We start from the raw sequence: 144179 nt of genomic DNA, 5'->3' as shown, positions 1-144179 counted from the left end.
AAAATAAAGCATAAGCATCATTAAGCAGCAGTTTTTTAGCTGACAGAAAGGACAGGAATGTTTATATAACATATTATATACTTTAATATTATATTATATAAGATTATGTAATATAATGCTAACTAAAAAAAAAAAAACACTTTTTCCAACCAAAGTGAACAGAAAAGTATCTCAGGTCATCTTCCGACATCCAAAAATAAGAACCTGAGGCTACAGTTGGCACAAAGCCACTTAAACTGGACAGATAAAAATTCTGCAAAAAAAAATGCAAACAAGATAAAACACACACATTAAAAGCTAATCTTGTTTACACATACTGTGAAGCCCATGCTGAGTTATAATACTTCATCAACATTATCCTGAGAAAGTACTGCGTAAACAAATAGGAAAAAAATATATATATATAGGCGAACAAAAAAGTTCACTTACTGTACCAACCAGCAGGTAATGTAAAAAAGAAGCAATAGCATGAGTGGTAGAGAAAAGATGTGGTGGAGCAGACATGACATTCCTAAAATGCTGAAACTGAAATGGATTAGAACGAGATCTGGGGAAACCTGCTAACAGCCTGGGGATTTCATGAAGGAAAGGCGTGAAAAGGACATGTTTCCGCTCCCACGTTCTGTCTCATTCAATCTCCTTCTCCCTTTTACTCTAGCCAGTGTAGTGTGGTTTGGATATTGCTATTGCTGGATATTATGGTACAAGTTTTTTCCCCATTATTTAATCCTTCTTACAAATTTTATCTTTAAATGTAAGTGTTGGGTCCCAATTTTGCCAATCGAACAGCCCTGACCCATTGAGGCATGGACTTCACTAGACATCTGAAGGGGTGCTGTTCCTTTCCCTTCAGCCCTTGGCTTTCCAGCACAATCCACAGATGATCGACTGGAATGAGATCTGAAAAATTTGGTGGCCAATTGACCGCTAAACCATTTTTTCAGTGTGGCAGGCTGCAATATTCTGCCGACAGAGGCCACCTTTGGAAGGTGGTACATGTCAAAGTAAGATCTACATGGACCAAAGACTCCGTCAGCTTGCCTTCTTCCCAGAGTGCATCCTGATGCCATCTGCGCTACCCCATACGCAACAAACTGCGATGCACTGTGTGCTCTGACACCTTTCTATTGGGACCAGCTTTAACTTTTTCAGCAATTTAAGCTACAGTAGCTCTTCTATTGGATCGGACTAAACGGGCCAGCCTTCACTCCCTACGTGCATCAATGAGTCTTGACCGCTCATGGCTCTGGTTCGCCAGTTTTTCTTACTTGGATCACTTTGTGTAGGTCCAAACCAGCGCACTGGGAACATCCCACAATAGCTGCAATCTTGGAGTTGCTCTGACCCAGTCGTTAAGCCATCATAATTTGGCCCTTGTTGAAGTCGCTCCAACACATCCCAGTTCCTGGTACCATTGTAATGAGATAATAAATGTTATTCACTTCACCTGTCATAATGTTACAATGTTATGGCTGATTGGTGTATAAAGTGCATCTCAAAAAAAATTATATCATTGAAAATAATTGTAAATTAATTACATGTAAATTAAATTCCGTTTCATTGATACAGCTTCATGCTAACAACAACAAAAAAAAATTGGTCTCTTAAAATTGTTTTTTCTTTTCGAGGATTAATCAAAGCAGCATTTACAATACAGAAATTCTAAAAACTTAATTGTTTATTTTATGCACTTAATACTTGGTCAGGGCTCCTTATCACAAATTACTGCATCAATGCAGCATGGCATAGAGGTGATCAGCCTGTGGCACTGCTGAGGCGTTATTGAAAACCTGGTTGTTGTGATAGCAGGCTTAAAACTTTTTACTTTACTTTATGTAATAAATCTAGAACACATGAGTCCTACATACATATATACATGCCTCTGAACATTTATAACCAAATAAGATCAAACAAAATAAAACTTTTTATTAAAATAGATAAATAGATATTTATATGTACACAGTAACAATACAGTTTATGACCAATATATGGATTAATATTCAAATGGATTGAAATTTTTCAGCTCAACTATCTAATGCTATTGATGCTGAATAAGTTCATGTGCACAAAGTGTGTTAAATGGTGGTAAGATGCGTTTAAGGTTACACACTGATTAGAGACCAGGCTACTTCCAGTGTGCTGTTTAACTGTGATAATCCACACGGCGCCTTCGTTATCCCACAAACCACAACAATCAGAAATAATGAGCATACACAAACTGAGGATCATCTTATATCTCTATAATGACGGCAAACAGGCAATTTCTACGCCTTCACTGTTTTTAATAAGGGCGGTGGACCGTGATTAAATGTCTCAAAATAAAAGCGTACTGGTAGCATATTCCAACTTCTACTAGATTTACTGTCAACGTGTGTTACAAAAACTCACTCACTCACTCCCTCCCTTCCTTTGGCTGGCATATGAACAACTGACCTCGTCATTCAGTACATTTAGGCCATCAGTTATATTCACTTTATTGCCACACTACTTTGTCGAGTCTAGACCTGACCAAGTGAAGCAACCCCAGATCATAACACTGCCCCAGAGGCTTGTACAGTGACCACTATGCATGATGGGTGCATCACCATGTGCTTCCCTACTTATCTTGACATGGCCAACATTATGGAACAGGGTGAATCCGAACTCATCAGACCACATGATCTTTTTCCACTGTTACAAAGTCTAACTTTTTGCTCCCTAGCAAACTGAAGCCTTTTTTTCTGATTAGTCTTCCTAACAAGTGGTTTTCTGATGGCCACACAAGTCCCAATCCTGTGAGTTCTCATTGCATTGTGTGTGCACATGGAAATGCTCTTACTTTTACTATTAAACACAGCTCTGATTTCTACTAAGAATTTTTTATGACTCAGCTTCTCCAAAGGTTTAAGTGATCTCCAATCAGTCATTCGTGATATTTTCCAACCACATTTCTTCTGCCAAGTTGATGGTTCAGCACTATCCTTTCAGGTGTTCAGAATGTTTTAGACAGTTCTTAACCCAATTCCAGTCATTTCACCAATCTCCTCAGGAAGTGAGAAGCTACTCACCTGCTTAGATTTTAAAGATTTGTCGCCAGCTTAAACATATTAATTACAAGAGATGATAAAAAAATTTATTCAGTAATGTTTCGTGATTCTTTCGTGAGGCAATTTATGCATTGGCATGCTTTAAACTGTTCACACAGCAAAATATTTGCTAAGTTTCTTTATAATTGTAACAAAATCTAAAAAAAGTTATAGAGATATAAAATTGTGACACAAAATCGCAATACGCTTATGCTTATCGGCACATTACCATAATTATCATTTCATACATGTTTATGGTGGTCCCTGGTGATTCCCATCCCTAATCATTAATGCATTAATTATCAAATCAAAGATGCTTAATGGGTTTTTTTCTCATTTAAAACCAAAGCCAAGTTTTTGTATATATACTGTGCATATACATGCATGTGTACACACACTATAGATCAAAAGTTTGTCCACTTGGACATCTGGAGAAATTCCAACATAACTTGCAAATCCCCATCATTCCATAACTACAGTGAAGAGTTGTAGTGCTTGTGGAGTTTAAACTGTTAAACTGTTGTGCATGGATCTGTTCCGTGCACAAACCAGGTGCCAGAAGAGTGGTAGTTGTCAAAAAGGCAAAAAGACAGACTGGAACAGTTTTTGCAATGACGTATATCAGATTTTTCCACAATAGTTACAAGAAATAGTGCTAGGTTTATAAATCACAGTGCATTTGTGATAACAAAATGAGTAATGGTCCAAAACTGGTTAACACTTGCCATTTCATGACACCATGGAAAGATAACTCCCCTCAATCTGGCTGCCAAACTAAATCTACAAGTCAACTTTGATGAGAACATGTCTAAGGCATGATCTGAAGCAGAATTAACAGCAAGACCACCGTTGACCTACACCACATAACCATCAGGGCAATTTTGTCAGAGATGCCAAACACTGCAAATAATTACTAAATGCCTGCTCTATATAAGCTGCACAAAATACCTTTGGCAGTGCAATAACTGAAATACACACTTTAATGTGTGGAAATTTACCTGCAAATTAAAAAATGAATATATTTTATTTAATTAGCAAATGCTTACTAGCCCGGGTAGCCACGCTTATCTTATCAACTAACCTTTACCTGAGAATGCCACAAGGGTTGAGACAGGAGTATGTAAATTTGTTCAAGTGGACACCTAACCATTGCACTCACACGTGTTTGTTAAACTTCCAACTTCAGACTTATTTATAATAAACTTCACTCTTCTGGAAAGGATTTTTGGTAGATTTTGGAATTCCTATTATTCTTGTATCTAATGGATTTTTATTGCTGTGGGATTTGTGTTCATTCAGCCAATAGAGCATTAGTAAGATCATGTACACTACTTATGTCAGGTGAGGAGGTCTGGGGCGCCATCAGTGTTCTACTATAGTTCATCACACAGGTGTTTAGTGGAGTTTAGTCAGAACTTAGACAAGTTCTTTTAATCCTACTTTAAAACAATGTGTGCACTTGAGATTGCTTTGTGCACATGGTGTGAGCCTCTTAGTTCTAGTGAAGAGAAAGTATAATGCTAAAGCACACCATGACAGTCTACATGGATATAACTGAATGCTTTTGATTGTGTGCCAAGAGTTTTGGAGAAGAACTGCGTATAAATCTAATGTTTAGGTGTTCACACACACACAAACTGTTGACATAAGAGTGACTTACAGTATAAATAAACTAAAAATGAGTCACTTACAGCAACAGCAATTATTGAGAAACATTTCAATAAATGAGAGTTTGAGATTAAATGAAGAACTCCCTTTAAGTATGTTTTTTCTTTCCAGAATAAAATATCTAATGGTTAGGTAGAGTTGACATATGAATGTTTTTCCTTACTCCTTGGCATTTTTACAAAGCTTTACCAAAATGATCAATTTTGGTAAAGGGGGGGGGGGGGGGGTTGTTGGATGTAGAACCTATCCTAGGAGACTAAAGGCTTAGGGCTTAACCTGCATGTCTTTGGACTGGGAGAGGAAACCCATTAACCACAAGGAGAACATGAAAACTCCATGGAATCGTACCCGGATCCTGGATGTGCAAGGTGACCATGCTAACCATTAAGCCATGGTGCCACCTGCACATAAACAGAACGACAAAAAAACTAAGCACAAATAAATAAATAAATAAATAAATAATAATCTCATATTGCTCCTTGCACACCTCACTTACTCATTATCTTTACTGCATTATCCTGTATACAGGGTCACGGGTGGGCCTGGAGCCTATTCCAGGAGACAAGGGAACCCTCTGGATGGGGTATCAATCCATTGTTAGCCATTGTCTTTGGACATGCAGATTAGTAATTCAGTATTCAGAATACATTTTTTTTCTCCCTGGAGGAAACCGGAGCACCCGGAGGAAACCAACCAAGCGCGGAGAGAACCGTGTCCAGGCGATAATGCTAACCACTAAGACACAATGCTGCCTGCATGAATACAGATTTACCAAATAAACAAACAAAAAATAAATAAATCGCCCATTGCACCTTTAGAACATGAACACCTGTCAGTTATTATTGACTGTGTTATAATCAGTGGCAATGATCTAACGCCTTCTTTATTCATATTCACACACTCAAAACTAATATTTATGAAAGAAAAACTTGTGCATGGACATGCATGCATGGTCAACACTTCCCAATCCTCCAGAAAGAGAAACGAAATCCTACCTTGTTAGAATACGGAGGCCTTGCAAGATTAATCCCGTCCCTAACGAGTTTATCCCTGATCATGATCTTCAGCTTGAGTTTCGGGTAGATCACACGCTCCCGGTCGCGCAGGGTCAGACTCCGGTGTGACCCCGTGCACGTCATCCCGATTTGGTCCGTCCACGACCTGGATGTCCTGAGGCTGGGGATCAGCGGCTCCAAGGTGAAATAAAGCCCCGAGGCCGCCTGCTTGTCCTCGTCTCTGAGTCTCGTCACGGCGTCGTGGAGCCGCTGTCGGTGGTGAGGCATGAACACGCCGATGGCGTCCAGGTCGGGGTCGCCGATCTGTTTGCAAACTTCCAGGTCGTCGTAGCCGTTATCCACGAACGCCTCGACGTACTGGCAGAGCTGGAGCGTCCGGAGCCACTCGTACACGATGCTGGGGCCGGTGCTCGTCATCTTGTGAACGGAGAGTGTAAACGCGCGCGTTGGTCGAGTCCGGGGGATCAGGAGGATGATACCTCAAGGGGTGTTACACGTGCGCGTGCGGGTGCGGGTGCGTGGAGGGTCGGGCTCACATTGTGCACTTTCTCTAACATTTCAGCTGTCAGCTGGGTTAGCTTGCAGGAGTGAACTCAAAACACACACCAGTCCAAAATAAACAAGATATCCATGAGCGAGAGAAAGTGTCAACCCAAACCCGCGACATCCAAGCGCGCGCGTTGTACTCGCCTAAAAACCTTCACGATGCATCCTCCGGAGCACCTGGGAACGCCTCCTTTCTCCAAACGCGCATTCCCCGTTAATCTGCTTCACGGTTGTTGTCGTTGCACGGACACAAACAGTCCAAATAGACAAAAATTTGGAGTCCCTTTTCCTTTACAGCTCCCTCTTGTCCTCCTGCTGCGCTTCCTAGGAGTTTTTTTTTTTTTTTTAGTTTGGTTTGTGAGCATGAGCGTGTGCGCGCGCGTGTTTTAAGCTTGTAATCAGCTTGCTTTCCTAAAAGAAGGAGCGCGTGCGGACTCGCCGCGGCTGATCGATGAGCAGCGCGAGCGCCGGCGTGTTTCAGTGACAGCTGCGCAGTCACACACACAGCGTCGCAGGCGCGCAGCTAATCTCGGTGTGTGTGTGTGACGTTTTGTGCCGTCAGATAAAAAAAAAAAAAAAGAACTTTGCCTTCTCAACCTCACGGTTTCTCACGGCGTTATTTCCTATTCGGGTCTGTCTGCTTGTTCCTGAGTGCATTCCTGGAGCGCACGTTGACTGTACAGTATGTCGGGTCCTGTCGCGGGTTTCGTGCGCCCCCTGTCGGTGTTGATACCAGTGACTCGCTCATGACAGGGTACGGAGCTGGCACTGCACTGCCAGTGGTACCGAGAGGGCATGCTGTCTTGATTGCAGTTAAAAAGTCAGGGGGTCTCAAACATGTTATATATCCCTTACTGTACTTTTCTGTGTATGTTAACTCTCTACACTTTTTGTACATTCATGAAGCCACCATGGTCTGTCGCCTTGCACCTCCAGGTTCTGGGATAGATTTCCACCTCGGATCTGTGTGCATGTTCTCCCCGTGCATGGTGGGTTTCCTCAGGTCTCCTCCTACAGTCCAAACACATGCACATTAGGCGAATTGCCGTTTCTGAAATGAATTCAAATTATAGTGTGTGAATGAGTGTGCGCGTGTCTTGTGATGGATTGGCACTAAGTCTTGGATAGGCTCCAGGCCCCCGCGACACTGTGTACAAAATAAAGCAGTGTAGATGATTAGTGAGTGATGGAGTATTTGTGTATCCATCCATTCATCTAGGAACCACTGCAGTCCGTGGAGGCCAGTGGTGACCATTGTAATCATTCCCCTTTTTATGACCGTGTTAGGTCTTACTTCACACAAATATTCACAGGCAATGGGAAATTTGGGAACGGCAGTTAGTTTAATCTGAATGTCTTTGGACTGTGGGAGGAAACCAGAGTACCAGAAGAAATCCCATGCACACAGACCCCAAGGCGGAGATCAAACCTGGACCATGGAGGTGCACGGCGCAGGGGTAACCGCTAAGCTATTGTGCCAACCATGTTTGTGTATATACTGTTGAAACCAGAAGTTTACAAACATCTTAGCCACAAACATTTAAACTCAGTATAATATCAAGTAAGCATTCCTTGTCTTAATGTAGCAATCCTAACTTTAAAAAATGTAAAATGTAAGAATAATATAATAATAATTTTCTATGTCCTGTACAGGATATAGCAGGAGTCCTGGAGCCTAGCCCAAGAGACTCTGTTCTAAAGAACGACATGTGAGACTCGAGAAAGAGAAATATTTATTTTAGCTTTCTTTTAATGTTCTTCATCGCCTTCCCAGTTATTCAAAAGTTTACATACACTTAGTTAGTATTTGGTAATATTGCCTTTAAATTGTTTAACTGAGGTCAAATGCTACTTACAACATAGTGGAGGAATTTTAGTCCATTCCTCCTGACACAGCTGGTTTAACTAAGTATGGCCTATGAGAGTCCTTGCTTGTAAGCTCTTTTTCAGTTCTGCCCACAAATTCTATATTGGTTTGAGGCCAGGGCCACTCCAAAACCTTGACTTTATTATCTTAAGCCTTTGGGAGTATGCTTGGGGTCGTTGTCCAGTTGAAAGATCCATTTGCGATCAGACTTCCTTGGCTGGTATCTTGATAAGTGGCTTCAATTTATCCACATATTTTCCGTCCACATGATGACATCTATTTTGTGAAGCTCATCTCCAAAGTATGATGCTGTCAACCCCGTGGTTCACGATTGAGATTGTGTTCTTCAGCTTACAAGCCCCCTGTTTTTATTTTCAGACACAAAATTGGGCATTATGGCCAAACAGTTAAACTTTTGTTTTATTAGACCACAAGAGATTTCTCCAAGAAGTTAGATCTTTGTCCCCACAAACTGTAGTCCTCTTTTTTTGTGATTTTGGAGCAGTGATTTCTTCTTTGCTGAGCAGTTTTTCTGTAGATATAGATATGTTTGTAAGTGTTTCCTCCAGTGTCCTTTACAAGGGGCTTTGCTGTTGTTCTAAGATTGATTTAGTATATTTTATGACAAAGTACATGTCTCCTGAATGATATAATGGCTACATAATCCGAAAGTGTTTGCGAAGTACATAAATAAACAAATGATTTTTTTTTTTCATTTATATTATCATCTTCTTTTTTTTATCTTTTTAAAACTATTGTGGCGTGGGCGGGGCGGCGGCTGACGACCAGCATGCCTTGCGGGGATGTCGGTGTGTTCACCATGTTGGGGAAAGGTGTTTGGGTTAGTGGCTTCGGCCCTGTTTGTGTGTGTGGGGTGTGTGACGTGTGAAATGTGCTCTGGTTCAGGCTGAAGCTGAATTGGATGTAGGTTCCTGAGTGAAGGTGCTGCTCATGCCATACCTGCTGTGTGCCTAATAAAGTACTCCCAGCCATTGCATTGGGCAGCAAATAAGCTCACTCGTCTCTCCAGCATTCTTTCCGGCGTAAAAACGCTACACTATTAAGAATCTACAGTAAAACATTATTTGGAACTATTTCGGCAAAAAGAGAGGATAACAGTATGAATGAAAAAAAATCTTATCATTTGTTTATTTATTTACTTACCTACTTATTTTATTTATTATATACTCTCACAATTTATCCTCTATGATGTAAACTGAATCCAGCGTACAGAGGTAATGTGCTTTGGATTCTGCAAAGGAGCTTCATCCTGTCAGAGAAGCTATGGAAGAACAGAGTTCCTGCACTGTGGGCCACATACTCTCCAATTAATAGTCTCAATTTTGTTATGATCAAGAAAAAAACTAGGAGAAGAAGAACACTGCAGACTCCAGGACTGCTTGTTGTGTCCAAACTCACATGCATGACCCCATCCTGATATCTTTACAGTGGCAGTTTTACAGTTTTCTACATTAATTTGTCATAAAATGTGATCTGATTTTCATCTAAAATCGTATATATATTAAATTTTTTTAATTTCATCATGAAAAAAACGTACTGTATAGTGCTAGTGGGAAAAGTATGTGAATCCTAGAGTTAACGTCAAAAAAAGCTAACTGGAGTCAGGTGTTAGCATACCTGCAGCGTTGTTAGGAAATTGAGTTTGGAGGCGTGAATTAGAGCTACAGCGCTTGGATTAAAAAAAAAAAAGTTAATTTTTTTTACAGTATGTTGATGTGAGCCATGCCTTGCCAGAAAGAGCTTGTAGAGGATCATAAAGCTGGAAGGGGTTACAAAGTGATTTCGAAGACTTTCCATATAACCATTTAGGCTAACATCTGTGTTTATGATTCTTTAATGTGTAAAACATTGAACAAGGAGGGTGTCCATGGCAGGACACCACAAAAAAGCCACTGCTGGGTCAACCAATTATTAATTCCAGGGAGTCATTTACTTTTTCCATTATTATTTTGAATGATGAATAAGTGTGTTAAATAAAAAAACATGAAAGATCAGAATTTTTGTTTTATTATTTTAGGCACATTATATTTGTCAGTACTCTTGACTTAACATTTTATGACAAATGAATGCAGAAAATCATGAAATTCTAAAAGGTTCACATACCGTACTTTTTCTTGCCATTGTATATGAGACTGATATGTCCAACCATTCCACACTGTTCCACTCTAACTCCCAATAACAACATCCAGACAGACTCTCCTTTTACAACACCTGATTATAGAACTCAAACCTCCCTACAACACCTGATTATAGAACTCAAACCTCCCTTAAGTCTTCAGTCTGGCTGGTTTCTTTCACTGTCCATCACCATATGATTCTCTCAAACAGAATGATTTTTATGTTTTATTGTGTTGGGATCCATTGAGTCAGATTACAGAAATCTAAAAACATGAAAAATGTTAGATATTAATGACAGAAAACATTTATGTGAAGAGTGGGACACTGTGTGTGTGTGTGTGTGTGTGTGTGTGTGTGTGTGTGTGTGTGTGTGTGTAGAAAATCTTCCCTGTAAAGCTGTGGAGACACATACAGTACAATGCACATGGAAAAATCAGATGCAGTTTAAAGTCATGTGATTTGTGTCTGATTTTTAATCAGTGTTTGATAAAAAAAAATACATTCTCAAGATGTGGAACTTAAATGCATTTCCCCGTTTGAATGATGGAATAATAAACTTTATAAATAAAATGAGTATGAGTAGAGAGCTGCTTTAGATTATAACTGAAAAGTGTTTACTTAATTTAGTGTATTATTTGGATACTTGGTGTCAGAACTAGTGTCACATGATCATGTGTTATACATGACTGATGACATCTCGACTTCAAACATCTCATTTGGAATACATTTAATTGGAAAAATGGATTTAAAAGTTTTGTCACTAACATAAGATCCAAAACTATGATCCTTCACTAATACAAGGAAATACTGGGAAAACGATGATTTTCACCCTGATACCACCAAATAAGGTGGATATCGGTGCACCCAATTATTATACAAGCATTCACCCATCACAACCTACTTATGCTAATAATATAATCTTGTCACATGCATAAAGAAATAAAAATACATGAGCTTATAGAGGACACTGAGCCTATAAGCTTTTTGATGAGGTAATATATTTAAAAAGATTTTGAAGGCCACATTTATAATATATTTTAATCATTAATGTAAGCATGTAAAAATAACAAATATTTTCTAAGTGATGTACAGTAAACTGTTTAGGAAGGCATGGCTGCTTCAGTGAAGGGCTGCTTGAATCAGTGCTTACCAGCAGATGTCGCTGTGCCTCCTATTAAAGGAAATCCCAATGCTTTTTAAGGCTTCACTCACCCATCACTAGTGTTAGTTACCTGAAGGAAATGGAGGTGATCGTGTGTGTGATTGTGTGATTGTGTGTGTGTGTGTGTGTGTGTGTGTGTGTGTGTGTGTGTGTGTGTGTGTGTAAAAGCTGCTCCAGCTCAGTGAGTCTCCTAAGAAGATAAGCAGTTTGCTGCACCAGTTGCTTCAGGAGTCGCTTAGCTTGACTCAGCTCAGGCTTCTGATGCTTTCCGTCACCTCTGAGTGCTTTTCCTGGATGGAGTTGATCAGTTTAGTAGAAATCCTGAGGACGACCACACACACATAGGATTTAAAGCTTATCTGTTATTCCCTCTCTTACTGCGACTCTAAATGTCCCCACGTCCCCATATTTCTAGGAGCAGCTCTGTCTCCAATCACTGCTCACCTTTATAGCAGTTTGATCATCAATCTGGGAGCGTTTTTTTTAATACAACCATAAAAAAAAAGAGTACACACCACAGAAAAAACATACTAAGTAATTAAGAGCAATCGCTGCACAAAGACACAAGGCGGATCAAACCCAGACCTTGGAAATGCCAGATAACAGTTCTTAACCACAATGCCACCATGCTGCCCCATTTAATAAAAACAATCTCTGAATAAAAATCAAATATTAGTCATATATTTATTTAACAATATGAAGCTATTTTAGGTGGTAGATGATCCTAAAGCAAAGATGCACATTTGGACAAGCTGTTTGAGGTGTGAATCCAGGGTATGTGTCTGATCCCTAAAGGGCTGGTTTGCATCTGTACATTTTCAATTTGGCTCCTTGTCCTGAAAACCTTCTGCCATTACAAACATAAATTGCATGCAATTAAACTTCTCACCTGTTTTTCACTTCTTTTACGCTTTAACTGAGACAGTGTCCTGGCTTTTGTGTTCATCCATCATACACAGGTAGCAGACGAGGCGTTTTTCAGTGCGACAGTAGATCTCCAGCACTTTATCATGCTCAGAGCAGATCTTCTCTTCAAGATTCGCAGAAGCTTCAATTAACGTGTGCTTTTTCAATCCACGGACTTTAAAGTGAGGTCTCAGGTGAGTTTCACAAAAGGAGGCCAGACACATCAGACAGGACTTGATGGCTTTGAGTTTTCTCCCGGTGCAGAAATCACACTCCACATCTCCAGGTCCAGCGTAACAGGGATCAGCAGAATCATCTTCGGTCTCCTTCAGTTTCTTCACCACTTCTGCCAGCATGTTGTTTCTGTGTAGAACAGGCCTCGGATGGAAAGTGTTTCTGCACTGTGGACAGCGGTACACTCCGTTAGAATGATCCAGATCCCAGCATTGGTTAATACAAACCATACAGTAGCTGTGACCACAGGGGATAGTCACTGGATCTTTTAGGAGATCCAGACAAACAGAACACATGAACAGGTCATGATTTACTGAGATACTGGCCTCGGTCATTTTCCTGCTTGAGATGCTGCGCTCTCACTGCCCTGTTACTGTATGTATGACCCCGTAAAACGACGTGTCTCGCTTCGAGGACTGTGTCGTTTCCCTGAGTGAGACATAACCAATGATATCACAAATGCCAGGTTTCCCAATTAGCGTGTCCAGGCTTCTCCTGTCGCGCGCAGTGTGTGCGCGCGCGCGCGCTCGCGCCGATTCAAATCGTGACGTCACTCACTAACTAACGACGATTTTAACGGGTTCTCTCTCGTTTTAAAGTGTTTGTACGAACTTTTTAAATGAAACAAATAACCTGTGCGAATTTATCGAGTGTCTTTTCGCTTTTTCCTGTGTTTTTTTAGGCTGGTTTGCTGGACAAGTACTGAATGGCGGATAATTTTAATTCACGTACATTATGCGTGACGATAGATGTGATACTGATTTATTCTAAATATATTTAAGATGATACTTTGTATTTGATTACAGCATGTACCTCAAGTGTAGACTGCCTACACGTGGTAGTAACTGCTAACCACAATACTCTTTTATACCCACTCAAACATCCAGTTCTGTTAAAGTATCTGGTGCACATATCAAACACACAGGTGCAGCCATTATGGGATACAGTTATTCATGTGTTCATAATTATGAATTATACATGTGTAATACGAATCTGAATTATTTTTAGCCATCTCATGTGCATCTTAGCAGCCACATATGATTTGAAAAGACAAATTCATAATATACTGGTATATGGTTACCTTTGATAAAACATACATACATAATTGGCATAGGTCAAAGGCACATTTACACACATTTGAGCATTAGGCAGACGCTTTCATCCAGAGTGACTTAGAAAAAGTGCTTTGAAGTTTCTGTCATCGGATAGATACTTATACTGGGTAGATCACTAGGTCATTTATTTTTTTGACCTAGAGGATTTTGGAGATTATATCAATGGAATGAAAATCTGCTGAAGCAAACCAGCCCTTTAAGGATCAGATTAGACCCACACCTTGGATTCCTACCAGTCAGTTTGTCCAGATGTGCGTCGCTTTAGGATCTACTAGCTAAAATTGCCTCATATTTTATTTTTATTACAATTTTTCAAATATAAATAATTTCATCTGTTTATTTATAGTGTGCACTCTTTTTTTATGATAGTGTTAAAAAATACTCTCTAACTGGTGATCAACCTGCTTTCTGAAGCTACTGTATGTCACTTTGGTAAAAACAGACTATGCATGCAGAAGGAGGTGCAGAAGTGGAAACAGGCTGTGAACACTATAAAGGTGAGCAGTAAACAAAGAGCTGCTCCTAGAAACGCACATACCATGGACAACAAGGTGTCATCAGTAAGAGTGGCAATGATGGATGAGCTTTAAATCCTGTGTTTGTGTGTGTGAGTGTGTGTGTGTGTGTGTGCGTGTGTGTTTGTGTGTGTGCTCAGTGTACAGACAGCAGTGAAGGACAGTGAGATGATATTCAACTCCAACCAGGAAAATTACTGAGGGGTGACAGAGCTGATCAGAGCTTAGGAGAAGCCCGAACTGAGTGAAGCTGAACGACTCATGGAGCAACTGGAGCATGAGATTGCTGATGGAGCAAAATCACCTTCATTTTTCTCCAGGTACCTAACACTAATGATGGGTGAGTGAAGCTTTATAAAGCATTGGGCCTTAAAAAAAAAAAGTGGGAGCCACGTCAAACAGCCGCTTGGAGCATGATAGGTCCATGACAGGACCGTGACAGGACCATGATCGATCCGTGCACGGAATGTGATCCCCCGCGATGACGTAGTTAACGATGCCCCACCCCATAAACGCCCCCATGCGCTTTCTAAAAAGATGGTTGCAATGCTGTATAATTCCGCCAGATGGAGCATTGACTGCTTCAGTTAACAGCAGTGTCCAAGCAGCCGGTTACTATATTTAATATATAACATAACTAACGTCAACATAGTTTCATAAATAGATGATGTGGTAAAAAAGAGGGATAAAAAACGATTCATAAAACAGATTTAAATCACTCAATACACAATCCATGATGCTTATGCTATTTTAATTAATGAGTAAATCAATTAATAAAACTACTTATTGCAATATTTTTCACGGCATCCTTAATAATACTTAAAGACGGTAAAATCTGTAATTTATCTATACCAGTCGTTATAGGTACGAAATACAAATGCGGGCTATGTACAGTATTTTACATTACGGTGTTTTTATCTATTTCCGTTTAATAGACTGGTAGATCATATTTTACTGCAAAGTAAAGCTTGAAATTTAACTTCTGCTTGAGTTTGTTTTCGTTATATTTTTGATGTTTTCGCTGATGTTTTTTTCGCTGATAGTCAAAAATTGGCATAACAAATCGATTAATGGCGCATAATATCTGGAACAAATATCTGTTCATACGGATCAGTATGTCTTTAACCAGCATAACGTCCCCCATCAAAGATCTGATGGGACATTAATCACTTATCACTACGGTGAATAGATGCGGCAGCAGTGACAGACTAAATCCCCATAAACATTCACACTTGAACACAATACTAACAGAACTAAACAGGTCCAGAGGGTCAGCGCCTGTTATCAGGACAGGGATCACCTACAGGATACTACTGTAATTTTTACTGCTTATATATTTTTGCCATAGTTTCATTTGGTTTTACGCGATTTCATGTTTTACTTGTTCGTGTGTGTACGTGTGTGTGTGTGTGAGAGAGAAAGAGAGAGCGTGCGTGAGAGAGGGCTTATATTGTGATTTATCCAGGGTTACTAAAGCCTGGCTTACTACTACTAATAAAAAATATTTCAATGTAACCCATGGGTCTCAATCACAAAATCAGCCAACGCTGTAAACAGATGACCAAGACAAATTATATAGGCTACCCTGAAACGTTAATTCGAACATTTAAAAAAAAATATATATATATATATATATATATATATATATATATATATATATATATATATATATATATATATATATATATATATATATAAGATCGACTATTATTGTCAGGGTCAAGTTTACGGGGCTTCTCAGTCTTTCGTTAATTTTACTACTGACTCGAAACCAATGTGGCTTATTAAAGATGCACTGTTTTATTGGACATGGCTGTTTTGTAATGTTCTGCAGAATAAACACTGTCTACGGTTCACATATACTGTGAACGTCTCAAAGTCACGTCTCTAGATCCTTCTGCAGTAATGTTATCGTGGTGTAAATTATTAACGTATCGATGTATTTCACTTGCAGACAAAATAGTCTAGTAACGAAAGTAACGAATTCGTCACTACTCTTCTCTTACGCAGCACGGCTAAAAAGATAATAAAAATGACACCAATCCTGCCATGATGCTACCCTGTCCATACACAACACTGGCTGGGGAGATGAACTCAGACTTTACAAAACTTACTATTATTTCATGAGATGAAATTAAGCTAGGATGAAGAAAACAAAAATTAACTCCCCTCTGTGTAATATCTAAGTAGAGTGTAACTGGAGCAGCCACAAAATGCCCCCCGTCCATAACTCTGATTAGGAAAAGCTCACAGACACCAAACCTGCAGCACTTTGGTGTAATTTTTATTATCTTTTTAGCCGTGCTGCATAAGAGAAGAGTAGTGACAAATTCGTTAATTTTAATAACGTGATGTTTGATTGGATGTTATATCATTTCCAAGTTTGATAGTGTCGATTTTGGAGTGCATTATACGTGCGATGCGAGAAGGAAATAAATAAACACGTAGCAATGCAAAGAGGACAGAGCTGCGAAATATTTAAGCAATATAAATATAAATTCAACAAAGTGTGATCATAATGGTTGTTGTTGCTGCTGTTTAGGTAATTGGTTCCATCGTGTTACTGAACGCAACTGTGTTCACAAAACCGAGCGGAGGGAAAGAAAAAACACTCGCTAACGCGTTTGAATGAAAAGGGGCGGCGGCTTTTCTTTGAAGGTAGCGATTGCGTAATGGGGGGCAATCCGTGCCGGGGGGTTGGGGTTTAGGGCATAACACACCTCTGAACGTCTTTTGTCTTGTAAATGATTATCTTCGTTCACCTTCCAATCCCCCACAGCGCACACACTCTCCACACTGTTGCTATGTCTGTTGGGGCACTTGGTTATACACAGCACCTTAATGTATGAAACACTTACTTCCTGGTTTGTTTTATTTTAAATATTGCTTATTACCTTTTCCCGCAAAATAAACATTAAACATAAACAACATGTTATCATTGTGTAAATTATTAACATAATGGTGTCTTTTAATTAAGGACAAAAACAGACCCTGCGCTTGTGTTTAGGACTGATGCTGAACAGCTGTGTTCATAGGTTTAATCAACGATTTACAAGACAACAGTTAAAGCGTTTGTGGATGAGAGGTGTGTGTGTGTGCGCGCGCTCCGGCATTTCTCCGTTGCTTTAACACAAACATTTGGGCAGAGACAAGTAAGTCTGAAGTACCCCTCCCCCCGCCAAACACACACACACACACACACACACACACAGAGAGCAATTAGCACCATGTCACAGTCAGTATTCTCCACTGAGGTTTCTTACCTTCCACTCCTTCTAAGTTTGTCTTTGCTCTTTTAATGGAGTTCTTAAAAAAACCCAAAACTTTTATACTGAGAAAAAATTATTATGGGTCACATAGTCACAAACTAGCACAGATACATATGATCAAGTGTTTAACTGTTGTTTTAATTTGTTTCTATAACCAGTAATAATATTATTATTATTAGCCTAACTCTTTGACTATTTAAAACAACGTCGGGTCCCATTTTTGCACATTGAAGTTGTTGGTTTTAATAAATGCATTTTTAAATACACAAACAATCCCCCAACAATTAAAACACGCACACATGACTTTAAAAATAAAATTTATTCTTCCAAAACTAGTCAAAGGTAAAACAATAATTTGTATAAAACAGGTAAAAACATGTTAAATTTTTGCTTAAAGGTCATTAAAATACCCGGATAACACCAGCTGCTTATCAGTCTCTATCTGGTTCTTTTATATTAAAATATCATTAAAAAAAAAAAAATATATATATATATATATATTAAAGATGGAACTGTTTAATTCTTTGTTTTTCCCCTAAAGTATCAGACGTTTTGCAATTCTATGTTCAGAACATACAGTAGACCTGACCAAACATCATTCTAAAGCTGTTGCACTGTGACGTCATCCCTCCTACAGCTCCCTCAACAGCTTGTTCAGGCTCGTCCAGTAGCTCCAAAAGGCCAACTGTCATCCGTCTGACCCCCCAGTCCTCCACGGCGGAGCTCTGCTTAAAGACAACAGGAGAATTTAGTAAAGACAAAGATAAATAAACGTTACAGAATATCTAGTTGTAATAAATATAAAAGATATTAGTAAACCTACACCACAGAGTGGGTGAAATACTGTTTTGGGGAATTCTGGAATGTAAATAAACTGGGATAACTTTAACCATTGAACTTTGTTAGTGTTAACCCCGGTCTGTCTGTATTATCGTCTGCATTAAATTAAAATGCGCTTTTCATACAAATAAGTTAGGCGATATAACACTCGTATATATTAGTTCATCTCTGAAGCCAAACTATAACTTACCCAGTACTGGAGCCCCCCACACCTCCTCACACACCTCCCCACACACACACCTCCCCCTCCTCACACTCCTTAACTGATAAACACTTCAGAGTTTTTATCCATCTCGGTAACTAAGCGCTCGCGCTACCGCGCAAAGTCACGGCCAAACTGAGAAAAATATAAACCGGGTTATGAGCGTTTAGCTCACGAGCTCCTGTACATCTATCCTCAGCTTGTGTCCTTCATGAACTGCATCACATTATATTCACAGATATAACCTGCAGATTAACTCTTACCCAAAGAATAAATAAATGCTGAATTTATCCAGACAACACGCGGTCAGATTCTAAAGGCATTTTTATAGAGCACAAACACTCTTCATCCGGTAGTGCAGCTTTTGTAATAGGGACATTAAGAGTATTTTCGAAGCTTTAGTGTCTTTTTAGTTGAAGAGGAGTGACATTGTGAGTTTGTGACACTGACAGTAAGCTGTAATGTTAACTCCAGACCTGGTAAACAGATCATTAAGTTATCTAAAGTTACATCTGACCGCTGCTGGTGCTGCCAGTGATTTTCAAAATGGCCGATAAAAAAACTAAACTGGGAAATAAACTTTAAACTAATCCCAAACAAATTTTATAAATTAAAACACCACTTACCGCGAATAGTCCATTAAGCCGCCATCTTCATCTCTAGTGCAGTTTGGCAGCGTCAGTTCGGCGGGGGTGGGAGCGGGTTGTTAAAATCACGTGATTGCAACTCAGCGCAGCTAAATTGCTGGCTTGTGTTAACGTGTCCTTGAGAACGAAGCGCCATCTAGTGGTGGAACCAGGTAAATGCATAAATAGGGCTTGAATGGGCGTGTTTACTGTGAAATCTTGACACGCCTTTCTCGAAGAAAAAGGAGGGGGGATTACGGCGTGCATAGGGCAGCCGTACGCCATTCGTACGCAATTCACACGGCCGCGGCTATTTGGCGTGGCTCCATCTGTAAAATAACGTTTTTGTTTTTAAAAAGATAACAGAAGGTTTATCTGGACATTTTGCGTCTCCCAGATAAACCCCCTATTTGTTTTAAATAATAACACAGATAATATTAAGCTATCACTAAAGATAATACTTTTATAGATATTACAGGACATTTTGTCTTGGAAATATTAACTTAAAGACTTTTAAATGTTATTATTAAATGTCTTTGCCTCCTAGTTCATGCTTTTAAATGAAATTATCATTAATGATTAGGTGGAATTTTTTATATTTTTTGTGTGTTTACCCCATCAACTTATATAAACAATTGCACCAAATATCTATTTTGTGTATCATATGTAATTTCAGTAGTCAAAACATGTCTGACCTTATGTTCTGGTCAACTCTGTTACCTCTGGTAAAAAAAAGGGCATGAAAATCTTTAAAGCATTTATAGAAAAAGCATTTGACTTTCACCAAGTTAGTTCACTTCTTCTGGTGGGAAACTCTGGAAGTCATTGAGATATGTCATTGTTTTTCTCTCACTAATTTGTACAAAATGTTTAGCATGCACCAATAGTATATTAATTATCTGTCAAATTGGTTATTGTGATATTGCAGGGAATCTCTCATTCACTTAAAAAAACAATAATATCATAAAAATCCATAAAATTCTGTTTTTTATCATGCCATGTGGTATCTGGTTAGAGGTAAGCATCTTGAACTTAAGCACAAATTTGTGGGAAATGTCAACTTTGTTACTGTCAACACTGTTAGTGGTTTAAAATGTCTAATAACAGAGTTGACAATGTGTAACAGAGTCAAATATTCCCAAATCACATTTAAACATTTGCATCACTTTATCTTGTTTATTGATTCTGGGTAATTTTGATGTAAATTAAAAAATTTTTTGTGTATTATTAGGAAGAAAAAAAATTGAATGATAGGTAAATGAAGCTGTCAGCAGCAGAAAGGCAAAGGCAATACAGGGCATGGTGAGATGCCGACCCTGTAAGGAAGGCAGAAAAATTGAAAAAAAAGAAAAAAAGCAGGGAATTTTGTCCTTGGACAGTGGTGTATTATTAAATACAATTTGGTCTTTTAACTATGGGTGGTCAACTCTGTTATTGATATCAACTCTGTTACTCTCAGTGTCAACTCTGTTTGTTTAAGGTTTTTCTTTTAAGAATTATTATATGTATTTTATTGTTAGTGAATTGATCAGAAGCTGATAAGCCTAACTAGAACTCTTACTACGTGAAACACTACAGAATTTCATAATTGTTTAAAGCTATGCGTCGAGAAAATGCGCACCAGCATGGCAGCTTTTCAGTTAAATGTGTTGGCATTTTTACTCCAAAACAAAAAATGTATATCTTATTGAAGTTACCTTATTAAAGTCTTAAAGGTAATTTAATGAATAAAAAGACAAATTATCTCTTGGGGGAAAACGGGTTTTTAATCGTATCACATTTGTTAACTGTTTATATTTGATTAATTTTTGGCTACAACAGAGTTGACAGATTTTTCTGTTGGTACCTTGATTTTTAGAATAAATATTTTAAATCAAGTTTAGGAAATATAGAAAATGGTCAATTTAAAGTGTGTTCTATGAAAATAAAGTAGTTTACCCCGAAAAATAAATCCAATTTTTTTTCTCTAGTTTGAGAGAAAAAAATGTACCCGCAATTCTGGAATTAGTTAAAGATTTGAAGCCGTTATCTTACACACATACACACACACACACACACACACAGACATGCAAACAAAATCCAAAACTACATAGCCCTGTGTGAAAAAGTGTTTGCCCCCTAAACATAATAACTGGTTGGGCCACCCATAACAGCAACAACTAGAATTAAACGTTTTTCGATAACTTGCAGTGGTTTTGCAGTGAGTCTATTACAGCGTTGTGAAGAAATTTTGGCCCACTCATCTTTGATGTTAACCTATTAATCAGCTTATGAACTTAGCTGCAACAATATCCACCTTATTTGGTGGTATCATGGTAAAATTCTTCCAGACTTTCGATCAATGTTTTCCCAACATTGTCCTGTATTAAGGAAGGATTAAAGAAGGATTGGTCCTATACATTTAAACCTAGCAATCTAGAGAAATCAGGTTCACCATCAGGTATCAAAAAAATATGTTACAAGAGTGAATACACACACACACACACACACACACACACACACACACACACACACACACACACACACACACACACACACACATGTACACGGAAATTATTATATGATAATGGAAAAGTTATGTAAAAGCTTCTGTTTATTTGTTTGCTTATTATATTCCAGAGCAGCTCTCTGCTCGTACTCATTTTATTTATGAAGTTTATTAATTCAATTCAATTCAATATTAATGTATTTAATTTCAGCACCTTGAGAATGTCTTTTCTAAAAACAAACATCAGACATAAAATAATAATAATAATAATAATAATAATAATAATAATTTAAATCAGACACAAATTGTTTGACTTTAAACTGCACCTGTCGTTTATAGCATCTGACTTCATCTTTTCTATTTAATTTCTTTGTATGCACAGCAGCAGGAGTTCAGATGATGTCCTCATCTAGACTAAAGAGCAGAGAAGATTTTCTGCCCTGTACATATACAGTAAAACACACACACATGCACACACAGGCTTATTCTCACTCTACGCCTAAATGTATTCAGTGACTACATTTTTTATAATTTTTTAATGTGTTTAGATTTCTGTAATCTGACTGTAAATTCCAACATTAATTAATTATAAAAATCATTCTGATTGAGAAGAACAAAATGGCAATGGACAATGAAAGAAAGCAGCCATACTCTGATCATCCAAAGAGGTGTGTGTGGACCCTGTTACTGGGAGGTGGAGTGGAACAGTGTGGGATGGGTGACCATAACAATCTCATATACAAACAGCAGAAGGTAAGGATGTGGTCATGCAAGTGAGTTTGGATATCAACAACAAACAGTCCTGGAGTCTGAAATGTTCTTCTCACTTAAGACTAATCTCAGAGATCTATCATTATTTAGAATTGGAGTGTAAATCTGTGTGTATGACAGTGCAGGAACTCCGTTCTTATATAGCGTTTCGGACACGATGAAGCTCCTCTACAAAATTCAAACCACATTTATTCAGCCTCTGTATATTGGATTTAGTTTACATCATATAGGATCAGTTGTGAGATTATGTGATAAATTAATACCTTACGTCCTTAAATTTGACCTTTTAATTGAAATTAACCTTAGATCAAAAAATTGTCCAAGTGAATAAATATTACAAAGTGTATAAATATGATTTTCTTACTGTCCATTGCACTGCATTGTGTGTGAAACAGTAATTTAAAAGTGCTGAGACCCCCCCCAAGTGTGTATCCCATATTTATTAACAAATGAATGAGTGCAGGGCAGGTTCAAAATCAGTGCATAAATGTTACCTGATCAGTAGAGGGCAGTATAGACACATAAGTGTTCTCTATCAAATAATGTCAAGAATCGTCTAAGATACAGGTGGGATGTACACTAAAGATAAGAAAGACCTGGACAGATCCAAACTGGTTCTAAAAAACAAGTACATGTTTGACGTAGTAGTGGAAACGAGAGCCCAGCCTAAGCACTGAAGATATCACAGTCATAATAATATTGCAGCACAACAGCACTTCCTGGAGTATGCTATTGCTTTTATACAACTGTTCCACAAACAACATTTATTATCAACAGGTTATGATTTATTTGTTTATTTAACTGGTAATTTTGCTCCTCCAACACATATCCTTCCATTTTTGAGAAAACGCTTCCACGACTGGTGAAACTAAGTCTAACTAACTAACCATGACTGGTGGAGCTGGTGACTGCAATTTACATAGGTTAAGTAGTTTTAGTAAAGGTCATTTTTAAAGGCATTATGTAGTCAAGAGGTGAGGAGAATAAAACATGAATGTGGTGGACATAAATAAATTTTATGTAAATTTAATAAATTCCTCTTTATTTTTCTACTTATTCTGGTACGGACTATATCTGTTCAAATCCTCTTTCTTTCTGTGAAAACTGTTGCTGGGTAGACAGAATTCCTGTGTGTACCTGCAAAGCAAAATGGTCAGTTTGTAAGTACCACCAGTTGTATTTCGTTTTTCAAAGCCAAGAGTGATGCCTGGCCACTCCTTTCCTCACCCTCACATATAGCTTTTTTACCTCCACAATTACAACACACAAGGACAATAACTATACAGTACAGCACCAAAACACACTTAACATGAAGTATATAATGGCAATAAAAGCTGAATTTCTTTGCTTTAACAGGAATATTAGAAAACATGATGTCCTTATGTGTCACATTTCTCATGGTAATGAACGAACATTATGTTTACCTTGCTTTTTATTGTCTACTACTCTCGGACTAACCCCACATACATGTTTGCTGTCTTTCTTTACTGCTGAACTCTCTGCCTAACTTATTAATATAAAGAAATAAAATTTTGTAAGGTTGAATATCTTACGCCTTGCTTATGCCAAGTTGTGTTTTTTTCATTGTCTGCCAAATACTCTCCCTGTTTGGTATTTAGAGTGAATCACAAATAAGAAATAAAAAGAGTAGACTTGATAAAAATTAAGTATTGTCTGAAAACGATTCCAGCGCATTAAAATTCTCTTATACAGTACCACTTTAGTAAAAATATTCAGTTTAGCTTTTCTAATTAATCTATTGGTGCAGATGTTTGTTTACATAGAGCAATTACCCTATTAATTCCTTACTTTAAAGGAGATTATTAAATCCAGGACATAACTTTTCATAACATGGCTTTTATTTAACATTTTGATTTTACTTATTGTGCAGGTTAAACTTCAAGCAGATATGTGAGTATTGCAAACATTTTATTAAATTCTGTCCAGACAGATTTTGAGATGGTGTGACAAAATCTGTCTGGACAAACATACAGACATTATCAAATGTATCAAAATTTTTATTGTGTGAAAATGTGTGTGCCAAGGATGCTTTCTAAAGTTCATGCTTCATAGAAATTACCAGTCTTGTTTCTCTAAAAATTTCAAGTTGCTAACTTTGGCTGTTTTGGAGAAATAGTTGTTTTTTTTGTGCCCCAAAAATGGCAAAAAAAATTCAGTATACTCTGACTTCAAACAATCATAATTTAAAATGCAAATTATTCACATTTCTTTATGGTTATTAATATTAAAATCAATGTAAGCTTCTATGAGCGGTAAAAATGTTGCTTAAATAGTTTTTTTTTTTGGTAAAAGCTTAAAAAACAAAAAATATGTAGTGTCCGTAACCATGTCAAATTTATGTTGCAATAACGTAACCATTTTGGATTTTAGAATAATACACTTTTTCAGGTTTATGTCTTTTCATGTGAAATCAAAATTGGCCAATTCTCATCTGCATTACAATTAAGATCAGTGAAAGATCTGAATTCTAAAAAAAGTATGGGACATCACATAAAAGGGCATGAAATTGTATTTAGCAAATGTGTTTCTTTTTGTCTGATAAAAATATACATGTATACATATTTACAAAAAAAAAACCCAATAATACAAGAATATAAGCAGCTAAGAAGCATATTAGATTATGCATTAAGGATTATGAAATATGGTTTTATATGATACTATCTGAAACTTCTGTTTTTCACCTAGGTGAGATACTTATTTATCATCAATACCATGTTTTGGCCGTGTACTGTATATTAAACAGGGAACATTGTTTCAAAACCGGGTAGAATCCACCAGTAGACGGCAAGAGCACGTGAAACCAAACCAAAGCCGCACTTTTTAACGGTCATAACGCAGAGCGCGCGCGATCGGTCAGTTTACAGGTGCAGGCGATTCACGATCACGCGAGGCGCAACCTTAATTAAAGCAACAACAACAACAACAACAACATAACCGTATGAGTATAGAAAGGAAGCATTTTAAACAAAATACCAAAATAATATTAACACAGAGAAAATAAAAAACCTAAAAATTAGAGGTATAAGCTCCGCCCCTTCCCTAACTGACATGGATAAAATCTCTGTGACGCAATGGCTGACTTATTGTAATTGTAATAAACACTCAGATTTACACAAGGTACGATTACGGTTAAGATTTCCAACCGAGAGGCTGTTTAACAGAGTCCCGAAGTTTAGACTCAGTTCAGCGCTATAATGTATATTTTAATAATGTGTTTATTTAGTTTTCTAGTGGGGGATTTTCCGCTGGGTCTCCCGCTGCTTGCGGTTTTAACTGCATCAGGCGTGGCGGGAATTTCTTTCATTTATTTTAGCAAGAAGAGAGGAGCAGATCGGGCACACACAGCTCTCACCGACGGTACACACACACTCTCTCTCTCTCTGTTTCTCTTAGTCTGATTAGGAGACTGTGCTGACTGCAGGCTGATGTGATGTTCTTCTTGTTTGTATTTAGACCCAGGTTCTGTAGATGATTCACTGCTTGATCCAGATTTGATGTCTGATGAGGATGGAGGCAGTGTCACACAAAATCATAGCACTGATGTTGTTCCTGAGGTACTCACCTAACCAAGATCTTTCTACCTCTCCCTTTCTCTCTCCATTTCTCTCTCTCTTATACTGGATTAAGGTTTTGGTGAAAAATGTATTGAGATAAGATAATATAAAATTCTTGTGGCAGAGGCTGCTCCAAGAGCAAAAGGAGAGAGAGATATATAGAGAGAAATGCACACAATAAAGTACTGAATACATTTTAAAATTATTTAAAATCCATAAACTATACACAAGTTAGACAAAAGTAAAATGCAGCAATCGTAGCATTAAAAGTAGGAGATAACAGATTGTGATGTAGAATTTACATAGCAACAATGACCAGTAATATTGCACATGATATTGCTTAATGATACTGCACATGATATTGGTAATTAATACTGAACATGATATTGCTAAATTATTTTTCACGGTATTGCTTATTGATATTTTGTTATTGCTTAATGATATTGCACGTGCTATTCCTAAATTATATTACATATGAAATTGTTAATTTATATTTCTAAATAATACTGCACATGATATTGCTTAATGATATTTCAAATGGTATTGTTAAAGGATAATGCACATGCTTGCTAGTTGATATTGCTATTTAATATTGCACATAATATTATGACTAGGAGCATTCTTTTTTTTTTAAATGTTGGGTTAAAATGTGTTATTAAGTAGTTGTTGTTTGGTGTAAAACCCCATGACTGAAGAAAAAAAAAAACAGGTTTCAGCTTTACAAAGGTAAAAAAAATGACCAAAATAATAACAACAATAATATTATGCTCATTTTGACAGTTCTACATTTTTGTGACGTCATTCCCATATTTTGGTAGTGGTAAAATTTATCCTTTGTGGAAGTAATGATAACTTTCGTTCTACATGACATATCCGAAATCCCGAACGCATAGTTTGATATTTGAAGCATGTTTATTAACACACCCTGGCAGGGCTGCCATATAAGCACATGGATATATATTTAATCGATATTGATCTATGCTGTGTTGCTTGGGTTTTAAGGGTTTTGCCCATGTATACTGGTTCACTGAGCTAGCTAGCTAGATAGATAGATAGATAGATAGATAACCAAAGCTCTGTCGGTATTTCAGTATCAGCGATTCTGCACATTGTCACAGATTTAATAAGTTTAATATGCTAGGTTATATTCAGTAACCGTTAGCAATGAAACATATATAAGCAATTATTTATAACAATAACTTACAGTCTGCCTAAAATGCACCCCCCGACACAAGACTTTTATCCTGTTTATTAAATAAAACTGAATAATTCAGCTAATAATATTAAATAGGAAAACATTATATATTCTGTGTTTAGAGAAGATTTAGAAATGTTCCTACAATGCTTCAAAAACAAATATTTCCTTAAGTTTGTCCTCACACCTTTTTCAGAGCATATGCAGATTATCAGATACTTTTTGCAACATTAAAAACTAACATGTTAAATATCAGATTGATTTGATGTTTGGTTGTGGGTTCTAGTCTTCCATGATATGAGCGTTTTAATATTTGGAATTGTAGAGATTCCTACCTCAGGTCTGTGTGCATGGAGTTTTCATGTTCTCCTCACGCTTGGTGGGTTTCCTCCGGCTGCTCAATTTTTCTCCCATCGTCCAAAGACATGCAGATTACGTTCATTGCGGTTTCGCAAATTGCCTGTAATATTGCCTGCCTTGTGCCTGTGGTACCCTGGAATCCTGTACAGGATAGGCAGTTTAGAAGTAGAAGAATTAGAGGGTTTGGCTCTTTTGTAGAAGGAAATGAAGTTTATCTTTTCCAGCACAAGGCTAGACTAACCCCTATCCTAAAAAGTCAGGACATTAAGAGACCGTGTAGTTAATTATTTGTTTAATGTATTTATTTTATAATAAACCCCAAGACATTTTTTATGGTTCACTTTCAGAATACTCTGAGCGAGACTGAGAAGAAGAATCAGATGATGCAGGTGACCACTGCCCCAGTGACCAGCGAGCGATCTGAAATGGAGGACAAACTGAGAGAGCTGGAGGACAGAGTTAAGGAGTTGGAAGAATGGTGTTATGCAGCGCAAATCGAGGTGAGATGCCAAACTTTTTTTTTGCAAATTAATCACAGAAATCACACAACATTACATGAGGATAACTCCAGTAAATACAGTTTGCATTTTTTAGCATTTCAATGATGATTTCATTTATTAAGGGGAAAAAGCTATCCCAAACAACCTGACCATGTGTAAATAAGTAATTGCCTATAGACCTAATACCACCCTTGTCGGCTCCATCTGCAATCAAGTTTTTATGATAACTAGCAATGAGTCTTTCACATTTCTATGGAGGAATTTTGGCTCCCTTTTTTGCTGAATTGTTTAAATTCAGCTACATTAGAGAGTTTTAAAGCATGAACGGTCTGTTTAAGGTCATGTCACAGCATTTCAGTCAGATTTACGTCAGGACTTTGACTAGGCCACTCCAAAACCTTACTTATTTAGCAATTCAAAGGTGGACTTTTTGGTGTTTTCCGGTCCTTGTCCTGCTGTATAACTCATTTGCGCCTGAAGTCATGAACTGATGGTTGGACATTCTTTTTCAGGATTTTCTGGTAGAGTGCAAAATTCATGATTCAATTCATTATGGCAAGTTGTCCAGGTCCTAAAGGTGCAAAGCAGCTCCAGACCCTTACACTAGCACCACCATGTTTGACTGTTGGTATAATATTGTTTTTATGTTTTAATTTTAACGCAAGATGTAACAGACACACTTCCAAAAAGTTTAACATTTGTCTCTTAACTGAGGTCTTAAGCCTTGCAGTTCTTTAGCTGATGTTCTGGGATTCTGTTACGAGCTCTTGATGAGTTATTGTTGGGCTCTTGAAGTAATTTCGGTGGGCCGGCCATTCCTGGGAAGATTCACCACTGTTCCAAGTTTTTTCCATTTGTCAAATACACCGTGTTGGGCTGGATTCCAAAGCCATTGAGATGGTTATGAAACACTTTCCAGACTGATTCATGTAAATTATTTTGCTTCGCTGTCGCATAAAGCCAGGTAGGGTTGGACAGCTTTTTTTCCCTTAATAAATGAAATCATCATTTAAAAACTGTATTTTGTATTTACTAAGTTTTTATCGTGGAATATAACTGATAATAATTATTGTTTGATGATCTCAATCATTTAAGTGTGACAAATATGCCCAAAAAAATGCTTATTTTGTTTTTTCACGTATATTTGATTGTTGAAGTAATAACAAAAATGCATTCTTCGCCATCAGTAAAAAAAGGCAATAAGCTATGATTATTTGAACTTCCAGGGGTCTGCGGTTGAAGCTGAGAGACAATACTACCAGGCGATAGAGTCCAAAGCTCAGCTGGAGAATGAAATCTCCGACCTGGTATCTCATATGAGCACATTACAAGGCTCAGTGCAGCAGCTGCAGGAAGAACTCTTTGAGACACGGATAAAGTGTAACGAAATATCAAGAGTAAGTAAAAATATATAAATAAAAACTAATTTATGATTTAAGTAGCTATAAAGTGGTATACTGCAGATGTGAACATTTACAGTAGCACTCAAAGTACATCTTTTTTTGGTACTATGACCGTGTTTAGGAGTCTGAGAGAGAAAAATGTGAGTTGATCATGCTTCAGTCCGAGTACAATGAGATAAAGAAAACTTTACTAAAGGTAACATTTGCTTGTTATAAATTCAATAGGGCATAATACAGCCTGTGCAGGGTTTTTTTCTTTCTTTCTTTCTTTCTTTTTTTCTTTCTTTTTTTTTTTTTTTTTAAAGATTGCGGCTTATTAATTTAAGTGAGCATTAACCTTTAAAGGAAGTTGTAGGCAGAAAAACATATTTTAATGTTATTTACCATTTATACTTTTCAGTGAAAAAACTAAACAAAAGAAAAAACAGCTGTCATCAACTGCTTGGCCAGTGTTACGTTGACCAGATTGGGTTAATTTTTGGGTTAAAGTTTTTGAGCATTCATTTATAACACTCAAAACATTTGAATTTCTTTTGGTACTAGAGCTTATTTAAATACTTATTTAAAACTTTTATTTGCAAAGCAAAAAGTAATTAAAGTCCCTGTGGTCCCCAGATTCGACTTGCTCAATTTTAATTTTATTTATTTTTTTTTACATTTTTTAAAATAATTGATAAAATTGATAAAAATATAATAATAATAATAATAATAATAATTTGAAACTTAAGGAATGAAACCCCTATCCCTAATAACCCTGTGTTGTTGTAGGTTTGCCAAAGCTTGACTCTGATAAATAGACACAGCAATGAGAGTATGAGACCTCTTCCTGAAGATAGAGGTGACTACCAGCCGCACAGGACAGGTACAACACCCTGAACCTCCTGAGCTCCACACCTCACTATCATTTTAGTTACTTACAGCCATGTTAAACAATGTTCCTCTGTTCTACTTCCCTTTGATTTCAGGGGAGTCTGATGTTCCGCAGTGTGATGAACAGTCCATCTCTGATAAAAAGATACCATTTCCTGGTCCTCTGATGAGGTGAGATGCTCTTTCTTCACTCACACCTTCAATATTTTAACTGTGGTGTCCTGTGGCATTTTATCAGGTGGTTAATGTGTTTATGTAAGTGTGAGCTGTTCCAACTTCTGTTACAGGGATATGACAAAGATCGAGGAGGTGTTAAAGTTTATCCAGGTCACATATAAAGAGTGTTCACGCTCCCTGTGTAATGCTGAGGAACAGTATTCATATTTCTTCTGGTTGATTATGGAGTGCTTCTGTGAACGAAATAGAGTAAGTGCTATCTGTTTACTAATAACCTTTTCCTGTTAGCTAAACTGACATGCTAGTTAACTAGGTACGCCAGCTTGCTAATAGCTGGCTTTGAGAAGACAAGGTTGGTTAAGGGCCTAAATGCATAAATGTTTGTACAGTGAAACAGGCAGGTGAAGATCTTTTTCTTTTACAGCAAGTAAACATGGCTGACATCTCTGATCTGCTCCACAATGGTTTCAGCCTTGTGAGTAAAAAGGTGAGTGTTTCAGCATGACGTTCTATCTGTACTGTGTATTGTGTAGGTCAGATTCACATGCACTAACGTGAAACTTTTCCGCTATAGCATGAAAATGTCGAAAACCTGCAGGATTGGTGTATTCCTCTGGTAAAGCTTTTAGGCTCCAGTGCTCCAGAAGACGAGAAGAAACATGATGCAATTCGAATGGGAGATGATTTCGGTATGGATACGCTCCACAGTAACAACAGTTTTCTGGACTGAATATGCTGTAACTCTTTATTCATGAGAGCTCTTGATCAGTCGGTCAAGGCAACATAGAAACTAATGTAGATACAGAGCTACGCTAGTTTAGTCAGATTTTTGTTAGTTCATGTCAATAACCATACTGTATTCATACTGTTTTTGTTTTTTGTTTAAATATGATTGGCTGCATAATTGCATGAATGTGCAGGTATTGCCAAAAAAGTGGATGCTGATTCTCACATGCACATTTGATTGTTGTTATTTTCAGCCTCCAGAGGATGGACGTATGCAGCACATATCTGCTACGTTGTGGCACAAATGGAGCTGGGATCACGGTCACACTTTGAATTTATTGGATATAACAGGTATTGTGGGTGTGTGTGTGTCTTTTTGTGTGTGCACATGTGCGCTTTCCTCATTTTTTATGTTTTCCTCTGCACCAGTGAGACAGAACAGAGTCCAGTTAAGAAGGAGGCATTTGAGAGAACTGAAGTCTATGAATATGTTCTCTCTCTGACCTCGGACAGCGGAAAGTTGGGACAGCAACACTTCCAGGTTGGAATGAATTTTCTTCTCTTTTTTATGTCAAATTAAAATTTAAAAGGCACTTTTATGTTGATAATGACTGACTGTCCCTATCTGTCGTAGAAGTTCAAGTTCTCCCAAGCCAGCAAGCTAGCCAAGGATGGACATGATGATCAGGCGCTTGATTACTGTGAGAGCATTGCTATAACACTCTGCAGATTCCCTTACTGCGTGGAATACAGTATGATAGAGAAACTTACAAAGGTAAAAAGATCCCCTGTGTTGTGAAATGTTTCCTTGGTTTGAAATGTAAAGTCTTCATAGGTGGATTGCTTTCTCTTTGTGTCATGTAGCTCTCTGAAGATCTGGTTGAAAGGATGAAGAAAACACAACCCAAGTGGCTGAAAACACTTCAGCAGGGGCAGGAAGGCAGACATGCTTTTATCAGCAATGTGTTTAAGGATGATTCAGAACACTGTATGTTACCATCACAACAACTGTATTAAACATTTCTAAATCATAAAGCAGTGAATATAGTTCTCATGCAGACAACTGGGTTATACCACATAACTGAAAATAGACTTAACTTAGTCTGTCTGTTTGTGTGTGTGTGTTTAAAACAGGTAAATTTCATTCTCGCTACTTCGTCTGGGGGCTCCTGGGGAAAGGAAACTGTGGCACTGTCTACGCCGGATTCCGTAAGGCAGATAAGAAAACGGTAATGAATCTCATTTATATAATAACTTGTTTCAACCTAGGAGTTAAAATCAATCCGTACACATATGTAAATATGGCAAGATAAAGTAAATAATTAATTTATAATTCACCAGCTGTAATTAATGTATGATTATATGAATTATGAACATCATTAATGCTGCTTTGCTGGGCCCTAAAATGTAGTGTCTGTGTAAATGTAGTAATTATTCTAATTAGTAATAATGACTTGTTGAACTGACTCATTTTGTTGTGTCTATGTGAACAGGTCGCCTTTAAAAAAGTACACAAAGATTTTAGCCCAGAAAATATCACCATTGTAAGTAAACGATTCCTTTTAGTTCTGAGATTCTGCATAAAAGCAATTAAGTATGAATTACAGTACGATTACATTATAGAGCAAACCCCACCAAACTGATGTGTTTATTTACTCATTCCTACTAATATGATCACAAACAACTGAGATTCGCATTTCATTACTTTTCAATCGTAATAAATATCAGAGACTCAGTGATAATCCAAATCTTCTCAATTAGACCACAGTTCAAATGTATTCCCTCCATGCAAACTCATGCCAATCGTGTGTGTGTGTTTTTAGCCTGGAGAGAATCGCATTCTGCCTCTAGAGGTGGCGTTATTGGAGATGGTGTCTAAGCCTCCTCACTGTGAGAATTTTGTTGAGCTCCTGGAATGGTTCGAGTCACCTGATTTCCTCATCTTGGTGCTGGAGCGACCCGACAACTGCATGGACCTTAAGCAATACCTTATGTGTAAAGGAGCAGGATTGGAGGAAGCGGATGCTTGCACCATAATGCAGCAGGTAGTTCAAGCTGCTAAGCATTGCTGTGATTCTGGTGTTTTTCACGGTGACATTAAGCCTCCCAACATTTTGATCAATCCCGACACGATGGAGGTGAAGTTGATCGACTTTGACTGTGGTGACTTGCTGACAGACGAGGCGTACAAGCATTATAAAGGTCAGTTCAGAGTAAAATAAAGCATATGCAGTAAAGAATTTTTTGTGACAGTTTTTACCCTGTCTCTCTTTTCTCACTTAGGCAGTAAAAATTACGCTCCTTTTGAGGTGATTTCCAGCAAAGAGTATTTTGGTGTTCCTGCTACAGTCTGGAGTCTGGGTGCTCTCCTATATGTGATGGTTTGTGCAGAGCCGCCTCCTACCAGAGGTAATGAGTTCATTGTTCGGCATCTGCGGCGATTTAAACATCTGTCTCATGGTGAGAAAAGCAAATAAATCACTGTTTAATTCATGGTAATTTTTTGTGAACTGCCTAAATTGCCTAAATTTCTCCTCCCTATGCACACAGAATGTTGTGACCTGATAAAACGGTGCCTGGAGGAAGACTATGAACATCGGGCAACTTTTAGTGAAATCTCGAACCACAAGTGGTTTACAGGAGGATGCCAGGACACGGTCCAGGTAAAACAGAATACAGTAAAACAGATCTAATATTACTGAGCTAAAACACTGAGTAGTGGTCTGTAAATGGTTTAAAATATGAATTAGTATTCACTGGATTGAGTACTTGATTAGTATTGACTTCTGAAGCAGAACTTGCTCTGAAAAATAAAAAATGCATATTTAATTAATAAATTGAAAGGAATAAACCCCAATACCCTGTTAACCTTATAAAGTTGTTTTAGGTTTGCCAAAGCTTGGTGATGGAAATGGATAGACATAGCAGTGAAAGTATGAGACCTTTTCTCGAAGACAGAGCTGACGATCATCCACACAAAACAGGTACAACAGACTAAACCTCCTGAGCTCCACATGTCAGGTGGCAGAGCTTGGCGCAAGGAGTCCAGCTACAGGTGACTGACAGATGAGGTGCGAGTGTTAGCCTCTTTTTGTGGAGATCACATTGCTGGGAAAGTGAGAACATGAAATCAAAGTAGTTTTCCCTGTAAGCAAAGCCGACTTGTGACCCAGAGCCGTGGCCGAGAAAATGGAAGAGTATGATCAGTGTTGTGAATCCAGTCAATCTAGTAACAAGCCTATTTCGAGATAGTGCTACTATACACTATTATCGAGATAGTGCTGTGATCGAGAAACTGGAAGCTTGATCATTGTTGTGAATCCAGTCAGCGTACTATAGTAACATTTGTGGGACAGAACCGTGGTTGAGAAAGCAGAAGCATTTGATCAGCTCTGTTGTGAACTAACCTGAGGTGACCAGAAGACGTAGCTTTAGCGGTTAGCCCTTTTTAGCATGAATGGTAAACCAAAACGCGGAGTGACACGAATAGGCAGGATAATCATGCGATTAAGTCTAAGAACTCTTACAAATGGGGAGCAAGGGAAAGACACAACCTAACCCGTGTCCTATAAACACAGGCTCAATCTGAAAGCAAACCCAAGAAAGTGAGTACTCACGAATCGGCGAACGAATCCGAAGCGGCATGGGCGAACTCAATGACTGAGCGATGTGCTGCGCCATCTTGTCTCCTTTTATGGTTCTTGGTTCACGACCGCATTACTTCCGGGTCCTAGTGCCGGTCGCGGACCGAGTGTGCATGACAAATGCCATGAATAAAGCGCTAGTCAGTGAATTAACAAGGCTAAATTGTAAAGTAGAGATATAGTCGAGGAGGCATAAGTGTGAAGTTGAGTCCGTGAAATCCATTAAAAGCGAACTTGATAACATGGAAAACAATCTGTGATAAACGCAAAAAAATTATGAGACGAGCATGCAATAATCTCTCAGCGAGATGCATACTGAGCTTTCTTAAACACCTAAAAAAATCAGCAGTGAATAAATCTCAGGTTGTTGGAGCGAGGCGTTTGAAGGGCATGGAAAAAAAAGGAAAAAAAAGGAAAGAATTAATAGACAGGAGGCAATTTGACATAGGAGGGAGATGTGAACGTTGAGGCTCATCCGCCACACGGTGGAAGGTGGAAAGTGGGGTGCTGGGGAAACAGAACCACGTGTTTGGCCTTGAACTGTTTGGCCCTTCAACTGTGGTCATGATGCCGTTGTACCAGCTGATGTATGTAAACCTGTTACAAAGTGCAACCAAGGACGATAAGGAACAGGCAAGGGTCTGAGGAGAACGGCAAGGTTTCTGAGGTTGCGCCTTGCGCAGACATCGCATTCTGCCATGAAACTTGAAATGTCCTCTTTTAGCGTCGGCCACCAGAAGCGCACTGTTGAATGATAAATAGAATTCATAAGGTCTCGATGTGACATGAGCGTCTGGAGCCATGGCCCCATTCCAGGGCTAGAGGAACTAAGAGGTGGTTTGGGGAAGCATTACTAGATCCAGGTTCATTGATTGTTATTTGACCAGGTTCTTTGACCCTGGTTGGTAGACCCTAAATCTGGAGGAAAAGAGCAACCACCAGGCCTGTGGTCTGTTCCAACCAGGAATGGGACCGTAGACCCCTCCAGCCACTGCTGTTATTCCTTCACAGCCAGTTTGATGGCTACGAGCTCTCGATTGCCGATGTCATAGTTCTTCTCTGCAGGGGTTAGATAGTGAAAAAAGAAGGTGCAGGGGTGCAGCTTGTTGTCAAGCAGCAATATCTGGGAGATAACCCCTCCCACTCCAGTGTTAAAGGCACTGACCTCCACGACAAATTGACAGGATGGATCCGGGATGGTGAGGATTGGGGCTGATGTGAATCTTGTCTTGAGGTCAGATTTTTTTAATTAATAAAAAATAATCCAGCCCCCGCAGGGAATTAAAAGGGACGAATGATACTTGCTGCAAGGAACTCTGTTTGTGGTCTCCTGTTCTTTAGGCGTGAATGAATAAATGCACTCTTGGGAGGGTTGGTCCCAGGGAGCAGGTTCATGGCACAGTCATATGGTCAATGAGGGGGAAGAGAAACAGCGCAAGATTAGCTAAAAACATGTTTGAGAGAGATCAGGAGGTTTACTTAACAACTGGGTTGAGACATGGTGTGACAGCAGTGTGCAGGCATGAAGTTAAGCATGAGGAGCTTCCTCTTGTGATAATGTTCCTAGCCTAGTTGATTTGTGGGTTGTGCAGGGTTAGCCAGGAAAGACCAAGGACACTGATTGCATGGAACCTTTCCATGATTAAGAGAAAGGTCCTTGGAGTGACTGACTCTTAGCCTAAATAAATGGGTCTGATGAATGATTCAAGGGAGGGAGCTCCCGTTGTGAGAAAATAAGCAAAGTCACAGCAGCATTGGTCCTGAGCCTCCCAGAGCTTAGTGCTCCACTCCCAAGCCCTCCTCATAATGAGCGTTATGGCATACGCCACTTTGGACCTTCTAAGGAGAAGGAGCTTGCGCAGGAAGAAAGGGAATTTCATTGACTGTGGAGGCATTGATCTGGATCCTTTCATAGCCTGAGTCGATTAGCGCCTGGACTAGGTAAGCCTGTCGTTTATGGATAAGATATACAGGAAGTCGGTGGTGTTGGTCTGGGAGCCTTTCTGGAGTCTTGCCCTCTAGTGCTCCCAGCCATACTAGAGGGTTCCACCTTTTACTGGGCAGTCCATGAGCAAATGACCTGCCTGTCTGCATTAGAAACAGGCTCCTTCCACCCAACAGTGGCTCCACTCCTTCAATGAGTTCTGTAGTTCCAAAATCATGGAGCATTGGGAAAGAAAGCAGCAGCATGTGCCTGGATCCCCCCATAACTAGGTCAGCAGAGTAACAGAGGCGATAAGGGAGACCGAAAGCAGAAGCGTTTGATCAGCAGCGTGAATCTAGTCAGCGAAGTAAAAAAGACAATACTGTACATTAGATAGATCCATAGTTTATGCAGTTTATGACCTTTGTGCACTTTATGTTGTCTTTGTTAGAAGAAAGCAAAGTAGAGAAAGTAGTCAAAAGGCAGAAGCGCGAGGTTGAGTCTGTGAAATCTGTAATCGTAGCGACAAATTCATACTGTAAAACAAATGGGGAAAACGTGAAAGAAAAGCTTCCTTGAATGCTGAAAGAAATCAGCCGTAAATAAGTCTCAGGTGCATAGAGGGCGGTTTTGAGGGCGTGGGATGTCAGCGAGCAGTAGTTGTGACACCTCATTATCCTTTTAGTTACTTACAGCCACATTTAACTTTCCATCCTCTGTTCTACTTCCCTTTATTTCAGGGAAGTTTGATGTCCCGCAGTGTGATGTGCAGTCTGTCCCTAATGAAATACCATTTCCTGGTCCTTTGATAAGGTGAGATGGTCATTCTTCACTTATACTACAAAAATTTCAGTTGTAGTGTTTTGTAGCATTTTTTCTAAGCTGGTTGGAGTGTTTATGTAAGTGTGTGTGCAGTAATTCATGTAACCTTGCTGTTTCAACATCTGTTACAGGGATATAACACAGATTGAGGAGGTGTTGAGGTTTATCCAGGTGACATATAAAGAGTGTTCATACTCCTTGAGTAATGCTGAGGAGCAGTATTCGTATTTCTTCTGGTTGATTATGGAGTGCTTCTGTGTGCAAAATAGAGTAAGTGCTGGAGTTCATTATGCTGTAACAAACAAAGTGTTATCTGTTTACTAATAACCTTTTGCTGTTAGCTTAATTGACATGCTAGTTAACTAGGTACGCCAGCTTGCTAGCAGGTGTCTTTGAGTAGACAAGGTTAGTTAAGGGCGTGAAAGCATAAATGTTTGTACGGTGAGACAGATGGTTAAAGATCTTTTTCTTTTATAGCAAGTAATCATGGCTGACATTTCTGATCTGCTCCACAATGGTTTCAGCCTTGTGAGTGAAAAGGTGAGTGTTTCAGCATGATCTTCTATCTGTACTGTGTAATGTGTAGGTCAGATTCACATGCACTAACGACACTTTCTGCTCTAGCATGGACATGTCGAGAACCTGCAGGACTGGTGTATTCCTCTGGAGAAACTTTTAGGCTGCAGTGCTCCAGAAGATGAAAAGAAACATAATGCTATTCAAATGGGAGATGATTATGGTACGGATATGCTACACAGTAACAGCAGTTTTCCGGAATGAAACATTCAATTAATTATGAACAACTGCTCATTCATGAGATTACTTTATCAGGTGGTCACTTATCAGCAGCAGTGCAACATATAAACAAATGTAGATGCAGATCAAGAGCCTTAGTTAATGCTCAAGTCAAGCATTAGATTGGAGAAAAATCCCACTGATGTCAGTGACCATAACCATGGGAATGTACATTTTTCAGAAAAATGACGGGGTAATTGCAATATTCCATGAATGTGCAGGTATTTCTAAAAAGCGGATGGTAATTCTGACATGCATGTTTGGTTGTTATTTTTTAGCCTGCAGAGGATGGACGTATGCAGCACATATCTGCTATGTTGTGGCACAAATGGAGCTGGGATCACGGTCACACTTTGAATTTGTTGGATATAACAGGTATTGTGGGCATGTGTGAGCATTTGTGTGTGTGTTTTCCTTATTTGACATGTTTTCTTGTATTAGTGAGACAGAACAGAGTCCAGCTAAGAAGCAGGCGTTTGAGAGAACTGAAGTCTATGAATATGTTCTCTTCCTGACTTCGGACAGTGGGAAGTTCGGACAGCAACACTTTCAGGTTGGACTTTTTTTTTCTGCTCTTTTTCCATTTCAAATTTAATTTCATGAGCAACCGTTATAATGAAAATGCATGGCTGTTCCTATCTTTCATAGAAGTTCAAGTTCTCCCATGCCATCAAGCTAGCCAATGATGCACTTGATGATCAGGCACTCGATTACTGTGAGAGCATTGCTATTACACTCTGCAGATTTCCTTACTGTATGGAATACAGTATGATAGAGGAGCTTACAAAGGTAAAGAAAATCCTCCGCTAGGGTTGCCAACTCCCAGAAACAGAAATAAGGAATGCTTGGTGGGGTGAGGTTGTTCTACAATTGGTTTTACGCCCTAATTCATGAGAAATTCACTGCAAGTCTGGTATGATTTAACGCCCCCATTTTGAATTATCTCATAAATCACTTGATATGAAGGTTAACAGACACACAGACACGAGGCGAGTGCTTATAAATAACCCCAAACGTGAGTCCTTGTTACGTCCAAAGTCTGTTTTTTTTTTTTCTCAGCTGGGAACGGGGCCTTTGCGGCAAATGTGCTAGCCTTTTCCTTCTTGGCAGCTGGATCGCATAAGCTGGTGGTCGGCAGAAATGAAAGTGCTCCGGCTGCTATTTACGGCTTTCTCCTATGTGGCGATCAAACTGCAGCATTCAGTTTATTAGCCTTTGAAGTCTTCAAGGAGCGTGACATCACCCTTCTTGCATTCCGCTTTCGTGCTCAGGCTGGTGAAATGGTGGTACTCAATCTGCCTGCCTTTGTAAAGCATGCTCGGGCTGGTGAAACGCTGATATTTAGTTTGCCTGCCTTTCAGGAGCGTGCTCAGGCTGATAAAATGGCATATTCAGTCCACCTTGCCTTTAAAGCTTGCTTAGGCTGGAGAAACTGTGGTATTCAGTTCACACTAACTTTAAAGTCAGGCTGGACTCAGTCCACTCTTTGTTAAGCGTGATCAGGCTGGAAAAACAGCAGTACTTAGTCCACTCTTTGTTAAGCGTGATCAGGCTGGTGAAACGACAGGGGCCTTAGCAGCAAATGCGCCAGCCTTTTCCTTCTCGCTGGCTGGATCATGCAGACTGACACTCAGTGGAAGGGAAAGTGCCACGGCGGCTTATGCATGCCTGTTTACTGATTTCTTCTATGTGGCATTCAATGCATTTACCTTTCAACGCAGTACATCTAAGTGAGAAACCTTCCCAGTTCTCTGGCTTGTTCACATGCTAGAATCAGCCCATTAACAAGGTTGATTATCCTACATGAGAGCTGAAAAGTAATAAAAAACTGATCGTGCTAATGTTGTCATTCTGAACTTTGCCTTTATTTTCCCTGCACCCTTAGTGCCACCTTGCTAAGAGGCCACCCTGGGTAGCAAGTACTGCCCAATGAGAAACACCTTTTCTGTTCTCTGTTTTGCTAGAGACCATGGCAGACAGGTTGAGGGAGAGCAGGGTTTTTTTTCTGTCCACTGATGCGTCTGATAGAAATCACCCTGTCTTATTAGTCTAACATGTAATGTTTATCTCCCATAGATTTCAATTTAATTCTTAAAAATACGAAACAAACTGCTGTATCTGTTCAAATCGGGACAGGTCTTTTAGTTTCAAAATATGAGTAAATTCTGTATTATATGGGACGGTTGGCAACCCTACCCTCTGTATTGTGAAATGTCTCATGGATTTTGAATGTAAAGTCATCAGTTCATCAGTGGATTGCTTTCTCTTTGTTTTATGTAGCTCTCTGAAGATCTGGTTGAAAGGACGAGGAAAACACAACCCAAGTGGCTAAAAACACTTCAGCAGGGGCAGGAAGGCAGACATGCTTTTATATGCAATGTGTTCAAGGATGATTCAGAACACTGTATGTTATCATTATAACAATTATATTACACATTAAACATTCGAACATCACTTAGCAAGGGGTGTAGAATGCTGGATCAGGAGCAATCTCACAACCTTGTAAAAATCAGTTAGAAGATAAGAAGGCACTCTGAGCATAAAATACACTGTTATCTAGCGTCAAGATCCATACAGAAGGATGGTTCAGCACACAGCAGTTGGCTCTTTATCAATATTGAATGGAAAAAATTTAACAGAATATGTAATTATTAACAAATTCTCATACAAAGACAAGTGGGTTATACCATATGGCTAAAGATAGACTTAACTAAATGTGTGTGTGTGTGTGTGTGTGTGTCGTGTGTGTGTGTGAAACAGGTGAATTTCACTTACGCTATTTCGTCTGGCGGTTCCTGGGAAAAGGAAATTGCAGCATTGTCTACGCTGGATTTCGTAAGGCAGACAAAAAAGCGGTAATGAATCTGATTTAAATAATAATTTGTTTTCCCACTACTATCTAAGCGTTTAAGCTTTGGATCATTTTAGTCTTTTAGAAATGAGGAAATGCTGCAGCGCCTTATAGCAATATACTGTACAAACTGTGTTCAGCTGCACGTAGGAGTTCAATACACAGTTGCGAATTTGGCACGATTAAGTAAATAAATGATTTTAAATATTTCACACCACTTAAAGTTACCTGCTGTAATAAATGTCTGATTATGTAATTAATAAACATCATTAATGCTCATTTACTGGGCCCTTAAATGTAGCGTCTATCTAAATGTACTTATTACAAATTAGTAAAATAGCCACTTGTTGAATGACTCATTTTGTTGTGTCTATGTGAACAGGTTGCCTTTAAAAAAGTACACAAAGATTTAAGTCCCAAAAACATCACCATTGTAAGTAAACTTACTTAAGTTCTTTTGTGAGTTTATGCATGGAAGCAGTTAGGTAAAAATTACAATTTATACAAACCTTCTCCACTATACCACAGTTCAGATGTATTTCCTCTATGCAAACACATGCTAACCGTGTGTGTGTATGTGTTTTTAGCCTGAAGAGAACCGCATTTTGCCTCTGGAGGTGGCGTTATTGGAGATGGTGTCTAAGCCTCCTCACTGTGAGAATGTTGTGGAGCTCCTGGAATGGTTCGAGTCACCTGATTTCCTCATCTTAGTGCTGGAGCGACCCGACAACTGCATGGACCTTAAGCAATACCTTATCTGTAAAGAAGGAGGATTGGAGGAAGCAGACGCTTGCACTATAATGCGGCAGGTAGTTCAAGCTGCTAAGCATTGCTGTGATTCTGGTGTTCTTCACGGTGACATTAAGCCTGCCAACATTCTGATCAATCCCGACACGATGGAGGTGAAGTTGATCGACTTTGACTGTGGTGACTTGCTGACAGATGGGGCGTACAAGCATTATAAAGGCCAGTTCAGAAGAAATCCTGAATAAAAGTAAAGGCTGGACATTGAAGAACTTTTTTTTTGTGACATTTTTTGCTATTTATTTCTTTTCTAACTCAGGCAGTAAGAATTACGCTCCTTTTGAGGTGAATTCCCACAGAGAGTATTTTGGCGTTCCTGCTACAGTCTGGAGTCTGGGTGTTCTCCTCTATGTGATGGTTTGTGCAGATATGCCTCCTACTGGAGGTAATGAGTTCATTGTTTGGCATCTGCGGCGATTTAAACATCTGTCTCATGGTGAGAAAAACAAGAAAAAGCATTTTAATTCATGATAAATTTTTGTTTGTGAACTTCCTAAACTGTCTTCTTGCTACAGAGTGCTTTGATCTAATAAAATGGTGCCTGGAGGAAGACCTTGAACATCGGGCAACTTTTAGTGAAATCCTGATCCATGAGTGGTTTACAGGGGGATGTCAGGACACGGTCCAGGTGAGACACATAGAATAAAACATGGAGCTAAGACACTAAGGAGTAAGTCTGTAAATAGTCTTGAGTACATGAAGTGTACAATATTACATAAAACAGTAACAATGAGAAAATACTTACTTTACAATGTTCCCTTAAGTGTTTTTCTAAAGTTTTCACCTTTTATATATTATATATATATGTACCCTGCCTCTGCCTCCCTAAGACACCGGCGAAAGAAAGAGAGAAAGAGAGAGAGCGGCGCTTAAGTATAAAGTGTATACAAACAACACACAAACTCCCGCTTGTTTTAGCTTCCCTTAATTAATAATATCGATCTCCAAACAGAAAGTGCGTGTCTTTACGTGCGTGTCATAAGCACTCTCACAAGCTCTTATTTCATTCACCCTCCCTCAGAAGCCCTGCGTTAGGGCACTAAGACATTAAAACGTCTCGGGTTACTTTGCTGTAACCCTGTTCCCTGAAAAGGTGGGAACGAGATGCTGCGTGAAAATGCTATGGGAACATCTTTTTGTGTTGCCGGTTGTGAAGTATGTGTGTGTCAAACACGCCAAATTTTGTCATATATAACCTTGGTCAAGTGACGTCATCTGATGAAGCGCACCTGCAGGTTATAAATAGGAGTGAGCCGGCAACATTACTCAGATCAATTTTGTCTAAAAAGGACATCCAGCCACGCAGGCAGTGCGGCATTGGAGTGCAGCATTGAGTGTAGCCTTTGAAAGGGAACGTCTCTGGTTACTTTGCTGTAACCCTGTTTCCTGAAAAGGCGGGAACGAGATGTTGCGCTCCAATGCCGCACTGCCTGCGTGACTGGACGTCCTTTTTAGACAAAATTGAAGTGAAAACTCTATGGGAACGAGAATACCAACGCCGCCGCACGAGGACCTGTGAGCCCGGAGTAGCATGAACATCCAGACTATAGAATCTCACAAATGTGTGCGGAAAAGACCAACCTGCCGCATGACACACTTGCTGCAGGGGAAACCCTCTTGCCAGCGTAATAGATGAGGCAATCTCCCTGGTTGGATGAGCCTTGATTCTTTAAGGCGAAGTGAGACCACGCGCCTCGTAGGCTAGGGCAATAGCATCTTTCCCTGATGTGATGAAAAAGGCTGCTCTGACTTACGCCACTAGCTAGTGCGGTGGACGGGAATCTGAAGAGTGCGTACTGAAGATAGTAGGTGAAACCAATCCTGCTCCGGAGCTGTAAAAGGCGGAGGACAGAAGGCTTCGAGGAAACTGGGTGCATGGTCAAGAATGAAAATATTTCGGGTGAGGATGCTGAATAGCTTTGACTAGCCCAGGGGCAAAGTCTAGGCAGGAAGGGAAGCCTGCAAATCTCCAAAAGTGATTATAAGAAAAACCATCTTGAGGGTCAGAAGCCAGACAGATGCTGACTCTAGCGGTTTGGAAGGGGTGTCAGCCAGTCCCCATCCGTCAGAACATGACAAGCCAAAATAGTGGCTCCGTACATTCCGAGGGTACTAGGGCATAAGCCCGAGTAACTTCTTACAGAACTCCAGCACTGAAACAATTCGGCAGTGGACTGGGTCTACATGTTCCGCTATGCACCACTTTTAAATACCCTTTCCTTAAGGGCATACGTTCTTTTAGTGCGTTGAAGGTACCAGGGCTCCCAACTCCATATGCCCTGAAGTGTAAATCACCTTAAGGGACAGAAACTCGCCCTGTGCCCAAAGCAGAACTGGTGCGCTAGCTCATTCAAGCGGCGCGAGCACAGTTTGCCCCAGCGATTATGTACGAGACTACCCTAGTGTCGTCTACTCGCACTAGGGCATGGTAGCCTCTCAACTGCTGGAGGAGGTGTTTCAGGGCCAAAATAAAGCCATCAGTTTGGGGCAATGGATGTGCTACGCGAGAAGATGGGCTCTCCAGCTCCCTTGGGCTGTACGGCCATCTAAGACCGCACCCCAGCCCGTGAGGGAAGCGTCTGTCGTTAGCATCTGTGACGACAAAAGGACGCACGTAGAGTGGGACCCAAAGTCAGAAATCGGGGTCTGAACCACATAGAAAGGGTATGAAGCCACCTGGCACTTAACCCATATTTGCCTCCGGGGATTGGCCCTTGAGTAATCCCCTGGCTTTTAGCTATAATGTACATCGCCCTGCGGGACAGGAACTTGTCCTGTGCCCCCAAGGGGAACCTGGTGCGCTAGCTATTCAAGCGGCGCGAGCACAGTCCTCCCTGGCGATTATGTACGAGACTACCGTAGTGTTGTCCACCCGCACTAGGACATGGTAGCCTCAACTTCTGGAGGAGGTGTTTTAGGGCAAAATAAAGCCATCATTCGGGGCAATTGATGTGCCACGCGAAAAGATGGCCTCTCCAGCTCCCTTCGGGCTGGACGGTCATTTAAGACTGCAACCCAGCCCGTATGAGAAAACGTCTGTCGTTAGCATCTGCGACGACAAAAAGACTCACGTAGAGTGGGACCCAAAGTCAAAAACCGAGTTCTGAACCACATAGAAAGGGTACGAAGCACCTTGGCGCGTAACCCTTATTTGCCTCTGGGGATTGGCCCTGAGTATAATCCCCTTGCTTTTAGCCACAACTGAAACAATCTCATGTGCAGAGGCCCAAAGGTTTTACCATAGACACAGCTTCCATGAGACCTAAAAATATCTGGAGGTGATGAACAGTCACTTTCTGGCCTAGCTTGGTTTCCTTCAGGGTGTTGGAATGGATTTAACACGCACAGGAGACCCCTGTGCCCGCATTGCGATCGCATCCTAGGTGACACCCAAAATGTTGTGTTCTGAGCAGGAAAGAGAACCCTTTTATGGCGTTGAGTATCAATCCAGGAACAGAGATGAGCTAGGAAGACATCCCGATGTTGAAGCGCTAGCTCCTGAGACTGAGCCAGCATAGCTAGTCATCTAATGTGCGGGTTAGCGTGACCAAATGGAAGGACCCGATACTGGTAAGCTTTGCCCCCGAAAGCGAACCTAAGAACCTTCCTGTGTTGTGGCAATATTTCCATGTGAAATATATGCGTCCTTCAGATCGATTGTCACAACCAAACCCTTGGTTGAATTAAGAGCAATCACTTTGACAGTCAACATTTTGAACCTGTCTTATTTTGGATAGCGGTTCAGCCCGCGAAGATCCAAAATCGGACACAGCCCCCCTGTTCCTTTTGGAAACCCAGAAAAAAACGACTGTAGTAGCCTAACTCTCTGCCTGGTAGGAGAGCATGTTCTATGGCCCCTATTCCCAGGAACGTCTTGTAACTCCAGAGTCAGCAGATGCGCCCTTTCCAGGTTTGACGGAAGTGGAGACCACGCCGTTGAAACGCGAAAGGTGATGTGAGAACTGGATCCTGTAGCTCTCACTACAGTGCACAGTACCCAAGGAGATATACTTGGCAGTAGCTTTCACGCTGCCAGTTTCTCTGAAAGGGGCAGAGTCTTTGGGGTTAGACATGGTTGATGGAGGTATTGACTGTTCGGCATCTTTGGCCTGGAAGTGGCGCGCGCCTCGAGCAGGAACAGCGACCTCCTGGAGGTGCCAGGGAGAACACTTCATCCCTGGGAGGAATTCTACGTGCCCCTCCCATGGTCCTAGACGACCTCTAGGTGGACTTCTTCTTTGTGAAGGAGACAGTACGTAGGCCCGACTTTTTAGAGGCTGATTGCAAAGCGTGGCACGCCGGTTCACTCATATTTATAACCTGGGGTTACCAAAACTGAGATTCACGTCCTGGGGCCATCCTCTGTGTCATGCACCCCGACCTAATTGGCTGGCCGGCCAGAAGTTAGGCTAACTGGAATGCCCAGTGCTGCAGCTAAAATTTCCCATGGCCCCCGAATCAATTTGCGCTCTGTTCGGGCTCTCCAATGCCCGTGCCTGAAAGTGTAGCTGGTGGAAGAGCCCTGCATGACGGGGTCTTGACTTTTCAGTCGAACCTGACCCCCCCTCTCCTGCGGTGACCCCGTCTGTAGCGTACTGTGCCACAGGCATTGCTTACCCTCTGGGAGCCCTATGGGCTGCTATGCTGAGGGAAAAGCCTGGCAACGCCTATTTGCATTGGCTCTCCCATGTCTTCCAGCTCAAAATGTTTTTCAGGCTCTATATCAGGGATCGGATATGAAGCCTCAGACTCTGTTTCCATGGGCAGAGCTGAGACTTTGCGCCTATAGCTGGCACACTGACTGGCCAGGCAGATGGAGCGGCCTTTGTGGGGTGGAGGAGATGTTCCCTGTCTGAAGCTGCCGGAACATCCAGCCTGATGCTCACAAAGGCAGTTATTCACCCAAATGGCTAGCCTATGAAACCAGATCCTCTAGAGGATCACGTATGGCTAGCTCATCCTTCAGCCGCTTGAAGAGTTATGTGGGCAGCATCATTCCACCCCGAGCTAGCGGCCTGGGTACAAAACTCGACTGTGTAGTCTCCTACCGCTTGCCCCTCTTGTATGCGGATGATGGAAAGTGGCCCTAAGTTCCTAAAAGAAGGTACTTAGGGAGGCATGCTCAGAGAGCAACACTGCAGAAGCCCACTCTAGTGCTCTGTCTGTGAGCAGAGAAACTATAAATGCAACCTTTGCTTGTTCTGATGGAAATTGGAAAGGTTGCAGCTTGAAAATTAGTGAGCACTGCAGGATGAATGCATCGCAGACAGATGGAAACCTGGAAGTGGCACGCGCCTCGAGCTGCCCAAAACTTTGCTTATTAATCCCACGCATCTCTGAAATTAAAGTGGTTAGGGTTTCCTCATGCTTATCAAGCACTTTCGCTTGACCCTCTTCTGGTGGTGCAATCATTCTGTTGCATGTCACTCCCATACTGCACCACGAGATGTAATTATGGTTAAAAGAGCCCTGACGCAGGGGGTCAATGAAATAGGAGTTGGTGAGAGTGCTCATGACAGGCACGGGAAAACCTTTCCATTTGGAGATGGTGGGGAATTATTAATTAAGGGACTTAAAAGCAAACTAAAGAAAACTGAAATTACAAAATAAACAGAGCTTTGTCGTCTACACGAGAATAGACAGGGCTCTGAAAATTAAAACCAAAACGTATATCCATGTTTTTTGTGAACACTTTATACTTAACCTGAGAGCGTGCATTTAAAAGACCGCTCACTCTCTTTTTCTTTTTTTCTTTCGCCCCCGTCTTAGGGAGGCAAAGGCTGGATCTTTGCCTCTGTCTCTTGACTTTCTGCGTGCTTGCCTTTTCTTTCTTTGTCTTTGTCTTGCTTTGTCTTTGACCTTGAAACCTTACTGGTGCCACCTAGTGCCAAGGTAGCAGGACCCCTAAATAGACACGCCGCCAGGTGCGGACTGTCCAGGCTGATTGCCCTGCGGTGGCGTTGCCTGGCAACCGTGTGTAGAAATGCACGTGCCTCTGCCTGTTCAGAACTCCCCAAGGCAGCCTGCGGATTTGCCCGTTCTGAACAGTGCAAAGCATTTTCGTGCAGTTCTGCCTCTTGTGAGACCCGCGTCATTACATTATGGAGACAGGAAAGATTGGATAATGATGAGACATTCTCAAAGTTCTGTAAATTTAAAATAAAAATGCATTTTTAATCAATAAATCAAAAATAACTTAAGGAGTAAAAACTCCATACCCTGTTGCCCCTTAAAATGTTGTTATAGGTTTGTCAAAACTTGGTGACTCTGATGGATAAACATAGTGATGAGAGTTTGAAATCTCTTCCTGAAGACAGAGCTGATCCACACATGACAGGTACGAGACACAAAACCTCCTGATCTTAACCCCTTACTATAGTTTTAGTTACTTACAGCCATTTTAAACAGTCTCATCCTCTGTTCTACTTCCCTTTAATTTCAGGGGAGTCTGATGTTCCACAGTGTGATGAACAGTCTGTCTCTCATGAAAAGATACCATTTCCTGGTCCTCTGATGAGGTGAGATGCTCTTTCTCCACACACACACTCATTTTTTTTAACTGTGGTGTCCTGTGGCATTTAATCAGGTGGTTAAAGTGCCTATGTAAGTGTGCGCGCAGTAATAAATGTAAACTAGCTGCTCCAACATTTGTTACAGGGATATGACAGAGATCAAGGAGGTGTTAAGGTTTATCCAGGTCACATATGCAGAGTGTTTACACTCCTTAGGTAATGCTGAGGAGCAGTATTCATATTTCTTCTGGTTGATTATGGAGTGCTTCTGTGAACAAAATAGAGTAAGTGCTGGAGTTCATCACTCTGTAACAAACAAAGCGTTATCTGTTTACTAATGACTTTTTTCTGTTAGCTAAACTAATATGCTAATTTACTAAGTAATCCAGCTTGCTTGTACACAGTAAAATTCCCAGTGTTGAATTAACACCCAGAGTGTTAAAATAGCACCACACAGTGTATATATTGGTCCAGTTGGACTCATATGAGCTCTTGTTCTATAAAGAGTAGCTAGCTTTGAGTAGACAAGGAAGTAATTTTTCTTTTACAGCAAGTAAACATGGCTGACATCTCTGATCTGCTCCACAATGGTTTCTGCCTGGTAAATGAAAAGGTAAGTGTTTTAGCGTGACTTTCTGTCTGTACTGTGTGTTGTTTAAGTCAGATTCACATACACTAATGTGACACTTTCTGCTATAGCACGGACATGTCGAGAACCTTACGGACTGGTGTATTCCTCTGATAAAGCTTTTAGGCTGCAGTGCTCCAGAAAACGAGAAGAAACATAATGCTATTCAAATGGGAGATGATTTTGGTACGAATATGCTCCACAGTAACAGCAGGTTTCTGGACTGAACATGCTGTAACTACATTCACTTAATTAGGAACAACTGCTCATTCCTAAGATTACTTAATCAGCTTGTCACTTATCAGCAGCAGTGCAACATATAGTAGAAACGAATGTAAATATAGATCAAAAGCTTCTGTTAGTGTTCACATCAAGTGTGAGAATAGAGAATCTAAATCTCATTAATCATAGATTTGTTTTCGCACCGCAGTTACAGTATATGATTGGCTGATTGTATAATTGCATGAATGTGCAGGTATTTCCTTAAAAAATAAATGCTGATTCTGACATACATGTTTGGTTGTTTTTTTTCCAGCCTCTATTGGATGGACATATGCAGCACATATCTGCTATGTTGCGGCACAAATGGAGCTGGGATCACGGTCACACTTTGACTTTGTTGGATATAACAGGTATTGTGGGTATGCGTGAGCATTTGTGTGTGTGTGTGTGTGTGTGTGTGCTTTCCTCATTTGACATGTTTTCCTTTGAACCAGTGAGACAGAACAGATACCAGTTAAAAAAGAGGCGTTCAAGAGAACTGAAGTCTACGAATATGTTCTCTCTCTGACCTCGGACAATGGGAAGTTCGGACAGAAATGCTTCCAGGTTGAAATTAGTTTTCTTCTTTTTTTCATATCAAATTGAATTCCATGACAAACCATTACTGTATATTCAAAACAAGTGTTTGTCCCTATTTTTCTTAGAAATTCAAGTTTTCCTATGCCGGCAAGCTAGCCAAGGATGGACATGATGATCAGGCGCTTGATTACTGTGAGAGCATTGCTATAACACTCTGCAGATTCCCTTACTGCATGGAATACAGTATGATAGAGGAACTTACAAAGGTAAAAAAGATCCCCTGTGTTGTGAAATGTTTCCTTGGTTTGAAATGTAAAGTCTTTATAGGTGGATTGCTTTCTCTTTGTGTCATGTAGCTCTCTGAAGATCTGGTTAAAAGGATGAAGAAAACACAACCCAAGTGGCTGAAAACACTTCAGCAGGGGCAGGAAGGCAGACATGCTTTTATAAGCAATGTGTTTAAGGATGATTCAGAACACTGTATGTTACCATCACAACAATTATATTAAACATTTCTAAATCATAAAGCAAGATCTGTAGTTGGCTTTACAGGTGGCACAACCTTTTAATTTTTTTTAATTATTTTAAGATCTAAGAGTATGTAATCATTAAATATAGTTTTTAGAGAGTGACAACTGGCTGAAAATAGACTTAACTTATTGTGTGTGCGTTTGTGTGTATAAAATAGGCGAGTTTCATTCACGCTATTTTGTCTTTGGGTGCCTTGCGAAAGAAAACTACTACACTTTCTACGCCGGATTCCGTAAGGCAGATAACAAAGCGGTAACGAATCTCATTTGAATAATATCTGGTTTTTACAAAGATCTTGGCATTTAACACACCTGATGATTGAACCACTTCTATCTGAAAATTTAAGGTGTGGAATTTAGTCTTTTAGAAATAAGGAAATGCTGCAGCACCTTATACTGTAGCTTTATACAGACTGTGTCCACATTCACCTAGAACTTAAAATCATTACACAGGTGTAAATTTACACAGTACCTGAAGGGTGGCATGGCGGTGTTGTAGTAAGCACTGTCACATTGCACCTCCAGGGCCGGGGTTGATTCCCGGCCAGGCTCAATTTTGCTCTGTGTCATGAAGTTTGCATGTTCTCCCTGTGCTTTGTGGGTTCCCTCCAGGTACTTAGTTTTAGTGAGTGAGTACCTGAAGTCACCTGCTGTGATGTTTATGCAATTAATGAACATCATTAATGCTCATTTACTGGGCCCTAAAATGTAGCATCTGTGTAAATGTAGTAATTAATACTATTAAGTATAATGATCACTTGTTGTTCTGTCTCATGTTGTTGTGTCTATATGAACAGGTCATCTTTAAAAAAGTACACAAAGATTTCAGCCCCAAAAACATCACCATTGTAAGTAAATTAACTTTAGTTTTGAGATTATGTACAGAAGCAATTAGGCATAAATTACAATCACATTATGGAACAAACTCCCACCAAAACTGATGTTTATTTACTCTTTCCTGCTAACATAATCAGCTCTTTACCCCAACTCAGAGTCACATTTCATTACCTTTTATTTATAATTAATGTTAGTGACTCTGTGGCAATTTATACCCCTCTTCACTATACCAGAGTTCAGATGTATTCCCTACAGCCTAACCTATGCTAATCATGCATGTGTGTTTTTAGCCCGGAGAACACCGCATTCTGCCTCTGGAGGTGGCGTTATTGAAGTTGGTGTCCATGCCTCCTCGTTGTGAGAATGTTGTGGAGCTCCTGGAATGGTTTGAGTCACCTGATTTTCTCATCTTGGTGCTGGAGCGACCCGACAACTTTATGGACCTTAAGCAATTCCTCATGTGTAAAGGAGGAAGATTGGAGGAAGCGGACGCTTGCACCATAATGCAGCAGGTGGTTCGGGCTGCACAGCATTGCTGTGATTCTGGTGTTTTTCATGGTGACATCAAGCCTGCCAACATTCTGATCGATCCTGACACGATGGAGGTGAAGTTGATCAACTTTGACTGTGGCGACTTGCTGACAGACAAGCATTATAAAGGTCAGTTCGGAATAAATTCTGAATAAAATTAAAGGATACGCAGAGAAAAATCCTTTTTTTTGTGACAGTTTTTGCTCTATAATTTTTTTTTCTCACTCAGGCAGTAAGAATCATGCTTCTACTGAAGTAAATTCCCACAGAGAGTATTTTGCCATCCCTCGTTTAGTCTGGAGTCTGGGTGTTCTCCTCTATGTGATGGTTTGTGTAGAGCCACCTCCTACCGGTGGTAATGAGTTTATTGCTTGGCATCTGCGGCGATTTAAACATCTGTCTCATGGTGAGAAAAAGCAAATAAAAAAAAGCATCACTTTTTAATTCATGATAAGGTTTTTTGTGAACTTTCTAAATTTCTATTTAAAAATGTCTCCTCACTACACAAACAGAGTGCTGTGACCTGATAAAACGGTGTCTGGAAGAAGACCATAAACGTCGGGCAACTTTCAGTGAAATCCTGAGCCACAACTGGTTTACAGGCGGAAGTCAGGACAAGGTCCAGGTGAGCCAGATAGAATGAAAGAGATCTAATGTTACTGAGTTACGACATTAAGCAGTAAGTCTGTAAATAGTCATGTATAAGTAGTATACCAGAAACTGTGAGTATTGACTTCTGGATCAGAGATTGCTCTACATACAGAATTACATTAAGAATACTTTATTACATAAAATTTTTAAATTGCCATGGCATGCCAGGTCATGCCTCCGTCTTAAACAAAGTCATTGCATTTTGATTCCGCATTCTATATTCCACTCCGATCCTTTCTTTTTGCTGCCTCACTCTTGCTACAAGCTCACCTGTTTCTAATCCCAAGTTCACATGCTCCAAACCAACCATTCTACACTAGATTATTGTGTGCCACTCATGCCTGATACTCATCCCGGAGACATCCCGGGAGGTCATGCACCTCAGGGCTACCTCAAGGGACTTACTTTTTCTCTCAGTCTGGCTGTTGGACTGGGGGTGGAACCCTGAGGACAGACTGGGACAAACTCCAATGAGTTTGCAAACCGGCTTTCAAAACTGCAAGGTAAACTGTGGCCTATGATCAATGATGATGTCTTTGGAAAGGCAGTGAAGCTTGAATATGTGAACTATTATGAGTTTGGCAGTCTCATGATAGAAACAGTGTCTCCTCTTCTCTAAAGCAAGCTTGATGGCTAAGAGCTCTTGATCGCCAACGCTATAGTTCGTCTCGGCGGGTGGTAAACTATGAGAGAAGGATGAGGCTTATGATCATGCGTGGATAAGCTCTGGGAAAGTACACCCCCTATACCCGTGCTGGAAGCGTCGATCTCCATGATGAATTGTCATGACAGGTCTGGAATGGTGAGGATAGGGGTGGACGTCAATCGCTTCTTGAGCTCAGTGAATGCTCTCTCGGAAGACTGCTGGGGCATTTGTTAGACCAAACGGGACCACTAGGTGCTCATAATGTGCCGTTGGGGTGTTAAAGGCAGTTTTCTACCTGTCTCTTTCTCGAAAGCAGATGAGGTGGTTTGTGTCTTGCAAATACAATTTGGAAAAGAGCTTGGCTGTCTGGAGGAGTTGACTTGATAATCAATACATAGACGAAGGAAACCATCTCTTTTACCCACGAAGAAGCTGGCCCCCGTAGGGTAGGAGAAAGGATGGATGATCCCCGTCTTAAGGGACTCAGCAATGTATCTGTCCATTGCTTAGATTTCCTTGTGTGATAGGAAAGAAAGACGACCTTTAGCGGGGGTGGTACCTGGGACCAGGTCGATGGAACAGTCGTAGGGTCGGTGGGGGCCAAGGGGAAGAGAGACAGCATAGGACTTGCTTTATATTGCCCTGAGATCGTGGTACTATGAAGGGACGTGAGTGAGATCCAGTGGTTCCTCCGCAGACATATGACTGTGGAGCTCCAGGCTAGATAAAATTCCTGGCCCAGTCAATCTGCGGGTTGTAATAGGTTAACCAGGGGCAAATCTGCGGGTTGTGATAGGTTAACCAGGGGCAGGCCCAGGACGACTGCGGGATCAGAACCCTCTATTTTAAATAGTGAAATCTGCTCATTCCTACGTGTGATAGATGGGAGCAGACTCCTGTCAAGGGCCTGGACAGAAAACCTTGGCGGAGCTTCAGTAATTTACTAATTTAGTAATGAATGATCAAACACCCTCAGTAAGGTGAATCCAAGCACAGAATAATGACTGCAGTATAGACAGGGATGTTATCGTGAGGCGAAAGTCGAAAGCCGAGAAAACAATCCGCAAAGTGTCAGAGCGAAATCACAACACGAGAGGCGTAGGAAAAAAGAGAAGTGGTAAATCGGGTAACCGGGAAATCAAAGAGCAAGGCGACGAGAAACAAGAAATCGAGACAAGAAGGTGAAATCCGCAACGTGGAAATTATGAAACAAAACATGAGAAAATTGGGGGCAAAAATACACACAATAATCCAACTTAGGCAGCTTAAATGCTGAAATAATTAGCAGAGAATGAGAAACCCGCTGTGCACATGGGGCGGAAACATGGGCGTGGGCAAGGACACATGACAGGCTAGAGAAAACTTGGGGACCTATATAGAAATCCCTCCAGGTGTCGTGCATTGTCCTTAATTGCTATCATTGCCATTGCCTAGTGACCGCCTTAAAGGGCGGCATTACAGTACCCGCTTTTCTGCGAACGCCCATGACAATGACAAGCGTCCGGAACTCCCTAATGAGCTTGGGATACAGTATGTGTCTGGCTGGGTCCCATGAGCGTTACTCTGGGCCGTAACCTTACCCAATCCACCAGATATTAGGTGGCCTACTGGGCATGTCGCACACTTATCAATAGTGTGGAGTGGGGAGAAGGGTTGGGATTGATGGACCTGCTAGAGTGCTGCATAGACACGGCTTTAACCATCAGAAATAAGAGGTGGGGTTACTGTAATTCTCATTGAGCAGGGAAGTGTCAGGCGGTATGATACTGGATAAATTTTCTTTACAGCCTATGTACTGCGAGAGGCCAAATTACTGCCAACTTCTTTTTCTTCACTTTTAGCAGACGAAGCTGTGGTTTCCTCCACCTTTCACATTAGTTGTGTGATTGCTTATCGTGCTGCGTCGTGCTCCTTCTGCCACATTCGGCAGGTTTCTGGCATTCGAAGGGGTACATTTACATTTACATTTAGGCATTTGGCAGACGCTCTTATCCAGAGCGACTAACAAAAAGACATGAATGATGTACATGGCCAGGGAAGTTTTGTTGGAAGTGCCATAATGTTTTGTGGGCATACTCCACGCAGATTAGATGGTCGGCCCAGAAGGAGGGGTTGGCAGAGGCCACTCGCCTAAGGGAGCATTCGAGGTCTGGTTGGCCCTCTCTGTCTGCACGTTTGACTCGGAGTGAAAGCCTGAAGAAAGACTGGCTGTAGCCCCGATTAGGCTATATAAAGCCTTCCAGAACTGGCTGGCAATTCAATTTAATTCAATTCAGTTCAGTTTTATTTGTATAACGCTTTTAACAATTGTCATTGTCGCAAAGCAGCTTTACACAATCAAAAGAATTATTTAAGTTTGTATGGAATGTGAATGTGTATAAATCAAAATGGTCAGATAGTCCCTAATGAGCAAGCCGAGAGCGACAGTGGCAAAGAAAAACTGCCTGAGATGGCAATAAGAAACCTTGAGAGGAACGGGACTCAACAGGGAACCCCTCCTCATTTGGATGAAACAGAGAGCAGGAATTCTTTGCATTCATACTGTGTGTCAGGTGGCAGGCAGTTCAGCTATAACAGTTGATGTTAATTGATGTTAATATGTAGTCCAGGTAGTTATTAGAGGCTCAGGTAGACTCGTAGGAAATTTCCGTCTTGAACTATCAAGCAACTGCAGTCAAATCCTCAGAGAAACATCTGTAAACCTCAGTCTATGACAGAACCATCTTCATGGTAGAGTGAAACCGTCCCCAGACACCGGACGCATCCGAAAGAGACACACAAACAGAAGAGGAGAGATAACAGTAGGTATGGTTAGAGTCACATAATGTATAATGTGAATGTATATTTAGTGTAGAGACTCTGGCAGGACTAACTATAACAGCATAACTAAAAAGGGAGAGCCAGACGGAAACACAGACATGAGGGCTTCCTGAGATGTACTGTAAAGCAAACAATCACCTCACCGTCAGCAAACCTGAGTGATCAATGAGAGTGGGGAAGACAGCATCTAAACAAACCAGTTCACCATAATACTCTACGTCTATGAGTCCCCCAGATCTGCTCCTTTACCTAAGGCAAATCTATTTACAAAAATGCTTGATTAAACAAATAGGTTTTTAGCCTAGACTTAAACACTGAGCCTGTGTCTGAATCCCGAACACTATCTGGAAGGCTATTCCATAACTTTGGGGCTTTGTAAGAAAAAAACCCCTGCTGTAGTTTTCATAATACGCGGTACTGACAAGCAGTCTGCATCCTTTGATCAAAGTAGGCATGGTGGATCGTAAGACACTTGCAGTTCACTCGGATACTGCGGCGTGAGACCATTTAATGCTTTATTAGGTCAAAAGTAGTAGCTGCAACCTGTGGTCCACGATCTGTGAGCAGGTTACTCATCTCTAAAATACAACGGGTGTCTCCTTCACTTTATTCTGCATCTGCATTTAGATTTTACACCTCCTCTATCCCCTCCCCTATCCCCTCTATCCTTGATTATGACACAAATGAGGAAATACTAATTCTGTGGAGTCTATTTTGAGTTTGAAATGTAACTGCACTTTAGCTATGTAATCCCCTTAAGTTATTCACCTTTTATACACTATGGAGGTATGAGAGATTAAAGAATGATGAGACATTCTTAAAGTTCTGAAAATTAAAAAATGTATTTTTTATATGTATTATCAATAAATTAAAAGTAACTTAAGTAATAAAAACCCAATACCCTTTATAACCTATGAAGTGGTGTTATAGGTTTGCCAAAGCTTGGTGAATCTTATCGATGGAGATAGCGATGAGAGTATGAAACCTCTTCCTGAAGACAGAGCTGATGATCATCCACACAGGACAGGTACAGCACACTGAGCCTCCTGAGCTCCACACCTCACTAGCCTTTTAGTTGCTTACAGTACAGCCTGGTTAAACAATGTTTCTTCATCTATTTCACATCCCTTTGATTTAAGGGGAGTCTGATGTCCCGCAGTGTGATGTGCCGTCGATCTCTGATAAAAAGATACAATTTCCTGGTCCTCTGATCAGGTGAGATGCTCTATCTTCAGTCATACCTCCAATTTTTCAGATGTAGGGCTCTGTGACATTTTTCAGGTGTTTAAAGTGTGTATGTAAGTATGCAGTAATCCATGTAAACTAGCTGTTTTAACATCCGTATCAGGGATATGACTCAAATTGAGGAGCTGTTAAAGTTTATCCAGGTGACATATAAAGAGTGTTCACGCTCTCTGGGCAATGCCGAGCAGCGGTATTCCTATTTCTTCTGGTTGATTATGGAGTGCTTCTGTGATCGAAATAGAGTAAGTACTGTAGTTCTTTAAACTGTAACAAACAAAGCCATATCTTTTTACTAATAACCTTTTCCTGTTAGCTAAACCGACATGCTAGTTAATTAGGTAAGACAGCTTGCTAGTAGCTAGCTTTGAGTAGACATGGAAGTTCTTTTTCTTCTACAGCAAGTAAACATGGCTGACATCTCTGATCTGCTCCACAATGGTTTCTGCCTTGTAAATGAAAAGGTGAGTGTTTCAGCACGACCATCTGACTGTGTGTTGTTTTAGTCAGATTCTTGTGCACTAACATGGCATTTTCTGCTTTAGCATGGACATGTCCAGAACCTAAAAGACTGGTGTATTCCTCTGGTGGAGCTTTTAGGCTCCAGTGCTCCAGAAGACGAAAAGAAACATGATGCTATCCAAATGGGAGATGATTTTGGTACGAATATGCTCCACAGTACAGGTTGTTACTTGTTTACGAACGAGTTCTGTTTCGGGAGCATGTTCGTAAGACGGATTTGTTATTAGGTCTGACATATCTTTGACACGAATATAAAATTTGACACAAATTGAGTCTTTGACACGAATATACTGTACAATGTAAAGCATACCAATCCACTTGACTAAATCCCTTGTCCCTATTCCCCACATTGCCATCATGTGGCCAAATGCCATAACCACGCCTAAGAAGGGAATGGGAATCCCAGGCATTTTGTCTTTGATAATTCGTTCCACAACCCAAAAATACTCATACAAAAAATATAAAGTAAAAATGAAACTAATAAACCTGCACTTTACGTTTGAAAAAAATCTGGTAAATGTGTGAGGGAGAAAGAGAGGACAGAAGTAGGTAGAGGGAGGTTATTATGTAGAATGACTTTCACACACCACACACGCACGGACAGGTTTTGACTTTATGAGTGAGGCACCTGCACTGAGATCGAGCATAGGAGACGATTACACACAATTCTGCGTGCCCGCGCGAGAGAGAATTATTGGCTTAGATCATTGGCACAACAGAAAAAGTGTATACAGACTGCTTCTACCTTGCTTGTTTATCATCTTAAAATGTATTTAAGAATTTACTCATCTTAAAAAAACACTCAAGTAACTCACAATCCAAAGTTTTACTGGTATGTGAAACGTAACAATTTAAATCCTTAAAGGAAAAAGGAGCCAAAAACAAGGGTCATTAGAGAGGTTCCTTGTTAAAGAAGCTTGTTGACCGAGCAGTGTGTACAGTATATTTGTGTTTGTTTTTGAATGTTGTAACTACATTCACTTAATTAGAAGGAACAACTGATTCATGATATTATACTCAATCAGCCAGTCACTTATTACCAGCAATGCAACTTAGAAACTAATATAGATACAAATGAAGAGCTTCAGTTAATGCTCACGTCAGAATGGGGAAAAATCTCATTGATCTCAGTGACTGTAACCATGGTGATTTTTTTTCCAGAAATATAAATGGCTGGTTGCAGAAATAATGATTCTAACATGCATATTTGCTTGTTATTTTCAGCCTCCAGAGGATGGACGTATGCATCACATGTCTGCTATGTCATGGCACAAATGGAGCTGGGATCACGCCCACACTTTGAGTTTATTGGATATAACAGGTATTGTGTGTATGTGCGTTTGTGTGTGTGTGTGTGTGTGTGTGTGTGTGTGCATCTGTTCTTATGTGTACATGTCTGTATTTTCCTTATTTGACATGTCTTCCTTTGTAACAGTAAGACAGAACAGACTCCAGCTAAGAAGGAGGCCTTTGAGAGAACTGAAGTTTATGAATATGTTCTCTCTCTGACCTCGGACAGTGGAAAGTTCGGACAGCAACACTTCCAGGTTGGAATTAGTTTTCTTCAAATTAAATTTCAAGAAGAATAGTTATTTTAAAAAATGACTGGCTGTCCCTATCTACTGTATCTTAGAAGTTCAAGTTCTCCCATGCCAGCAAGCTAGCCCAGGATGGACATGATGATCAGGCGCTCGATTACTGTGAGAGCATTGCTATAACACTCTGCAGATACCCTTACTGCATGGAATACAGTATGATAGAGGAACTTACAAAGGTAAAAAAGATCCTCTTTGTTATAAAATGTCTCATGAGTTTAAATTGTAAAGTCATTATCAGTGGATTGCTTTCTTTGTGTCATGTAGCTCTCTGAGGATCTGGTTGAAAGGATGAAGAAAACACAACCCAAGTGGCTGAAAACACTTCAGCAGGGGCAGGAAGGCAGACATGCTTTCATAAGCAATGTGTTTAAGGATGATTCAGAACAATGTATGTTACCACCAGCTTTTAGAATAAAATACATTCTAGATTAATGTTGCAAGCTTTATAAGATTCATACAGAAAGATTATTCAGAAAGGAGCTTATAGTTGTCATACAGAGACAACTGGATAGTACATATATAGAACTAATTTACTGTATCTGTGTGTGTGTGTGTGTTTACAACAGGTGTGTTTCATTCTCGCTACTTCGTCTGGGGACTCCTGGGTAAAGGAAACTGTGGCACTGTCTACGCCGGATTCCGTAAGACAGATAAGAAAGCGGTAATTAATTTTATTTAAATACTGTAATATCATGCTTTTCAAAGGGCTTGTCATTGTAGAAATGAACACCATATAGCTTTATACAGACTGCATGTAGGAGTTAAACTCAATTGATGCACAGATGCAAATTTGGCACAATGAAGTAAATAATTGATATCCGCTGTGATTAATGTGCGATTACATGATTAATGAACAACATTAATGCTGCTTCATTGGGATCTAACATGTAGTGTCGGTGTAAATGCAGTAGTTATACTAATTAGTAAAATGATGACTTGTCTCTTTGTGTTGTGTCTATGTGAACAGGTTGCTTTTAAAAAAATACCCAAAGATTTCAGCCCCAAAAACATCACCATCGTAAGTAAACTTACTTCTGAGATTCTGCACAGAAGCAATTAGGCATAAATTACAATTACGTTATAGACCTAACCCCACCAAACTGATGTGTTCATCTTGCTACTTCTTCTTGCTAACATGATCACAAACAACTCAGCTCTTTACCACATCATAGAGTCCTATTTTATTACCTTTCATTTGTAATAAATGTCAGAGACTTAGTGGCAATCTACACTTTCTTTACTATACTGTCCCACAGTTCTGATGTATTTCCTCTATGCCTACTCATGCTAGCCGTGTGTGTGTTTTTAGCCTGGAGAGAACGGCATTCTGCCTTTGGAGGTGGCGTTAATGAAGATGGTGTCCACGCCTCCTCGCTCTGAAAATATTGTGGAGCTTCTGGAATGGTTTGACTCACCTGATTTTCTTATCTTGGTGCTGGAGCGACCCAACAACTTTATGGACCTTAAGCAATTCCTCATGTGTAAAGGAGGAGGATTAGAGGAAGCAGATGCTTGCACCATAATGCAGCAGGTAGTTCAAGCTGCTAAGCATTGCTGTGATTCTGGTGTTTTTCATGGTGACATTAAGCCTCTAAACATTCTAATCAATCCCGACACAACGGAGGTGAAGTTGATCAACTTTGACTGTGGCGACTTACTGACAGATGGGGCTTACAAGCATTATAAAGGTCAGTTTAAAACTAATCTATATACATAAAATAATTTATAAATATACAGTGGAACCTCGGATTACGAGTAACTTAAAGACGTAAAGACGAGCAACAATTTTTAATAATTTTTGACTTGAAAAACGAGCATTGTCTTAGTTTACAAGCACCGAGTATCATGTTTCACACATGCGCTTCTTGTTCTGACACCGAGCGTCACGTCATCACAAGTGAGCCAACGGTTTTTCTCTCTCTTTCAGCAGAATTGTAGGTAATCGTCTCTCCTGCTGGGTGAATACACACACACACACACACGCTGTGTGTGTGTATGTGTGTGTAATGTGCGTGCGCGCACACACACACACACACACACACACATCAACAGAGAGACCATTTTTAAAACTATTTAAAAATTAGCAAGGAACATCGCTAGTCACACTCGCGTGAGCGCATACTAACGGGATCACTACTGTAAAGTAAAACAACAACAAAATTAAACAGCTCCTCACCTTTGAAAACAGTCACGACAGAGAAGAGTTTATGTGTTTGTTTGGCAACCTAAAAGTAGGGGAGCTGTAAAGCCGAGACCTATCGTCTCCCCTGCTGGGTCTTAGTGCTTGCAGTGTTTTTGAGTGTGTGTGTGTGTGTTTGTGCTGTGTAAGGCAGAGTTTGTGTGTTTGTTTGGCAACCTGAGAGAAGGGGGCTGTAAACGCGAGCGAGCCCCCCTTCTCTCAGGTTGCCAAACAAACACACAAACTCTTCTCAGTCGCAATTATTTGTAAATGTGAGGAGCTGTTTAATTTGTTTTGTTGTTGGTGTTTTACTTTACAGCAGTGATCCTGGTAGTATGCGCTCACGCGAGTGTGACTAGGAATGATCCTTGCTAATTTTAAAACAGTTTTAAAAACGGTCTATCTGTTATATGTGTGTAATATATGTGTGTGTGCATGCACATTTTACACACACAACCTGCGTGCACAAACGGAAACACTTATCTGTCGGGATTAATTTTTTACATTTTTTTAAGATAAAGTACAGGTTAATTTGTTTTATTTTTACTTTATATTTTGTATTAATTATTTTTATGTATTTATTTTTTTGGGCTGTAGAACGAATAATTTAAGTTTCCATTATTTCCTATGGGAAAATTAAATTTGGTTTACGAGTGTTCCGGAACGAATTATGCTCGTAATCCGAGGATCCACTGTATATAAACAGTATATATTTTGCATATATATATATATATATATATATATATATATATATATGTATAAATATATTTATACATATATATATGCAAAACTTGCTTGACAGAATTAACAGTAGGTTGGTATTTGCCTGAAGTTAATCCTGTTCTATAAATTAAATAAAATTTAATGAGTAGAATTTAAGTTTGGAGCAGTTATGTACCGCATCTAGACTTTTTTTTGTCGATGTATGTTTATTTTTCTGTGGCAAGTTTACAATCAGTTTCAGTTTGTCTCATATGTTCTGAAATTGTGAAGCTAATAACAAGCCGTAATGTGAAGCGCCTCTAAGAGATAAAAGAAGGGTCGTTAGAACAAACATATCCACCGTAGAGGACATGAGGGCATACCTGAACTGAGACCCCAGTGTAATGCGCAAAAATCTGTGTTGAGTAGAAGCGAAATTATGAGCAGTTTAACGTTAACATTAAATTTGAAGATCTTATTTTTAGCTTTAAACTTTTACCTATTTCAAAAAATTTTTTGTCCCTCAACAACAGTACTTGTGCTAGTTTTGAATAGGATTTGCAGGAAAAGGATTTGCAGTGAAAGATTTTTTTTGTGACAGTCTTTCTTTTTCACTTTTCTCATTTAGGTAGTAAGAATTACGCTCCAATTGAGGTGAAATCCCGTCGAGAGTATTTTGGCGTTCCTGCTACAGTCTGGAGTCTGGGTGTTCTCCTGTATGTGATGGTTTGTGCAGAGCCGCCCCCTACCGGCGGTAATGAGTTTATTGTTTGGCATCTGCGGCGATTTAAACACCTGTCTCATGGTGAGAAAAAGCAAAAAAACGTTTTAATTCATGATGTATTTTTGTTGGTGAACTTTCTAAATTTCTGTCTCATCACTATGCATACAGAGTGCTGTGACCTGATAAAACGGTGCCTAGAGGAAGACCATGAACGTCGGGCAACTTTCAGTGAAATCCTCAGCCACAAGTGGTTTACAAGGGGATGTCAGGACATGGTTCAGGTGACGCAGAATGAAACAGATCTAACATCACTCTCGTTACATGCTCACCTGTTTCCAATTCCAAGTTAATCCCGAAATTCTTGTGTTTGTTTGCTCTCTTTTCATAATCTGGACCCACTTTGTTTCACTGACCTTGATTTGTTTCACCACTCGGATTTAATGCACTCTCGGATTCATCAGCTCTTGACTTTCGTATTTGTTATTAACTTTTACAGTAGATATTCTTCTGTCTTTGAACTCCTCTGCTTGATTGATGCTTCGGTAATGACCTCAGTTAATCTTCGCAGATTCATCTGTCTCTGCCTGACTTTTTAGATCTGACATCTGTGTATATAAAGCTCTCAGACAACTGCCGCTGATTTCATCGCTTCGCCTTTTCACCGTTTAAAACTACAAAAACCTGTCAAAAGTACAACACCCACTAAAACTCGCAGCCTACTTTATGGCTCTCAGTGTACTACCTAAAAAGGTGACATCAGATGCTTTCCTTGGCGCGAGTTCACTACTACTCGCTGGAAGAAAGAGCTTCATTAATAACTATTATGTTCTATTCTAAGGTAGGAATATTTTCAGTCCTAAAAGCACTTGGAAATTTATTTCTACAAGTGATTCTGATATGCTTAGATTTACAGGCTCAAATTTGTAATGAGATAAAAATAGTCACTTTTGAGATGGACATTTGCGAAACACTGTAAATGTAAACGTAAATAAATTTTCCTGAGACTCCCATGCCTCATGCAACACAACACCCATATTGACTTGACAAGGATTGACTTCTTGTCTTTGCTCCGCCTTCACAAGAATCACATTACCCATGACGCAGCAGGAAATCACTAACTCATCCAAGGTATTTGTCAAATACACAACCTTCGAGAGGTATTCAGAAAGTCATGTACTGTCTAACTAGCCCCCATTACCCTTACGTCTGTGCCATCAATCTTCTGCCTTCTGCATCAGCACTGCCACTCTTGGGCAGAAGAGATAGTAACGAGAGGCTATGGAGTGATACATTTCTGGTTCTCTCTCAGGTGAAATCATCTATCCCTAATCTTCCTCTGCAGCCAGTGGATTTTTCTTTTTGGAGAAAAAAAGACAAGTTTCTCCATCCCTGCATTGATTACAGAGAATAAAATGAGATCATAGTCAAGAACCACTTCCCTTGATGTGCACTGCGTTCAAGCTGCTTCAAAATGCCCGGCTCTTCACCAAGCTGGATTTAAGGAGTATTTACCATCTGGTCAGGATCAGTACCTAGTGGTTCCATGCGGTCTAACCAATACTCCTAGAACAGGAATCTTCTAGGCTTTCATAAAAGATTTTCTTCGAGACTTCCTCACCATCTTTGTCTTTGCTTACCTCAACAACATTTTGATCTCCTCTCGATCTCCAAAGGAACACGGACTCCACATATATCAAGTTCAAAGTTTGAACAATAATCTACCTCTTTCCTGGGCTTGCCATCTTATTCAAATGGACCCTGTCAAGGCAATAACAGACTGGACAGTGAAATACTGTAGTCCAGATGGGAGCTTTAATATTTGTCAACTTCCACAGGCTCTTCGTCAATAGCTAACGAATGGTGGCTACCCCTCTTCATCTGCAGAAGTTCTCTGTGGTTGTTGGATGTATTAAGAAAGGTGACATCTCTACCATTCCATGGTGTATGACTTTGTCTTTTAATGTAAGCGTAATCGCCTGCAACTCAACTCCTCAAGTAAACAAAGGAGCTTGTGACCTCTTTATCTGTCCAGGGGAAGACAGAGGATACAAATATGTGGGGGTTCATCTCAACAACAAACTGGACTGGTCACTTAACACAACAGCACTCTGTATTCTGTATTTTCTGCGAAGGCTCAGGTGCTTTAACGTCTGCAACCCCATTGTTTGGATATTCTATAAATCTGTTATGGCTAGTGTAATTTGGTGAAACTTTCTGACAGATTATTGTGTGCCATCCTTGCCCGATATTCTTGCATTTATTAACACACTCTATGATTTATCTGCTTCTGACTTTTAGATTTGTTATCGACGAAGTGTCTCTATAAATCCAAAGTACCTTTAAGAGTAAAAACCCTACACCCTGTTAATCCTATATATTGTTGTAGGTTTGCCAAAGCTTGGTGAATCGGATGGATAGACATAGCGAAGAGAATAAGAGAGACAAGGCTAAAAATCATCCATACAAGACAGGTACAGCACACGGAATCTCCTGAACTCCACACCTGTCTATCATTTTAATCACTTACAGCCATGTTAACCAATATTTCCTCCTCTGTCCTGCTTCCATTTGATTCCAGGGAATGCTTCTGCCCCACAGTGTGATGAACAGTCCATCTCTGATAAAAAGATACCATTTCCTGGTCCCCTGATGAGGTGAGAAGCTCTTTCTCACGTCATACCTTTGGTTTTTCAGCTGTAAGATTTAGGTGTTTAAACTATGTATACAAGTGTGTGTGTGTGTGCAGTAATCCATGTAAAAAAGCTGTTCCAACATCTGATACAGGGATCTGACACAGATCGAGGAGGTGTTAAGGTTTATCCGGGTGACATATAAAGAGAGTTCACGCTCCCTGTGTAATGCTGAGCAGCGTTATTCCTATTTCTTTTGGTTGATTATGGAGTGCTTCTGTGAACGAAATAAAGTAAGTGCCCTAGTTTACTGTAACAAACGCAGCGTTATCTGTTTAGTAATAACCTTTTCCTGTTTGCTAAACTGACTAGTTAACTAGGTAATGCTAGTTAACTAGGTAATCCAGCTTGCTAGTAGCCTGCTAAGGACATGATTTCATAAATGTTTGTACAGTGAGACAGGTTGTAGATCTTTTTTTTTTTCAGCAAGTAAACATGGCTGACATTTCTGATCTGCTCAAGAATGGTTTCTGCCTTGTGAGTGAAAAGGTGAGTTTTACAGAACGCCATCTGTATGGTGTGTTGTGTTAGTCAGATTCATGTGCACCAACATGACACTTTCTGCTTTAGCATGGACATGTCCAGAACCTAAAAGACTGGTGTATTCCTCTGGTGAAGCTTTTGAGCTCCAGTGCTCCAGAAGACGAGAAGAAACATGATGCTATCCAAATGGGAGATGATTTTGGTACGAATATGCTTCACAGTAACAGCAGTTTTCTGGACTGAATATGTTGTAACTCCATTCATTTAATTAGGAGCAACTTTTTTGTTCATGATTTTACCCAATCAGCCGGTCACCTATCAGCAGCAGTGCAACATAGACACTAATACAGATACAAATAAAGAGCTTTTGCTAAGGTTCATATTGGTTCATTTCTGTAACTGTAACCATGGCAGTGTTTTGTCCAGTAAATTGACTCTTATTTGATTACATAATTGCTTGAATGTGCAGGTTTTCATAAAAAAAGGGGGTGCTGATGCGTCTATGTTTTTTTGGATGTTATTTTCAGCCTCCAGAGGATGGACATATGCAGCACATATGTGCTACGTTGTAGCACAAATGGAGCTGGGATCACGGTCACACTTTGAATTTGTTGGATATAACAGGTATTGTGGGTGTGTGAGCATTTGTTTGTGTGTGTGTGTGCTTTCCTCATTTGACATGTTTTCTTTTGCACCAGTGAGACAGAACAGAGACCAGTTAAGAAGCAGGCGTTTGAGAGAACTGAGGTCTATGAATATGTTCTCTCTCTGACCTCAGACAGTGCAAAGTTCGGACAGCAACACTTCCAGGTTGGAATTAATTTTTTTCTCTTTTAAATTTAAATAAAATAATTTAAATTGATTTATTGAAAACGTGTAACTGTCCCTATCTGTCGTAGAAGTTCAAGTTCTCCCATGCCGGCAAGCTAGCCAAGGATGGACATGATGATCAGGCGCTTGATTACTGTGAGAGCATTGCTATAACACTCTGCAGATTCCCTTACTGCATGGAATACAGTATAATAGAGGAACTTACAAAGGTAAAGAAGATGTTTTGTGTTGTGAAATGGCTCCTGCGTTTAAAATATCTGCCTAAATAAAGCCTAAATCAGTGGATTGCTTTCTCTTTGTGTCATGTAGCTCTCTGAGGATCTGGTTGAAAGGATGAAGAAAAGACAACCCAAGTGGCTGAAAACACTTCAGCAGGGGCAGGAAGGCAGGCGTGCTTTCATAAGCAATGTGTTTAAGGATGATTCAGAACACTGTATGTTACCATCACAACAATTATATTAAAAAAAAAAAATTATATTAATTTATATTTTAAAATCACTTACCAAGGTGTGTAGAGAGCTGCAACCCACAACTTTGATTAGCTATAAAGAGAAAAGCAAGAAAGAGAGAGAGATAGACAGAGAAATAAGGATGCTATGCTTTGTTTAGGAAGGCGAAAAATAAACCTGAAAACCGGTTATTCATCACACAACTGTTTACTTTTTAGAATTTTTTATTTTGTTAAAACTAGCACAGTGCTATCTATGGGCATACAGTTTAATGTTATTGACAAATGATCAGATGTATTAAACAGTTTTCAGGTGTTCCATATGCAGAGTATGTAATCAGTATGTAATCAGCATATAGTTCTCAATTAGAGATATCTGGGCTATCCCATATGGCTAAAAGTAGACTTAACTCACTCTGTGTGTGTGTGTGTGTGTGTGTGTGTGTGTGTGTGAGAAACAGGTGAGTTTCATTCTCGCTACTTCGTCTGGGGGCTCCTGGGGAAAGGAAACTGTGGCACTGTCTACGCCGGATTCCGTAAGGCAGATAAGAAAGCGGTAATGAATCTGATTTGAATAATAACTTTTTGTCATTTAACCACAACACATCTGATGAAATAAACAACTTCTATTTGAACATTTACGCTGTGGATTTAGTCTTTTAAAAATGAAAAAATGGTCCTCAGGTTATGACTCCACTTAAGGCTTTTTTTGGCTCTCAGAGGTAATTACCTCCGCGATCCTGAAATCTATCGAGTAATCAACTCTCGGCTTTAAAAGGACTCTGACAGCTCAGTTAATTGCTAGAGTATCTCCCTTGTGTGCCACGTCCTGCTTCTGTGTGATTTTTAGGTTACAGCTACAATCTGTGTATGACCCTGCCCATGTTTGGATTCTGTTTCTCATCTTAATTTTGAATTTGAATGTTCTCACTGCTGGATAGTATGATCACGACTCAGCTGTTTAATGGACTACCATTTTTGAACTGGATATTTTTTATAAATTTCATTTGCATAACTAAACTTATTGTGCCGATGCAGACAGTGTTTAATTAGCTCACTTAGACTTTCCCTTCTGTCTTTGAGAGGTGGATCGAACATTAGGAAAATCAAGATGGCGTCCTCCATGGCAGACGTCTTCCCTTTTTATTACAATGTTATTCATTATTTAAGTACTTTTACTTAAATAATGACTTTTTATATAAAACTTTTACTTTTAAACCATCAGACACAGATCATACGACAGAGAGATCTTATTGAGGATTGGAATGAGATTTAGACTACATTATAACCTCAAGTAGGGCTACCCTACCATCACCAATCTCGACTGGTTAGCCTAACCATCAGGAAAAGAAATGCAGAGGGCTGCATGCTGGCTAAAGGTTCAAATAAGCAAGCAACCAGGCCACCCTTACCTAGCCTGTTATATAGAACTACTGATGCTGAAATACCAACCTTTCTACCTACCAGGAGAATTTAACGCTGTTTTTATCACAGTGGTTTATATTCAACCACAGGCCGATACACAGACGGCACTCTGTGTAACTCACAATACTATTAACACATACGAGACCACAGATGCAGACACTGTTGGGAACTTTGATCAGTGTAAACTGCGTTCAGTTCTACGAGAATTTCATCAACACCTCAATTTTCCTACCAGAGAACAGAACACACTGGATGAGGTATATACAAAGAATAAATTGAGCCAGTAAGGAAAACCACCAGAATGTGGTCTCAGACAGCCAAACAAACACTGAAAGACTTCCTAGCATGTACTGACTGGGATGTTTTCAGGCATGGGATGACTGGGATGTTGCAGTTTGAGTACAGGGCCTATATATCAACAGAAGATACTATTTCTTTTGCCCTTCACAAAACTCTAACTCGCTTTAAAAATAAAGACAGTTATGCCAGACTACTTTTCATTGATTACAGTTTGGCATTCAACACTATCATGCCCGTCAAACTCATGAATAAGCCCTATAAACTGCGCCTGTCTTCTTCACTGAGTCACTGGATACTGAGCTTCCCCATTAGTAGATCTGTCTGCCTCTGAAAAGACTCCTCCAGCACCATCATATTGAACACAGGCATTCCTCAGGGCTGTGTACCAAGCCCGATGCTGTATACTCTTTTCACACATGCATTTGTTGCTACACATCCCAGCAACGTAATTGTAAAATTTCCAGATGACACCACAGTTATTGGTCTTATTACAAGCAACGACGAGACCGCATACCAGAAAGAAGTGTATGAACCGGTCACATGGTGTAAGGCTAACAATCTCACACTGAAGATCGGCAAGGCCAAGAAGATGGTTGTGGACATGAGGAGAAGTGAGCGCACCTATTAGCCTCTATTGATCAGAGATGATGAGATTGAGGGAGTGGGCAGCTGTAAGTTTCTGTAAGGAACTCAAGTGGACAGAAAACACAGTAAAACTTGTAAGTGAGGCTAATTAAAGAATGTACTTCCTGAGGAGACTAAGTTTGGCATGTCACCTCAAATACTCCACTTCTACAGAGGCACTGTGGAGATTGTGCTAACTTGGCGACAGCACAACACACGGCAGAAAGGCATTACAAAGGGTGATCAAGCTGACCTGGAAAATCACAGGGACAGATCTTCACTGCAGGACATATAGAATAAAAGGCTCTGAAAATCGGCTTATAAAGGACTTCACCCATCCTATCCACAATGTCTTCACCTTAATAAAGTCTGGTACGCAGAGCATAGCGGCCAGAACATCCAGACTCCGAAACAGTCTATATCCTTACGCCATTAGACTGATAAATAGTCAAAGCCTACTGCCACTTCTATCTGTATCATCAGGGTAAAAACCGTCTGTTCAGTGGTACTCTGCACTTTTACACTTTTACTACTGAAACATCTATACTCATAACAGATAATCAGGGATAATTTAAACACTAGACTTTACACTGACACTTTATTACCACTTGACACCTTAAAATGAGCATTCTTGAAAGGAGTAAACAAAGTAAAAATTTTATTGTACTAGTCCATATGACAAAACTCTTGAATCTAGACTGGCGGTTGTGCTCATTTCTTCTTTGATCAAAGGCTTATCCGCACAACGCAGGAGAGTTCTCTTCTTTGCCCCTTGAAATCCTGTCCATGTCTGGATTTATTCCCATGTATGACCTCACCTGTATTACAGACTTTTGAACTTGTCTCGTGTTTACGGATTCTAATGCTCTCACTGCTGGATAATCAGATCATGATTCAGAACTGTTGAACGGACATTGATTTTTTTTTTTTGCTTACATTTGTGTCCCCTGTCTGAGCCTGATTATCGACCAAGTCTATCCTTCAAACTTTGTCTCAAATTTGAAACGAAACTAATCATGCTGCTGCAGACAATCTGTGTGTAGTTGCTTCCCTTCTCTTGGATATCTGTAAAGAGTGTTTAATCAGCTCTCTTGGACTTTCCCTCTCTGTTTAAGGGGTAAATCGATCATCAGACTGGCAATCACATTTATTTTGTCTTTGTTCAAAGACTTTCTGCACAGCCCAGAAGAGTTTCCCTTGCACTCCGCTTCTGGATCAGCAGAACTCAGTCTGCATCATTGACCAGCTCCTTGTTAAAATTCACTTATACCACTCTGTGCTTTTATTTCAGTGGTGAAAATATTTTTCAAATAAGATTTTATAAGGAATATATATTAATGCAGGTGTTTGTTTATATTGAGCAAGTAGCCTATTAGTAGCATGTTTTAAAGTGAATTCTTAAATTCAGCACATAACTGTTACAGTCCGACATATACCATTGCTTTTACTTAACATTTTGATTTCACTTCTGCTTCAGGTTAAACTGCCTTTTTAGATAGTTAGATATCTAAATAATGTCAAATAATGTCAAAGTTTCTTTCCAGCCAGTTTTGCATAATGCTGTAACAAAATCTGGCATAAAACTGCTCATGACTTCACTTCTACTTAGCATTTTGATTTAAGTGCTTAACACTGGGCTCTCAGGTCAGGTATTTTACATGCCCTCACCTCGGACTGCTGCAGATATCTTTGCTCTAACGATTTGTGTTTTATGCCATAGTGGCACTTCACATAACTGTTCTTTATTAGCGCAACAATTTTGGAACATATGAGAAAAAAAAGTTCTTATTTTTCCTGCAGGAAGAATAAAAATTCATTGGTCGGTCCATTTTAGCCCATCTTTAAAGATTCAGTTTTTGACCTTTTATAAAGTGGGCCTTGCTGTTTTATGCTTTTCTTCGTGTTTTGTGTTGGTGTGTAGGTGAATTACAGTTGTTTCTGTACCTTCCACATCCTTTGCCTGTAAACTATTGTGATGCTATGCCATAAACTGGTTCATAACTGCTTATAACTTCCATTATATTCAACATTTTGATTTCATTTATAGCGCATGTTTAATTATAGGAAAATAGCAAACAACATCCAAAGCTTCATTAAATTCTGTTTAGCCAGTTTTGATTTATGCTGGGATAAAACCTGACAGACATATAGAAAGATTTTTTTTCTGGTTTTCCAATGTATGAAACATACAGTATAGGTAACTTGAAAAATTTGAATATCGTGCAAAAGTACATTTTTCCCAGTAGTGCAACTTAAAAGATGAAGTAATATGATATAGACTTATTACATGCAAAGATAGTTTAAGCCGTGATTTGTCATAATTTCCTGACAATCCTCTCCAGGCTGCGGTCATTCCTGCTGCTTGTGCACCTTTCTCTTCTACACTTTTCCCTTCCACATAGCTTTCTATTAATGTGCTTTGATACAGCCCTTTGGGAACACCCAACTTCTTTTACAATTAACTTTTGAGGCTTTCCCTCCTTATGAAGGATGTTAGTTATGGTTTTCTGCACAACTGTCAGGTCAGCGGTCTTTCCCATGATTGTGCTTCCTACTGAACCAGACTAAGAGACCATTTAAAGGTGAAACCCTTTGCAGGTGTTATGGCTTAATTAGCTGATTAGAGTGGAACACTTTAAGCATAGAATATGCTGAACCTTTTCACAATATTCTAATTTTCTGCTATTGTGGATTTGGGGTTTTCATGAGCTGAAAGCCATAAATCATCTCAATTATGACAAATCACGGCCTGAACTATCTTGCTTTGCATGTAATGAGTATATTTCATATTTCATTTTCACCTTTTAGGTTGCATTACTGAAATAAATAAACTTTGCACGATATTCAAATTTTTCGAGTTTCACCTGTAGATATAATTGAAAGAGCGAGTTCTGACCATTGTACAGACAATTTTTTTTTTTTTTAATAAGACAGTGTTCAGTTGCATTCAAGAGTTAAAATCAATCAATGCACATAATTTGGCAAGATTACTAATTATACCAATTAGTAAAAAAAAATTGTTAGACTGACTCATGTTGTTGTGTCCATGTGAACAGGTTGCCTTCAAAAAAGAACACAAAGATTCCAGTTACAAAAACATCACCATCGTAAGTGAACTTAATTTAGTTCTGAGTTTCTTCCACCGAAAAGATTTGTCGATTTATTCCTTCCTGCTAACACGATCATTACAATTTCATTAACTTTCATTTATAATAAATATAAGAGCCTTAGGGGCAATCCGCACCTTCTCCACTATACCACAGATGTGTTCCCTCCATGCTAACTCATGCTAATTGTGCATATGTGGTTACAGCCTGGAGAGAACCGCATTCTGCCTCTGGAGGTGGCGTTAATGAAGATGGTGTCTAAGCCCCCTCGTTGTGAGAATGTCGTGGAGCTTCTGGAATGGTTCGAGTCACCTGATTTTCTCATTTTGGTGCTGGAGCGACCCGACAACTGCATGGACTTTAAGCAATACCTTATGTGTAAAGGAGGAGGATTGGAGGAAGCAGATGCTTGCACCATAATGCGGCAGGTAGTTCAAGCTGCTAAGCATTGCTGTGATTCTGGTGTTTTTCACGGTGACATTAAGCCTGCCAACATTCTGATCAATCCCGACACAATGGAGGTGAAGTTGATCGACTTTGACTGTGGCGAGTTGCTGACAGAAGGGGCGTACAAGCATTATAAAGGTCAGTTCAGAATAAATTCAGAATAAAAATTAAGAATACACTGTGAAGAATCCTTTTTGTGACCTCTTTGTTACATTCCTCCTTTTTTTCTTACTCAGGCAGTAAGAATTACGCTCCTATTGAGGTGAAATCTCACAGAGAGTATTATGGCGTTCCTGCTACAGTCTGGAGCCTGGGTGTTCTCCTGTATGTGATGGTTTGTGCAGAGCTGCCTCCTATCTGTGGTAATGAGTTTATTGCTTGGCATCTGCGGCGATTTAAACACCTGTCTCATGGTGAGAAAAAGCAAATAAAAGAAAAAGCTCTATTTATTTATGATACATTTTTGATTGTGATTTTCTCATCTTCTGTCTCATCACTACATACACAGAGTGCTGTGACCTGATAAAACGATGCCTGGAAGACGACCATGAATGTCGGGCAACTTTCCGTGAAATCCAGAGCAACAAGTGGTTTAAAGCGGGATGTCAGGACACGGTCCAGGTGAGATCGAGATTGCTCTACATACAGAATGCTTTATTACATAAAAATAAATACTAATACTCTGGAGTCTATTTTAACATCTGACTGCATTTTTTCCTAGAACTTTGCTGTCACCCCTGATGTCAATGGTTCTGGTAATCTTCATAATGGCAGAAAATATTTAAAACAGAACAAACATAAAGAAAAAGAACAGAACAGAAATATTCAGGACAGACTCCACCCATAAACTTAATGTATGTAGGTGTTGCAGAACAAAACATAAATAGCAGAAATATTTAGAGAACAGAACAGAAATAAGTTTAAAAGTTCCCCAAATGCCTCGTTGCCATCAGCAGAAGGCCTCAGTGGTCCCTCCCCCCAAAGTGCAAGGTTATGCTGTGGCTAATGTTTACTAGTATTGTGTAGTTGAGTTCCATTTACAAACTGTTTCTTCAGTTCAGGAGCAGCAGATTTGATTGATTTGGTATCCAAGCTGCCGCTGGTCTTATACTGAATACAGCTGTGGAACAGTAATTATTTATAATTGAACTGATCTTGTGGCAATAGTTCCTATTTGAGACAATAATATTTTTTTCCTCGCCACTGTTGTTCCCCATTAGGGATCGAAATCAGGGATCGAAAGCAGCTTGTAGGATCGAAACCTACGAGCTGCTGACGAAACTGAAGAAACCTCATCACAGTCCTAAAAGATTCTCAGACAGTTGTACAGGAGTTAAGCACAGTGGTGTGGAGTCTGACCAAAATATTTGTAAAATATTAATTATGTACAAATAATGTATAAAAAAATAAACTCAAAAATGTTATAGTGATTAAAAATACTGTACATATTCGTACATATTTCACTGTTTTACTGATACACTTGTTTTTTAATATTTTGCTCTCTTAATTGTAAATACAGCAGAACATTGTGCAAAAGCATATAAATAAAATGACATCACTTATCATACCTTCATTCATCTGTGTGTGTGTGTGTCTATGAGGAATGACTTGGGATACAGGTGAATTTTGACAATGTAAACATAGTGGTGTTAGACGTCTTCAGGAATAAAATGAGGATCTGAGGGAGGGTGGGGCAACTGAGACACTTGCTGCACTGCTTTCCATTGACGCAAACAAGTTTTGAACAGCTCCTGGACATACGTGCAACTTATGCGTGTCTATGCGCAGCATAGGCACCATCTGGACACACTCACAATGTAGGCGTAAGCTGGTGTTCGGTCACTCGTTTGCCGAAAAGCTTCGCATGCCGAGGCAAATTTCTTGCAAAATTTTAGTTCTTAAAGTGAAAATCAGGGCACTTGTATACCGATGTACCATGTATAGCATAAAAGAAAAACTCAAGTTTGCACATGACACCTCAGATTAATTAAACAAGACCAACTGAAGGCAACTGTTTTAAAACTAAAAGGCTTGTCCACTGAGCCCTTAAAGACCCATGAATGCATGTTTGTTTTAATATTAGGATGTTCAATAAACATTTTTATTAGCAAAATTATCTGCCTGACTGTAATGCTTACTCGCTTTCTATACCGCTTTCTCTTGTATTTAGGGTCGCGGGGGCCTAGGGCCTATCCCAGGAGACTTAGGGCATGAGGCAGGGCACACCCTGGACAGGGTAGCAATCCATTGCAGGACACACACACACACACACACACACACACACACGCTCATTTACACAATACGGGCAATTTGGGAATGCGAATTAGCCTAATCTGCATGTCTTTGGACTGTGGGAGGAAACCGGAGTGCCCGGAGGAAACCCACCAAGCACGGGGAGAACATGTAAACTCCCTGCACACACAGATGGGAATCGATCCTGTGCCCTGAAGGTGCAAGTAAAATATCTTGAAGAGTAGACAAATAGTCCTAAAATCCAGAATTTCTTATATTTTATTATAGTGCCCTGAAATGTGTCTAAAAGCATTCTTACACACAGACTCACATGGTTCAGTGCTAAAATGTTAAATTGATCCTTGTAAACAGTCTAGCAATTAAAAGTCTTCTCATCAAACAGCTGACCTTGAGTCAGGATGCATCCCTCCCTCTGGAGTTTAAATCACAGTTTGTCCCTTTTGCTAATCTGTGTGCACAGTTTACGTGAGTATTTGTTTTCCAGCAAGGTGTTACTTACTCTGTCTTATTCTCACCAGCCAGCAGACAAGGGATAAACAATGATTAATGATTTTGGCATCTCTCACCATGAAGAATTAACATACATAGAGGACACCATATGCCAGTGTGTTATGTGCGATTGCTTCACTGAAGCTCAATTTGCACAAGTGAGCGAAGCTTCTTAATTGTGATTGCTCCTGCTAAGAAAGTTCCACTTAGCTTGTCAGCTATGATATAATGATATGTTAACTGGACCCAAAATAGAGTCCAAGTGGATGTCTCCCAAATGCTTTGGCGATAGGCCAGCTTTCAACTTCACAGGTGTCTACAGTGACCTTTTCACTTGTTTGGTGAGTCACGAATTGCAAACGCAAATAAATGAGTGCAACTTGGTCAGCTAGGAGTACGTATAATGCGGGGTATCAGTCCCAACCCCTTCCTACCATGGTTTCGTGTTTGTGCTTGACAGCTGTATTATAAAATAGAAAACTCACTTGCAGTTTAACTTGCATTCTTTTAGACTAAGTTTAACTATGATAGCAGTGATTTAGGACAAATCCCAGCATGAACATAGCTAGTTCATTAAGTTTTATTTTTGCTCCACACACAGCTATATTATGACATTACTGTAGAATTGGTTTATTTATAGTAAACTGCAATTGCGCACAGCTTTATGAGTCCTGAAGTCCATCATAATGTCCAATTTAAATGTCCAATTCTGGTAAAATAATAATAATAAAAATTAATGTATGTGTGCATCACTTCATGCACTTCGCTTCTTCCCCTCCGGAATAGGGTCAATCCGGACCCATCAGTCCAGATGACCTTTTGCAATTGCTCCAAAATCCAGTCTTTATGATACCTAGCAAATTGTAATATTTTCTTCTAATTAGTATTGTTAAGTGATATTCTTATGGCTACACAGCTGTTCAGTCCCAATCCCCCAAGGCCTCTTCACACTTTCACTCTCTGTTTTGCAACATCAAGCGTTTAATTGACCACCATTCATAATTGTTTCCCTAGTGACATTTCTTTCATAAACTTGCAGTCTTATTCTCCTGGGTTTAAATCCAATGACTATTGCATAAGGTACAGTATACACAGATCTTCTACAAATCAACCTTTTTGTTTCATTCTGTTATACTTTATAATGTTTAAAAAGGGTAGTAGCTATTTATATGTAAAAGGGCAATCAAATCAAATCATTTAGGTTTTCTTTAAAGAGTTTGTCCTACAGTACATTTACTTACCATGTAAATCTACTAGTTCAATGGGCAGCATCACCAAACAATTTGAACTTATTATACAGTAGGTGGAGCGTTACATCTCTATACTTAATGTATATCCTAATACCTGCAACCATATCTGGCTGGACACAGAACAATTTTGTTGTCATTTGTTACAATGTCATTTGTTCATTTATTTTTTTTAAATTTATTTTTGTATTTATTATTATTATTATTATTATTATTATTATTATTTATTTATTTATTTATTTATTTATTTATTTTTTACTAGAAGATTTTTTTCCAAGCAGCATGGTGGCTTAGTTTATGTGCACTGTCACATTGCACCTCCAGGGTTCGGGTTCGATTTCCGGCCAGGTTAGATTCCCAGGTTTGAAGTTTGCATGTTCTCCCCATGCTGATTTGGTTTCCTCCGCGTACTCCAGTTTCCTCCCATAGTCCAAAACCATGCATCTTAGGCTAATTGGTGTTCCCGAATTTCCCTTAGTGTGTAAAGCACTAAAACTGCTATATAACCTTATTTTAGAAGCTTTGATCTTCCCTATTTTATACAAAACATGACACGTAGTGTCCACATTTTCGACCAAAAGCCAACATGTTCTCCCAATCCAACCGCATTGCTTCTTTTTGTCACATGATCAGTACAGCAGACCTGCAAGCTGTGAAAAGCACTGGCTGCTGTGAGTAAAATAAATAGATTTTTTGAAGGTGGTGAAGCTAAGGAAATGGAAGTTTGCACTCCGTTCACCAACTTCAATGGAGTACAAGAATGCATCACTTAACACCCATGATACATTCAGTAAAATAAGAAGACATAATGCAATTTGGATGGTGTGCAATCACCATGTTATATACTTAGAAAAAGCTATACCGTATTCACTGTGATAAAGTTAGTCTGTAGTACAACCTTCTCTTTCACTCCCAAATGGATGTCTCTTTTTCCCATTTTTGCTCTTAATCAGGGTTTGGTTTGGTGCATTTGTGAGCCATGTGTTTTTATTAGACACTGCATCTCATTAAAGGACATTGGCATGTTCCCTTGACTTTTCCACACTGTTCTGTTTGTTTTACAGACCAATACTTTAAAAAGATTATGAACTTTATCATGTCTGGTGCTGGGGTCATAAGATGAACACATTTAAGATGAAGAGGGGAAAAAAGGCAAAAAAATTTAACTCTTAAAGGTGTTTGTTATAGTGGATGTAAATGTTTGGTAATATATTTTAAACACAAAAATATCTATTTTTAAATAGTTATTTTTTTATTTTTATTTTTTTTTACAGATTTTTATAGATAGGTGAGGTGAGTGTGAATGTGTTTGTGTTGGCCTTGACATTAACTAGCCTGTGTAAGCTTCAGTTGTAATAAAAGCTTGCTGTATCTCTGGTTCTGTCAACTGTTATTTTCATACATGAAATAATAAAATGAGACTACTTTCATTAGTGATATCATCAGGAGTATCTCCAGAACAACATTAGCCTATTCATAAAGATTTCTAAGCTATTATATCCTGAATATGAATAAGACACAAACTATGAAGAAGCAATAAATCAAGCAAACATAAGGGCTTATCGACTGAAATTTATTTCATTCATTTACAATATTGGGATGTTGCATATGCTATCCGTGGATATTCGTGTGTTAGATCAGTTCCCCGTTCTGTTGTGTTTCCCCCCATTAGTCGTGTTCAGCCACTGCACTGAGCGCAGTTAAGTCATGTTTCATTCCTGGTAGAAGTATAATATTGTAGTTTAGTAAGCACTTAAAGTAAGCAAAACTGAGGTCTGAGTGGAGCTGGTTTTCTTGTTCGAGTTTTTTTCTTCTTCTTTTTTTTTCACTTCCCCACTTCATTCAGATATTTGCGGTTCAGTTCTGCCTGTTCCCTCTGATTCTCAAGCTGCGCCATTTCGATCATATTGCGCAACAGATGAAATGTGAGATCGATCGATATGGGCGGATCGTCATTCCTCTTGGTGAAACTGACAAGCTCCTCCAAACTGTTCGGGACGGGGAAAGTCGAGACGTGTCTTAGCGCATGCCCTCGACCGTTTCCGCTGCTGAGGAACTTTCCCGCCCTAAGCAAAGCTTCATCCAGCATGTTCTTGGTTTCGTCGCGGTAATCAGAGAGGCTTAAATCCAGTGGTCTACATATACTCGGAGGAATGAGAGTGGATAGTAAGACAGCCGCTATTAGCAAGAAAGAGGGGACAGGCTTCATGCTGGACAGAGCAGACACTCCCTGTATTTAAGAGACACAAGAGCCGAAATCTAAATCAGGTGCATGTTCGCTGTAATGAAATATTTATGTATATGCATAAACTATGGACATGGACTAGGACTTCCCTACAGCACCATTCAAAGGTTTGGACACAAGATGGATTTTCTACATTTCTAGAACAATACTGGAAATAACAAAACTGTGAAATAACAAATGTTTTTTGACAAAAAAAAAAAAACAGTTGGTTGTTATTTTAGGAAATGAAGTTATGCTGTACGGGAACATTTTTTTGTTGTTGTTGCAAGAACTGTATATGTCAAGTGCAAATTTACAAAACCCATCAATCTGGCTCTCCTCAAGATCATCCCAGGAAAGCAAGACCAAAAAACTCACCTCTGTTGCAGAGAAGTTCCTTAAAAATCACCAATTAACAGCACCTCAAATCAGAGACATTATAAAGGCTTTACAGAGCATAAGTAGCATCTCAATATTAACTGTTCGAAATAAATTATTGCCCTCAGTGTTGTTCTACAATGTAGAAAGAGATTAAAATCAGGAAAAAACACAGAATTAGAAGGCGTGTCCAAACTTTTGTCTGGTAGTGTAGAAAGAAAAGTGGTATGATAGAGTTTACTAAACTATATAAATAAAGAACATTCAAATAAACATACAAATTCCATGAACCAGAAAAAGCCATAATGTGCACAAACCTGAAGTTTTGAGTCTTGAACAAGAAGTCAAAAGACAACTTCTTTAATGTATTTCTGCTTCCAAACTTCTAAAAAAACAAGGTGGATAAAGGTTGGGATGAAAGTAAACGAATCCTTTCCAGTGGCTTTGGCACAGGAGCAGCTCCAATGCCATGGTTATATACATCCAGTAAAGCTCCACTGACGTCAATCCCAGTGTATAAACTGCCTGTAAAGAAGGCAAGCCCTGGAGTGATAATTGGCCAGTCCGATCAAAGTGTGAATCTTACGCACATCAACAATCTAAAAACACGCACACAGACGAAGAAGTGTCCAGAAGAAAACAATTGCACATCTAGATGCTCACACAATTTATCTTATGATCAGATGTTAAGTCTGTGCCGGGGGTGAGCAGCTTCCTACTTTGTTATTTGTCTATGGCTGTCTGAGTTTAAGCTGTGTGTGTTTGAGTGAGTGAGTGAGTGAGAGAGAGATTGAGAAAGAGAGAGAGACTCAAACACACACACAGACGCACGCGCACAGTGAGAGCTGGCCATGGTCCTGATATGTACCGCAGCTTCTTAAAGAAGTAACAATTAATAATTACACTCCCCAGCATCACCCAGTTGAGGATGAGTTTCTTCTGAGGCTGGTTTCTCTCACAATTTCTTCTTTTTATCTCAGGTAGTTTTTTCCCATCACATTGTTGTCTCTCACTATGCAGGAATCAATTAAAATTTTTATTCAATATCTGTATTACTTGTAAAGCTGATTTGAATCGAAGTGCAAGAAACATTATTTAAATCTCAGATCAAACTTTCTTCTTTTAAATTTCTAATTACAGCAAACACACAATCAATAAATTAAGACATTATTTGAAGGTTATATTATTTTGGCTCCAGTGTAGTGCAACATGGTCATAGTGTCACCTCACAGCTTCAGGGTCCAGGGTTTGATTCTGGCTTGTTATAGTATAACGAGAGCCCTAACTCAGGGCTTTAGAGGGGGACAATGAAATAGAAGTATGTGAGAGTGCTTATGATACGCACGGGAAGACCTTTCCGTTTGGAGATAATGTGGGATTATTAATTAGAAACTGCCGTCTGAGAACGGACGGGGGTCTGGAAACTAAAAATAAAAACTTAAATGCTCTCGGGATGTTCTTTTTTGTTTTTTTTCTGTTTTTTTTATCTTTTATTTTGCCCTTATACCTTACCTGGATTTCTGGGTTGAATCTTAACTAGAATTCCTTGGAAAGCTAGTGTAGCAATCAATTGTCCCACACACCAAGTAGTACAGTTGACCAGAGGTTAGAGAGGGATTTGGGGTTCAGCCATGTGTTAGAAGCTAGCTAGCTTTGTGGAGGTAATTCCAGACATTTGTTTTTACAAGCACTTATATGTTTGTGATGACATAACTATTAGATGTGTTTTCTCATTGGATGTGCTTCTGTGACTGTTTTTGAATGTGGGCAGCTGCTCTCTCTCTCTCTCTCTCTCGTCAGTATTGCAGACTGTACTGGCCTACTTTGACCCATGCTGAAGTCTAAAAGTTAGTGTAATTAACAACTTTTAGAATGCCTGTGACAAGGAGTGATACATATAGTTAAAGTCCCAGCGCTGTTGTGCTTTATATCAGCACTCGTGGCATGCCTCATGTCCAATTAGATTCTTGTTGTATAATGTATATTATAAGATTACCTCAGTATGACATAACCAAGCAGTGATTTCTGGATGTTAGAAGTTATAATTACTCTCCTTAATAGAGATTGGACCAACATAAAGGAAACTAGAATAATAATGAACAAATGTCCCAAATATAATTTTAAAAATATGGCATTAAAACAAGATATGTATTTACAGCATTCCTTTATATTTCTCAACCAAAAATAAAATAAAATGGGGTTTTGGAAACTTTTTCTGGAATATTTTTTTTTCAGCTAAGGCATATGTGAACCCTACCAGGCAACTGCAATTTACAAAACTGGGTAAAATATAACATTGTCAGCATAACAATGTGAAAGATATAATAATAATAAAAGAAATGCCATAAATAAACCCCACATTGTGTTAGGGTGAATCATTTGAGGTTAAAGACAAAACCACAAACACTTAATTAATACATGTCATATATTTTTATTTGTGCTCTGAAAAAAACCTTTGTATGTGTGTAATGTTAAAGTAAAATTAAGTCTAGACAGAGATTTCCCTAGCAGAAAACATGGAATGGCAAATAGAATGACAGGATATGTTCACATAATCAATGCTCGTGTCGTTTTAAAGAACATTTACAAAGTCAGATGATTTTGTTGAAAAATTATAAGAACAAGCAGTATACACTGCTTGTTCTCATCATTTGGAATATATTCCAAAAGTATGAAAACATGCTGGATCTGGCTGAGCATAAAGTCAAAAAACAAGTCCAATCTATTAACTAAACCAGCTGATTATGAATCAGCACAACTCTTCAGCCAGATGGTAAATATATGCTCTTCCACTCCACACACCGAGCATAAGTTTCCCAACGAATTATGTACAATGCAAGTGGGGCCAAATTTCTCAAACCTTCAATCTGTAGAAAAATGCATTCCAAAGATTAAGTCATATAAAGTGTTTGCAGGGCCATTGAGCCACCTTTCACAGAAATTAACTACATTAAACTAACATAAGTTCCAGTTAGCCATATGGTGAGTTAGTGTTATAATAATAATACTGTATGTATATAAATAACAACTTGGTCAAGTTTCAGTTTATCCTTTTTTTTTTTTTTTTAAAGTTGATTTGTGTTAATAGTAAATTTCCTTGTAAATCTGTGACGAGTGGGGCAATATTTTACTACATTTTATTGGCTTTCCATGAGAGGTAGGAATTCCAGGCCACAGCAACAACCTGCACAACAGCCAATCTGCAAATAGTGACATTTATAATATGTGAAATCTAAAAGTAAATGTATGATGCTTTAAAAATGCAAGATACAAGATTATTAAACTGATCTAAAATTGAGAAAATAAATAATTTTACCTGTGATGGAGCGGAATGAAATAAAAATTGGCAATCTGAACAGCAGGCCACAACTGCCAGAAAAAGAGGAACATGACAAATACTGAATTGCTTTAAATAAAATGCAATTGATGCATGGATATAAATGTACTTTATAAATTATATAAAAAAATAACTGTGCTAAGAGCAAAAACTTCAGTAAACCTTTTCTATTGGGTCTTTCCTCAAAATATTACACCTGTAAATGAAATCTAAACATATTACCTGCGTTTTGATTACATTAAATTCTAATAAAACAGAATTATGAGTTTTGTGTTAGATCATCGTATACAATAGATTTTAGAATTTAAAGGTTTGTCTTTGGAGGTCTTTGTCACCTTTGGTAAAGATGAAAAACATCTTTGTGGGTATTTTTCTTGGTCTCACAATGAAAAAAGCAGAATACTTTTAAAAAATTGTAAAGAAGAAGTAATTTTGGAAAATAAATGTTTATCAAAATGTAAAAAATTGGAGATTGGAGATTTGCAAAAGGCAGAGACATTTTGGTCTTACCAAGTGCATCATCCATATCAAGGGTTTGTTTAGTCCAGGGGTGTCAAACAAATATTAATTCCAACCAGGCAAAAGAGTCTAGATCCAGTGACACCTCTGGTTTAGAAGGTGTGCCAAAAGAAAGCCTTTTCTATCATGTAACTTTGACTATAACCAAATTTTATAAACAAATTGGACGAAAAGATGAAAATAGGGCTATATAGAAAATAATCTTATTCCCAGGTTGGAAAATTTTATGATGATGTGGGTCTGTTTATCCTCTAAATACCATGAAATGCATGTTAGACTATACACTATCATGCTTTAAGTACCATGAGATTTTAGATTAACATCTGTCCCCATTTTTCCAATCTAATTTAACTGTAGCCAATTCTCAACCACTAACAGCTTCCAAACAGAAAAGGCAAAGGCTATCACTTTTCCTCTGAAACACATAAAGCCAAGCAACTGCATCTTTTTCGAACTGTTGCTATATCTGAGGATGGCGTAACACTCTGATGCCCATGATTGGCTAGTGCCAATGTGATTGATAGGGGAGAAAGAGGTATGATGCCGCCCCTTGCCTGAGAGCCCAGTCAGGCATTTAGGACTGGCTCTTATTTTTAGAGCTCTGGTGATCAATCACAGATAAAAAAAAGTTTATTTTTACTTCCTGCATCTCTGGATGATGCTAAAATCAACACAGTGCTTTATATTGCGCATTACTTCAAAAACAGAAGCCTAGCCCTGCTGATCAGTCCCAATCCCAGCTGGTCTTCCAGTTTATTTTTTGTGATGCTACAGCTTTAGCACTAATTAACTGTCGCAGGTATGTCATTGGGGTTCTTTCACTTCACACAGATTCTGTGTCGAGCCTGTCACTACTTCTGATCATGGATTAAAGACGAGTCAACATCGATCCCTAATCCTGTCCCCATTGGAACTGTGATCAAAAGTAAGGTAGAGTAAGCATGAGAAAACACAACAAAAAAAAACTATAAGAACATGTGACTCAAAAGGCTAATGGAAAGCCCCTTCTGGCACTTCTGTAACAGATTCACAAACTTTCTAAAGTAGATTTGATGCCTGCTGTCAAATGTAGAAGAAGGCAGATGTCGAAATCATGGTTTCCCAGGCTGCCTTAAACTTTTAAATAATTTATTCACCTTTACCAAAGATGGCAATAATACTGAAGCTAATTGTAAGAAAAATATATACACAATTTTTAAAATATATTTTACTCACATAGTAATTGGTGATCAAGGCATCCATATAGTCCTAATAGGAGTGCAAAACAAAAAAGTGTTATTTAATAGTATATGTATTAGAGGTACTGAATATACCTTTTTTAAACCTTTTTTTAAACTTATGTTATAATAAATCTAATTCATGTTTCCCAAATGTTTGACAGCAACCACTGCCTCATTAAGTGCCTTATAAAAACTCCCTCCTTTACAACAGAGGGCTTTTATTTGAAATAGATTTTTTAAAGGTCAACTGTGAAAGACTGGTTGTATAAAATAAAATATTATTTCATTTTTTTATGTCGACATCTAAACATGTGTTGTAAAAAAACATCAGGTGAGATAAATCAAGTTTCATTTACTGAGTGTAATGTCAGAGCAATTTAGTCCCACAAGGGTGGACATATTAAGTGGACCACAGCAACACGTAACACTTGTGTATAAATTCATGTTTTTAAGCAAATTACACTTCCAGATGTGGAAATTTTAATGACACTGATGAGCAACATATCACTCTCAGCAAAGAGCAGCCTCAAAACACTTTCCATGTGTTAAGGTGCATGAACTAAGCAAGACATCTCTCAATCAATCTTTCAATAGCGATAGATCTTTAGGCACTGAAATGAGAATTTATGCTGTCCATTATACTAATAAGGTTTAAAAAAAAGTTAAATAAGCCTCAAATAATCAGTGTGCCAACAATTACATTGTTCTACTACTATCACGTACAATAAAAACTGGAGAGAAACATATGTATGCAAATTTGCGTACACAGTAGATGAATGATGGCAAATGTTATTTATGGATGTAGCACAAACATGATCATTCCCACTTTTAGAATACTAAACATAAGTGCTGTTTAAAAGGCTGGATCTTTCTTCCTGCAAGCAAGCTACAAACGTAATGTAGGCTACAAACGTGTGTAATATAAAGATGATATTTTTTAAAATATCCATCTATCCATCCAATCAAAAGTTTGGACACATCTCCTCCTTCAGTGTTTTTCCTTTATTTTTTACAATTACTTTTAACATTTTACATTAATACTGGAGACAACAAACTTATGAAACAAAGGAATGTATGTGAATTTGCAGTAAAGAAAAAAAGTGTATAAACAACCCAGAATATGCTTTAGATTTTTTGATTGTTCAAGGTAGCTACATTTAGCGTTGTTGACAGTTGGCATACTCATGGCATTTTCTTAGCAGGTTTGTCAGGCCTGAAACAGTTTTCAGTTAATTGTTTTCAGTTAATCTTTGTTTAAAGTAGAGAGGATGAACAGACACTTTCTGAATGTGTGGTTCTCACTGTGAAGCATAAAGGAGAAAGTGTACTGGTGTGGAGATGCTGGTTAATTTGTTAGTCACTTCAAAATTCAAAATTGAGGGCACAATTAACCAGAACGTCTACCAAAGTATTTTGCAGTGACATGCCATCTCATCTGTTTTGTACTTAGTGGGACTATCATTTGTTTTCTAACATGACAATAACCTCAAACACACCTCTAGGTTATGTTAGAGCTATTTGTACAAGAAGGAGAGTGCTGCATCTGAATAATTTGGTCCCACAGTCACCCCATCTAAATGATTGTTGATCGTTTGGGATGAATTGGATCAACGAGTCAAAAAAAGAAGCAGCCAAAAAGTATTCAACACCTCTGGAAACTCCTTCAAGATTGTTGGGAAACCATTCCAGGTCATTAACTCATGAGGCTGACTAAAAAAAGGCCAACAGTGTACAAAGCCGTCAGCATATTCTGAGTGGTTTAACCCATTTTTAACTATATAATTCCATATTTCTAATAATTTCAGTGTCTTCAGTATTTATATACAATGTTAAACACAATAAAAAATTTAAGAAAAAAACTTTGAATTAGATGATGTGTCCAAACTTTTGACCGGTATGAATAAAAAAAGATAACATATAAATGTATTTATATAATCTTAGAAACTGTAATAAATTTAACTGGTATAGACCAACTGGACAAGTTCCACACTGACCCTCTTTAGCTTAGCTACATTCTCTTCCACAGTGAGCCCATTGAGAGTTCCACAGATTACTAAGAATGTTCCAAGAAAGCAGGGCGCAAAGCACACCTGTAAAGAGAGAAGTATAGTCAGGTCCACAAATAATTGGACATAATAATTTGACATACATATGATTTTTGCTGTTTAACTCAGCATAAAGGAAATTAAATATTAAAGTCAGCAGACCTTCACTTCTAATTTGAGTTATTAACATACAAATCAACAATGTTAAAATAATAGCACTACCTTACACCCTAAAGAAACCAAAGGTAAGCAAATAAAAGGCTACTTAAACGCTTGATGGTAAATTGCAGATTATTCAGTTATTATTTCAATGCAACCACAGGTGGGGTTTATTTACAATATAACTGTGTCAAAACCAGTGGGATGACCAGCGGTTCTGATGTCTACTAAAACACAATCAAATGCTTTAAGCATCAGTGGATGAGGCTTTACAGTGCAAATGGACTGTGAGCCAAATCAAAAGCACACAATACTTTAATCCAAAAAAGTCAGCCACTAATGTTGGCAGCTGCGAAGAACTAGCAGACCATCATCAGAAAAAAAAAGTGATGTCTATAGTTTTAGACTTCAGACCAAATAATATTCCATTCGTTCACATACTTTCGGTCCTTTATAGTGTGTGTTTACACTTATAATCATTTCAACCACAATATATTGCAGTAAATATATTTTTTTGATGAAAATTTAGATTTTCATAGAATGTCTTGATAAAAAGATTTTTTAAGCTCTAAAAACAGTTCAAATAGATTTCATAGCTATGCAGTTGCAGTCCAGCAAGCCAACAATAGAGCAACAGCAGCAGTTACAACAGAAAGATTAGGAAACTAATAATTCATTCATTGCAGTTTTTTTTTTATAAAAAATACTTTACTGGCATACAAACATTTTATTCTGCATTAACATGCAGAATAACTGAATAGGTATGGTCATGTTATAGTGGTGTCCTTCTTGTTAATCCAATTCACTTGGAATAATCAGGACTTCTGACTGTTGTGGGTCTTCAAACCATTCAATTTAAATCATTACAAAAAACCTAAATACCCAAACTATCAAGAATGAACAATAACAAGGAACACGCAATAAGGACATGTGACTTATTCTTTTGGGTAGTTGCCCAACAAACATGACTTGGAATGTTGCTGTGAAAACTATGCATTGGGGAGAACACACCCGTCATTTGTAAGACATTTTGGGGTACAGAACAAATGTGAGTCACTTGCAATTAAGAATATGAACCATCAATAGTTACATTTACCAAATTTCTAACTGTGCAAAGCTGCTTGTAATATAAATATAAACAGATTGGCCTCGATGCAGTTGTGCCGTGAATATACATGTAGACATAATAGAGATTGTACCTGGTCAATTAGCATTTTCTTTAATGCAGTAGTTTTGGTTGTCCCAATGACAAGTCTGTCTAGTACTCTGTACCATCCACCAATAACTGGTCCCTGTAGTAGACAAAATATTTATTTAAATGCACACCAGTCTACACACTACACACACTATACTGTACCATTGGCATGGATGAAGCATAGGTGCCCATGATTCTGTCACCAGTGTGCTGGTGATCATTGTATATAAACACTCACACACAGTCGACTGCTCATTTAACGTAAACCTTAACTGCCTTCAATTCACAGCACTGGTAATGACATACTGCATTTTTATATAATGATTACAGTGTGTAGTTTAAACAAACCTAAAAAGAAAAAAACAGCATTTCCATAATGTTTTTACTTTAAATCTGGCAGTATTTTTCTAAAATACAGTACTTTCCTGTAAGATTGATATATGTATAGATAAATAGACTTGCAACAAATAAGAAGCCAATGCTCATCATCTTGGTTGTGCGTTTAATGCTGTGATTTTTCAAGCCACGTCTCTCAATCAGCTGCTGGGAGATGATATCCCCCACCCCCATCAGAGAGCCTGTAGGACAACAGAGAGAGAAGGAGAGAGAGGGAGTGAGAGAAAAAAAGAGAAAGAGAGAGAGAGAGAGAGAGACTTGAACAACAAATTTTTGGATCTTTTAAGGTGTTGCTGTCTCACAGCTCCAAATTTCCTGGATTTATCTAAAGTATAGTTTACTGACTGTTTTGCACTTTAATGTTGCATCCTCCTATTGAAGCAGGCAGCTTAACTACATTAAACTGCCAAGAGGTGTATGGTAAAATCATGCCTTTCCCCTTTCTTTACCAGGATGAGTTTCAGATTTATTGTGACACCGACCAGGACAGACCATGATAAAACACTTACTGAATGAAGGAATGATATTCTGATAGTAAATCAGGCTATTAAGTCACCTTAAATGGTCATTACATTAGTTCAACTTAGATTTTTCACTTTCTGTTCACAAAAACATAGGGACCTTCAAAAGTTAGTGTGATACTTTTACATATTAGCTGAACACAAACAATACAAATTTAACAAACTGTGTTTTATTAAATCAATAATTTATTCATTAGCAAACAAGGTGGGTCCATTCAAATTTGGTCCCTAATGGCCAAGCTGGAAGTGACAGTGGCATGGAAAAACCTTGAGTGTAACCAGAACCTTTGCACTCAGTTGATACAGCTTCACATTTAACCGTGTCTTGTTTCCCTGCGATATAAATATGTTGTTCAAATTTGTTAAATCCTATTGCACATTACCATTGGAAATCTGCCCACTGTAAAGCATTGAATCTGCCAGAAATATTACACAAAAAGTATTTTATTGTTATCCCAACATTAAGCATGCTTAGATAACTTTTCTCCTATTTTCTGCATATACTTCTCAGAAGAACAACAAGGCCAACCATCACAACTAGGCCTGAAGAGGCCTTATCACAATGCATGACTGCTTTGATCGCACAGTGTGGGATTTATTGCATCTAGATACATACTGAATGCTTTTGTACATAATTATGCAGACAGGATAAACATATACAGTGGAACCTCGGATTACGAGCATAATTCGTCCAGTAAGCAGGCTCGTATTCCAAAACACTTGTAAACCAAAATTAAATTTCCAATAAGAAATCATGGAAACTGAAATTATACAAGCCCAAAAAAATAAATTTTACACTTAAAAAAAAGTAAAAATAAATCCCGACAGATAAGTGACAGATAAGTAATCCTTACACAAAAACTGTGCTCTGTCGTGATTCTTTTCAAAGGTTTAAGTGCAGGTTATTATTTTTTTTACTTTACAGCAGTGATTCCGTTAGTAAGTACACACGCGCGCTGTACAAACACGCTTACAAACACAAAATAAAACGCACACACACGTAGTCACAGTGTTATAGTAAACAGTACACATGTGATTATACCAGTAAGAGACGAGCACTAAGCAGGTGAGACGATTACCCACCATTCTGAGCGCAAGAAAGAGAAAAAACGTTGGCTCAGTTGTGATCACGTGATGCTCGGCGTCAAAACAAGAAGCGTATGCGTGATACATGATACTCAGTGCTCGTAAATCAAGACAATGCCTGCTTTTCAAATCAAAATTTATTAAAAATCTTTGCTCTTCTTGCAGAACACTCATAAACCGCGTTACTCGTAATTCAAGGTTCCACTGTATAACAAAATTGGTACAGCATATAATATGGTGCCTTAGATTTTTGCACAGTACTTCATATTGGATCGGGATATTTATTAAATTGTGATGCCAACAAAATCACAATACAAATCAAATAAAAAATGATAATATTATATCAGCTGGTCCCTGATGATTCCCATCCCTGATGATTACAATGTCTACAGAAACACACCCACAACCAGAGCTGATAAGACATGGGGAAAAATTTGCAAAAAGTTACAGTAATTCCATATTTAGGTCTCATTTAGCATACCGAACCTTAAATAATTGAAACAATAGAACTACTATTTGATTTATAATCTACAAAGGTGTTTCTCTACAAATAGCATAAATAAAGTCAGTTTTCTTAGTACTATTCAATTAGTGATAGGACCTGTAAAAATGGCCATGGCCAGTGTTTATGTATTTAGTTGGTATTAAAATAGTACACCTCAAATATTAAGGGGAGCTCTAGGACAGATCCTTCCTGATATTTATAGGATTGTCCCTGACCAAATGTCATGGTTTACAAAGGTCATCGTGTTTTAAAAGCAGACCCTGGCGAGTAAATTTAGTACCTCTTGTGTGATGTAACCTTTCTTTATATGGCAGAGAAGAACTAATAATCCAGAATAAGAGTGTAAAAAAAGCCTGGAACCCTGTTCATTGATTTACTGGCTTATCTTATTAAAGATGGCCTACTCCATTCAATGTATTTTGCGAGCAGGAACAGGAGGAGAAAAGGCAGTTACAGTATAAAGAAGACAATATTCAGACATGTGTCTCTCACTCTCTTGTCCTAATAGATATTAATGAGCTGACGATCACGCTAGAAAAAAGTTTGGTAAGCAATCAGCAGGGGGCTTCTCTGAACATAGTACATCCTATATACATAGTATTACATTATATTATTCATATTATTCTGCAAACAGTCGATCCAGGTTATTTTGAATATCTAATGGTAGTAGGTGAAGATGATTGGACTTATGTTGTTTTCATCATTGGTCATCATTACCTTACATTTAACGCAAATTATATTTATTTCATTATATATCTGAGCAGCTGAAGGTTGCTCAAGGCCCTAGCAGTGGTAGATCTGGTACTGGGGTTTGAACAGTGACCACCTGATCAATGTTTTAACCATTTAACAACCCCTGCCCCCATCACTACAGGAAAGTTTGTAAACCGTGAATTATCTGTTTTTGGGCAAACTTTTCTACTGTAAGTAAAGTAGAATACATTCAATTAAGTAAAAATCCATTACCATTAACTGGCCGATTTCAGCGTTATGGATGTGATATTTGGACTTGAATTGGTAAACATTAAGGACCAGCTTAATATCAGTATATAATCATTTGCATAGTGAAAATACAAAATTCTATCAGCAGTATGGATGTGATATTAAATGGACAAACATTTGTGAGTGGTCTATTATAAACTTGCAACAATAAAAGAGACTGGAATACAAAGGGGAAGATTTAAAAATGCTTGTCTTGAATAACTGATTTATGATAAATTGTTATGGATGTGGCATGCACAGTAGGGAACCATAATCCTTGCCAAAATGTGAATCATGATTTTTGCACCATGGGAATTGGGATCACGATTCTCTTACACGATTCTGCTTCTCTCTCTCTTTCTTTTAAACCAAATACATTTACTGCAATTGCAAGTATACAAATATGTGCTGTCTACAAAGAACTTTCAACTCCCTTGTACAAAAAGGGTCTATTTTAAAACCCTTAAAAGAAAAAGCTGATGAACATGAAAAGTATGTTAGCAATAATAAATAAAAATAACTAATATATAGCACAGAGGCATAACAGCTAGAAACAACTGTGTAACAGCTAATATCTCTGTGTAACAGTTAGAATCAATCTGGTCTTAATTAGTCCCCTACTATCTAGATACAGAACATACTTCTGATAAATATTGAATTTATTCATTCATTTATCACATTTTTAATTTTCACAATTTTTTCCTCTTTGTCTCTTACCTTATAGTTTCCCTGCCTCATTTGGTTTCTGATGCTCAACATCAAACATTTATGTTAAACATGAGAAAACGTTTACTCCATATAAGCAGATGTAGAATTTTAGAGCATTAGTATGGTTTGGTAGGAACCCCATGAATCTTGCCTACTTTTTATTCATGGTAATGTTGACCTTTGAGTGAAATTGACCAACTATATAAAAAAAAGAAAAGCATGGACACTTTAAACCATATAAACAAATTTGTGCCACGTTTAAATGATGCACCAGTGATGACAACATACTCAGAATAAATCGTTCTCATCAGGAGGATGGCACCCAGCTGAAGGGGATTTGGTAGACTGCTGAAATCAGCAAAACCTTCTCCACTCCCTGTCCTTGAAGAAATGCTTTTGTTGGCTAGAGGCCATGTCTGACGCATTTTGCATTCTAGGTAAAATTATCTATGATCAATCTGGCAAACACCTCACCTCAGCATGCTAACTGATCCACATGGAACAAAGCAAAAACTTTGTAACAATTTAGTTGATGAGACTTGTGACACTTAAAATCCCGTTGCATGTACTCTTTGCATAGCATTGATTTTTGCTGTAAACTACAGATAACATAGTTAAAATATAACTAGTTTCACCATATCTGATGAGTTTTTCTAACCCCCAACACACACACCGTTATAATGATAACTGCAAACAGGACTGCTTAATTGGTTACTAAAATAAAATCTACAACATTATACAAGACAAAGTACTTGAAGCATGCACGAGTCTCATGCTTTTCTGTGTTTTGAGACACAGTAGGGAAGCATAATTCTTGCCAAAATGTGAATCATGATTTTTCGCCATGGGAATTGAGATCACGATTCTCTCACACGATTCTGCTTCTCTCTTCCTTTCTCATTTAAACCAAATACACTTACTGCAATTGCAAGTAACAAAAAATGTGCTGTCTACAAAGAACTGTCAACTTACTTGTACAAAAAGATTCTATTTTAGAACCCTTAAAAGAAAAAGCTGATGAACATGAAAAGTATGTTCGCAACTGTGTAACAGCTAGAATCAATCCCTCAGGTTTAAAGTTAGTTATATCCCTATTAAAGCTGTACATGCCTGTCTTTGTTCATGCAGTAGCATATGTGTGTCTGTGTGTGTATGCACATGTATGAGACATTTACTGTATGCTCATAAAAAAAACTAAAACCGTAATAAACTAATGCTTGTGATAATAAACACAACGGTAGAAAATGTAATGGTTTGACACATGTGCATTGGGAACCAGATTATGCCTCTCTCCAGCTAATGATTGGCTGGTGTTGTCTCTCGTCTAGCTTCTGATTGCCTGGAATTGAGCAAATTCAGCTCACAGGAAAGAAAGTTGAAATACAGTTTAAGTGAGACGTGAATGAGAGTTTGATGGCGCAAGAGAGCAAAAATAAAATCAAGCACAAAACACGCTCAGATTATGCTCAGGTTTTTTTGGCACAAAAATATCTGCATACTGCTCCGACTCCACCAATTAAACTGATTAGCTTGTTTAGAAGAGAAGCAGTTGAGTTGTATAACTGAATCATTCTCTAACTGTTCGCTGATTGGTGAATTAAAAATTATTAAAAAGAAAAAAAAAGTTATCTGGGATTGCTGACAAGTAAATAAGTGACTGCATGTAAATGCAGCATGATCTGAAAGATGGACAATACACGCAAGTGAATCAGCTTTATTCAGAAATTAGATTGTGTGTGTGTATGGATCAAGACTTTTTTTTTCTTTTCTAGATTAATTCACAGACAAAAAAACTTTAAAACTTATAAATAATTAAATCACAGTTTATATTAATAATATTAGTCACGCATTATGACTATGATGTTTTCAGATGACATTGTGCTTTGTAGCGAGAGCAGGGAACAGGTCGAGGAAAATTTGGAGAGGTGGAGGTACGCTCTTAGCCGGAATACATGTGTGTGAATAAGAGGAACCCAAGAGGAACAGTGAGGCTTCAGGGAGCATAGGTTAGAAAGGTGCAGGACTTTAAGTACTTAGGGTCAACGGTCCAGAGCAACGGAGAGTGTGGAAAGGAGGTAAAGAGGCGTGTACAGGTAGATTGGAATGGGTGGAGAAAAGTGTCAGGTATGTTGTGCGATAAAAGAGTATCAGCGAGAATGAAAGGAAAGGTGTACAGGACAGTGGTGAGACCAGCGATGCTCTACAGCTTAAAAAGACAGGAGGCAGAGTTGGAGATAGCAGAGCTAAAGATGTTGAGGTTCTCCTTGGGAGTGACAAGGATAAATAGGATCAAGAATGAGTTTATCAGAGGGACAACCCATGTTAGATGTTTTAGAGATAAAGTCAGAGAGGCCAGATTGAGGTGGTTTGGACGTGTTCAGAGGAGAGATGGTGAATATATCGGTAGAAGGATGCTGAGGTTTGAACTGCCAGGCAGGAGGTCTAGAGAAAGACCAAAGAGGAGATTTATGGATGCAGTGAGAGAGGACATAAAGTTAGTTGGTGTAAGAGAAGAGGATGCAGAGGACAGGGTTAGATGGAAGCAGATGATTCGCTGTGGCGACCCCTGAAAGGGAACAGCCGAAAGACAAAGAAGTCACCCAATGATATAAACCAAGGAATTAAAATTCAAGAATATGTGTAAGAGGAATTATTGATTTCTTATATACTATCTAGGCAAAGTTAATGAAAACAGCATTCTATCAGGGAATCCTGATTTAGTTTTCACTGCCATCTACTGACAGAGAGGAGCAAATGCATAAATAAAGTTAATCCATCCTGAAAAACAAAATTATGATAACAAATTGTGAAAAAAAAGACTTTTACCAAGACTGACCCTAATTACTTTTTTTATATTCAGGTTGGATTTAAATGTTGGTAACTATGACATATGACAAAATAAAAATGGAAATATAATGAATTCAATTATATTAAATTAATTATTAAACTCTGTGAGTTTCTTCTGTGTTTTCAAATCTCTCTCTTGCTTATAAAAAAAAGCATCATTAAATAAACCATGTAGTTTGATTTGGTTAATGTCAAGGCCAAAAAAAAGCTAAATTCATACTTGAGTTAATGTAGTGTGTACTGTAGAAAAAAACAAACAAACAAACAGTAGAATAAAGAGTAAACCAGTGGGCTGGATCCATTCTTACCAGCTGTTATTATTTGCACAGTCCATGGTTTTTTGGTCATTAACGCCTGGTAAGATCTCCAAAGACGTGATATACTCATCTTTCTCTTTAAAGCAGAGGAGCTGAAGATCGAGAAATCACTGTAGGGAGAATATGGGAAAGACACTGCATTTTCAAAATGAAAAAAATAAATGAATAAATAATTACAAAAAAAAAGGAGGAAAAATACCAGACTGCACGTGGAGCAGTGTAAAAAAAAAAAAAAAAAAGCACAGACACAGTGTAAGACTTTAATGAGTCTCAAACTACAGAATAAAACTTAACTGAATGTTCAGTGTGATGTTCAGAATGTCATAGCTACATTAAACAATAGACTATTATATTATAGTATTATAGAACTTATTTTTAGAACTTTTATTTTTGGCCTCTGTAAAAAAAACTTAATATGATATTTTGAAATTAAGGTATCATAACTATATATACACCCACAGGTGCGTTCAATAAATTAGAATATCATTTAAAAGATGATTTATTTCAGTAATTTAATTTAAAAAGTAAAACTCATATATAGATTCATTGCACACAGACTGATATATTACAAGTGTTTATTTCTTTTCATTTCCAGGATTATGGCTTATAGATTATAAAGCCCCAAAACTCAGAAAACTAAATATTACTTATGTTTAATATACATTATGGCCCAAATCAGTGTCTTTAAAAGAATTAAGATACTAAAATTCCATCCATTCGCTGCTAAATATGGACTCAGGCTGTGAAGTTGATTAACTGACTTTTTATTAGTAAAGTGAACATATAACTGGCTCACAAAACAGGCATAACAGGACAGTTTATAAGAGATCTACACTATAGATAACACCCAAGTAACACTGTGCCCTTGTGTAAATTATCATTAAATACTGCCAAAGAAATATAACTCGTCCTACCTTCTGTATACTGTATAATCTACGCTCCCCTGTTGAAAGTAACGCTCTCGTAAATAACCCAAACAATCAGTTACTGATTTACTGCAGTGTAGTGTAGCCTGAGAGCTAACAAGGCTAGGCTAGGCTAGGCAGAACACAGTCTGTAGGATAAACCGCATCAGAATGTAACTTCGTGTTCTTTAACCAAAGGCAAACGGGGAAGTATTGAGCCACTTTAACCCGTTATGTTGCAAAAACACGCCCAGGACAAACAGGGTGTTATTGACCTCTCTAAAAGGGCTAAAAGACCGCGTACACATGAACCGAGAACGGCTTTTAAACCCGGAAGTTTGGCTCTCGGAGACCCCGCCCACTTCTGTTCAGCAGTGGTCTGGAAGGAAGCGTTCCGTTGTGAAGGCGTGAGTGATGGGTCAGTCAGTGTCAGAATCAGAAGGACTGCAGAGTCTGTTATTATGGAAGGGGATTAGGGCCACCATAAACTATTCGTTTGAGTTCAGACTGTTTTTTTTTCCAGAAATAAAAATGTCAGAATTATGATATTAATGTTCCCTTCATTCATTCATTCATTCATTCATTCAGCTACAATACTGCTTTATCCTGTACAGGGTCACAGGGTCCTGGAGCCTATCCTTTAAGACATAGGGCACTAAATGTGCCAATCCATCACACACACACACACACACACACACTACAGATTCAACCATTTGGGGAACGCAATTTGTCCTAATCTGCATGTCTTTGGACTGTGTGAGGAAACTGCAGTACCCAGAGAAAACCCATCAAGCATGGGGAGAACATACAAACTCCATGTTACCACCACCCAGGTGGGAATTGATCAACCCTGGCAGTGCAAGGCCACAATGCCGCCTCAACATCACAGTATGGATCATAAAGTCATAAAGTGTTCTAAAGTTTCTACAAGTTCAGAAAATGCAAAAATTTGTGTACTGTTTTTTTTTCCATTTTAATAACTTACTCGTTAGTCCAGTATGGCCAAAACGCCATTATTATTTTTATGATTATATTATTAATTTATTCATTCTTCTTCTTTTTCTTCTTCTTCTTCTTATTATTATTGTTGTTGTTTTTGTTGTTGTTATTATTATTATTATTATTATTATTATTATTATGCTTTCTTCAAACTCATATCTTCTTACTTCTACAGTATACACCCTAGCACCCATACAAATACAACATTTAATTATATTATTTGAACTTTATACAATACAGTTTGCTTTGTCTTTATAAACACCTCTGCCATACTGTCTGAATGATTGTACTTCTTAATACATAGAATGTACATTTTAATACATAGAATGCAATTCCTACTTTACTGTTTGAACTCTTTGAGGCATCTGTATAGATTCTACACACGTCCTCAGTGTTCTAAAAGTGTACTTTTGCATTGTAGGAATAGGACAATATGTTTTTCAATATATTATACTGTGGTTACAACTAATAATTAATAAAATTAAAAAATATATAACAAATAAGACTAAGTGCAAAATACTTGTGCTTTATTTCTTTTTTTTTTCTTTCTGGCCCTTTTTTGACTGAATAATGTTAAAAACAACAATAAACAATCTCAGTGTATAAATGCTTATAATATTTCTATAAAACTATGACTAAATACACAAGAGAAATATGGCTAAATAGTGCATAGTATACACATTGGATGTGTCTAAGTGTGTGTGCATGACTGCATGAGTGTGTGTGTGCATGATAGACTATCTAATCTCGCATCATACTTATCTTTCGCAATACAGTAAGTTCAGTTCTCAAAACAATTTGTACAAACAGCATTATATTACTTGCTCAAAATTCTTAGTTTATCTCTTAAAAGCAAATATTCATGCTGTTGAACATATCATTACCATCAAAATGACAAGTACTTTTTTACAAGCACAAAAGTTAAAATAGTCTGAACTTTTTCTGTAGTGCAAAAATCTATTTGCGGAATACAAAGTTTTACATTACTGATCAAAGGCAAGAGACTGGAAAGAATTCACATTTCCACTTTTTACAATTTTATTTTATTTATTATAATACAGAAAAAAAGACAAAAGTTTTGTAGCACTGCATATCACAAAGAGAAAAAAAGGAAATAATAGTTATTATTATAGTAGTATATATAATATGATTGATTTCTTATATCTATATATACAGGTATATGAGAAATAATGAATCATATTTAAATAGTAATAAATAACCAGTTTGCAAACCCGAACACAACTCCAACTCTTGACTGCATGGTACAGCATGTGTAATAATTTGCCACCGTAGACAATTCACAAACGAACCACCAGAGGGCCACCTCACTCACAGTTTAAATTTATTTCTTTTCAAAGTCAAATAGGCTTTAATTGTCATTACCATATACAGTAGTAGAGAAACAAGGTTCAGGACCATGGTGCTACCTTAAACAATACAGATCTACACAAAACAATGCATAACTTAAAAAACATATATACTTAATGCATAAAGATGACAACGTGCAAAGTTAAAAACAGTGCAGCACCATACAGAGCAAAGTTCTAATGAGAGTCGAATGGCACCAAGATATTGCAATATATTGATCATAAATGTGATGAGTGTAAATATGACATGCTGAACAGTATGGAGGGCAGAATATAATATTTGAGCATACTGTGTGTGTGTGTGTGTGTGTGTGTGTGTGTGTGTGTGTGTGTGTGTGTGTGTGTGTGTACAAATGTCTCATTCCAGGCCCAGGATGTTAAGAAGTCTGATGGCTTGTGGTAAGAAACTGTCATACAGTCTGGTTGTGTAAATCCGATTGCTTTAGGACATTTTTTCAGATGTCAAAAGGGTGTAATATAGATGTCTATGATGGAGAGAGGAGAGGACCCGAGAAGCAGAATTCTCTCAGCTGTTCTCACTATCCACTAAGACGGTGCAGTTCCCAAACCAGGCAGCGATACAGCCCTCTGTAAAATGTGGTGAGGATGGGAGGAGGTAGATGAACTTTTCTCACCCTTTGCTGAAGGATGCTGCTGGGCTTTCTTAACAAATGGAGCTTGTCACTTATAAGTTTAATGTTCTTGAAACTGAGAAGGCATTGAGCATCATGTTTTTAGGTTTGTCCACGTTCAGGGACATGTTCTTAGTTCTGTCCAGTAGACTAGTCCCTTAGCCTTCGCATCTCCTCTCTCTACACTGACTCATCATTCGTGCTGATGAAACCTACCACAGATGCGTCATCAGTAAACTCGATGATGTGGTTTGAGCTGTGTTTTGCTGCACAGTCGTGAGTCAGCAGAGTGAATAGCAGTGGACTGAGCACACAGCCTTGTTGTCTGGTTCATGTCTTTTAATTCTGCACACTTTTTTTTTGCTATTCTGCTTTTCATTCCTCATTAGTAATAATAGATAAGTAACTGTATGTTATTTTAGTTGCTGACTGTTTTTTTTTTTGTAATTGTGGGAGAAATCTGCATTTTCTACTTCTTATTTGGTGCTTTACCTGTCTTCAGGTTTTAATTATTTCCTAGATTTGTTTGATTATTTAAGTTTGTTTTAAAACATGATTAGAATTAGCTTTTACAGAGTGATCAGGCATAAAGTTGTGTAAAAAAATATATTTCAGAAAAAAACAAGGATTTTTTAAAAGTAGCATTTAAAATCTTGACAAAGATTTAGGCCTAGATATTCGCCTGATATTAGAAAATTGCATATAAGTCATTGTGATTTTCTGTTGTTATTAACTAATATTAGGCTTGACTGTGCAGAGCAGATAATGATGGGGAATAAGTATACTTTTATAATATAAGTTTTTAAGGTTCTAGAGCCTTTGTTGCAAGATCTTGAAAGGTTTTGGATGCCATAATTATTATTATTTTTTATTTAGTTTGGTTAGTTTCTAATAGGCGCTGTGCAGAATAACATAGCAGATATTTTGTAAGAACAACTGCTGGGATTGTTGATGGAATTGTTGAAATGCTTGTGCTAGTTTTGTCAAGCAAAAATGTTTAAAAGTTTGTCAGTATTTGTCCGCAGAGGCAAATGCACATCAGATCATTAAAAAAAAACATATTTTTAACACATTTTTTTTTTCATATATACACTGTATTTCATTTTCATGTCTGTATTTAACTGATATTTACTGGATCTTGAAAGTTTTAAAGGCATAACATTTAGATTAGAAGCCTGGCAAGTTCATATACAAGATAATTTTCACCCTTCAGGTAAAACCCTTTATCATGTAAAGAAGAATCTGGATTAAGCCTTTATAACACAAGGGGGAAAATGTGGGTTTTTTAATCATACCGATTGTCTTACTTTGACTTAATCATTACCAACTCCTGTAGTTAGATATCAGAACATGCTTCTAATTCTCCCTTTGACGTTTTGTGGGTTGTAGATTGTTGGCCATCCTGCTGACAACCTTAAGTGCATTTTAAAGGTGGTATAGTTTGTGACCATCCCAGAGAGTCAGACAGTGAAGCTTATGTAAATAATAACTGTTACTGACCTAGCCACTGTTATTCTGACCCTCTGTGCAGTATTTATTAGTATGGTTTAAGGCTGAACTATGAAAGTCATACTTTAAGAGTTCTATTGCTGGCAAAGTTTCCACACGGGTGCATCAGGTTTCACACAGGCTTAAATTCACCATCAACAACCCAGGCTAACATATGGGTAAGTAGCAACTAACAACCATCAGTTAAGGGGCTTGCAACCCTTAGCATAATACCTGCCTCATCTATTCTCCCTCTTTTCACATTGGGGAAATCCAATGCCAACAGAATGGCAGTGACAACAGAATAGTGTTGTGTGAGAAGGCCATGGCTTTTCAACATGAAAGCAATACATTATGCAATAATTTTGAAAGTAGCAGCAATGTAAACAGCTAAAAAGTATTTAATAAAAAGTGTTTAGTGCATTGTACTGTATAAGGAATAGCCCAGGTGAGCTTTGGGAGGAAGCAACAAATTAAAGGATGCTCTTCTACCTTCTGCCAGATGGCAAGAGGGTGAAGAGTTCATTAATGTGTGAAAGGGGTTATTGTATGAGGTGTTGATAGTGAGTAAAGAGACCCCAATGACTTTTTCAGCTGTTCCCACAATTCTCTGTAGAGACTGTGCAGTTCCCATACCAAACAGTGAAACAGCTGGCCAGGACACTGTCCTGTGACATAGATAAAAAATTGCTTATCTTCAGCATCCACCCTTGTAAATCAAGATGCTACATGGCCTTCTTGAATAGTGGTGTACCCACCAACATGGGAGAACATGCAAACCCCATGCACGCAGAGAGAGAAATCAAGCCTGGCCAGGAATCGAACTCAGACCCTGGAGGTGCAAGGCGACAGTGCTAACTACTACACCACCGGGCCACCGTGGTCATATCTGTAGAAATGTTGTTTCTGTGTTTCAAAGTATGTGTAGCAATCATTTAGAGCATCTGGGAAACATGCATCACCATCACAGGTAAGAGCTTTCTAGTTCTTGATTGCAGATCAATGAAGCCAGAAACTGATAAGATGCATTCCTTCCAATCCAGTGGCTGTTTGTAGCAGCCTCTCTGAATATATTACTGCATGCTTAAACAGACATAAAGTTCTGGAATAGTTTAATCAGACTAGGTCCTATGTCAGAGCTGGTTCGGCACATTTCACATATATGGTCTAAACATCTAAAGTAGGTGCATGGAACTTGGCAAAATTTTGGCAACAATTGTGTAGCACAAATTCACTACTAAGTCTCCACAGTGCAGGATAAGCGTACAAGAACAGTGGTCTTCTTTAGTACTTTAGTACAAATGCTCTTTAGTACTTAAATGTACTACAATGCTCTTAATCTAGCCAGTATATTTGGCGATACTAACTAGTTAATGCCCCTTACATCATTAACAGCGTCCAACAGGACATGTAAGTGTACTGTAGGTCAGTTTGTTACTGCTTATATTGACAACCTTTAATAAACTTTTTAGGAACCACATTCAACACGTACAGTAGATAATAAAAATTACATCAAAGTTGTTTCTATGAGCTTAAAATTCTCATTCTTAGGTTATATTTAAGGGAGGAACGGGTGTACAGTACATGAATGGGTGTACTCAAAAAGCTAGTGCTGTCAAAGAGTGGGCAAAAAAAAAACTTTTACAATAGGCCAATTTTTGCTGCTGAAAACTGGTTCCTAGTTGTGAAGCTAATTTTAAAGCGATATCAAGGTTGACACTATATAATGCAGCATAGAATCTTTACATAGATTACATAGAACTGGTCATGATGCATTACCGGTTCTTTACATAGATGTTTATGCATCACTAAATCTACTTTCACCACATTAATAAGCTACTGTACCTCAGAGCCTGGGAGGAATAGGGGCTTGAGAAATCCCACCTTAATAAAAGAATTTTATTCATTTCCAACTGCCCACCCAGCTTCATGACAAAGAATCCCAAGAGAAGCTCTTGGCACCACTACCAATTCACTAACCAGACTTTTCTCACAATATACTATAATTTTTGTTTGCATTTGTTTGACTTTATTCCTTTTATCTTGAGGTCGCCACATAAGATCATTTGATCTTTAAGACCTGGCACAGGTTTTAAGCAGAATTTCCTTCCTGTTGCAACCCTCCCATTTCCTGACCAGGTTTGGGACTGGCACTGCATGCGGTGTCTGAGTTGTATGGGGTGTAGGGTTAAAGGTCTTGCCCAATTACCCAACAATGGTGCTGAGTGCTGACAGGGTTCTAACTCACCATCCTCCGATCAGCAATCCAGCTCAGCCTCAACCGCTTAATCTACTGCTGTCCCAACATATGAAATATGATATAATATAAATATTTTCTCATGCGACTACCTTAAATGAACAAAAGTAACAGTTGCTTTGCAAAGTCTCATTGCATCAAAGGACCTGAGCTTTTCTTTATTCATGGCTATTGTTTCAGTGTTGACTATTGCTTGTTCCTATAAATAATAAATTATTTTATTATCCTGGCTCGATCCTAGTTTGACCTGTTAGCCAATAAGCTGTACTTATTTATAGTACCTGTCTCTTAGTCTCATTATAGGTTTGTCTGTCTGATGACCGAGCAATTAAATTGCAATGAAATTGTTAATATTTGTAATATCGTTTTATGAGTGAAAGTCCAGTTTAAGTATTGAGCATGCCTTGCTTTTTTAAGTGGCACTTACTTTTTATGTTTACAACTATTTTTAATTGGTTTCACAAATCCTACCAGCAAAATCTATTTTACATAAACTGAACACTGATAATTCTGTTTGGAGATTTTATATTTAGATTGAGTTATTTCATTAAACAAGTTTTACAAAATTTATTTAAGTTGGTCATGTAACTTGAATCTGCATCTAAATGAAAACACACTACTAAAGGTTTGTACAAACATGACATAAACAAAGATTACATTCAAAACGCTATTATTTTAGTGCATTTATGGTTTAATTGTATTTTTTTTTTTTTTTTGCAAATTTACAGCTGTTCAACCAAACTTGGCCAAGACTTGGCGCTGTGTAAGGTTTTGAATGGTTGCTCGAGGGTTGGCTTAATGTTAAGTGCAAAATATGTAACTAAACATGCACACGTGCGCACACATATGAACACACACACACACACACACACACACACACACACACACACACACACACACAGTGTGTTTATAAAGCTAAAAGATCTTAAGTGGTAAAATATACTTTACATATATATGTGATGAACACATAATCAAAATTTGTTTCAGTATTTTATGAAAAGAACAAATGAAAAAGGCGACAACAGAGAAACAAAAAGTGGAATAAGGATAGACAAGTGTGTGTAATTACTGCTTTTGTCTGTTTTCAGGAAACAAAGTATCAGTTTGCCCCTACATTTGTCCACCACCTGTTGGACATGATGATTAAGCAAATTAATGTCTGTGTGTGTGCGTGAGAGAGAGAGAACGAGACGGGGGAGCAAAAAAAAAAAAAAAAAACCCCAAAAGGAATTTGGTCATATTTATATCAACAATGTCTGACAAAACAGTATAATTATCCCCCTGGCCCGATCTTATCTTTCAGCTTGTAACACATTTGCCATCCTGTTTCCAGACAAGCAGCAGAACCATGCATCTTGAAGCACATCATAATAACAGCTCTGCTTGAATCTATTAGCTTTATTGGGCAACTTAGAGACATTATGTAGCATTACTCTAGATTGATGACCCCGGAGGGTCAAGGGGAGGTTTATTGGACCAATCATGATACATGCGGCTGAGAGATCATTTTGTGATTTAAAAAAAAAAAAAAAAAGGCAAACTGAATAATTAACGAATTATTAATTTATTATTATTATTAATTATTAACGAAATAAAAGTTTATGAGGTCTAGTAAACTATGTGCTGGGCTGAATTTGTGGCAGCTGATAACAGATGTGTCAGCCAGCTGAGCTTAAAAGGAACAATCTGAAGATTTAAATAATTAGGTCATCACATTTTTAAACTATACTAATGAACGGTATGACTGTAATTGTCTGTAGTTGGAATTTGTGATAGTTTAATCAATATGACATTAAATGTTATTCAGTGAAATCTAAGTGTGGTGATAAAGAAGGTGCTAATTGCCTCACTTATTAGTTGGAGGAAATGTAAACAATAATCATAGCATTTGCACCTGTTCAAGGCTGAGCATAGGAAGACGTTATAAAGAGAACAGCAACTATAGTGATAAAAACATGGCATGAATCTGCTGGGTACAGTAAATGACATTACAATTATTCATTTGACTTTTATATCCTATTCAAAGATGCCAGTGCCCAGTTGTTTAATTGAACTAGGAGAGTTACCAAGTTTGCCCACAAACTCAGAGAACATATCTCGGCAGTGACCTGCTGGATGATTTTGGAATGGCACACCCCCACAGGGACAGCACTCACAGCTTAATTAGAACATTAGTGGACTGTTTTAAAGAGGGTAGAGGCAGCTCCTCTGGGGGAAACTTGAGCTGATGGTCTTTCTAAGTTCAAGGCTAATCACCGAACCACTCATGGGAGACAATGTTTAATGTGTATACAATCAGGATGCTTCACCGGTTCATAGTTATTTTGATTACTTCCAATAAGGAAAAATCCATTATTAATGTTGTCTTAAAGACTATAATTTACATTATATAAAACATATAAACATAAAAAAACAGTTTTTTTTTTTAAATAGAGAATTTATATTAAATAAACCATATGGGGCACAATAATATATTTTTTTAAAAACAAACAAAAAAAAAAAGTTTCAGTATAAAAGAAGTAAATCCTGATGTACTTGGTCCCTTTCTGAATTGTTTTACCCTGCGTGTCATAGCTCCTCCAGCAGTTGTACTTCAAAAAGGTCAAGTTGAACATGGTGACCTCCCTGAAGGGGCAGCTGGCCTGGATATGGTTACGAGTTCAGTGTTGCTGAAATGCAGGAACTAGCATGTCATTGAGGCATTGGTGATTAGTTAATGTCATCCTTGTAATGCTTGCTATGTTAATTAAGCCCCAGCCTCCGCTCCAGCAGGGTAGTTGCTATGGGCTCATATTAGTTGTCCCGGTTCACTATGTGCCACCAAACGGGATCTTCAGTGTCGTTCTCTAAATGCACATGAGCTCCCTAAGAGAGTATTGAGTTTGCTACCAGATGGTAATTTAACAGGCGCTGTAAAAATGCTTTGTAATGCTGTAGTTCAGATGTGATACAAAGTAGAACTGTCTACGCGTAACACAAATGTAAAAGCAGCAGTTATGTATCTTGCATAAGTATGAAGCATTTAAGTAAAGAATTTGTCTTCTCTAATGCCACAATTCGTTTACAACGTACATGATGTTGACTTCATTGAAGATATACGACTGTCCTGAAATATTTATCAGTAAAAGCACGTTGTTAGGTAAAAAAAAATGATCATGAAATATTTGGGACAGTGGGTTGATACACTTTTATGGATCTTCTTTTATATTGTTTTTCTTCTTTTTTTATCGCAGAATGCATACAGTACTTTAAAGCCAATCTCCTGAGTTATCTTCTGGTTTCCATGCAAGGAAGGGGGAAGGCTATACAATTTACACTAGAAATAGGAAGTAATGGTCTTTTGGGAGACACTAAATTGAAAGTAAGGCTGTTTCTGATGGACCACAGGATACAGTATGCCTGCAAAATTTAGGCATATCTGAATGAGAAAAAAGTATGTTAGTGCCCAATGATATTAACTGAAAAGCTTATAATGTTTTTTGTCCCTCTGAGAGTACTTGCAAGTGAAGGAGAGACTGCTGGCGAGGCCACATGGTTTTGTTATAACTTTTAGCTTATGATAGTTTTTTTTTTTCTATACCTTATAGCTTATTGCTGTATTTTATTGGTAATAAAGACAAATGCAAAATAGAAAGTTAAGAAAACACCATTCTCATCTTTTTCAAACACAAAACTGTTTAATTGTTTTTAGTCAATCAGGTGTGCCTTGGGTAATCTTTTGCGCCTAGTCTGATGCCATGATCCAGGAACATTCCTGGTGATTCAAAACTTCTTTAATTTCAAAATAATAGCATGCTGACTGTGCTCCTGGGAACATTCAAAGCGTTAGAGTGGTTTTACACCATTTCTCAAGTTGTATGTCTCAACCATAGTTGGACTGGGATTAAAAATTAGCCCTGGACTTTTCCCCAGACAGGGCACCGCAGTTGGCTGGACACCAACCATTCTTGCACTTTACTTTTACTGTACCTAATACTGAAAAGAAGGAATCTGAACCCTAATACTGAAGAGGAGGACTCTGAGGAGCGAAGGTTGTAGAATGTAAAGGCTAATTAAGAGTCCTTCATTTCTCAGAGTTGTTTTCATGTTTTCATTTTAAAGCACTGGAGACAGTATGCATGTAATATGATATAAACTCAAGTTATGTGCAACACAGTAAAGGAAGATACAAATATAAAACAAGGGGAGATAACAGCCATTGATATATTTTAGTTGATCAGGATCCTGGTCTAGATGTATTTCAAGAGACTGCTAAGACTGCTACTGTAGGACAGGGGCAGCTCCATAAGCCCAGGGGGAAAACTTAGACATGCTTAGATATTTAAACCCAGTTTTAAAACATGCAATTGCAGTAAGTGTTAACCATAAATAAAAGAAAGATTTTTTTTGTCTGTACATTGGTCCAAACTTGCTCTTTGAATGATATCTTTATTTTTTGAGGGGGATTAGTTATTAGTTAATTTTACAGCTGAAATTGCTGAAAGTGGTACAAATTAATTTTTATGCCATGGAGTCGTTTTAAGACATACTGTTTATCCAATCAACGTTTTTATTTTCTCATTCACTTCCTGATTTCCGGCCAGGGGCTGTATTTGACTGACGGCAAAAGAAGTACAACTTAGTGTAAACAAAGCGTAAGATACTCAACCTTAATTTTTTATTTTGTATCAATAAGTTATGCAGAGAGTCCTGCAGTACAGAAAGTAAGGCAGACATGTACCTGGGCTTCTAACTAAAATAATAATATCCAGTGGTGGCTGGTGCAAAAAAATTTTTTTTTGGGGGGGGGGACGCAAACAAAATTTAAATTAAACTTTTAATAATTGCCTGTAAACAGCCTTAAGAAGTGCTGGAAAAGCATCGAGTGTAAGCTCGACTGCGATCACTTGACTGCTGCTTAATTAGAAGATCAGGCTGATCTGGTCCAAGCTCTTCAACTTTTTTCTTTCTTCGTCCATCGCCTTGCAAAAGTATTTTGCACTTGCTGTATTTTAGCAAAAGAATGACAGAATTGTCTTTCATATTTAGCTGGCTTCCACGTCAATCACTATTCAATACATTAACTAACAATCTGCTGACCGTTAATGAGACTCGTTGAGAATGGTCTAATCACATAAGCCCAAATATTTAAAAACAATATTGATTCGCTTAGAACAAAAGTGAGAGGGTTCGGGAGGCACAGTCCTGCACCCCAAGGATGATTTAAAAAAAAAAATCCAATTAGAGCTCAGCCTCAAATCACATGCTTTTCAAAAAATTTACGTGCCTACATAGACATTTGTTTGTCCGGCATCCCCCGTACACAAACACAAATTATTGTAAATAAATTATATTAAGTAATACAGCAGAATATTGTGACTAAGTGACGTTTTTTCATTGTTCAAATAAATAATTATGTTAATTACACGTTAAAGTATCATTCTTCTCTGCCTATCTTTAAGGAGGCGGCGCCCCAGCGCCCTTATTGACCACTGATTTACATTAAAACCTATCAGCTTATTTTTAGCTTTAACCTTGTAACAAACTCTTTTCCCGTCAATGATGAGTACTTACGCTAGTTTTAAATAAATCGCCCTGAAATGCCCCTTTGGTGATGTGCATTTTTCTAACCAATCAGAACACAGAAACCAGAAATGGCTGGAAAAGCAAACAAACAAAAAACTTTTTTAAACCACATACGTTTGGGACATTATTAAGCATATAATAGAATTATCGTTTCCAAGGTGTATTCTGTTGAACAAAAAAGATTTTTTATTAGCCACATCCAATTTGTTCTGTGTATATTTAAGCGTTTTAGTAATTTAAACTTTAAAACTAAGAGTTAAAGTTAACTAACTGTTAAGACCACCACAGTTATCAGTTCTGTTTAAAATTTTGTATCACTAAACAGGTGACATTGAGGATATCATGATGAAATAAAATTCATATTCACGCAAAATTGCTGCTAAAAGCCAAAACACTGCAGTTAGCAATATTAGTGTGCTTAAATACTGCAAACACACTTAACAAACATTACATTTACTATAGTAACACGTACAGGTTTAGGAACATCAAGTCAAAGAGATTTAGTTTAAACCTTAACTATTCCACTCTCTTAACATCTGGATGAAAGAAGGTAAACTGTGATTGGGTGTTTGTTTGTAAAGGAAACAACCAATAGGAATTTACCCTTCTCCAGTCTCTGATTGGCTCAGAGAAGTTAAGAGAGTGTGTACATTGCAAGTATTTGCAGTAGTTTTAAATAGCATTCAAACCAAATTGAGATTTATACTATGTATGTACTGGGAGCCGGGTGATTGGGGTGTCAATAGTGGATACCACACAGAGGAATGGGGGAAAAAAAACATCTTTTGCTGAGACCCAACCTCACTTCTCAGGATTATACGCCTTCCAGATGAGAGATGAGTGTGCCCAAATAATAGTTTTTTCTCTCAGTCAAGCTTGCACATACCATTTATTTTGAGGGCAGTGAGGTGGTGAAAGTAGAACCTTGGGAAGAACAACGCCTACTGCGCTTGCTTGGGAATTAACTTCTTAGCCTTTTTCAGATATTCGAGGTTTTAATAGCTAGTGTAAATTATGGTAGGATCATGTTCTGCTCCTTCCAGCTAGTGATGCCACTTTTTAAAAGTCAGATTTATAGCTAAGTGTTTTCGGTTTCCAGTGTAATAACTGCATTCAGATGAAATTGCTGAAGTGGAAAAGAAGGCTGTAGGGATTGGGTTTAGGTTGGGTAGGCTGTAGATTGGGTTTTCCACCAGTCACTAAGTCAAGACAGCCTCAAACCCAGTTTCTAATGCCTGCATCTTAACGATAGTGCTAAAAATGGGGCAATGGAGAAATTTTGTGAAAGCCTTGAGATTTTTTAAATTATTATTATTTCATAAGTGTTTACATGGATTTTTTTTTATATAAAAGAGGTGAGGGTTGCTGCAACTGAACTGAATTCACAAATAAACCAATATCAATTAGATTTATGACCAAATCACAGAAATCACTGGAGTTCCTTTACATTTCATGGAGTTGGCCGTTCCTTTACCTTGACTTTGTCAGTGATGATCTTTGCTGATAGCCCAGAAAGCGTACTTGGTGGACATGGAATTCACACCTTTCCTTTTTTTTATATCTAATAAAACTGTGTTTTCAAAAGTTTATTTAGTACTTCTTTCAGATGGTGAACATAAATTTGGACGGGAAGGTAAATTAATAAAAATATAAACTAGCAACTGAGGGTATATTTTCTTAGCATATCGTACCAGATATCACTGTAAAGATGGAGGATGCTTTAGAGAGCTCATAAAGCATGATGAAGGAGTTTCAGTGGCTTTCATGTTCATAAACTGCTACAGTAGGATGAGAGGCAGGAGAAACAGGCAGTACTTTACTGTTACTTAGTTAAGTCCACAATGACCAAGTCCTTATCTTTTTTCTTGGACAAAGAAGAAACCAATGCATTCTGGTTGTGGAGCTTTAGTTATATATTCTTTCATACATTTCATTCTGCAAAACTAAAATGATTTCAGAGAGGAGAGAAGCAAAGAATGAAGGAGCAAATCTGTAGGGACCTGCCTGATCCATCTTGATGTCATGAGAGGTGTTCTAAATGAAGTATTAATGTATATATTTATAATTATTTTTATTTATATCCCAGAGTTTATTTTTGTAATGATGATTTTCAACAATGTCCATGGTCGAAAGTGATATACAAAAAAAAAACCTGAATTGAATTAATGAGGTTACCCACTGAATTAGGCTTTGCTGCAAACATCCTGAAAAACAGCATACATGGGTAGACCTTGTGAGTTGGAGTTTTATGCTGGGTTCTCAATGGTCATGAAAATGGAGAAACCAATTGATACCATTTAATATGGGTAACAATGCTCCTGTTTACATAGTTCCTGTTTTTGGATTATTTTATGGGAGTTTCTTGCCTCTGTCAATGTTTAAACACTGGTAGTGAAAGTGGCAAGGAAAAACTCCCTGAACTGACATAAGGAAGAAACCTTGAGAGGAACCAGATAATGTAACGATAAGTTTTACTATAGTATAACTACAGTCTCTAATGTCAAAAGTGCAATTGACTGATAGGGAATATACAAAACTGTTCATGGCAATTTCAGTCCTCATTTAATTGGGTGATTGCTGTCATACAGTAATCCATCAAAGTAATGTATTAATGAATTCTAAGCCAACTTCATAACTGTTAAGTTTAACTTCTCTCAGTTAGCAGACCATACATATGTATATGTATATGATGAATCTGCAGCAGTCTCCATATGATGAAGTGTCATGAAGGTCAGAGTGCATTAGGCAGGTGTAGCTCAGGAATGCCCGTTGTTATAATTATTGCTTGTATTTTTTTTTTGGTACTTAGGTAAAGGGGCAAATATGTAGGGACCTGCCTAATCCGTCTTGATGTCATGAGAGGTGTTGTTCTAATCCCATTAAAATCATGCTACAGTACTGCTGAGGATGGCCCTATATTGACAGTCTAAAAATTCAATGTGATTATTTCTGACAGTTTAAAAAAACAACAGAGAGACTACTGTTGATATTATTCCTATAATAAATTCTTATTTATATGAAAAAGTTTTATATTTATGGGGCAGAACTGGAAATGCACACACAACAACAATATGCTTAAAAATCTGACTATAACCGGCTAAAAGAGGTTGAGTGGCCCATGTTATTCAAGGAGGTGTGGGTAATTGGGAACAGTTGTGTGCAGGAATAAAAAGAATATTTCATCACAGTTAACAGTAAGAGGCCTTAAGATAAGTTATGTATAGAAATTCCTCTTTCCTTAAGCTTTGTGTTACAACACACACACACACACACACACACACACACACACACACACACACACACACACACACACACACACATCAATAACATTTTTGTGACATACTATAACTTTGCACTGTCCACAAGTAAACAACCTAGATTTTAACTATAGGATAAAATAAAAAAAATAATAATGTTTTGATATCCATGGAAATCTCAGAGTTTTACCTGTCTCCAGATACTAATCTATGCCATATGGGAACTCCATATTGGAATTGCTGCTTCAGTGCATTCCTGAGAAGCCGTCTGTTAGTGTCATTGGACATCTGGGTGAAAAGGGCTGATTTAGTGCTCAGTCCATTCTTTTGTGGCATTACTTATTGTGTAAAAGTTTTTAAGGACTATAGAAAATATAAAACCTTTTCACACATGCTCTCCGCATTTTAAAACCTCTTTGGATATTTCCACTTCTTTTCAGATGTCACTCCCAGAACTTGACTCAATTTCCAATTTAATATTGGTAAAAAAAAATTAACATTCGACCTGTCTGGCACTACATCCCTCAGTAGTTGGACGCTTACAATGTGAAATGGTTATTGAGTTGTGGTGTTTACGAGGCTGCTCCTAAATAATGGACAGATTGGAGTTTTATTTCTGTATTTTAACCTTTGTCACTAAACATCTTAAACTGAAGATGGCTAATTAACTCATATCCACACAAAACAAACTAGGTTAGCCTTTTGGCTAATCTTAACATACTATTCTGAAGTGATAATTTGCTTTATTGTGTGTTACGAGCTATTGTTAGCAACATTAACATCACAGCGCGCTTAGCATCATACTGTATCCACTCTTGAACTTTAGAATTTTAACAAATCCAGCTCTGACTTTTCCCTTGTTCAGAAAGCAGTCTGTGATGACACATAAAAACTTTTGGGATAGCTGTCGGAACATTTCCACCATAAATAAATGATATCCATTCATCTTCTTCTCTTTCTCAGAGCATTTACCCTGCTTTGCTTTTGGCACTGACATCCTGTAACTCTCTCAATGGTCTAATTCATAATATAATTACTGTGGTGTCTTTTGTGTCTGTTTTGGGCAAATACACAGTCCAGAGGGTAGAGCTGATCCCCATGTTTTTTTCTTCTTCGGAAAACTGTGTGCATCATGAATCTCAGGACAAAATATACAAATTAAGGGGAAGAACAGGAGCTTTTTCATGTTGAATAGTGTGACTGTCCAAAATTATGTTTTGCATAATGGGTGAGCTTAAGCGATCTCTGATCAGGGTCATCTGTGACTATATTTCTTGTTTGTTTCTAGTCCCTTCTTGGTTTTAATAATATTGTAATAGTTTTGGACAGTTCATCATTCCAGTTCTTTTAACAATCTCCATAGTTGTAGTCTTTGCCTGCTCTAGGCCAACATTTGCATACAGTATATGTATATATATATATATATATATATATATATATATATATATATATATATATATATATATATGTGTGTGTATGTGTGTGTGTGTGTGTGTGTGTGTGTGTGTGTGTACAGTAGTACCAGTAAAAAGAGTTGAAAAGAAAAGTTTTGACTGAGAAAAGGAAGAAGGGTTCAGATCTGGCTTTATTGGCACAGGGATACAGTGAGCCTCAGGTTGCAATCTATTCATAAAATTTTTAATTAGGCAGTACACAAGAGCAAGGTTAAGCAGCAGACACTGGGTAATAGGGATGACCACAAACTCCTTTAAATGTCACTCGACAGCCACAGTATGACATCATGTGACCCTTAAACACAGTGTCAAACTGAAGCTAGAATAAAATGCATGTTGAGGGACGGTTTGGACTAGCGATTGAAAAGTCCCAGGTTCAAACCCCTGCACCACCCAGTTGCCATTGTTGGACCCTTTAGCAAGGCCCTTAATCCTTGACAAACCAGATGTACAATTAGATAAAATGTACGTCACTCTCACATTCTGCCAAATGCTGTAAGTGTAAACGTTCAGTGGATGCCGAAATAATGTACACTTTCACCTCTGCTGGTCAAACAGTAGAATCAATCGCGCCTGGCCATTTGGTTTATGTGTACTCACAATATGTACAAAATATATACAAAATTTAAGAATTGTTAACAAAAACTAATAATTGGCACCAGAATAACAAGAAAGTATAGTTTTCAAGGCAGGTCTTGATAAACTTGAAGACAAGGTTTAGTAGTCAGATAATGAAGGATGGTGAAGCTAATTTACTATTAAAAAAAATGTTTGTTTTTTTCGGTTAACAAAAAAGCAAAAACGTTTAAGTTTGTGTTTGGTTATTTTCATATCCCTCTTGTTAAAATGCTCAACTAAAAGAAACAAATTATGTAATTCTGTGTAAATCTGACAAAGGAAAAATTATTCCAGTATGTTTCTTCATGGTGTTACCTGTCACTGTCACTGTCACTATCTTGTCTTCTTGTTAGGGATCTACTGTAAATCATTGTTTTTGTGCAGAATTAAATTAATGATGATAATAAAAGAAGAGAAAAAAAACATCATTAGAGGAGCGGCTTAAAAAATGGCCACAAGAGGTCATTCAGAACACATCCTGTAAACCAGACAAAAAAAAAAAAAAAGGAAAAAAAGGACCCATTGTCCAAAATGTGCAAACTTAAATATGGAAAGAAGAGATTGGAGTTAAATTAAAAATGGTAAAACATTATTAAAAAACTTAAGACACTTGTAAAAGGAAAATGAAATCATTTATAAACACGCTCCAGACAGTGAAACAAAGGAAAAGTTAAAATCATATTCTGGAAGATGTAAAAGTCCTTACCTTACTATGCAGCAAACCAGAAAACTTTAGAATGGATTGCTTATACAAAACCTTTAAAAATTGTTGAAATGATTTAAGGTGGTAAAGAACTAAAGGGTGGGCCTTTTGTAAAGGTGCTGAAATGTCGCTGTGGGACATACAGCTGCTTTCTTATAGGCCTATTCAGGTCACTGACGGACACCATGACGGTTTCATTTGAAGACAGAGGATTTTAAAATAAGCTCTACAGAAGTTGCATACTTTCCCCCCACCTGTGTATTTTATTGCTCACTACTATATCCCTTATATATTTATTCACTAGGCTGGTGCCCCCCAAGAACATTTTAATAGAGTGGTCAGACAAGGCAGTAAATACTTTTTGGGTGGTGTAATATTAATAATAGTTAAGAAATCAGGTGGCATGGCAATAGAACTGAAGCTGAACAAGAACGCTGTGTAACTTTATAAAACTGGAAGAGAAAAACGATTCATTTAAACATAGGAGACAAGGAAAAATGCATTGTGGCATCTCTGTGGCTCTTACTTACTGAAACCATTTTGCCTGGGCCACATGAACCAATCCATGACCTTGAAGGGTCATAATATTTACCTTTTAGTGTTTTCCACATATAAATAACATAACAAGGAAAAGATTTATTTGCTCAGTATTATTTTTTCCAAGTTCCAAGAACATGCACATCCTTAGTCTCCCATGTCCCTTGACTTTTGTACCCCATCAACTTTATTTTTTTTCAACAATCACAAATACGTGCAGACAATCCAGGGAGACTGTGATCCACCGTTAGAACTGATTTATGTTGGTGTTATGAAAATTAGCATCTGTTGGTGATAGATTACTTCTCCAGAATTTTTGAGATAGCCAAAGTAATATCAACAACAGCATTTAATGTGTCTTTGCCAGAAATGGAATCCTGTCAGTAATAGAAATTCCAAGAGTCTTGAATTTTTTTTTTCCGCACTTTATGTGGTTTCATAGCATGGGTATCCCTTGTTTGCAGAGGTATTGGCTCAAATTCCCACATACTAAAACACTAGGGATGATTCTTTATTGCTGTAAAATAAAGTAATACATAACAATACAAGGTTGTGTGCATGAAATAAAAATGGTACAGTTAAAACTACTATTAACTGCAAAGGTAACATAAGTTGAAAATGAAACACTGACAAAATTCTGTACTACAACTAACCCTGCTTTACTACTAAAATGCATCACCCATATCCCTGTTATTAAATGTAGATATAATAAACTCATAATAGCAAAGCACAGACAAACAGAACAGTCAAACTCAGAAATAATAATGATGCAGATATAATGTACTTCATATACACACATTTACTTTATTTACAAAATCTACATTATTTCATTCTTAAAGTTTTAAAAAATAGTTATGAATGCCATTTGGTCCTTGCTTGCCTTGCTTCTTACCTGGAGCGACAATTAGGTCAAGTGACACTGAGGGGATCGACATCTGCTTCATGCAGCCCCTTCACTGGTGTCCCCCATGGCTCATTGCTGGGTCCCCTTATGTTCTTCCTCTATAGCTTCTCTATCAGTGAGGTCATATGGGTTTTCATACCATTGCTCAACCTATTCTCTCCTTTCCTCCCTCGACACTCACATTTCTGCACATATTCCTGGCTGGATCTCTCATTAAGGATGAATCTAGGTGAAACTAAATCCTAACAAGACTGAGCTGCTGTACCTCTGTATCCCTGAAGATGCATACTCATGTAATTATCTTGTGATGTCAGAGCTCACCATCTGTCACTGCATGCAACCCTGAGGTACTTTTAGACAACTGACTATCATGCTTGTTTTACTTCACTAAACTGATTCACTCATGTAGGTTTCTCTTCTCCATCATCAGAAGACTCCAGCTATTTCTATCCACAGAGGTTACTCAGGTGCTTGTTTAGTCCCCTCTCATTTCAAGACTGGTCTAATAAAATTGCTTCTGGCAGGATTGCCCTTGCACGACATTCCTTGCAAATTATTTAGAATGCAAATATATATATTTTCCACTTTTCCCATACTGTGTAGCAAATCTTGTTTGCTTCTCTCTCCCTCCCCCCTCCTCTCCTTCCCCATGGCTTAACTGGAATCACCATCCCTCAAGGTACAAGTAATATATGCATCAAGACATTTCTATGTCCTTGCTGTCCAAACACTGTCTTAAAATGTTGATTAAAGACCTACCTCTTTGCCAATCCACCTTTTGTTGATATAAACTATAATGTCATTTATTTTTCTCACAGTGTCCATGCCTATCAGCAAGGACTGTTAATTAGCTGATTAAGTGAGTAAAGATGTATAGTTATATAAAGGAATATATAGGTATAGACCTCCCTGTTATTATTATTATTATACTGTAGCTTTTAGACAATGTGTGTTGATGTCATTAAGTGCAAATTTATTTTATTACTTTTGAGACTTACAGGATTATGAAATGTTTTAACTTTCCTTCTGTGCTTGTTTAAGTTTAGGAACACTTGTAATTTTCACAGATAGTATCAGTAGAGAATGTCAAAACCTGAAGTGTCTTCCCAGGCCGATGCACATGCGCTGTATACAGCATTCAGAACATTTCCCAACAAAAAATCTTTCTCTCTCTCTCTCTCTCTCTCTCAGATTCTATGCATTCCTCTGAGTTTGGTCATGCATTGAATGGAGCCCTGACTTTCCCAAAGCTGATATTAATAACACAGTCCATTGTGATACAGTTATTTTCATGGAAGCCTAGGAGGAAGTCATGTGATTTTAATTAGTCCCTGGGGCTGGCAAGGTCTCCATTAACCACGTTGTTTTAACTCACACAGCCATCCATGAACTGGAAAAGCTGAGGAAGTAGCAATCGCTGTGACTGGGTGGGTGTCTTTATTTGAAGCTATTTTGAGCACCTTTTGTTAATGGGTTTCAGTCTTAGAAAAATCTTCTCTTTTGTCTTTGGCCTTTTACATTAGCAGTAAAAAGGTGAATAGAAAATGTGAACAGTAAGCATCTGGTACATTGACTTTCAGATCCGCTGGGTAATATTTTGTCTGTCATCCGAGGCAAGTAAACAAATGGTTATCAGCAAATAAAATCATATTGTTCTTCTAAAGAGAAGTGCATTCCTAGTTGTTTAAAGAAACAAGCAAACCAATACATTTACATTGTCAGATTGGTTGTTACATAAACTGATGACAGAAAAAAGCAGTTACTTTACCTATGCAGACTGTATGTCATAACTCTGTATTCATTGTTGACTTCATGGCTTGATTTTCCTGCACTATGCATAATTGAAAGTGCAGTATTGGGCTAAGCTTTTTATCACACATATAGAAATAAACCAACAAGGCAAGCTTACACATTTAAAGAAAACTGATTCTGTGTGCCGTGCACTTTGCATTTTCCAACAGTGCAAGGGGCAACGTTTAGGAAAATGCAGTACTTGTGTATTGCCACATGTACAGCGTTATATATATGCAGTCTAAACTGTTGCTCTGATGAGGATCATAACTGTGAAAAACTGCTCAAATGTTCTCCAAATGTTTTACACGAGCTTAAGCAGAACCACATCTGCATGTAGCCCTTAAAAAGCAACATAAATTTCCTCACATTTGCCTTATGAATGTCAGCTCCATGTTGTGGCCCATGTTACACAAATACTCACCACACATGTTAATGCTGCACATGCAGCAGGGCTTTGGATTGGGGCCTCAGTTTGACCGTCACATTAAACTGACACACCCTGCTGCTAGGGCCAGATCAGGCCTGGGCAGAAGGAAAATAGAAGATCCATATTGAGGCCTGTGACATGCTGGCCTTCCTCTTATTCCCCAGTTGCTTGGAGCAGCCGGCCTGGACTGGAGCGCACATTAACTGAAACAGGTGCAAAAAAGAAGGCTTGTTTTTTCTTTATCAGCTCCTTCGGAAATCATAAAGCAAAAATATTGCTGGGAGACAGTTTTTCAGGCTGCCCTGTGAGCAAACTGAGAGGGGAAATGGATCAACGTGTGGCCACTGAGAACAGTAAATCAACAGGCAAAAGGAGAGCTGAATGTACTTTAGAGACCCCTGGGATCCAACCCAAGGCCAGGGCCTCTGTCAGTCATGGTCTAGTGTTAATGTCAAAGCCAGCTGGGTCTGGCAGCTTAAGGATGGGTGGAAATGATTGAGCTGTCTTTGTCAATTGCTGCAGCTCCAGTAGAGGCCATCATATCATACTGTAAGCACGAAGCTTTGACTTAGAAAGAAGAGATATACTACACAAATCACAGCCTATGCAAGGAATATTGCTCATTCCGTTTTCAGCTGTACTGTTTCTTTAGTAATATATCAGTCATGTAGACATTCTAGTAATGGTGAAATGCTATTTTTATTTTAGCATCTTTTTTATTGACATACTGTAAATTTCACCTGAGCTCCATGAGCATTCCACTGCCATATTGTCAAATACCAGGTGAGTCTGTCAATACACATGCCGACAATTTGCTGTTTTGAAATTAATATATTATCTCAATTTATTATGAATAAAACTAGGCATATTAAGTTGAATTTTATTTTTGTTACTTTAATGAGTTTATACTACTGACATTTTTACAATGAAAACCATTTCATCCGTAACCCTATGAACACATAATACAAATCAGAAAGACTAGGAATGTGCATTGAAGGATTAAACAAAAATGTTTCACAATTGCAAGAATTGACAATATTTTAAAGTTTAGGACAGCTTATGGTTCCTTATGGGAGTAGTGTCGCAAAGTATTTCAGCAGATTGAACCAAGAACTTGAATAATACTGTAGCAGAGCCGATCAATAAAGTCCCCAAGTCTGTCATACTATTTTTTAAAACATAAATCTGCTTAGCTTCTGTAGCAGATACTCGGTTATGGGTTATTCAATCACATGCTTTTATGAAAACCTGGACGTTCTTCACGTTAAAAACAGAATGTTTAAAGATCAGTGGACAGCAATATACAGTATGCGTTTATTCTGGCCTCTTTAAGAGGGTCAGTGAGGGTCAGAATTGAGATGACAAAAAGTCAGTTGAACAGTATTTTTTTTATTTTAAAGAAGAGCTTTTGTGCAAAATTCACTTTTCAGTCATTTTAGACACTTAGATAGGTCTCCAGTGTGTGTGTACAAACAAAAAAAACATGAGGGAAACTTTTTGTCCTCTTTCCATTTTTGTATTGGCCTAGGTGCAAACAAGCAAACTGGATTCATCCCCTACCGTGATCTAATATAAGATGAGGCCCTACCCTGGCTTGTGGCCGAGCTCTGCTGTTCTCTGGAGACGTTGAGTTCTTTTGTAGTTCAGCACTCGCTCATTTACATAAACACTAAAACAGACCATTTGGAGGAGGAGTGAATTGAGTTTAAGGTAAGAAAATATACAGTACATTACACCATGGGTATTAATACACACTTTAGTAGAGCTCTGAAACCTATGCTAAATTGTTTAAAAATAGTTATATGTCGATATACAGAGAGAGAGGCCATGTTAATTAATGTGTAAACATACTTTACATTCATTCATCTTCATTAATGGATTAGGTGGAACCGTTAAAAGGTATTTCAGATATATATATATATATATATATATATATATATATATATATATATATATATATATATAAATAACCTTTATAGGCAATGACACAAAGAATTTAATCCTTGCACTACTCAAGCAGTAAATAACATGACATTTTAAACCAAAATTCTATGTAAAAACAGGTTTTATTTCTGTTCCATTTTCAGCACAATTCACATATTTTAATATACTGTACCCTGCAATTTACACTAGTAAAACTAATAAAATATTTAGTAAACCTTAGTCTGTAAGATCTGCAGATTATCTTGGCTGGCATCCATGCAAAGCACAGCACACACACCACACAAGCAGTAAAACACAAATGGATATCATCAGAAAACACAAATGGATAGCAGACCAACTGCAAAGCGTGAAATTATCTTGTTTTGCTCAGTGCCTCAATGGTTCAGTTTTAGTGCATTACCATTTTGACAAACCAAGTCTTTTTTATCTTTTGGTATAAAACATGTTTCACTTATCTTGGAGCCTTGGAGGTAGCACTTCCAAGATGGTTGAAAGAGTTCAGCTAGTGCTCGTGAACAGGTGTTATCTTTTGTTATTTTGTAGGAAATGTGCACTACTCTATCTCAGAATGCATATGGAGACATCTCACATGATGAACACACCCTGCTGGAACCTAGAAAATGGTGCACTCAGTTTACCAGGACTAGACTTACCAGATGATGAGCTTGTCCATTATACTTTTTTGTTATACTTAGCCAGGCACAAGGTGGTAGAGGTGCCTGTGTGACCCTAATCAAGAGTGGTGTAAGAAAGGTTAGCCCAGTCTCCATGCTAAGCTAAGGACACAGCCACATAGCCTAGTTCTCTACTTGAAAACGTATACACCCTGAATTGATTTCTGGACAAACAGAGACACTGATTCGCAACACAAAATAAGAATTTGTAAGTTTTTTCTTTTCTTAAACTTTTATCTGTAAGAAGATGGGCTTCCTGACAATTACCTACATTCTGAAATCCAGGAAACATGCTTTACTATGTTTCATTCTAATTAGAACACCTGCATTTATCAAAACAAAAGGATGGGACATCTGCAGGCTGCACAAACTTACCAAATATTGATTACCATTGTTCACCTGATCTTGAATTGTTAAGGATTCCCATTCTCCCAAGAGAGTGCAACATCATCATTGTTGTGGCTGTGCGTTACATCACAGAGAGACAATACGCTAGTGCTAAAGACATTAGCAAACAACTGGCACACAACCCAAAAGCAGCTATCATTGTTACTGGGACTTTAATCAAATACACTTAAATGTGCAATAATTGGTCCTGGAAAATTTTATATTTGAAAAACACATTGATATTTGAACTCATGCAAAAAAAAAGTGGCCTATTGTTTTTTTGCTTTGCTTATCTGCCAGTATACAGGTGCTTCAATCTAAAAGTTGTCTTGGTCTTCCAGATCTAGTCTTGACCTCTATGGTTCCCATAAACTGCTATTTATTTTAATAGCCTTCCTCTGCCTTTAAGGAAAAAGCAGAATAGCTCAATTTTTTTTTTATCCTCAGTCAGTCCTCTCCTTCGAGTCGCCCATGGGTCTTAAATGGGTAGGTTTGAATTTATTATGCTTTGATGACAATTAATAATTACAATTCTTAATTTGGATCTGTCTTATTGTGTCAATTAGTGCCTAACTAGTTAATTATGGGTATCTAAACTTGCCTTTTATTATATGTAAAGTATACCAAAATGAAGAACCAAAGGCTCCCTGCCCAATATGTGTGTGTGTGTGTGTTTTAATATTTTGCACAGCCATACACAGGGACAATAGGATAATACTTATATTGCTCATAACTATTAAAACTATTGATTGGTTGATTGATTGACTTTTTGTGTGTCAAACTTTAATTATGCATGAACCAAATTCTGGCCAACCAGAATTTGCCGGAAGTCATTGCAACTAAAAATGACTTAATTGAGTATTTTTCTGTAAAAAATTATATAAGATTCTAGAGGTGAGGTCTGTGGAGGCGGCTGAAGGTTCAATGTAACAGTTGATGTCTTTAAGTTAATATGGAGTCCAGTTCGTTATTGGAGACTCAGGTAGACTGTATAAATGTAAATTCCAGTTTTGAGGTATTGTGCGACTGCAGTCACAAGTAGTAAGAGGACAGCTGTCTGCATCAGCCAATGCCACACCACATGATCACCTCATGACTTATATTTATAGTCACTGTCAGTAGTTCTAACTTCAAGCAATCACTAATTGTTTTAGGGTCTTAGTACCTTAGAGCTGGGTTGGCCAACCCTGACCCTCAAGAGTCACAGCCATGAATTGATATTTTCCAGCTTCTAATTGATTAAACACACCTGATCCATACAGTTAGCAGTAGTAGTAGTGCAAAGGTCATTGGAAAACATGCAGGGCTGTGGCAGATTTTAGACAGGCACTCACTCACTCTTTCACTCACTCTCATTCTATATACCTCACATCCTGTACAGGGTCACAGGAGGCCTGAAACCTAGCCAAGGGAACTCAGGACATGAGATAGGGTACACCCTGGTCATAGTGGCAATCCAACACAGGGCACACAAGCACACACATACACGCACTCACACACTTTAGTCAAGTTGAAATTGCCATTTAGCATATTCTTGCATGTACTTGGACTATAACCAACCAAGCATGGGGAAAACATGCACAAACTCACTTCACACACATGCAGTCCCAAAGTAGTAATTGACAACGGAGATGCAAGGCTAACCACCAAGCCATCATTCTGCCTCTTTATCTAGCACATTAAAACCTATTTTAAATATGAATTTGTATTGTATCAAAACCTGACACCAAGAGATTCAGAAATTCTAAATCTTCACAACTATGACCGAAGCTTCACTGTGGAGCGAAAAGAAAAAAGGTGGCATACAATGGAATGGTGCCTTCATGTTCATACTAGTGAAGACAATCTACTGATGTGGAAAATATTATAAACATAATAGTTAATATCTTAAATGTAAAAAAATTGTATTAATTTGTCAGACAATGAAAATAATAATATATGACAACATGTGACATTATCCTATGGGTTGTGAGTTGTCATGAATATAGGCTTCACTACATTTCACAGATGCCTGGGTTTGAAATACTGGCCAGCACTCAATTAGACATTATAGTAGTTGGCTTTATATTATTACAAAATAAACATCCTAAATAATTTTTTTAATGTCTGCTTAACATAAAAATATAATCAGACATCTTACATTTTTGGCCGTTCTGTATGCAATAAATTGTATTATTATGTCACTTGTGTGGTTTGTTTTTGAGTGTTGCAACTGTTATGATATTATATCTTTACATTTAACAGGCTGTTGATGATGTTGCAAGGTATTCCTAACAAGAACTGAAACCCCTCATTTTAGATTAGGCAGCTGGCTATGTCTTAGTTTCTCACTGTGTAAAAACGGTTGTTACTTCCTCAAATTTGGTACAGACTCACAAGTAAAAAGAGGGGGCATGTAGGTTTCTATGGAAAACAATGACTGTCACATTATCAGATCCTGCTGCATGGCGATCTGTATATGAATGTGGGGAACTCTATAAAATCACAAGAATTTGCCTAATGCACTACAATTATGATGACCAGACCACATTGACTGTCCCATCTGTTCTCCAAATAACTGTATTAGTACTACCTTGGATGACAAACTTCCTTTGTCTGGAAATGACACATTGTCACTACTTCCTGTTTTGTTATCTAGGCCTAAAGACCTTTGTACGTTGATTACTACAGTACATGTCTTCATACTGTACTACTTTCAAATAAAAGATGAATAAGTGTAACTACAGACATTATATTTTCCACCAACGTATCGGTCCAAAGTGGAATGATATTGTTAGCTGAATATGCTTATAGAATATAAAAATATATGTTTATCTGGACATTGCAAACTGTATAGACATGAAGTCTGCTTATACACAAATTTCTGTGCAGAAGTCTCCACACCCATGAAGCATTTTCAGTCAGTCCATTGCACTATGCAGATATAAGAAAGTAAAAAAAAAAAGTCACTAATGACACTATCACAGCTTACCAAAGAGTAAATAATAATAATAATAATAATAATAATAATAATACCCATCGTTATTTACATCTTACTTTATACAAAGACACATGCCCTCTGTAAGGTAAACAATATTTTATGTTTAAATATTTTTTATTAACAGGACACATAAAAAGAAGATATGTTCACTAAATGTGTTATAAATCAGTTGACAGTTTTGTGCACTAAGAACTTTTAGTCATGTCTGGTAATCATTTTAGCAGATGGTCAGTGACATATTTCATCAACAATCCTGCCAAGAAAGTAACATAATCTCACATCCCGTAGGCAAAATTATCATTTATGAGTGTTTTACCTCAGAGTTTAAAACCATTAATGCTACCAGAACCAATACAATGAGACAACATTAGACAGCACTTCTTTCAGCTATAGAATCTCTTGTAATTGAGGGATTTCGGAAAATCCCAACCCATGCTCTTATTTTCCCCATGAGCCTTGATAATTCAAATGATAGAATATAAATAAGGGGGAAAAAAAACATTATTTTTTAGATGGCATACATCTGTCCATAATAGAAAATCTACTAATAGATTAGATTTTTGCATTAATCAGTATCTGTCATTCTGTATACATGACATGCTATATGTACAGTTATCCTTTCATAAGGGACACTTCACATACAGTAAGGAACTGTGAAGGTTACATACTGTAGGTACCAATATATCCTATGGATATGTGTGTGGGGGGTGGGGGGTGTTCTGTAATAAGAAGAGATGTAGTTGTGTCCATGTGAATTAATGTATATATACCACTGCACCATGTGAAAGGATCTGAGAGCTCTTTATCACCTTCCTGAACTACTGAGGAAAAATAATGCCCCCTCTGTTATTCTCATTATGACCATGGTAAGTGAGGCAAAGGGGATATCCTGTTGGAGAGACCAGCACATTTATCGTCCTCATGGTGGTTTGGGGTGACTCAAGATTTACAAAATGTTCCACTGGCTTCCACTTACCTCTTTACAATATTCCAAATATAGAGTAATGGGCCTTAGATCCTCTGTTATTTCAGAAAACACAGACCTCTAAAAAGAGTGCCAACTGGCAAAATGGTAGGCCAAGCCCTGGAGAAGCACCCACTGGGAGTATTCTCATCACTCCTCAAAACTGGAATTTAAATTTTTATTGATGTGCAGATGACTTATGAAGTCACATGCTCTAAGGCCCTTTTCTGCACAAATGCCTGTCATTACAATAAATAAATGTTTATAGATATTGCTCTCTAAAGAGAACAATCATAGTTGTTAAAGATTCAAGCTTGCCAGCACTGGGCAGTATGTAAGGCTTTTTATTCCATGCCTTAGACATATACTTGCCAAGGACACAACACATATTAGGAGACTATTACATTAATAACATCATTTTATTTTGTGTGAGAAATTTAATATGTCCCAACAAAACGGCATGCAAAGCTAAATGGCACTAGGCAAACCATCTTATATTAATCATGCATCGATGATCCTATAGCTTTCCACAGAATACAACTGACACAAATCAAATAACCCAGAAGCAATTGATGTTTCTAAGGATACGTTCCCTGGTTCTGGAGCCTGGTTTCACTCAATGTTTCTTCCTGTTGCCATTTCAGGGAGTTTGAGTCATACGTTTTCTCACAAGTTTTCTCTTTGCGACAGTGATTGTTGCTAAAAGTGCCATACAAGTGCATTAAATAAAATTAAAACTAAATTGAATAGCCCGTGATTTTTTTTTGTCATTTACTTTCTCCTAGACTGAATTTCCTTTTTAAAGGGCTTATTCCCATCCTAAAATTTGAACATTTAGTGATACAGTAATTGGACATTTAGTGACACATAATACACTTAGCCCTAGCAGGATGTATAAGCCTGAGATGATAAAAGATAATGATATATGAAATGATAGCTGTAGGTTAATGCAATGTAACTTTCTAATGCAGTTGAAAGTTCCAGTTAAAGGTCACCAGTTAGGGTTTTTCTAAGGTAAAGCATCTGGCATGTTTAAATTATTATTAAGTTGCCTGTGTTCTTCACACAAGTCTATCCTCCAGTCCAGTTTCCTTTTATGAAACAAAATTTCATGTCTTTAACGACATATTTTCAGATCAAGAAAAAACAATCAAATATTCAGCCTTGAATAAAGTGATATTGTTTACCTTTAACAGTATGACGTATATTTAGTCAACAGTTTATTCAAACTTATTTATCTGCATAGCTAAATAGCTGAATTTAGCTGTGGCTGGTTTTTAGTTATTTTTATTTTTTTTTGTGGTGGATTACAGCAGCCACATTCATGGGATTTTGTGTTTTGTTTTTGGCCATGCATTACAAATCCTTAACCAGGACAATGAAAATGTATTAAATTCATGCTGCTGCTGCTGCTGAATCAAATAAAGGTACACAATTATTTGCATAAAAATAAAAAAATCTTTTTTTTAAATCAAATCTTGTTGTCTTAAAACTCAACAGCCCAGCATCCATGGTATGTGGGCACAGAACCTCATTGTACAGCAGCAACCCATCATGAAAAGTGAAGCAGTCACTGAATTGCAGAAGAAATGATAAAAGGGGCTAAGCTGCCAGCTTAGAGGATGACTGGTTTACACTTCCTGCCACCTTTGAGAATGTCATACTCACCCAGATGCCCGACTTGGAATGTTGTGTTCTTTTCAGACTCTTTTCAGAGGACTAAGAAGCAGAATTTTCTGTTCTAAGCCCTAGCCCAGCTGCAGTCCGGTCCTTGTCATAGGCTAACAATGATTCCATGGGCACTAGGTAATGCCAAGCTCCAATTTGGTGCCTACACCATGTTCCTGCCTGGTACCCATGCCAACCTTCAGCACACCAAGCATCAACCCAGTGCCCATGCTGTGTACCTACTCAGCACAATGCCATGTTCTAGCCCAATGTGCTAATTTCTTGCTCAGTCACAATGCCAAGTGCCTTGTTCATTGCCCAGTCCCAGGCATTGGTTCCAAGTGTCATTCCAGTTTTATAGCCCAGTTTGCACGGATATTAACTAATGTCATAGCCTCAAAACCAAGTAGAGTGCCAACGTCCATGGTTCCTGGACATATAATTTTGCCAATTATTTAACACTTTGTGTTGTAGCCTCATAAGTCTTGCCAGGCTTTTTCCTGTTTGAAAAAATAAACAGGACAAACAACAGCACAAATAGTGAGGAGAAATTACAAGGTGTACAACATTCTGTTTTGGGTCTGAAAAGCTATTTCTGAGCTTCATTTATTTATTTATTTATTATTTATTTATTTATTTATTTATTTTTGACATTTCTACTGCCATGTAGGCATCAATAACAGACACATCCTTTGTGAGAAGAAAAAACACTATATGAAAAACCACTTTTACCAGTCCCATTTACACACAACTTTAGTAGACAATGGATAAATGAGGCTTATTGTTCCTACATAAACTTGTCCGAATTTCTGCATATCTGTAAATTTGTATTTAAAGATCTAATAATGTCTGCAACTGGTAAGAATTTTGCATTTTAGTCACTAGTTAAAGCAGTGACAAATCAATCAGATATACTGCAAAGTAGCCACTAAACAAATGCACCATCAATGTATTATTGCAATGTGACTGACCAGAGTCCTTGTTAACAATCTTGCAATTGGCACAGATTTTTTTTTTTTTTTTTTTTTTTTACCTGAGCACGGAGGAATCCTGTGGAATCCAAACAGTGCACACAATCCAAGGTTGCACTTCCACTAGGTAAATCTATTAATGCTATAGCTTTTTTTTCTTTCTATAGAACACATACTAAAAGAAATAGATAAGAATATTATGGCAGTGGAATAAGGGGTCACAAACATTTTTTTACTTTCAGTATGGTCAGCTCTTGTCTGCATGTATCAGCTTGAGATAATAAAAGATAATGATCTATAAAATGATAGTTGTTAGCTAATGGAGAACCACATAAAAGGTGAGTAGCACCACTAAGTGTAAGACATATTAATAAAGTGGAAAGTTCCAGTTAAAGTTTACCAGTTAGGGTTTTTCTAAGGTAAAACATCTGGCACCTTTAAATCATTATTAGGTTTTCTGTGTCCTTCAGACATGTTTATCCTCCAGCCCAGTTTCCCCTTATTGAGCAAAAATTCAGCTACATATTTTCAGGTCAAGGAACAATAATTTTTTAAGCCTTAAATAATGTGACATTATTTTAAACTTTAACATTCAAACAAACAAAATTGACCTTTTGCTGTATATTTAGTTGTATAGTTTATTCAACCTTATCTTTCCTCATAGTTGAAAAGCTGAATTTAGCTGTGTGTGGGGTTTTTTTCCCTAGTGATGAATTACAGTGGATTTTGTGTTGTTTTTGGCCATGAATCGCAAATTCTAAACCAAGACAATGCAAGTAGATTCAATTCATGCTGCCGCTGCTTATTAGTGCTGCACAATTAATTGCATTCTAAATTGTGATATGAACCCATGCGATTATCTAATCGCCAGAGGCTACAATTCATTATAGGAAGGTATTTAAAGTTTGTCAATTTCTTAAACATTTGTTTATCTTTTTAAATTACTATTTGTGGTGCTAATTAAACATTATGAAAAATTATTTTTGCCATTATTTTAATTTAGTCTCAAGAAATGGTCTCAAGTGTAAATATTATTGCAGTGCAATAAGCGGTTGCCTAGCGGATAAGGCATCTGTTATCTTGTGAAGAGCCTTAAAGAGATTTTGGTATCAGGCCCAGTTGTACTTATATTGCGTACTCATGACTATGGCGCAAGTCATACAATCAAATTCTCATTATTTGATTGGAAAACTGTAATTTTACAGTACAGTATTTAAATGCATGTTCATAACACATAACCTGTATTTACGTATGACAATAAAGTTTTTGCTATCTATAAAATTGTGCTTATAAGCATTGGTAACAGTAGGCCGCTAGTGCGTACCACAAAAGGTTTCGGTTTTAGCAAGAAAACATTGTACTGTATATCATCCTAAACATTACTTGGTCTCCTAAGTAATTGCTTCTCTAACACTTGAAAAAGGGTACTACTCTGTGTGGGGAATTTATACTGCACAGATTCATTGTGCTTCCATTGTGCTTTGCCGACTCAAAGAAACCATAAGCTTGGCTTGATACTAGGGCCCACCTGCCAGTCCCCTTTGTCACGTCCAGTAGGGATATGACTTGGACTCTCCCAGGCACTCAATTGAGTCATCTACCGGCAGGAGGGGAATTCTGACACATGATTTAGCCGGTAAAATCATTACATATTCTAAGGTTCCCGTCAGGCTTAGATATCACATCTATCAGGTCTGAAGCATCTTAACCACTTTTTTTCCTTAATGGCATGGAGTTGCGCCATGGGAACCCAGTAAGACTGCTAGTGGACCATAACTTTTCTCCCAAGTTGGGTGAGGCAATAAAAACACATCTTGGACCTGAGCCACAAGCTCCTTGAGGTCTTACCATTGATCCATTACAAATTCTTTTTCTAGCTGCATCTACAGCTTTTTGAAAATACCTTGCGGTCAAGTGACACAAAGTTAAAGTTTATACTGTAGGTTGTGATATAATTGTAATTCTTTTCTCTTACTGTTCTGCTGCAGGTAGTAGTGTATCTTTCCAACTTGCTCAATTACAGTGTACAGGCTCTGACATTGTTCTAGTAATTTACAACTTGTGTAGTGCTGAGTCTAACTTCTTGTGGCTGGAAAGGCCAGTTGTAGATATAACACTGGACCCCCTGGGCCTGTTCCATGTGCTGTTTGACAGTGGATGCCACAGTCAGAATTGACTCTGCATATCTTGGATGAGCTGACAAGGGAGGATTAGAGCAGGGTTCCTCCCTTGCCTCCTTTGCAACATCCATGAATTCCTGCAGCTTGTGTTCAAATAGCAGCTAAAATGTGCTACATAGCCAAGTTAGGGTCAAAGTGGACGGTACCTGGAATGGATTCTTTATCAAGCACTTTTTTCAGCATTGACTTCAAGGTTCTAAAGAAACTGCTTAATGCATCCATTGGTTTGTTAGACAGAGATCCTAATCTGTCATCCTTGCAGCAGCGCACAGAAATCACCAATAAGCTTAGAAACAGAGGGCATGCCTTGGACAGGATTAGACTAGGATGTCATTGACAAGTTAGTGGTGTCCTTGGGTGGTTCTTTGAGGTTGCTTTACAGAGAGGAATCACCTGGTCACCAGGAAATCTTGGATGAACAGGACATACTCATGTCCTTGCACTGGTTAAGAGAGGAGACTGGCAAGCTCCTTCTTTATGCATTTAAAGGAAACTTTGATTATTGGCAGTGGGTTGTTGGAGGGCGCTTCTCACAGAAATTCTACCCCTTCACTTCTTTCTAGTGTGATTTTTGCTCCCAGATGTCCTCTGTGTGTGGCAGCAGCATCTAAGGCACTTGTTTGCTTTCTGTTCCATTTAACCTTTTCTGCCACACAGTAGTGCATGGATCCTGCATGTAGGTTTGTTCAGCTAAGGATGGAGATGATAGGACCGGTCATGAAAATGATTGCCACTACCCTTGTATATGGCAAATATTTGCATCATAGAATATGGAAAGATTAAACCACAATATGTTTAACACAGAGACATGCCTCATAGCCTCCACCCCTTCCCCTAGAAAAAACTAGGCACAAAAAAACACATCATACATAACAAGTTTGACATGTGTTAAGTCTGTCTAGTCATTAGAGTGAATCTAAGTAACAGTAAAATGTAGGTGATGTTCACTCCTCTAATTACACTCCTTCACACTGCAGCAATGGTCCAGACTGAAATACTTAAGCAAACAAAGCCAAGTAAAGCCCCACTCAGCCCTTGAGATGAGCAGCAGATGGTCTGGGGAATTTATAAACAAAGAGATACACATCTATTATATCAAAACCATTTTACATTTTATTTGGACCTCTGGTATCTCTCATCGCTCTTCAGACATGACAGTAATTATAGCCATCAAGGTGTTCCCTTGGAAACATCAGCCAAGAACTTTACAGAACTGCTTAATCTCAGAGCACCCCACTGACATCATCTTGTAGTTTATTTTTAAAAGTGGCTAAAGAATGTAATGGCTGTAATGGCAGATGGACCAGATTTATATGGACATCTGCCACACTGATTAACCCATATATCAACTTAACCACTGCTCAGAGAGCTCTCATGCAAATAAGATAAAATATTGCCTAGATTATGGCATACAAAATGCCAAATGTCTGTAAACTGTCACAAATACTAAGATTTGAACTCTTCTTCCAATTCTCTTACCATCCTAAACTTCATTCAAAAAAATATTTTTATGCAACATTTCAAATGTCAAAATTCAATAAATGTCAATGAATCAACTTTGCTAAATTTAGTAACAAGGAGGAGCTCAAACTCTGATTTATAAAATGTGAAAAATCAGACCAAAGAGATTTATTGTATCAAAATTTCAAGATCCAATGATGATGGTAAAATGCGAAAGTATTTTATAAAACTTTTGAAATGTATAGCTTTTTTATGCACTTGTAAAACATATCAATTTAGACATCCCACTTAAAAATGCTTTAGTTATTTCTTTCTGATTTTAAGGCACTAATAGTTAGAAGATAGATTAATCAAATTTCATACTGTCATTACTACCTCAATAGACTAGGCAGTTTAATGTGTATTATATTATAATTTTTCAATAGTAAAAATGTGCCCCTTAACAATGACCTTAAATAAATTGAAGGGAAACATGCTTAATATATAGTATACATAAAGCTTGGGATAGAAGAAAAACATGGGGAAAAAAATCAGCAAAGGCACCAACAGTTAAAGCTCAACTCTGACTTTTTATGAGCAGCATAGTGTGTCACAATGTCCCTGCCCTTCTAGTGTCCCCAGCCCAGATTTTTAAGACCTGCATCTAGTAGTAAGTAGTAGTAAAACATGTTTATTGTCATTCTAATTCAATCTAATTCAGGTAGATATACATATATATTTTCCCAGCTCTGTTTCTATCAGGGATGACAGTGGCATAGTGGTTAACACTGTGGCCTCACATCACCATGTTTAAGCGTTCAATTCATGTGTATATGGTTTGCATGTTGTTTCTATGCTTGGTGGGTTCACATTTAGGCATTTGGCAGATGCTCTTATCCAGAGCGACTTACATGTTTATCTCATTACACATCTGAGCAGTTTTAGGTTAAGGGCCTTGCTCAAGGGCCCAACAGGTTAGAGAAACAGGTACATTTATACTTTTATAAAAAAAAAAAAAATGTAAAATGCAGATCAGATTTTCCGAAGTGATTTAAGGAAAGATAAATCACTTAATAAAAGATACTTGATTAAAGATCAGAACTGGTTTGCCATAAGATGCAGCAAGAAAGATGCCATAAGGTAGATGTATTTTCCTAAATGGGGTGTGTGTATGTTGGTCAAGGGACATATGGAAATTGTCATAGGAATGGTGATGGCACAAATTTAATATTTAATCATTTAAAACATGGTCATTTAAGGAGAATTTTCCATATTAATAAAGTTGAAAACACATGTTACAGTTAAACCGAAACATTAAGATTAGACGCTAAGCTTAAAAACAAATGTTTATCTTATAAAGCTAGAGCTACTCTATTTACTTCTAGTGCAATATTTTTCTGCTTTTTTACAGACCACCATTTTGTTTGAACGTGGACTAATGCAGGAAATGATAGGTAGTACAATTACTGTTATTATTATTATTATTATTATTATTCATAGAATCAACTACAAGCAACCATAAAAAATTGATCATGTCTATCTGGATTATTTATTTGCCTATGTGATCTATTACTTAATTTTTTTGCTCAGTCATGTTTGTATAGTTGTTTAAATTTAAATAAAATTTATTTAATCAAGTTATCTAGGTAGTGCTGAGAAAAGGATATGTTCAGCTTTACAGAATCCAAAGAAAATGATGGGAACGTGTATGAAATGTGTTAGATTGCCGATGCCAGTTCATTATTGGAGGCTCAAGTACAAAACTGTAGAAAATTCCAGTCCTGACTATGGAGCGACTGCAGTCAAAAGTCCTCAGAGAACAGCTGTCTGCATCTCCCGAGGCCGGGACTGTCTTCATGGTAAAGTGGAACCATGCCCAGTCACAACACGCATCCCAAGCAGACCACATGTGGCATCCACGCAGCGAGAAGCATTGGCACCAGGATAAGTAAGACAGGTTCAGCGGGCAGATGTAATCTGGATCACTGGCTGCTCAGCAGCAGCATGTGTAGCTTGACAGAGGAAGACAGGTCACAGTCACACAAAGTGTAAGGTGAATGTATATTTGGTGCAGAGTGCAAGCAGGTATATTTCTTATCTTGGCAATATTTCTGAGATGAAAGAATGCTGTCCTGGCAATATTTTGTCAAATGAAGACTGGAATCAATAATCACACCTAGGTCTTTAACTGTTGTACATGATGAAACAGAAAAGCCATCCAGAGTTACTGTGTGATCAAAAAGCTTACTTCTAGTTGCGCGTGGGCCGAGTACCAGTACTTCTGTCTTGTCAGGATTAAGCAGAAGCAAATTAACTATTATCCAGTCTCTTGGGTCTTTCACACATTGCTCAACTTTATTAAGCTGGCTTTTCTTATCTGGTTTTGCTGAGGCATAAAATTATGTGTCATCAGCATAACTGTGGAAATTAATGCCATGCTTATGGATTAGGCTGCCCAGATAAAACGCGTAAAGAGAAAATAGCAGTGGGTGTAAACCCGAACCCTGTGGAACACCAAATTTCTCTTGGGCACTTGGAAAATAGTAACCATTTAAATTTACAAACTGATACAGTATGTCATTGTGTATATTACTTAATCTCCCTATGTAGATTTATTAAAACGTAGTAATGCAAAACATTTATTTATAAAACACTGGGATTTGAGGGCTGCTAAATAGTATTTACTAATTGTTAATTGCCCAATAATATGTGAACAAAAACATAGCTGACGTTAGCTATTTTATAATGCATGGTTGTGTCAGTATCCAGCTGTCCACCTCCCACTACAAGACAATGGTCACTCCTTTGAAGTGTGCACAATAGAAAGAACCCCTTTCAATTAAAACTGTACTAAACTATCACTTAACAAAGGGTAAGATTTACAACATTACCAGCAATGCCATCATGATATGTTTACTCCAGTGGTTTCACTTCAAGTCATCTGCACGATAGCTCATGATGAAATATGTGTGAATCATGCAATATGGTTAAAATGGTGGAGGTACACCCAAGTGAATTCCTTGTCTGTGGTAAAATGTCTTCATGTTGGAATAATAGGTTCAGTTTAAATACTCTCAACTGAGACAAATTCATTGCCTATTTTTTGCTTAAAAGTTTAATAAATTTATGTATTTTTCTTGGTCAGCAGCAGAATTGATGCCTCAAAGCTCCAGAGTCCCTCATTCAATCTCGAGCTCAGGTCGCTGTCTGTGTGGCATTTTACATGGGATGTATTTCAAAACAAGAACACAAAGAATTGACTTGGAAAGTACATTCTTGGCAAATATCCTTGCAAGAACTTGGACAAGGAGTTTAAGATGTGCTGTTTACTTAATATTGCACAATATATTTGCTGTGGTTCAGTTGTGCAAAAATCTTTTCAATTTCTTGGATAGTTTTTAGATATTAATATGCACACAAAGAAAAGGGCAGCATGGTTAAAACAGTTGGCTCTGTATTGAAACGATCATTAATAAGCCTATTTGAATGAAGACAGTTGTAAACCCTAACAGTGAAAGAAAATATCCTCTTAGCCAGTACCAATTGAGTACTAGATACGTTGGCAAAGAAGGCAAATATTTGTAATCATAGCTTATTTGTAAGAAATGTTAGAATAAATTTTACTTTATGTACCAAATAAACGAAGGTTTGACAACTATATGAGAAACGCCTATTTTTTCCATTTGTCCCAGTGTGGGATTTCTTTAGGTTTCCTCCTGCATTCCTAAGAACTTACAAAATAGCAAAATAGCTTGTAAAATCACACACACACACACACACACACACAATAATATCACTTTAATAAACTACAATAAATGGTAATATCCCTTTACTTAAGGTTGTGCTGTCATACTGACTATCAGCACAGCTACTGAAATACCTTCATGTTGTTATTTACTACAACAGCACTTTGTATATTGCTTACAGAGTGTATATGTATATAAAGGTTTAGGCAGATGTGAAAAAACACTGTGAAGTAAGAGTGCTTCCAAAAATTAACATGTTAATAGTTTATTTTTATCTGTTGGGGCCAAATGTTGAAGATAGATCTTAAGGACATTAACTGTATGTTTGGGGTTAATGCCCTGATGATATTGCATTAAGAATACCATTACTCCTGACCAAATCTCCAACTTCATTTGCAGAAATACAGCCCCAAAACTTGCAAGGAACCTCTACTATGCTTTACTGTTGCCGTATTACCTTTGGCAAGCAAGCTGCCTTCTGCTACAGCCAAATATTTAAAAATTTGACTCATCAGTCCAGAGAACTACCATTTTTTTGCAGCAAAGGTCCTAAGTTTTTTATGCATAGTTAAGTTGCTTAGTCCTTTTTCTCTGCCAAAGTTGTAGCTTTTGGCCCACAGTTTGTCCATTAGGACCACATTCGGCTAGACTTCTACAGGCAGTAGATGGGTATAACTGGGTACCACTGATTTCTGCCAGTTCTTTGCTAATGGCACTGCTGGACATCTTCCGATGTTGAGGGGAACCGAGCATGATGTATCTGCTGCATTAAGTTCCCTTCGCCAACCACTGCATCTGTGGTGCTCAAAAAAGCATGTTTCTTTGGCTTCTTCAAAATAGCTTAAACAGCACCCCTTGAAACTCCAGTTTGCTTTGAAATTATTGCCTGGGAAAGACCTTGCTAATGCAGTATAACTATCTTGTTGTTGTGCTCAGTCTGGCCATGGTGTATGTAATGTGACATGAAACTGTGCTTCACAACCTCACCTTGGTAGCAGAGTTTGGCTGCTCCAGGTTTGAAGCCAAAGTATAGTGACATCAAATATTGATTTAATTTTAAAATTTCTTCTAATTGTTTCTTTGCATTTATTAAGTTGATAAAAAATAAGAAAAAATATTTATTATTTAAAATTATTTATAAATAATATAATTAATTTATAAATTATATAATTATTTATAATTATTATTATTACTAAATAAAAAAAATCTAAATTAAATCAATATTTTGTGTCACTACGGTTTGGCTTCAAACCATCATCAGTTCCTACACATTCACAGGGATTTAATAGGATCGGAAGAAAAATCTAAATTAAATCAACATTTTGAATTTGAATTTGTTGTGGAAATGTATATACACTTCAGAAAAAGAAAATCTTGTATACATATTTTAATTGAAAGTTATTGCTGTAAGATATATATTAAGATACATTTAATATTATGATAATAATATTATAACATTATTAATATTATATTAATATAAATCATACTATTTTCATTTTCCTGAAGTGTGTACATTTATATATGTATATATATATACTGTATATATTATGTATGCAATATCTCATAAGATTATGTGCTGTAAATATCAGTATTACAATAACTGTGTTAATATTTAATACAACAGCACAACCTCAAGTAATGTCATACTACTTAATTACCAACAGATTTTTTTGTTTTGCGTGTGTGATTTAACCATATATCGTTACCATTTATACTTGTGTGTACAGCATATATACTGTTATTGTACTGTAGTAAATATCTACTGATATTTATGAGAAAATCTAAAATAAACTATTATGTGATATATTGACTTTTGTGCATCTCTGACACATTTAAACTTTTTAAAAAGTTTTTCTTTTCTTTTTTTTTTTTTGCTTTAGTCTGTTAATGCCAAGTTTAGAATTGTTGTATGCTGTTAATGAAGAGTCTATTAAGTAACATAGTAACTGTTCAAATAATATACACATACAATATATAAGATTTACAATACTCAAGTGAAACAAAACAAAACTAAAAACCCTGGAGAGAGAAATGTGTATAAGATCAACAAGGCAGTCTGCAATTTAGAGTAAAGAAAGTGACCCTTGGCTTCTCAGTCTATCCCTTAGTCATTCATCAAGTTCTGTTTATAGCCCCTCGGACTGCTCACAGTAAAATATGTCCCAGTGGATTGACAGAACGTGTCAATAAGGTAGCATTTCTCATGTTCTTTCTCAGTCTGTTATCATAGAATTTGAGCTACAGGGAAGGAGAGGGGTCAGACAGTGTGGAAGAGTGGAGTTCCAAAAGAAAATTAATTTGACCTCATTTGTGCTGAAACTAAAAGTGAAAAGCTCATTAATTCCAGGGTCACTCTATTTGTACGTAAATCGGTTCAAAATGTGTGGGAGTCTTCCAAATATCCACAAAAAAATATATAAATCCCCCACCTCAACCTCCCTTTGTTTCCTTTCCTCCTCCTCAACAACCAATGTCTTATTCCAAATGAAAGCTTTTCCAAATTGACGTAAATCACTGAGATTTTTTTTCCGTGAAGATCTCAAATCCTAGTCAGAGGGAGGGAATGGCCTGGAACGTTTTGCACTTATTAGTCTGTAAATATAGTGCTGTTTTAAGCGATTACCAACTGTGAATGATTTTTCACTCCCATCCGTTCTTGAAGTGGGACTTGTCATTTGTCTCAGGGCCTGAAAAAGGGCAACTGTGAAGAGTACTCGAGCAGAGTAGGAGAACAATAAATTATGTTAATGCACACATTTTAAACGGCTCATATTTCTCTTGGCCTGTTATCAAGACTACTCTGCTGAGAATGTAAACTACCTTTCCTACCTCCCCCATGTACAATGTTTAATGTTAATCTTCATTCAAAACATTTCTGTTAATGTAATAGCAAATCTAGCCAAATGTTACAGACTTATTTTCTTTTTCTTTCAATGACAGTTGTTTTTGGACTAACATCCGCCTGGCCCCATTAACTGTAGATGATCCAAAACATGATGATAGTTAAATAATAGTGAAATAATAAATAATGTAGTGATAAAGAGTTTAACAAATATAACATTTTTACATCATTTTATTCAACAGTATGATACGATTATAGCGGTCTTCCTAATCCGTTGCGACTCTATCTGTAGTGCTTATAGAGTTTAGGAAAGGCATGTATTAGCATAAATGTTTATTGTCATCAACTTTTCTTTAAGTTCCATTACTTGCGTGGAGCCACAGATCGAGGGAGATTATCAGTGGTCCTGTATGTCTTCCATTTTCTAATAATTGCTCCCACAGTTGATTTCTTCACACCAAGCTGCTTAACTATTGCAGATTCAGTCTTCCCAGCCTGGTGCAGGTCTACAGTTCTGTTTCTGGTGTCCTTTGACAGCTCTTTGGTCTTGGCCATAATGGAGTTTGGAGTGTGACTGTTTGAGGTTGTGGACAGGTGTCTTTTATACTGATAACAGATGCCATTAATACGGGTAACGAGTGGAGGACAGAGGAGCCTCTTAAAGAAGAAGTTACAGGTCTGTGAGAGCCAGAAATCTTGCTTGTTTGTCAGTGACCAAATACTTATTTTTCACCATAATTTGCAAATAAATTCTTTAAAAATCTTACAATGTGATTTTCTGAAATTTTTTTCTTATTTTGTCTCTCATAGTTGAAGTATACCTATGATGAATTACAGGCCTCTCTCATCAAGTAAAGAACTTTCACAATTAGTGGCTGACTAAATACTTTTTGCCCCACTGTAAGTTTTAAATAAACTGTTTTTGATGTTTTGTTTTGTTTTTTTGATCAAGGAAAACAGGTCACAATTATTGCCTATAGTGTTCCTAAGCAATAGACTAAAAAAATTAGAACTTTACTAAAGGATGTCCTGAAAATGTATGTGTGCAGGAGAGGTTTAAAAGAGGGGCTTTACAGAAAAACACTTATTCTGGCCTAATAATGAGACGTCTATCATTGCTAAAGCACCCCCATTAATATCTGACCATGCTTCACCAAATTTCATTACATTTGCTCTTGGCTGGTCACTATCAACAGCAGTCCATCTTTGTTATGGTTTAAGTCTAACATAGCGCCGTGGTAGCTCATGGCAAGCCTTAGTGAATTATGAGGTAAAGGCTTAGCTGACGAGTCCATCATGTTTACTCTGACACCCAACGACCCCCACTACCACCATAAAAAGAAAACATTTTAAGCCTGTGGCTAAGTGTGAAGACTGATTTTTCACTTTAAGGTGCTACATTTAAACAATTAATTTGACATACATTGCCCGGTTACTTCTACATGTGAAATATAATCTTGACATAGACCTTTGATTTTAAACATCAATTGAAGTATGGAATACACAAAATAATTCAGAACCCGCTGAAACATGCAAGACAATTAAGAAGTCATTTTACTTGTTACAAATTTAACTCAAATAAAACTAAAATATTTTCAAATAAATGAAAAATGAAACCTAAATAAATAGAATTAAATAAATACAATTAATTAAAATATACTATATTGTTGAGGTACATGATAAAATGTATATTTTAATGTTAAGATTATTCATTTATTTATTTGAAAAACAACAACCTTCCAAACATTAAATTAGCTACTGGATTTTAACTTTATATATATATATATATAATATTCCTTTGTTATTTTAGAGTTAGTCAATGAGCCTGAACTAGGGATATAATTAATTAGTGTACTGTGTACTATTTTTACACTTTTTTGTAATTTTAATGGATCAGCTTACATTTCCAAAAAAATTTGCACACTCATAAGATGTCTTAAATTCAACTTTAGCTTTGGTAACAGCACACAATGTGGTTTCCAGTTATTGTGTGTCCATTGATGTAATGATTTGGTAATTCTGTACACTCACGTCATCAGCTGACTTCATTTTATTGCCACTATGCATAATAGCTGCATCGCTACATTCACTTCTCATCTTGATGCATTCATTGATCTAGAATAGGGTCAGTCTGGACTCATCAGACCAAATGACCATTTTCCTGGTCTGCTCCAAAGTCTTTATTCTCTCTAGCTAATTCAAGCCTCTTTTTTTCTAGAGCCTCATTAACAAGTGGTTTCCCTAATCCCAATTCTATGAGTTCTGTATGTACACTGTGTGTACAGAAATGCTCTTACTTTTACTATTAAACATAGATTTTTTTATTCTCGTTGTTGTTTGTTTTTGTTTAAGTGATTTCCATTTACTTTTTCTAACCACTGTTTTTCCACAATGTTAACCGTTCAGCACTATCCTTCCAGGTTTTAATAATGTAAAGTAATGTTAACCTAGCTTTAGTAATTTCACCAGTGCTAAGTTGTTTTCATTAGCCCAATAATTTTACCCTTATGAAATGGTGATTTTTTTTTTTTCAGGTAGTCTATATATTCTAATAAAAAATACAAACTTGATTGGAGTTACAGCACCACAAAATGTATCCACTGTTGCAAGTATTTAAAAATGTTCTTTTTTCTAATCTTGGTGGAGTAAGAAATCTTAGAATCTCCAATCTTCTTCGGCTTATTGCTAGAGAAACAACACTGTAGTTATTCTGGAAGGGAAATTCAAAGTTGCTCAAGCAAACAGCAGATCATTACAGAACAGTAGATCATTGTTGGATAGGCAGTAATTATTTTATAAACATATCACACTGCCTTCAGATTTCATCATGTAAATACAGTTAAATCCATACAAATATTCCAATAAAAATTAGTTGATGGTAAAAATTTTGTTTAAATGACTTTAATAAAGTTTTTAAATCGGTTTCCTATCTTTATGTCTGATGAAAACCATATGCTTTTACATTGAAGTTAATGATTAATCAAACGGCAACTTCAGATTTATTTGTATATTAGAAATCTTTGTTATGAAAAGGTGTGTGAAGGCTAGCTGCCTCTTTAGATCACTGTGTCAGACACAAGATAAACCTAATTGGATTTGGGACAAGCAGGAGTACTGTTTGTGTTTGTTTGCGTATGTGAGAGGTCAGAAGAGGTTCAGGGAAGTAAGCCCTCCCTGCAACTTAAGCAGTCCAAATGACACCACAGACATGCTTCTCTGTGATGGGAATGGGGGAATTCCACTAAAATATTTCATGGTCAAATAAATACCTGAAGTGTCATAGCAGTGCAGTGTGCACTAATCATGTTTCCTTTAGCCATATTGGTTTTGTTGTAGTACAGACAATTTGTAGAAAATAAAGGTGAGACTGGAGCTAAATAAAAATAAAGCACAAATAAAATAGAGAGAGAGAGAGAGAAAGACAGTTCATGGTCAGAATACTATAGGTCAAGACCTTGAGGTTGTAATGATTAAATGATGAATGTTGCGTGTAAGAGCTCAAACATATGTCAGACGACAGAGAAAATAAGAGATAATGGAGGGCAGAGGGTGTGGAGGAGGACTGCATTGAGGGGGCTCTTTTGACAGAAAAGAATTCACACAATACCATTCAATTACATAAAATGCATTTTCTGTGAAACGGACAATTATATACTGGACGCATGCATGTGGACATCAATGGTCAAGCAGGTATATAACTTGTTACCTGGCTGAAGGAATAGGACCATGAATACTCCCTTAGGCAGATGGATGCAGCTGGCCAGAGCCATGCTTTGTAGGTTTTATAGTCATCTACACACAGATGATCAGTCCAGCTGCACAGAGTCAAAGATTCCTAAACATACCCTGGAGGAAGTGACCTCTGACCTCACACACCCATAGGGTATGAGGCACCAAGATTGTCCAAGGGGTGTTTGTAAATACATTAAAGTCAACCATTTTCACTGCAAAAGAAGATAATAATTATAATAATAATAATAATAATAATAATAATAATCTAATATACTGCAGGGACAGTACTGGAGTTGCTAAAATCTTGCACACTATGTTAACAGCCAGCAGGACAGCCTAATCCTTGCATGCATCATGTTTCAGTCTCTCAAATGAGGAATTTGTGAGGAGATGTGAAACCAAACTGCTTTCTAAAAATCACTCACCTTCTTTCCTCTGCATGTGGACGGCAGTTTCTGTGGTAACTGACAACCAATGTGGCTTGCTTTAAGGGCCCATTATCACATATAATAAATTTGAATCAATTGCTGCAGTCTTGCATTTTGAATCATCTGACTCCTTTCCTTCGGGATCTGCTCACAGAACTAACACTATCATTGGTTTGTGTAGTTAAAAAAAATTTTTTTATTAGATTTGTCATCTTTTCCCCATTAAAAATTGCTATCATAAGCACACACACACACACACACAGAAGCAACAGAATGTAACCAGTCCAGAGAACAGTCGATATGGCTGAGCTTCTGATAATGCGCACACTGTGGTGGTCCCACCACTTAAAGACCATTACTGGGATTTAAACAAGGGATCTCTCAATGATGTCAAAGATATGGTTTTATTATTTTACTTACAGTTAAGTCATCCAGACAATATAAACAGATGACTACTATATTCAGGCAACAGTCGTTTGTGATTGAGTATCAACCAGCAAAATTCATACAAGAAATTTATTGTATTTTAGGTTCTAGATGATTACTTTGTTATTAACAGTGTTTAGTTTTAGTTAATCACTATTTTTTTTTTATTAAAGTTGTCTGTAGATGGCCAGGATAAAGTGAAAATGAGGATATGAAAAAAAACTCAAATGTTACACAAGGAAGTAAGGTTTGTTCTATGACAATAGACATGTGGCTGCAAATGATACAGCTAGCTGTTTTGCTCTTAGCAGATCAGACCACAGATAGTGTTTATGGATTTTAGTATGTACACCCACCCACACACACACACACACACACACACACACACACACAAATATATATAGTACAGAAACATTCCTCAGAGATTTTGGCAAATCTCCCGTTCCACCACATCCCAAAGGTGCTTTATTGGATTGAGATCTGGTGACTGTTGAGGACATTTGAGTCTAGTAAACTCATTTTTATTGTCAGGAAACCAGTGTGAGATGATTTTAACTTTGTGACATCCACTATTCTGTGGTTATAAAGGAAAAACTCACAAAACTCTATGCTATGGCATTTAAACAGTGCAAAGATTTAAAGGACAAAGAATGACTGGTACTGTGAGGCTCAAAATATGCCCAGAACATATTAAACCACCCCATTACACCACCAGCAGCCTGAACTGAACAGAATGGATCCATGCTTTTATATTGTTCGCACCAAATTCTGACCCTACCATCTGAAAATCCCAGTAGTTTGCCCATCTAACATCAACAACTAACACTAACACATTTAAAGTCACTTCAATTATCTTCGTTTCCCATTATGATGCCCGGTTTAAACTTCAGCAGATCATCTTGAAAATGTCTACATGCCTAAATGCATTGAGTTGCTGTGAGTCAGCCAAAAAATGTGCACACACTTCAAGACAAGAAGAACTTCTATAAATATTTTAATACTAAATTTATTGTTATACATTATATATTGATATATATGATGATTTTATAATAACAATATTATATTATTATTAATATTTTTCTGAAATGTGTATACATTTTTTAGATGACT

The 144179-nt window shown here is 37.9% G+C and overlaps 5 protein-coding genes and 1 long non-coding RNA gene across 9 annotated transcripts in view; 3 read left to right on the top strand and 3 right to left on the bottom strand.

Moving 5' to 3' along the window:
• sash1a (SAM and SH3 domain containing 1a) overlaps positions 1-6262 on the bottom strand; it is a 279865-nt gene extending 273603 nt beyond the window's left edge. The window contains exon 1 of one of the 3 annotated variants that reach the window (XM_053491097.1): positions 5729-6262. In XM_053491097.1, coding sequence (XP_053347072.1) covers positions 5729-6166 — 438 coding nt within the window. In that variant the 5' untranslated portion in view covers positions 6167-6262. The remainder of the gene's footprint in view (positions 1-5728) is intronic. The other 2 variants (XM_053491096.1, XM_053491098.1) reach the window with 2 other exon arrangements.
• Positions 6263-38111: 31849 nt separating this feature from the next.
• LOC128540958 (uncharacterized) lies at positions 38112-58039 on the top strand. Its single transcript, XM_053510995.1, has 28 exons — positions 38112-38165; positions 38250-38364; positions 38699-38765; positions 38862-38973; positions 41654-41704; positions 41859-42241; positions 42339-42511; positions 42591-42703; positions 48322-48412; positions 48518-48593; positions 48733-48871; positions 49138-49200; positions 49287-49401; positions 49751-49847; positions 49932-50043; positions 50142-50282; positions 50373-50496; positions 50705-50799; positions 51344-51394; positions 51674-52043; positions 52144-52320; positions 52427-52539; positions 56962-57058; positions 57171-57246; positions 57380-57518; positions 57675-57737; positions 57819-57933; positions 58023-58039. Exons 1-28 carry the CDS (start codon positions 38112-38114, stop codon positions 58037-58039), a joined length of 3339 nt encoding a protein of 1112 aa, XP_053366970.1.
• Positions 58040-59454: 1415 nt separating this feature from the next.
• LOC128514770 (serine/threonine-protein kinase pim-1-like) lies at positions 59455-74755 on the top strand. Its single transcript, XM_053488625.1, has 8 exons — positions 59455-59569; positions 67312-67435; positions 67912-68006; positions 72856-72906; positions 73113-73491; positions 73590-73766; positions 73862-73974; positions 74075-74755. Exons 1-8 carry the CDS (start codon positions 59537-59539, stop codon positions 74198-74200), a joined length of 1098 nt encoding a protein of 365 aa, XP_053344600.1. The 5' UTR covers positions 59455-59536; the 3' UTR covers positions 74201-74755.
• LOC128514779 (uncharacterized) lies at positions 65583-66177 on the top strand. Its single transcript, XR_008356560.1, has 3 exons — positions 65583-65652; positions 65783-65921; positions 66115-66177. It is a non-coding gene; the product is annotated as an uncharacterized LOC128514779 (long non-coding RNA).
• Positions 74756-78981: 4226 nt separating the features above from the next.
• uts1 (urotensin 1) lies at positions 78982-80372 on the bottom strand. The gene is made up of 2 exons (XM_053490484.1): positions 80262-80372; positions 78982-79572 (listed from the first exon to the last, which is right to left on the bottom strand). The coding sequence occupies exon 2, from the start codon at positions 79549-79551 to the stop codon at positions 79168-79170; it is 384 nt and encodes a 127-aa protein (XP_053346459.1). The 5' UTR covers positions 79552-79572; positions 80262-80372; the 3' UTR covers positions 78982-79167.
• Positions 80373-82355: 1983 nt separating this feature from the next.
• Positions 82356-97033, bottom strand: mpv17 (mitochondrial inner membrane protein MPV17). 2 transcript variants are annotated; one of them, XM_053514462.1, is made up of 8 exons: positions 96990-97033; positions 95772-95890; positions 88882-88997; positions 88424-88516; positions 87015-87110; positions 85016-85048; positions 83261-83313; positions 82356-83144 (listed from the first exon to the last, which is right to left on the bottom strand). In XM_053514462.1, exons 2-8 carry the CDS (start codon positions 95848-95850, stop codon positions 83075-83077), a joined length of 540 nt encoding a protein of 179 aa, XP_053370437.1. In that variant the 5' UTR covers positions 95851-95890; positions 96990-97033; the 3' UTR covers positions 82356-83074. The 2 variants fall into 2 exon arrangements, with proteins under 2 accessions (XP_053370437.1, XP_053370430.1); XM_053514455.1 differs by having other exon boundaries at positions 96695-97027.
• Between the last annotated feature and the right edge of the window lie 47146 nt (positions 97034-144179).

Source organism: Clarias gariepinus, chromosome 2, assembly GCF_024256425.1.
Source record: "Clarias gariepinus isolate MV-2021 ecotype Netherlands chromosome 2, CGAR_prim_01v2, whole genome shotgun sequence".
Lineage (NCBI taxonomy): Eukaryota > Metazoa > Chordata > Actinopteri > Siluriformes > Clariidae > Clarias > Clarias gariepinus.
The sequence above is the reverse complement of the archived record's forward strand: the minus strand, read 5'-3'. Positions and strand labels throughout refer to the sequence as shown.

Bases quoted from the DNA above. Each gene is read 5' to 3' on its own strand.
- LOC128540958 (XM_053510995.1), top strand. From the start codon at position 38,112: ATGGCTGACATTTCTGATCTGCTCCACAATGGTTTCAGCCTTGTGAGT. The intron at 48,413-48,517 runs GTACGAGACACA...CTTTAATTTCAG, and splicing joins AGCTGATCCACACATGACAG to GGGAGTCTGATGTTCCACAG. The intron at 52,540-56,961 runs GTGAGCCAGATA...GTGGTGTTATAG, and splicing joins GAAGTCAGGACAAGGTCCAG to GTTTGCCAAAGCTTGGTGAA.
- LOC128514770 (XM_053488625.1), top strand. From the start codon at position 59,537: ATGGAATACAGTATGATAGAGGAACTTACAAAG. The intron at 73,492-73,589 runs GTCAGTTCAGAA...TTTCTTACTCAG, and splicing joins GGCGTACAAGCATTATAAAG to GCAGTAAGAATTACGCTCCT. The intron at 73,975-74,074 runs GTGAGATCGAGA...ATTTTTTCCTAG, and splicing joins GATGTCAGGACACGGTCCAG to AACTTTGCTGTCACCCCTGA.
- uts1 (XM_053490484.1), bottom strand. From the start codon at position 79,551: ATGAAGCCTGTCCCCTCTTTCTTGCTAATAGCGGCTGTCTTACTATCC.
- mpv17 (XM_053514462.1), bottom strand. From the start codon at position 95,850: ATGAGTATATCACGTCTTTGGAGATCTTACCAGGCGTTAATGACCAAA. The intron at 87,111-88,423 runs GTACAATCTCTA...CTCTCTTTACAG, and splicing joins AGAAAATGCTAATTGACCAG to GTGTGCTTTGCGCCCTGCTT. The intron at 85,049-87,014 runs GTCAGTGTGGAA...CACTCCTATTAG, and splicing joins ATGTAGCTAAGCTAAAGAGG to GACTATATGGATGCCTTGAT.